General features: G+C 38.5%; 3 protein-coding genes across 17 annotated transcripts; 2 read left to right on the forward strand and 1 right to left on the reverse strand.

Annotated features, from left to right (window-relative positions):
* Positions 1–3,172: 3,172 nt before the first annotated feature.
* LOC116417002 lies at positions 3,173–3,616 on the reverse strand. Its single transcript, XM_031928007.1, has one exon. It carries the CDS (start codon positions 3,614–3,616, stop codon positions 3,173–3,175), a length of 444 nt encoding a protein of 147 aa, XP_031783867.1.
* Positions 3,617–16,926: 13,310 nt separating this feature from the next.
* Positions 16,927–118,537, forward strand: LOC103316922 (nuclear envelope phosphatase-regulatory subunit 1 homolog). 14 transcript variants are annotated; one of them, XR_004345262.1, is made up of 5 exons: positions 16,927–17,161; positions 33,806–34,284; positions 39,519–39,590; positions 73,345–73,479; positions 118,315–118,529. XR_004345262.1 is itself a non-coding variant. In XM_031928021.1 (5 exons), exons 2-5 carry the CDS (start codon positions 17,134–17,136, stop codon positions 118,470–118,472), a joined length of 405 nt encoding a protein of 134 aa, XP_031783881.1. In that variant the 5' UTR covers positions 16,928–17,047; positions 17,118–17,133; the 3' UTR covers positions 118,473–118,537. The 14 variants fall into 14 exon arrangements, 8 of the variants coding, with proteins under 8 accessions (XP_031783881.1, XP_031783884.1, XP_031783882.1 ...); XM_031928021.1 differs by lacking the exon at positions 33,806–34,284 and having other exon boundaries at positions 16,928–17,047; positions 17,118–17,161; positions 73,333–73,479; positions 118,315–118,537; XM_031928022.1 differs by lacking the exon at positions 33,806–34,284 and having other exon boundaries at positions 16,931–17,047; positions 17,118–17,161; positions 118,315–118,537.
* On the forward strand, positions 83,050–86,472 carry LOC103317258. Of its 2 annotated transcripts, none has more exons than XM_031928008.2 (2): positions 83,050–86,205; positions 86,272–86,472. In XM_031928008.2, the coding sequence occupies exons 1-2, from the start codon at positions 84,398–84,400 to the stop codon at positions 86,462–86,464; spliced, it is 2,001 nt and encodes a 666-aa protein (XP_031783868.1). In that variant the 5' UTR covers positions 83,050–84,397; the 3' UTR covers positions 86,465–86,472. The 2 variants fall into 2 exon arrangements, with proteins under 2 accessions (XP_031783868.1, XP_031783869.1); XM_031928009.2 differs by having other exon boundaries at positions 86,256–86,389.
* Positions 118,538–139,447: the final 20,910 nt, after the last annotated feature.

The following is a 139,447-nucleotide window of genomic DNA, read 5'->3' on the forward strand; positions in this document are numbered from 1 at the left end:
TATTGAACTGCAAGACAACGATAAAAAATCAATAAAATTTGGAGATGGTTTTTATCCTTTTAAACAGGATGACGGACCAAAAAAAAAATACGTGTCCCTTCTTTTTTTGAGTGCTACAACATATCAAAAACTTATTAAATTTGGTGAGGCTGGGTTGGGGGCTTTTCCTTGTAATTAGTTCGATACTGGGCGCATCTCCCTTACATCAAACACTTGTCAATCAATAGTTTTGAATCAAAACTTATATGCGGTTATCACATAACTATTTTTTTTTTTATTTTTTTATTCAGTTTTACCAACCCATATACCTTGTACGGGATTTTTATGGGAGGATCCTTACCACCTCTGTGTGAGGATGCTTTGATCCTATATCGACCTCCCTGAGAAGCATTCGGACTATATATGAGAGATAGTCAAATTTCGCTCCTACAGTCATTAAGACCCACTGCTCCGCATTCGCCCTGGGACTTGCCCAGTGACGTGGGGAAAACTTGCTAGGCAAGAAAACCCACGCCAGAGTCAGCCGATAGGAAAGTCAAACTTAGGTACTTCCTACTACCACGAGAAATACCTAGGTTATCATTCCCCATCTGTTGCAGCATTGGAAAAGCGAGAACATTCGGGCGGTTATCACATAACTATTAAAAAGTAATAATAGAGGAAATTTGTAGTAATAAAATCATTGATCTATTAATTCTATGGTGGACAGAGTTGGAATCATGTGTTTAAATCATCGGTGACCCCCCTTCAATTTTTTAAGGTGACTTAGGCGTTTGGTGTCGTATCAAATGAGGGGCCTCGCGGGTGCACGTATTTTACGAATGCTCATTGCTGCTAATGCTTTCAATAATTATACGTATTGAAGTTATATCCAAGTAGAAAGTGTCAAAAAAGTTAGAAAAAATGCCAGAAAATAGCAAAAGGTACACTGAGAGAAATAGTACATTACGATAATAGTAACCTAAGTAACATTTTTGCACGGTGTAATTAAGACCCTCATTACGCTCGGGCCCTAACCTCACACCGTACAAAAAAGTGCTGCTTAGTTCACATGTTTTTCTATTACATATAACTTTTTGAATTAATTTTGCAAATGAAAAACCGAATCTACAGCGCCGTAGTGTTAAGTTTAATGAATCGTTATACCGAAAGAAAAATTCGATCGGCCTTTCTGTTTTTCTAGAAGTTTAGAAGTACAAAATACCCCGTGGCAGATTTGCGAAACTTTTGCACCGACATCCCCTTAACAGTTAAGAATTATGTATTCGGAATATGTCATTGAGTTGTGAGGCAAATGAATTTTTTACAAAACTGCACACATCGGACGAAGGCGAGCAAAATCGAGCAATTAGTCGCTACGTGCGGAGCAGCTGGATTTAGACATTTTGATTTTTTATCTGTCACTCGCTTTCGTTCGCCTTTCTTCGATGTGCCAAAGTTTTTTACTATAAATATTATTCAATTATAAATTGCAGCGTGCGGGGTAGGGAAGATTAAGAAGTTTTGTTTTAAATTTGTTGTTCGCTTTCACTCGCCTTCATCCGATATGTGCCGAGGTATTTTATTATTAACTCACTACGGGTAGGGTACGTAGGTTTAGATATTTCTGTTTTTAATTTATTGCTCACTTTCGATCACCTTTCTCCGATGTGTCCAAGTATTTTATTGTTAACTTTCTACGCCTGGGCACCGTTGATAATTCTCGCGGGTGGGTTCGCTCGGGCAGTCCCGTATTGCATATAGAATTTCATTCACGACTTGACTGTTCACGTGAAAAATGGAACGGAAAATGGAATGGAAATTGAAGTTACGTCAATACAAATCAAATTTTCAAAATTATTTCAATTTTTCTAAAAATTTATTAGTTTTTAAAAAATTTTTTTAAATTTTTAAATCCAAAATTTGGATTTAAAAGCATACACACTGAAAATTGCAATAGTAATTCAAAAATACTATATTTACTTCGAATACTAATTATTGAAAAATGTGTGTCTGTATGCACACATGTGTGCAAATCCACAATCAACAGTACACAACTTGGGTGTTGGAAGTTGAAAATTTCAAATTGAGGGCACGCTTACCTGATCAACTTTTTTTGGTACTTTGGGTCACCTGGGGTGAGAAAATATGTCTATCAATTATGGCCGTTTTTTGGCTATTTTCATCGTCATAGATATAGCTGATCGTAAAATAAAAATGTTAATCTAAATTTTCAGACCGAAAGCAGAAAAGAGCTACAATTTGAGCCCTGGATGGTCGAAATTGACCGCTCTGATAAAAAGTTATAAGGATTTTAAAAATAAGAAAAACCGTTGTTTTTCGGAAAAAATCGAAAAATTGATGATTTTTTGCTATTTTTAAGTCTAGACAACTTTTGATCTAGGCAATCATTTTTAACTCACCAGCCCTCAACCTAAAGCTCTCTTTTAATACTTCGATCCTAGCAATACACATTTTTGTATTGCGCCTTCAGACACTGAATGGGTAAAGTCGAACCATGGCTAAATTTCGTTTATTTTTCCCATAAGAGAATTTCAAGTGCCCCGCAAAAAAGTTTAGCAAGCGATCGGCGATGCACGCGGGAATTTTCTCACTCCAGGTGACCCAAAGTACCAAAAAAAGTTGGTCTGGTAGGCGTGCCCTCAATTTGAAATTTTCAACTTCCAACACCCAAGTTGTGTACTGTTGATTGTGGATTTGCACATGTATATTTGGAGTTGCTATTATCCGCAGAGAGGAAAGGAGCCGAAAGGTGGAGAACCAGGTCTCTGAATGAGTAGACGGTTTCTATCTAAAGCGCTTTATTATTACATCTAAACTAAGTCTAAGTAGTAAAATCTAAAGTAAATGGTAATCTAAAATCGTGATGAACAATGCCGCCTTGAGAGGACCGCTCTGGGAAACCACTCAGAACAATCTGACTAAACGAACTCCTCGGCGCTACATCTGAGGCGGCTGTTGGCTCGAGAGAGGTGGATTTGGCCTCTGGTGGTCTGGGGGTTCCGGCTCGGTGATTCGCGGCTCAGAAGAACTCTCTCGGCACCAATAGTTGTTTGCGCCTCGATCGCGGCGCCGACGTAGCTGGTTGTGTCGCCACATCTACTCCCCCTCCAGTGATCAGCCCAGGAACCGCTGAGAACGTTACATGCCGTGTACTTGAAGGCTGAGCGGCTCATGTTGGAGGCTGCGTAGATTCTGCCGGTGGAGTGGCGTCTGCTTGTGACTGAGCTGGTGTCTGAGGTGGAGGTAAAGTTCGGTCGGCTGGCTCAGAGGCTTCCAGGTACGCTGGCTTCAGCTGGTCTGTAGTGACCGTTTTCTCTGTGCCCTCATCCTCGATAACGAATGTGCGGTGATCCGTGCGCTTGATTACGCGATGTGGGCCTGTGTACGGCTGCTCCAGAGGTTTGCGTATGCTGTCGACCCTTTTGAACAGGTGCGTACTGCTGTGCAAGTCCCTGAAACAAAAGGGATGCGGTGTCGTGTGCCTCGATGCTGGTACCGGCCTGATGCTATTGAAGAGCTGTTTAAGGCTGGACACGAAGTTCGTCTGGTTCGCTGTTGTTGTTGTCGAAATGAAGAACTCTCCTGGTAGGCGGAGCGTTGTGCCATATAGCATCTCAGCCGGGGAAGCTTTGAGGTCCTCTTTGTAGGCTGAGCGTAGACCCAGGAGTACTGTTGGTAAACAGTCTGTTCAAGCGTGCGCGCAGCAGCGCAGGGCTGTTTTGAGGGCCCTGTGGAACCGCTCTACCATCCCGTTTGACTGAGGGTGGTAGGATGTCGTATGTATCAGCTTGGCACCTAGTAATTGCGCGAGCTCCTTGAATAGTCCCGACTCAAACTGTGCTCCCTGGTCGGATGTAATGTAGAGTGGTGTGCCATAGAGGGTGATCCAATGATCCAACAGAGCTTTGGCGACTGTCGCTGTCTGCATGTTAGGCAGTGGGACTGCCACAGGCCAGCAAGAGAATCTGTCGATTATCGTCAGACAATATTGCATACCTTGTTCGAGGGGCAATTTGATGAGGTCTACATGGATGTGGTCGAATCGGTTGTCCGATTCCTGGCATCTTCCCAGGGCTTCGCGATTGTGGCGGCTGACCTTGGAAAGTTGACAAGGCAGACACTTGCGAGCCCAGCGCGCCGTGTCTTTACGCATTCCTGGCCAGACGAACTTTTGTGCTACCGATCTACTCGTTGCTCTGATGCTCGGATGTGCGACACCGTGAAGGACATTGAAGGCTGTCTTGCGAAGCTTGACTGGAAGATATGGGCGTACGAGATTGTTCTCGGTGCTGCAGCAGATTGGGTTGCCTTCAATGTCTAGAAGTGCGAGAGCGAGTGCTGAATTTCCTAGGAGGTTTGGCAGCTCTGGATCCGTGAGCTGAGCCTCCGAGATGGTCGCTGCGTCGAGGATGGTTGGCATGCTGATCGTTGCTGTGTGAGTTTCTTTGCTTGGGTCTTTGGTTGTCGCTGTTTCTTCTGCGGGTATTGCTCTAGAGAGCGCGTCCGCTACGAGGTTGTCTCGGCCTGGGGTGTGTACGATTTTTGCGTCGAATCGAAGTGTGTACTCCAGGTGCCTTGCCTGCCTGGGTGATGCCTTGTCTGCGCGTTGCTTTGCTGCATAAACGAGAGGGCGATGGTCCGTGTGGATTGTGTAAGGACGTCCTTCTAGCATCCTCTCGAAATGCTTAATTGCTTCGTAGACTGCGAGAAGCTTCCTGTCATATGTACTGTAGCGTTTCTGTGTGTCGCTCAGCTTCTGCGAAAGGAATCCCAGGTGGCGGCTCCTATGGCGATGTCAGACGCATCAGTTCTGAGTGCCAGTGCTGCATCCGGATTGAAGAAGGTAGTGCAGACTGCATCAGCTATGCTGGCCTTGCACAGCTGAAATGCCTGTTTCGCCTCTTCCGTCCACTTGAGCTTGGCTCTCTTGGTTAGCCCCTTTAGCAGGTCATGCAGTGGAGCTTGATTGGCTGCAGCGTTGGGGAGGCAGCGTCTATAGTAATTGCACACGCCGAGGAAACGTCGCAGTTCTGTGGCCGTAGTTGGCTCCGGGTATGCCTTGATTGCCTCTACCTTGGTAGGTGGTGGATTGAAACCATCTTTGGAGACCTCGTAGCCTAGAAAGAGAGCTTGCGGTTGCCCGAAGGTGCATTTTGATGCGTTTACCTTGAGATTGTCTTGGCGTAGGGCTTCGAACCGCTGGCGTAAATGTTGAAGGTGCTCCTCATGGTCGTTAGAGGCTACGAAGATGTCGTCTACGTAGGCATTGGCGAATGGTAGCTTCCGCAGGATGTTGTCCATGGCGCGTTGCATGGTCTGGGTCGCGTTCTTGAGTCCTAGGGATGTTCCCAAAAATTCGTACAGTCCGAATGGCGTTGTTACAGCTGTATTCTTGATGCTCTCCTTATCGATGGGAATCTGATAGAAGGCTTTACGAAGGTCGATTGTCGAAAACACGTTCCCGGGGCTGCTCTGCAGAAGGTCCTCTATGATGGGCAGGGGCTAGCGATCCGGGATAGTGATGTCGTTTAATCCGCGGTAGTCGCCTGCGGGTCTAAATGTCGCTCCCTTAGGTACCATATGCAGTGGGCTTGCCCACTTGCCGGATCCAGGCCTGATGATACCCTAGTCTAAAAGTTCCTGGAAGATGTTTTGAGCTGCTCGCAGTTTCTCGCCCATTAACCTGCGGTATCGCTGTACGACAGGTGGCCCCGTGGTGTTGATTACGTGCTTTACAGGGAAACCTGGTGAACAGGCTGGGCTGATGTTGGTGTCGAATATGTCTGCGAATTCTTGTAGCAGAGCTGCGTACTTCTTAGCTAGTGGCCCGTTGTGCTGTTGCAGTGCCTCGATGGACGATACAGTGCGTACTGTCGCTTCCTTCAGAGCCCCCCGCGATGAGAGAAACGTAGTGGCATCGACGATCCTTTTCTTCTTGACGTCTACGATGAGACTATGCTGTATAAGAAAGTCTGCTCCGAGTATAGCGTGTGGCACATCGGCGACCATCGCTTCAGAAGCAAAATTGCGACGTAGTCCTAGGCTTAGCTCTAGTCGGTGAATTCCGTACGTAGAGATTTCGGATTGATTGGCAGCGTGTAGCGTTAGTGGCTGCTTATTCAACGGTGTCTTAATTAGAGATTTCGGCACGAGTGTTGCCACAGATCCGGTGTCGACAAGAAATAAAATTGAGGTGCTTGGGTCCCTTATAAACAGGCGGTTTTCTTTTAGCTTTTCGCTGACCTCTGCCACCTGGTTCAGAGGCTGCTTGTTTAGTTTCCCAGCATAGCCGGTTGGAAGCTACATGGCTTCGTGCAGTTTATCGCGCTGGCGCCGTATTTATTGTGGTACTAGCCCTCTTTGACGGGAATTGCTGCGCTCTCGTCTTCTGCCACGTTGCGAGTTGTTGCGTTGCGATGCCTGTGATCCCCTTTCTAGGGCTTACCGCGTTAGAGCTATTAACTCTATCATGGTCGTTTGCAATGCTGTTAGCTGCTGCTGTATGGGGTCGACCTCACGGGTAGGTGTGCTGTACCCGGAAGAAGCGCATGAGGTGTTCCCTGCAGGGTTGACAGACGATATCTGGGTGTTTTGATGAATGAGTTTGTCGGCAGCTTCCAGGAGATCATCGACAGGGTCGACCTAGAAGAGGCTGAGATACATCTGGGCCGGTTTGGGAAGAAGGGCTAGCCACATCACCTTGAGAGCCGGCTCTAAAATTTTGTCGCCTGCCATGCTCTTCATTTTTCTCCATAATTGCGATGGTTTGCTGTCGCCAAGCTCTAGGTTGGTGAGGAGCTTAAGCAGTGTGGAGTCTGGCGATTCGGTTGTGCGCTTAATGATGGCGTCCTTCAAAACCTTGTAGGGCTCCGTTTCCGGCTTGTCTCGGATGATGTCCTGGAGGTCTTCGATGGTGTTTGCATCTAACGCACCTACAACAGAGTTAAACTTCGCCATTTCATCGGTGATTTTATGTTTGTCGAAGAGAGCCTCGGTCTGAATAAACCAGAGCGTTAGTTGAGAGCGCCAAAATGGGCTGAGTGAGCAGTTGTTCGCCATGTTGTCAGCGTCGGTTGGTGCCACGTCAAGAGCGTCTTCAAAATCTTGATCGTGAATGCCGTCTTCTTCGTGGTCAGCGGATGTATGCGACGTTTTTGTTGAGTTCTTTTTGCGTAGCGTTGCGTTCGAGGAAGGCAGCTGAATCTGCGAAAGTTTGTGCTGTTATACCTAGTTGGCGATCTGACTGGCGTAAGGTCAGGGATTCATCGCGTTTTCCACGTCCTCTTCCAGTCATGCCCTATGGGCTTGGTTGTTACGGAGATGGTTTGTTTGGATACCCTTCACTTATTGCAGTTTTTCGGCTGACTCTGGGCTCGGAGAAATAGCGTCGCGTCGTGGTGAAAATCGCTTGGTCATGCGAAGCGTCGTTAGAAGATCGGCGAGTTGAGCGTGTTATTGTTGTTGCGCTGCGTCATTGATGTTGTTGATTTGCTGAAGTTTTGGTGTGGCGACGAGTGGTCCCAAATGTTTTCCTGATGTCTCCATTCTGGTCTTCTCTGGATTGACTTCCTTGTTTGTTTTATAGTTGGGGTCACCACTTTGGAGTTGCTATTATCCGCAGAGAGGAAAGGAGCCGAAAGGTGGAGAACCAGGTCTCTGAATGAGTAGACGGTTTCTATCTAAAGCGCTTTATTATTACATCTAAACAAAGTCTAAGTAGTAAAATCTAAAGTAAATTGTAATCTAAAATCGTGATGAAGCATCGAAATGAGCACTGCATTTTTTTTTGCGAACATTGAGATTTGGCGGATTTAAGCAGCTGTGCTATAAGATTGTATATGATATGTATACGATACTCGTGATCTAAACAGTACACGCCGTGCAATAATCGACTTAGGTCACACGTGTCGTAATATACTATTATTGCGCCCCGGTTAATTTATTATCTAGCCGAGCGAACATTATTTTTCCGGCATAACGGAGCTGCGCTCGAGATCTTGAATTTATAAAAAATATCGTTGAAAATGACCGTCCCTGCCAGAAGTGGCAAGCAATTTAAAATAGGGTACAAATCGTCAGAAATACAAAAATCTGAGAAAAAAAGGCTTTTTAGACATTTTTTTCCATTTATACCCTATTTATAATTGCTCGCCACAAGTTTCCTTAATGATAAAAAAAAAAACGTCAGGTTTTTGTAAAAAATCGAAAAACACTCCGTTGCTATTTTATGAACATGGACATGACGAACAATGTTATTAGGTGTGTGTTAAGTTGTAAATATTTTTATGTCAGAATCTAAGAAACATTAAAACATTTTATTTAAGAAAAACAATTCTTTTATTCATAATGTCTCTTGGAGTATAATGCTAATGAAATTGGCAGCGCTTTTTTTAAAGATGTGTTTCATACAAATAATTCAACAATAATGTTTCAGAAAGAGCAATAAATTGCCTACATTTTTCGGTCAGATTTTCGAGATCGATCGCACCATTCAATTCTTATGATAAAAGAGGTGATTTTTTGAAAAAAATTAATACTCTTAAAACGAAATTGTCAAACGATTTGAAAAAATGTATGACAATAAAAAATAATAATACACACGCTCAGATGCAGGCACTCATGACAGACGGTACGTGGCGAGGGGAGAGGGGATAGCTTTCGCGAAAACTCACTGATTTGTTTATTTTTTTCTGCTTGCATTAGCTCGGAACTACAAACTCTAAAAACAAACCAAAATCAGCGTATACACTTATGTTGACCTCTCCAAATATATCTAACCAAGCGCCACCTGCCCAGCCTTTGGTACGCAAGCCCTTAGATCGGGTGCGAGCAACAAGGTAGGAGAGAGGTCGACGAGCTTTAAGAGGCCCTGGTCAACAAGAGGGACCTCAGAAGACATACGAGGCTCCAAAGACCAGGTGTTGGGCCAAATCGGGATCCCGTAATTCGCCGACACCAGCCAGAGCAGCCATGAAGGGCCAGCTTCTCGCCCGCATCAAGGCCAAGATAGGTCGACCAAACCACGCCTTACCACGTCAGTCAGGACGGGAAGGATTCACCATAAACCGACAGTCTACCACTGCCACGTCCATTCTGGACTCTCCTGGCTACCATGTCACAAGCTTGGCGTGATTTTCTCAACGAGGCGGGAGTTCAGCCGGTCTATTGTTCCATTCGTCATCCGCAGGCGAATCCATCGGAACGCGTGATGCGCGAGCTTGGAAAATTCTGTCGGTTATATTGTAGCGATAAGCACACGGCATGGGCTCGACATATTCCGCAAATAAATTATTGGCTTAATAATACTACTCACTTGACGACAAAATACACTCCGTATGAACTACATCACGGAATGCCTCCTAAAAACAAAATCCGCGAAATGATTAAATTTCCAAACGAATTACCTGAGCCATACGAGGTGAAGGTCGAGTTAGCTAACGCACGTACTAATAAGGTACATAAAAGGCAAAAAGAAAAACAAGCAACTTGGAGCAAAACTCCAATAAAAATCGGGGACCTCGTACTCTTGCGCGTTCCGAAACAGTCCAACCTCTTGGAAAAGAAAATCGCTAAATTTTTTCACTTATATTACGGTTCATATCGCGTTTTTCGCTCTTTCAATGAAAATGCATACGAGTTAGTCGATAAAGATGATCCCCAGAAACTGGTAGGCCGATATAATAGGGCTGATTTGCGCGTATACATACAGCCAGAGAACAACAATGACTGATGGAAGCGATGGTATTGTTTTGTGGTTATTATGGCGATCCCGTGCTCCAATGAGCGTTGTAAGATCCTGCGATATTTTTAATTTGTATAATTTTAATAAAGGACTTCTTGTATTATTGTATTTATATGTAAGACCATTATTATTATAAGTGAAATCTATATATATTTTTTTTTTACGAAGGATGCGAGCGTTTAGATATTAACATTACATGCGTGCGTTATGTAGAATATTTATAAATATAAAGTTTATTTTTTTTTAGCATTCTACGTTTGCGTTTCTCTTTGCTTATCGTTATTATTCATTTCAACAAATGTATCGGTACCGTGTGTTTTATCTTTATAGTGTATTTGAATGTCAATTTATATGTTTTATAGTAAATTGTTTATTCTTAAATGACTATAAGTAATAATCGACATAAATGTGTAATATCGACATATCAACGATTTGCGTGTGTATGAATGCTTTGTTTATATTTGTACTGTATGTGTGTATGAGACTCAAGAATGAAGAAGTTTCGTGAGGTAGTCACTGTGTGGTGTTAATCGGTCGACATTGGCGTAAATAAGAGAAGGATGTAAAGATGAAGCCTCCTTTTGACTGGTTTTCAATGCGGCGTTCTTCAGCCCTTACAGCCTCATTCCTCGCATTGAAAAGGGGAATGTTGTAATGTGCACTTATGTTGACCTCTCCAAATATATCTAACCAAGCGCCACCTGCCCAGCCTTTGGTACGCAAGCCCTTAGATCGGGTGCGAGCAACAAGGTAGGAGAGAGGTCGACGAGCTTTAAGAGGCCCTGCTCAACAAGAGGGACCTCAGAAGACATACGAGGCTCCAAGGACCAGGTGTTGGACCAAATCGGGATCCCGTAATTCGCCGACACCAGCCAGAGCAGCCACGAAGGGCCAGCTTCTCGCCCGCATCAAGGCCAAGACAGGTCGACCAAACCAAGCCTTACCACGTCAGTCAGGACGGGAAGGATTCACCATAAACCGACAGTCTACCACTGCCACGTCCATTCTGTACTCTCCTGGCTACCATCCTCGATCGAGAAGAAACTACCACCTAGGATCAACGGCCGGAGGACATCCTGAAGAATGAGCGTGTGTGTGTGTAGAATTATATGAAAATTAGTTTTTAAGTTTTATTAGTTTAGTCAATAGCGTTAGAACTTTTCGCATCCATCGTTAGGGAATCTACGACCTTTCACTTATCAAATTCAATAGAATAAATTTAATCTCATAAAATAGAAATCATTTTTTTTACTTTCTAAACCATACCTCTAGATCCCAGAAAATCGAGGCATAACATGTTTTTGGAATTTAAAAAAAAAAAATTAAAATTGTTTAAAATTTTGAAATCGTTTAAAATTACTTGTCAGGTACTACTGTTCGTGAAATAGGCTTTTTAAAAAAGCCATCATTTATGCTATATTTATTTCAAACATAATTTAATGCAGTTATTGATGAAGTATCACTTAATGCATGGCAACTGATCAAAGAGTTAGTATACTATTGTTATCTTTTAATTGTATCATTACAAAATAGTAATTTCTTATCAAACAAAAACGATTACTTATAAAGGCATTCAAACTTCTGAGTTACTGAAATTATCTTTTAGAAAATAAACTAGTCATTTATTTAACACGAAGAAAAAACAGATGACTTAATTCGCTTTCAAAATCGATTTTTTAATTACTTTTTTAGAAGGTCATGCATTATTCATTATTTAAAATTTATTCACCTCTTAGTAGGTGTAATATAGTTCAATAATGTAGTTGAACTCGTTTGAAATACGATTTTTTAAGTTATGCACTGATCACTCGACAATAATTAATTCATTGGTTGATTTAAGAAAATATTAACGTAATTGTTGCTAATTGAATTCAAAATAAAAATTATTTATTTGGATCGAGATTCGTTGTATTTTATTTCAAATAAAATGCCCTCCAACTTAGCAATGGAAACATTTTATTGCTTTATATTACTTTCTTCTTTTACATAAAATGAGTAACTTCATGGTTTCTTAGAACAATAAATTCGTATAAAATTAACTTAAATTTAACTTAAAACAACTTAAATTCATATAATATAAACACTTCTTCAGAATGTAGTATAATTAAGGGGTCACGACTGGGTTAAATCCTGCAAAAAAAAACAAAAAGATATTCTTCTTACCAAAAAATGTTTGATTTGATGTAATTTGAAAAAAAAATTCTATTGAAAATATATAAAATATACACCATTTTTATCTAAAAAATATCAATTAAACATTGCTAGCAACAAAATTTGTTGCTAACTATATTTAATTCATATTTTTTAGAAATATCTCTCGATCGGTCCGAGGGGGCATGTTTAAGGTACATTTTAAGGCCGGATAGAGTAAAGAAGACGGTCCGGATTTTTCAAAAAGCCGAACAACAAAAACAAAAAAGACGACATTTATATAGTGAAATGTCATGAATTTTGGTCAATGATTTTACAAGGTATATACATGTTTTTTTTTCGATAAAAATGGTGTATATTTTATATATTTTCAATAGAATTTTTTTTTTCAAATTACATCAAATCAAAAATTTTTTGGTAAGAAGAATATCTTTTTGTTTTTTTGCAGGATTTAACCCAGGCTTGACCCCTTAACACTTTTGAATATAATACAATTTCAGTATGTCTTCCTCGTTGATGAATGTTTTTGAAATTTTTCTTAAGACATCAGGCGCTATTTTTAGCACTCGGTTAGAGTATTCACCCAAGAGCCACAGGATAGATGCTCTGGCTTGTGGCACAGTTCTAAAGTACATCAATTTGGCCATACGAACTATTATATCCTTATGTTCGTTTAGTTTAGTTTGCAGAAGTTGCTTTATCACTACTACGCCTTCTGCTACAATTTTTTTTTTTTTACATGGCATTTGGAACTCGAAAGTTCATTGCCTCATCTACGCAAGCCTTCCACGCTGCCCTATCTTGTGTCAACACCACCCAAGATGCACCTCTCCGATCGACACCCACCCGTCCTATTTCTACTAGATCCGCTTTTACGTTGTCCTCCCATCTACGTCTAGGTGTACCTAGAGATCGCGTTACCATCGGCCTGCCCTTCATGACACGCGCTGCCGTACGGTCGTCTCGCTACGTGCCCTGCCCATCCCAATCTGCGCGATTTTATTATTCTGTTAATATTTGGTGACGCGTACAGATTGTGTAACTCATCATTGTGTAGTCTCCTCCATTCCCCGGTTTCCTCATCTTTCTTCGGCCCGCATATTTTTCGCAAGACTTTATTTTCAAATACCCTAAAACGGTTGTCTGCCTGCTTAGTGAGAGCCCACGTTTCGCACCCGTATAGAACCACCGGCAGTATTATTGTCCTGTATATTCTTATTTTAACGTTTTTAGACAACAGCCTCGACTTAAGTAAATTACTCACGGCGTAGAAGCAAGCATTACCCGAATGGAGTCTCTTATTTATTTCGATATTAATCTCGTTTCTATCATTTATGGTCGTACCCAGATACCTGAATTCGCTAACCTTTTCAAAAGTAAAATTCCCAACTCTGAGATCTTCCTCCCCTCTGCAGATGCCTAGCTTATCCACAATCATGTACTTTGTTTTTGATTCACTCACTTCTAACCCTGTATACTCCACCGCTTTTATGAGGATTTCCGCGTTTCTTGCTACCGTTTCCTTACAATCCCCCAGTATATCCAAATCATCTGCGTAGCCTAGTATCTGCGTTGTTCCATTAAGCGTTGCGCCCAGCTGGCTAACCTGCATTTTTCTAACGGCATACTCTAACGTTAAGTTGAACAGCACCGTAGAGAGCCCATCCCCTTGTTTTAAACCATCGCGTATCATGAAGGGTTCTGATACATTACCGCCTACTCGGACCTTTCCCGTGCTTCCGTTCAGACATATTTGAATTAATCTCACGAGTTTTTTCGGTACACCGAGAAGTACTAGAATTTGATACATTTTGCTTCGCTTAATAGAGTCGTACGCTTTTTTCAAATCTATAAATAGTTGGTGTATGGTTTCGCAAAATTCCCACTTTTTCTCTAACAACTGTCTTATGGTAAACATTTGATCGCTCGTCGATCTGTTGCGCCGAAATCCGCACTGATAATCTCCTACTATATCTTCCGCGAATGGAGTGAGTCTAGCTTGTATTACGTTTGACAGAACTTTGTAGCACGTTGCTAAAAGTGAAATACCCCTATAGTTATTGCAGTCTGTCTTATCCCCCTTTTTAAAAATCGGTATAATGATAGATTCCTTCCAATTTTCGGGTATTGTTTCATTTTTCCAGATGGCACATACTAGTTTATAGATTTTGAAAGTGAGCTCGATGCCTCCATATTTGAGTAACTCAGCTGGTATAGAGTCATTTCCCGCGGCTTTGTTGTTTTTTAGTTTTTTAATCGCGGCCTCTACTTCTTGGTAGCTCGGTTCCTCCACGTGGGGTTCAGCAGTGTGAATTTCGTCCCCTAATTCTTCGCTATTTTCGTGCACGTTTAATAATTTATCGAAATAATTTTTCCACAGGGACAGTAATTCGTTGTCATTTGTTACGAGGTCCCCGTTTTCGTCCTTCATCAATTGCGCTCTACTCCTAAAACCCTTTCTGATGGCGTTAATCCCTCTGTACATTTCGCGGGGGTTATTTTCCTTACTGTTAGTTTCTATTCTCCTAATAAGATTCTTTTGATACTCCCGCTTCTTATTTCTGTAGATCGCGCTCGTCTGTTTCCTTACGTTAGAATACTCTTCTACGGTCCTATCGCTTTTATTTTGTAAGCTATCTAATTTAGCCTTTTTGCGCCTTTCAAACCAGAGTTCGCACTCTTCGTCAAACCATGGTTTGCTCTTTGGCTTTTTCTTTTTACCCAGTACTTTGTTCGCGGCCTCTTTTACCGTTTTTTCGATGTCCCCCCATAAGCTATTCGGTTCGTCATTCCCCTCCGGCGATGTGTTTGCTTCTTCAAGTGCCTGAAACCTGTTATTAATTTCTATCTGGTACCTAATTCGCTCTGTTCTATCTCGTAGTTTCTCAATATCGACGCTTTCTACCTTGTTTGCTCGCTTATTATTTTGATTCGCTACTAGTCTAGCTCTTAATTTGGCTACTACTAGGAAGTGGTCCGAGTCGCTATCTGCCCCTCTGTAAGCCCTTACGTCAAGAACATTAGTATGACGTCTTTTTTCAATGAGGAAATGATCAATTTGGTTCTGTGTGGCCCCGTCCGGCGATGTCCACGTTGCCTTGTGTATGTTCTTGTGCTTAAAACACGTAGTTTTGATTATAAGATCTTTTGCCGCCGCGAAATTTATGACCCTAATACCGCAATCATTGCTGGCTTCGTGCAGGCTTTCCTTACCTATAGTAGGCCTAAACATTTCCTCCCTACCTATTTTAGCATTGAAATCGCCTAATACTATTCTTGTGTCGTAAGACGCGAACTGGTCGATTACCTGCTCTAAAGTTTCGTAATAGAGATCCTTAGCTTCTTCTTCTTTGTCCTCCGTAGGACAGTGTACATTAATAAATACATATCTATACCATTCTCCTTCGATAATGATGTACGAGAGATTATCATTGACGGATTAGACATTGAACTTCTCCGTGATCTCTGAGTAATCTAATCAAGGCCTTTGAAGTAATTATGCCTTTCCTCAAGGTGCAGCATGGTAGTACAGTTAGGCCACTGCCATTACAACTGCAGCATTTCTACATTGTAGAAGTGGTTTTGTGTTACCCAGTAGTAACCTGTCATCTACTTGAAGAGTGAATTTAGGTATCTTTACCTCTGATGATTCTGAAACAGAATCATCAGAGGTATATTAGAATTAATAAACTGCGCACTTGCATATCTTGTCAACATATGAACAATAACTACTTGGCCCCATTCATCAACATCAACTAGTCAATTGCACTTTTTAGTTTCCTTCTTATGTATATTGATTGAGAACTTTTAGAGCTCGTTGAAATGTAGAAATGGACAATAGATCAAGATTTGCAGATGAACTTTGTAAATCTCATACCCTATTGCTGGTATTTTATATCCTGAAACAATTATAAACATTACTAATTAGAATGAATGCAAACGAAAGGAAAGAAATGCATAATATAGGTAATGTCAGTAGATTATCAGAAAATCTTTGGATAACCTAATATTTACTCACCGATAAGATCTAGTTCGTGTACCCTGCAGGTGCAACCGTTGTATAACAGTTTCAAAAGGATAAAAAATTATACTAGCTGTGCACATGGAAATTAATGGAGCTTGTATTTCTATATCTTGTGCAGCAATTTCAGACATGTTATGGCAATATGCACCCTGAAAAAAAGAGAAAATAAAGGCCTTAATTTGTGTGCCTTATAACATTTTGAAAATATAGACATTTTTAACTTACTCGTGACTCCTGAGTGTATTTGTGCCTAGTTGTTGCTTGGTATTCTTATGCACTCGGGTTCGAGTCCAAGTCTCAGCAAATTTTTTTTTCTACTTGCTGATAAAATATATAGTATACAATAATAACGCAATATGCCATTCTACTTCTGCAATTATATTTATATTTATATTATTTCTCCTCTATGCTCTGCCGCGCCGCGATGTGATTGTGTACTGGGTACTACCCCCCCCCCCGTCCCACCAGCCTGCAAATATAAGAATTAGTTAATAAAAAAAATACCAGGCTATAGATATTGGTTTGCCATTTTATTCTACGTAAGAATTTCAATTTGTCCCTTTTTAGTTTTCTCAGGAAAAATAAATTAATAATTCAAATTTCATCTCAAATTTAAATAATCGTATCTCTTTAACCAAAACGTTTTTGAAAATCTAATAAACGTTAACAAATTGTCCTTACGTCGATTCTATTTGCCCGCTAGTCAAACATGAAAAATATTTATGCATAATAATTTAAAATAATAAAATAGTGTTGTGGAATATGAGCCTTTGATTTTTTGCTATACTCACGTATATGCGGTGTTGCCAAATCGCCGCGCAAACAGGACAACACAGCTTTCCATACTTCCCTCTTTGCCGCTGCTGCTGGTGGGGAAGCTAGTTGCGTACGGCCGCCCCTACTTCTCCTCCGCTGCTTCTAGATGCGTATAGTTCGGAGCAAAAACCGCAGGGCGGCGCTAGCTTACGACTGCATATCGCACGGCACGCTTTCGCCCATGCTCAACGGCAATCTCTCCTCTAATCTCTGGTGTTGCCGACTGCCGTGTTCGCATCATCTTACATTTAAAAACGAGATTAAAAGAAAAACAGAAATAAGAATATTTCTATATTTCTATTGCATTTAAAGTAATTATCTCTTTATTACAACTATTTTATTAAAATTTACGTAGATAATTTCAGCTTTTTTATGTTTAAGACAGAGAAAGAGAATTATGTCACTTGATCAGACTGTTTGCGAAGGTATTGTGTGTTATTCAAGATTAAGAAACATCTTACAATTAAGAATGCAAGCTGCTTAAAAATTGTCAAAAATTTACAGAAAATGCTGTTCAAAATTGAAACATGTTTTTTTTGCTTGGCAAGGTAGTTGGCCAGGTTTTCAAACAGTTTTCTTCAACCGTTTCCTTAAAACCCTTTTTTGCTTGTTTATTAATATGTGCATCAAAACCATCTGCAAAATATAAAAAAATTGTTTGATATTGATGTAAATACGTATAAAATTGTTTTTAAATAATTGCCATTGTCCAATATTTCAACCAATGTTTTATGGCCAAGAGCAATTTTTGGTTAATCAAGACCTAACTTTTAATAAAAAAAGTAAAGTTATGAATAAGGTTATAACAAATAATTAATTTCTGTAACTTTTTTATAAAAGTGGAATAATATTTAATAATTTAGAATATTAAGTTTATAATCTCTAAAATTATAATAGCTAATAATTTATTTCATAGACTTATATTTATAAATTTCAATTATAAATATTATAACTTATTAAACACTACTTATTCATATGCATTTAATTTTGGATTTCATCACATAAAAAGTAATTAACTACTTTTGTACATTTTTATCATTGGTATTTATATATTTTACTTTGATGTTTTTTATAGATTAAATACTTTTTTCTTCGTCAATTAAATTTCTTTTCGTTTTGGATACATTTTCTCTGATTTTTTTATCTTTTTGCATACTTTTGTACAACGTTTATAATTGTTCCAATACCAGGTTTCCCTACTACAAAGAGAAATGGTAGAGATTAGATGATAATCGGCTGATTATCATCAAATATTCAGCTAATTGTCATCTACCTATTTTCAGTAGGATTGCAAACATGCTAATTGCCATTTGCTCTGCCCAAAGAATATTCTTTTTAATGCTCTTTTATCGTTTTTAGCATCAAACAATGAATATTGTTGATATCACTGGTATGTTATCCACTAAGCAGTAGTAGTTCGTTACCCTCAGAATGCAAAAACTAGACTAACGTGCTGCCGTGGTTAGGGTGCGTGCTTGCGCTTGAGGTGTTTCACTTTGGTATGGGGCTTTGCGCTTCTATTAAGGTTGATCTTCGTTGCTAGTAGTATCACATTTTGGCGTGATCTCTTGACTCATTAAAATTTTAACTTCAGACTTTTCATGGTTAAGCTCTTTACCAGTGTTTTATACTTTTTATCAATAGATCACTGCTCTCACTAATTGCACTTGGTACTTTTACAGATGTAATAACTAATGCTTTATCTTCTTTTGATTTTTCCTCACTTTAAAAGCAATCTTTTTCATTGTTGGGCATAGTTCGCAAATCTATAAAATCTGTTGTATCTATATATTACATGTTATCTGTTATAGCTATATCTACAATAGTATTTAAACTATGTGCAGCTGTTTTGATTTGATTGATTTTGCAGTTGATTGATTTGTTAACGTCATCTTTGCTGCTTATTAACTTACTGTAGTATATTGCATTTTCAAAAAATGGATACAAGTAGAGGTGTGCGAGTTAAAAGTCGATTTTATATTTTGTTACGACATTATGGCAGAAATAATTAAATCAAAGACAATAATATATTATAAGTGTTTAGATTTTAAGTTAACATACGGATTGAACAGATTTAATAGATTACAAAAGCAAAAAAAATGATAATAGGCTGAAAAATCAGTCCAAATAATAAATTGAGTTATTTTTTAGGCAAAAACTCAAAAATGTACTCAAAGCTTTAAGTAAAATATCATTGTTAAGAAACAAGGAAAAACCATAGTATTTGTTAGATATGTGTAAAAACTCGACAATCGTGATATTTAAGTAGATTTTTAACATCCCAGATTTATTTTGCAATCAAAACAAAAAAAGGCCGAGTTTGACTTGCACATCCCTAGATACAAGCTGCACCTTTTAAAACCATTTTATAAAATTGTCTTGTTCATAAAAACTTTCTATAGCAGTTTTCAAAACTTTTGCAATGTGTACTTTGACATTTGAAAAGAGAGCGATAAGTTCCATTTGAGGTTCACTACGAAAATTACGAAACTGCAAACAATGGTAAAATGTGAACTGTGACCATCCATATGAACAGGCACAAAAAACTAGATATTGTTCCCAGATAGCAATAAACATTGTAGTTTTCAGTTGAATTTCTATATGCTGTACCTTTCAGTGCATTTCTGTACAATTACATATGTTAGTGTTAAAATTTGGACTCAATGTACATACATAAACCTAACTCATTGTGCGAAAACTCAATAGTGTACTGTAATGTACAATCCTTTAGTAACATATACGAATGTACATGAAAAAAATTCATTAAATGACGATTTTGGGCGTGTAACAAATTGGAAGCAAAAATAACGTCTTTTACTAAGAAATGACGTTATTTTGTTTAAAAAAAGCATTGTTTCTTAAATCTTAAATAACGTAATTTTTCGTTATTTCACGTGTCAGGAATTTGAACAAAAAATAACATATTTTCATTTTTTTCTGAGCAAGCTACTCCATTAAAAAATATAGACGTTATACAATTAAATAAAAATTATGATATGTAAATTATTATAATATAAAAAATTATATATTCCAATATGGAGTCATCGAGCGCAGGCTTGGTGACTTCACAGACAGCAATTTTCTATAAATGTCATCCAAAAGTGGAAGTAAAAACGGTTATTTGTATAATATGTAAGGAGGCTTTTCATACTAGTGATTTTGCTAAAATAGACGGGGCAGTGGAGTTCTAGGATTATGTCCGGAACATAAACAAATAGACCTAACCTCAAAAGTGAATACGTATGTGTTGAGTAATGAAGCTAAATTAATCATTGCTCAGATTAAACTAGCATACAATCTGAGAAAAAGTGATCAATTAAGTGTGTCTGAAGCTGATATTGATGATGATGATGATGAGAATAGCGTAAAAATAGACAGTAATTTGAAGTGTGAAAATGCCCTATTAAAAGAATTAAATAAAGAACTGATAGAAAAAAATAAATTATTGAGAGAATTACTTGATAAGCAGAAAAGTGAAATAAATAGCTCAAAAAACAAAACCTATGCTCAAGTAATTTCGAGTGTTATGCCTAATAACAAGCCAAAACGAATCCCAAAAATCATAGTTAAAAATATAGATACTAAACAATTTTCTATTGACAAGATAAACGATGTGGTTGCACACTATCTCATTGAAGATAAGAGTATACAAGCAAAAAAACTAATCAAGAAAAAGAGTGAAATAATAGTAGATTGTTTAACAGAAGAAAGTGTAAGCAAAGTATATAATGTATTAAAGAAAAAGCTTGATGAAAGTTGTGATGTTATAAAAGAAATAATAGAGAATCCAAAGGTAAAAGTAGTTGGAATAAATAATTTTGAAACCCTAGACAATAAAAAAATTGAAGATGACATAAATGAAAGAAATGTTAGTAAATTTAACAAGAAGTGTTGCACTCATATCATAAATCTAAAACTCATCTACAATCAGTTATATTAGAAATCCCTGCTGAATTGTATCAACATGTAAGAGAGAATAAAAACAGGATCTTCGTGGGTTATCAAAACTGTAAGGTGCATGACTATTGCAAAGTTAAACCATTTAATAGATAGATAGCCACGCATGCAGTATTCTACAGAATAAGATAAGGAAGTTCATTGACCTTACTGATTATACGATACAACTTGTACTACCGAGATATGTGGGTATGGCAGAAAATACTTCAAGCAAGGCTATAGCTATGCGAGCATCTGAGATGTCTTCTGCATCACTCAACTCAGTTAACACATGTATAGTAAATAGAATAAGAAATAAGGATTAACTAATGGCCCAAGAATTTAACTTTAAAGATATATACAACATAGAACGTGACGTAGAGAACATCAGATCACTCAACAAGAGTATCTCGAAGAAAAAGAACTTAATTTTGTGTGTAAATATAAGAAGTCTAAATGCGAATTACGAGAAATTAGAATCATTTATTGAAAGCTTGGTAGTAAAATGAGTTATAATAATATGTACGGAGACATGGATCTTGCAATATCCTCAATACTATAAATTACAAGGCTATAAAAGCTATTACAATGATAGTAAAATTAATGGGCTGATGGAGTCATGTTATATATAAAAAAGAATATACAGGAAATAACTAAAATAGAAGTAATTGATAGATTAAGTGTTGTAAGCTCTGATACTTTTCTAGAGTCAGGTGAGGCAATCAGAATCTCTGCTATGTACAGGTAAGAAAATTTACCGTAAGAAAATTTCTGTCTAAACAGGTTAATATAAAACATCAATGTATTTTTGGGCATTTCAATATTGATATAAGGGATATAAATTATGACAAAATTGGTTTAGCTGAAAAGAATTGCTCAAGAATTTCTGAATAATTTTTTTGAAAATGAATATACTCCATTTTTTAGAGGAATAAGACCATCTCAGAACAGTGAGAACGGTACTTGTATAGACAATTGTTCCGCCAAAGTGAGAAATATTGAGTTGCAGTCTTTTAAGTTAAATATTCCGTTTAATGATCATTACCTAATACTTCATAAGTATTAACAAATTCAAAATACAAAAAGATTTCAATCAATCAGCCTGCATTAACTATGGCAAGTTAATAAATATTGCAAAAAGAGTTGAGTGGGACTCATTGTTCCAAATAAACGATCCTAATCAAGCTATAAACCAATTAATAAGTATGATCCAAAGCTGCGTTGAAAAAGCAACTGATAAAAAACATTCAAATAAAAACAAAAAAGATTCAGTTCCAAAGGAAAAATGGATTACCAAAGCAATATTAATATCCTGTAAAACTAAAGAGATGTTATATAACATGGAAAAAGAATCCAACAAATATGAAACTGAAAATGGACTATAAAAATTATGAAAAAATTTTGAGTAAGGTAATTAAAGATGCTAAGTATAAACGAAACGATATATAACGAAAATAATGCTATTAGAAAATGTAGTGGTAATTCAAGATAGCTTTGGAGCATAATTAATGATAAGTTAGGAAATAAAAGAAGCAAGGAGGATCACTTGATAGTATAATAATTAGTGATCAGAAAATTGAGGATAGGACTACTATTGCGAACACTATGAATGAATATTACTGTAATGTAGGAATAAATTTAAGCAATTAAATTTAAAAAATGGACTCAGAGCAATTGAAGCTGCCAGTTAGAAACAATTACTCAATTCTTATTAATCCAACTAATATGTATGAAATTCAAAATATAATTATTGCAATGAAAAAGAAGGCTGGTGGGGTAGATAATATTAGTGCAATGACTATCAAAACTTTATCTAAACATACAGGGTGGGCCATTTTAATCAAACCAGTCTAATAACTCCTAAATTAAGCCATGAACAGAAAAATTGTTCAGATGAAAGTTGTCCAGGATCAAGGGGGACATCTTTTTGTGCAATTAGTTTTGACCTTGAACTCAAATTTCAAGATCATTTGAAGGTCAAATTTTTTTTTTTAAATAGGAACCCCTATTTTTGATAGCAGATTTGGAAAGAACAGGAAATTTTACGTCCGAAACGTCCGAAAGTAAACATCCTCTAAAAGCTCTGGCAGTCGATCTCTGAGCAATGCCAAATAGCCATTCCGGTTAACATTTTGACCGAAAAAATATGGCCCAATCAGGTAACCATTAATGATCCCACACCACACCATTAAACTCCATCGGTTTTGATGGTCAATAGCCCTGTACCAGTGGGGATTTACAGGTGACCAGTAGTGACTATTGTGCCTATTTAATTGACCATCACTGCGTATAGCCTCGTCAGAAAACATAACAAATCTGAAAAAATCTGGATCATTTTGTAAAACTCCTAAAGCCCACTGGCAAAAGTTAATACGCATTAGAAAATGGCGTGGCCTCAGCTCATGAACTAATCTTATGTGGTAATCGTGATAGTGGAGATTATTGAGAATTCTCAATGCTGTTCTTCGTGGTATACCGATTTCTCTTTCAATTTGTCGACTACTAATTTGTGGATTAAGATGAACAGCTGCTAAGGCGGCTATAACATTAGGATCATTTTCGTTGTATTCGTGGTGTCTGCGTTGACGACGAAGATGTCTTTGGAACGACGAGGGTTTCGCGCTCCTTAATTCGGGATCTGAGGCAACGCAGCAGGTTGTAGAAATGAGTAGACTCGTGTCTAAGTTAAAATGCGATTTATTGACGAAGTATAAAACGGGTTCTCTCTCTTCTCGAGCGTGTTGCCTGAACGAACGCTAGATGCTCTCTCGTAACGATGGCGGGCAAGCTCGAGCGCGTCGCCGGATCGCCACGCATCGTGGTGGCTCGGAGGTGGCGCCGCGGGAAGCCGGTGGCCGGATGGTCAACTGAAGTCTGGTCGAGGGACGAGACGCTGCTTGCGTCTGTGACTCCGGGGGTGACCAGGATGGGTCCCCACAGCTACTCCCCCGCCAGTGACGAGCGGCTTGAGGAGGAACGAGACTCGGGTAGGTTGCCTGTTGAGGGAGTTGTCTCGGCTCGCTCGTGCTGACGAAGGTGGCAGGCCCGGTGGTGTTGGAGAGGCCTGCGCCTGGAGCGGCTGCGAGGCGTGCTGGTGTGGAGACTGGGCCTCCGGAGCGGGCGCTGCCAGCTGTGCTGGCTCCGTCGAGGCCTGCGTCGAGGCAGGCTGGGGCGCTGGCTGTGAGTTGGGAGCTGCCGGGGCTGGCGCCTGTACAGGCCGCGCGCTCGGCGAAGCTGGCTGCGGAGAGGCTGGCGGAGAGGGCCCTCGATCCGCCGACGCAGGTGTAGCCTGACTAGGAGAGGCCAACGGAGAGTCCTCTCGGTCCGTTGGCTTCGGAGAAGCGGCGCTCGGTGAGGCCGGCGGAGAGCGGACTCGATCCGCCGACTCGATGAAGGCCGGCTTCAGCGAAGCCGTGGAGATGGCCTTGGACTGGCCGTTGATCTCGATCCGGTAGACCCTGTCGTTGAGGCGCTCCAGTACCTTGTAAGGGCCAGAGTACGGGGGCTCGAGAGTCCTCCTTACGGTCTCGACTCGCCTGAAAACATACTTGCAGGTACGTAGGTCTGGGTGGAAGAAGGACGCTTGCGGTGCGGCGTGCCTGGAGCCGGGAACCGCGCGCAGCTTCTGCATTAGAGTCCTGAGCTCGACGACGAAGGCAGGAGCGTTGACTCCTGGATGCGATGACGGGACGAAGAAGTCGCCTGGCAGTCGCAGCGTCGTCCCGAACAACATCTCTGCTGGCGAGGCCTGTAGATCCTCCTTGAATGTAGAGCGCAAACCGAGCAGCACTGCTGGGAGCGCGGTGGGCCAAGGCGTCGGGGCGCAGCACATCAGGGCGCCTTTAAGCGTGCGGTGGAGCCTCTCGATCATGCCGTTTGATTGCGGGTGATAGGGGGTGGTGCGCACCCTGTCGGCTCCGATGATGCGCGCCAGCTCTGCGAAGAGCGCAGCCTCGAACTGCGTGCCCTGGTCTGTCGTGATGGTTAGCGGTGTGCCGTAGACGCTGATCCATCGGTCGAAAAAAGCTCGTGCGGTGGTAGAGGCCTGCTGATCTGGCATCGGGATGGCTTCTGGCCACCTGGAGAAACGATCGATGATCGTCAGGCAGTACTGCATCCCCGAGTGGAGAGGCAGTTTGACGATGTCCAGGTGGAGATGGTTGAAGCGCGCATCCGGGGCGTCGAAATCTCCCAGGGCTGCGCGGTTGTGGCGGCTCACCTTCGATTGCTGGCAAGGCACGCATGTGCGAGCCCAGCGCGCGATGTCCTTGCGCATGCTGGGCCAGACGTATTTGGCGCTGATCTGTCTGATGGTTGCCCGGATGCTCGGATGCGAAAGACCGTGCGTGACGTCGAACACGGTCTTCCGGAGCTTCCGGGGGATGTAAGGACGTATCAGATTGTTGTCGGTGGCGCAGTGCAGCACGTCGTTGCCGAAGGTGAGAGGCCGGAGCGTGAGCGATGGTGCTGGTGAGCCGAGGATGTGCGGGAGGTCCGCGTCTGTTGCCTGATGTTTCGCCAGGGTCGCCAGGTCCAGGCTGGCCGGCATGTCGATTGCTTCGACCCTGGAGAGCGCATCTGCTGCGACGTTGTCAGGGCCCTTGGTGTACGCCAATGAGACCTGGAATTGTAAAATGTAGTCGAGCTGTCGTGCTTGTCGTGGCGAGGCTCTTTCTGTCGGCTGCTGAGCTGCGTACGTGAGCGGCTTATGGTCAGTCAGAAGGGTGAAGGGTCCTCCCTCCAGGATGCCCTTGAAATGCTTTACTGCTGCGAAGGCTGCGAGGAGCTCCCGGTCGTAGGTGCTGTAGTTCCGTTCTGCGCTGGAGAGCTTCCTCGAGAAGAAGCCAAGGGGCCTCCAGGAGCCGTCGATTTCCTGCTGCTCGAGCGCTGCGCCTATGGCGTGATCCGAAGCGTCGGTGAGCAACCTCCTGGGTGCGTTGTCTCGCAGGAAAGTGGTTCTGGCTGCCTGGGCGAGCGCGCTCTTGCACGCGACGAAGGCATCCTTTGCAGCTGGCGTCCAGGTAATCGGGTAGGCCTTTTTCTTCTTCGGTGGTAGGTGTTGCAGAAGGTCGTTGAGCGGTGCAAGGAGGCGCGCTGCGCCCGGAATGCACCGTCGGTAATAATTGATGAGCCCAAGAAACCGTCGGAGTTGCGAGGTGTTGCTGGGCTTCGGGAAAGCCTGGATGGCGTCGATTCGGTTTTGTGGCGGCCTGGAGCCCTCGGCGGAGACCTCGTATCCTAGGTACGTCACCTGCTTCTTTCCTAATATGCATTTGTCGGGGTTGACCTTCATACTGGCCGCTCGTAGTACGTCAAAGAGTTTCTTGAGGTGCTCGGCGTGCTCTTCAGCGCTCGTTGAAGCGACGATGATATCGTCTAGATATGCTCGGGCGAATGGTAGGTCGCGCAACAGCTGGTCCATGGCCCGCTGCAGCGACTGGGCGGCGTTGCGCAAGCCCAGCGAGGACCTCGTGAATTCGAAGAGGCCGAAAGGCGTAATGATGGCCGTCTTGTGCGCGTCTTCTGGTGCGAGTGGCAACTGGTAGAAGGCCTTCTTTAGATCTATCACTGAGAAAATATTTCCTCCAATGCTGAGCAACAGATCTTCGATGATTGGAAGAGGGTATCGATCTGGCACGGTGCGGCTGTTCAGCTGTCGGTAGTCGCCTGTTATGCGGTACGTGCCGTCGGGTTTTAATACAAGACGAAGTGGACTGGCCCAGGAGCTGTCTGACAGTCTCACAATCCCCATCTCCATCAGCATCCGGAATTCGGCCTTAGCAGCTTCGAGGCGAGGACCAAGGAGACGGCGAGCCTTGGCTGCTGCTGGTGGTCCGGTGGTGACGATGTGGTGCTGAGTGTCGAGGCCCGGAAGGGCGATGATCGTGCTTCCTGGGGTCGCTAAGTCGCTGTATTTGCGGAGAAGTTCGGCGAAGATTCCTTCAGCTACGTCCGCTGAGATGACGACTTCGACCGAGTGCGTGTCTGTCGGACGAATTGAGCCAATTGCGTGGCGGGATGAGTCGGGGTCGATGAGGCGCCGTCGCTGCATGTCGACGACTAGCCCAAAGTGCGCCAGGAAATCTGCGCCTATTATGGGGTTTGCGACTTCTGCGATGATGAATTGCCACTTGAAAGGCCGGCGCAGGCGCAGGTCCAGATCCATGCGATGAGCGCCGTATGTATCGATGGAAGTGGAGTTCGCTGCGCTGAGCTTCAGTGGGGCGCGTTGGAGCGGTCGTGAGAAGAAAGATCGGGGCAGCAATGAGACTGCCGAGCCGGTATCGACCAGGAACCTAAGTCGTGAGGTTTGGTCGACGACGTGCAGGCGTTGCTCGTTGATGGCGCCAACCGCAGCTGCCTGAGGGTGCGGCGGCGCTTCTAGTTTCCCGGCATTGGATAGGAGCAGGGAGGCCTGCATTGCGTGGCCTCGCTCGCGAAGCGCTGGTGATACCAGCACCATGCTGGGCTTGCTGCTGGCGAGGTGGAGCGAGTCTGCCGCTGGCGAGATGACGAGCGCGTGGCTGAGCGACCACGCTGCTGCTGTTGCTGTTGTTGAATGGGCTGCTGTCGTTGTTGTTGCTGCTGGCCTGCTGCTAGCGTGGTCGCGATGGACTGCAGTGTAATTGACTGCTGCTGGAGCATCGTCGAGATGTGGGCCATGGCGAGGCGAAGCGAGGTCAGCTCCTGGTTTGGCTGAGGTGTGGCGTTGCCTGAGGAGACGCCGCTGGATACTGGCGAGACTGGACGTGAGGTTGCGCAGACCTGGCTGCTCGGGAGGACGAGCTCGTCTGCGAGTGCAGCTAGTTCGTCTAGCGCTGGTGCCTTGAGCACTCTGCAGAGACGGCTCGTGTGTGATGGCAGAAGGTCGAGCCATTTGACGCGCAGGGCCTCGTCGGAGACTGCAGATCCTCCGAGGCGGCGCATGTAGCGCAAGAGCTGCGAGGGCGTCCTGTCGCCGAGCTGGACCTCGTTGAGGAGCTGGTGGAGCTTGTGGTCGGCGGAGACGGTGAGATGCTTCAGGACGGCTGCTTTCAGAGTCTCGTAGCGCTGCTCTGCTGGAGGGTTGAGGATAACGTCCGAAACCTCCTGAGCGACGTCTTGCGGCAGGCCTGCCACGATGAGGTCGTACTTCGCGACGTCTCTGGTGACTCTGTTGGAGCGAAAAGACGATTCGGCTTGCGAGAACCAAAGGCTCGGATTAAATGTCCAATACGGCGGTAGCGTGCACTTCGAAGCAGCGTCGACTTCGCGCTTGTCGTTTTGATCGTTGCGAAGGTCGAAATTAGGATAACGGTTATCCGGCGGTTCGAGAGACGCGCCGAACTGTTGTTGTTGTTGTTGATTCGCGCGCGGGCCGTTCTGTAGCGACTGCTCCGAAAACATGTTGCCTTGTTGTTGGTCGGGTCGCGCTTGTTGACACGAGGACCGCTGGTCTTCGGTCTGCGTGGCTTCTGCTGACGAGCGAGGCGGCGTGTGAATCATGTATTAGTCCTCGGAGTTTCCCGAAAAATTCAGCGCGCGGCGAGCTGCTCGCAGCTCCGCGCGTGCCCGCGAGCGCGTGGTTATTTGCTGCGCTCGCTGTGTCACGGCGAGGTGCGTCTGGCGAGACACCTGGCGGGGCGCGAGGCGTTTAAGCGGAGCCAGCGAAGCGCGCGCGGTTGCTGCTCGACGCAGAAATGAAAAAGATGGCCGCTCGCTTACAGCGAAGCGGTTCTATACGAATGTGTGGCTCGCGCGTGCCTGCGAAATGCGCACAAAGATGCACGACGGCGAGCGCGTAGTGATGCCGTTGAATCGTTATACGAGTATTTTTAGAAAGAAATGCCAGCGAATTTTGTTTTGCCTTCTGGGTTACGAGAGGCGTGTGTCGCTGTAGCGACGAAACGCGAAGCGTGCGGCTTAAGCGGCCTCGATCGCGGCGCGAGACGCTCGGCGGCGAGCGCGCACGAAGGAGAGAGAAGAGAAAAAAAACAAAATGGCCGCGCGTTGCGGTTTTGTATGCGAGAAGCGCGTGCTCGAGCGACCTTGACCTTGGCGGCGAGGTGCGAGCGTGCTTAGTGCGAGCGTAAGAGTGATGGTCGTTGGTGTAAAAATGCCGGCTCAAGGCGTGCGCGAGGCTACGATGGCGATGCGCCTGCGACAGCTTTTTCTTTTTTCTTTTCGACCGGGAGAAAACACTCCGCAAAGAAGAGAGCGACTCGACGGAGTGCCTCTGCGCGACGCACGAAGAAAGGAGCGACTCGCGGGTCGCGCGTGGTCTCCAGAAAAAGAAAAGAGGTGTTGTACCTTGGCTGCCGAGAGACCTACGTCTTTGTCGGTGTTGCTGCAGGACGAAGGTTGCGGCTGGCTGCTGTCGCTGCTGTACGCCGGTGAGCGGGAGGTGCGACCCCGGCACGTTCGCTGTATAGGGGCTGGTGCGGGGCGACCTCGGGGTTGGCCGTATAAGCCGGGCTGGACTGCTGTCCTCGGTGAAGATGGCCGTAGAAGCCGGGCGCGCCGACGGTGGCTGTAGATGGGCCTTTCCTCCGGTGCAAAAAAACGTTTTCTAAGGTCCCGGGTCCGGGCTGTAGATGAGCTCCGTGGCTCGAGAAGATGCTGCTGCGATGCGATGTTTCGAAGAAAGCGACGCCACGCTCCAAAAATGGCTGCCGCTCGTGCGCGTCGGTTGATGTTGCTCCGCTGTTGCTCGATGTCGGGGTCACCACTTTGGAACGACGAGGGTTTCGCGCTCCTTAATTCGGGATCTGAGGCAACGCAGCAGGTTGTAGAAATGAGTAGACTCGTGTCTAAGTTAAAATGCGATTTATTGACGAAGTATAAAACGGGTTCTCTCTCTTCTCGAGCGTGTTGCCTGAACGAACGCTAGATGCTCTCTCGTAACGATGGCGGGCAAGCTCGAGCGCGTCGCCGGATCGCCACGCATCGTGGTGGCTCGGAGGTGGCGCCGCGGGAAGCCGGTGGCCGGATGGTCAACTGAAGTCTGGTCGAGGGACGAGACGCTGCTTGCGTCTGTGACTCCGGGGATGACCAGGATGGGTCCCCACATGTCTATCACGAGCTCTTCGAAGTAATCTGAGTAATGTGTCGTGAGTAGGACGCCTTCTTAGAGGAAAGCGTTCAGCGTAGAGTCGCACCGCGGCTCTGGCATTGTTTTGGGTTTCGCCTAAGAGCATTATCATATCAACAATTTCATTGGATTGATAATCGCCCATGTTGAAAATTTTGTTTATAATAAGAAAAACTATTTTATTTACATTCACTCTTTATTGAAATTGAAACTAAACCAAAATAAGAAAGTGATAACAAAAAAAAGGAGGAATTTTCAAACTGTATAATTTTTAAATCAAATTTGTAACTTCTTATTTTCTTACGTTAAGACATTGTGATTTAAATTGAAGACAGCGTGAGAACAATCGTTACAATTCATATTAGATTAAAAAAATTCAACTTAAAAAAACATCTAAACTGGAAGTGATGCACTTTGGCAAATACAATTATTAAAATTTTTTTTTAATATTACAAAAGCAAAATGCTGTTTAATATTTTATCTTAAATAATGTATTTTTTAACATCCTACCTTTATTGTTTAACCATTTTTTACGCTTTTGAAACGTTAAACTTTTACTTGACTCTGCTTCGACCGTGAATGAATTGAAAACATTGATTTTTAACGTTCCATTTCCCACTCCCATTTAGAACTCAGATATTTAAAATTATCATGTTTACTTCAAAATTGACTTTTGACCACTAAAAATTTGTTAACGAATGTTAAACAACCATCCTAGTGAGAGGCAAGGGGACTCACAGTAAACAAGCACCCCAGAGAGAGGCAAGGGGACTCACGTTAAAAAAGCACCCCAAAGGGAACATAATCTTAATATGTCCACGTCGTTGTTCCTGGGTAGCGCTGAAATTAGGGAATTATTTTGTTTTCAAGGTAAATATTTTCATGGTCATTGTCACATTGGGTTTTAATATTCATCATAAAAGTACATTAACTACGATTATTCTATCAGAAAATGCGATTAAATAGCAATTACAGTATTTCTTAACATTTGACCTTGAAATGACCTTGTGAAGGTCATGAAAAAAATTTTGAAATACCGTTTCGGACGTAAAATTTCCTGTTCTTTCCGAATCTGCTATCAAAAATAGGGGTTCCTATTATAAAAAAAAAATTTGACCTTCAAACGAAAGATGCTCTTAACTGTTTAACAAATATTATATATAGAAGCTTAGATAAAAGTAAACCGATTATAACAGCGTTCTTAGACCTGGCTAAAGCCTTCGATACTGTAGATCACAGTATACTGCTGGACAAATTAGAAAGATACGGTGTAAGAGGAGAAGCATTAAAATTACTCATCAGCTATCTATCTAATAGGAAACAATGTGTAAAAATAAGTAACTGCAAGAATGAGTACAAAGAAATTACGATAGGGGTTCTACAAGGAACCATATTTGGCCCTTTATTTTTTATATTATACGTTAATGACCTATTGATGGATATGTAAAATGAAACTATATTATCTTACGCAGATGACACAGTTATCATTTCATGTGATAACTCATGGATAGCTGCACAAGAAAGGTTAAATGAATATCTTCGTAAGGGGCAATATGGCTAAACCTAAATAAATTATCGCTCAATGTAAACAAAACCGTATATATTGCACATGGCAATTACTGTGATAGTGTGCCTAGCACCTTAAACATCAAAATTGGTGATAATGTAGTAAATAGAGTAGACAGTTATAGATATTTAGGATTAATAATAGACTATAACATAAAGTGGAATAAGCACATAAATTATATTATAAAATCAACAAGATATTTAATCTTTATTTTTGCGAAGCTAAAGAAAGTTATGGATAGTAAAACGCTAATGTTACTATATTATGCCTTCTTTCAAAGTATTACAAACTATGGTATAATTGCATGGGATGGGGCTTATAACAATTATTTGAATTTAATTCAAGGTATACAAAAGAATTATAAATAAAAACTGTTATATAACACAGAACCAACCTCTACCTATAAGGCAAATGTTCGAACTAGAGTGTATAGTATATCATTATAACGAGTTAAGAGACAGATATGTAAGAAGTACAAATAAGACAAGAAACAAGAATCTACCATTGCCTAAAATTGATAAAACAGTAAGCAAAAAAAGTAGCTATTATGTGGCTGTGAGTGTATTTAACACTCTACCGAATGATCTCAAAGACCTATCAATAAGTAAAGTCTCTATTAAAAGAAAACTAAAGATGTTTATAGGAAATAATTATTTTGGATGTTATATATTTTAATATTGTTAACTTTTTTTATTGAAATGTATAAGGGCATGATATCGTTGATTGCGTTATCTTGACTCTATATTGTAGTTTTAAGTTTATTAGTATTAATGTTTATGTATGTCATCCCTATGTACAGGCAATTGTGTTTGCCTCTATAGGATGCCTTTCAAAGGCATATGTATATGGTATTTAATAAAATTTAATTTAAATAAAAAAAAAAAAAAAAAAAATATGTATACCTTCGCAGTTAGAGGTTCTGAACATGAATTTTATGCAAAACATTAAATATTTTAATTAAAGCTAAAAGTTATCTATTTGCGTTTATATGAGATAATCAGGCGATAATCATCAAAAAATCTGTTACCTTGAATATTTTTTTAAAAGTTGTATAAAATTATCAAAATTCATAAATCCAGATGATAACACCAAAGCTCTGGCTGTGAGCTTCAAAATTTTTATTTCACACGATTAAGGTAGTTCACAGACTACGGTGGTACTCAATTAGGGTTTTTATTAGAATATTCCTTTTTTAAATTATTATGCAGTGTTATCTAATGTCAAAACCTTACAATTCATAGTATCCAACATTAGAATAGTGATATAAATTGTTTAGAGTATAAAATACTTTCAAAACTTGTAAGAGTGAGAAACCCTGTGCACCTATATAGATATACTGATAGCATGGAATAAAAACTTTGAATTGTTGTATCTTAAAAAAAAGCCTCGTTTGCCCTATCCAACTTTTTTTCCATGTTTTGTATTGCTAGTTTACACCATAAACTAGTTTTTTAAAAATATTCTAAGAAAACTCGCTTCCCAATTCAACATCCTCAAAATTCGGACTCGGTATATGCTTCCCATGTTAAAATACAAAATTTCGAGATTCAATATCTCTAAAAATAATGTCGCTTGAGGGGTAAAAAAAATACCACGTTGTACAGGCAGGCCCAGATTACTGTTTTTATTTATATTAATTTTTATTTTCACTTCAATAATACCATTTTAAATAATAAACCATCAATCCCAAATTCTCATAATACATGGTAAATATTTATATAAATAAAACCTACCCATCCGGCAAGTTTTGCAAAAATATGCGTAAAATAATTATGTAGAAATGAAATCATAAAGACTATTCAGATTTTAAAATAAATTAGTTTTTTTTTAAATTTATTACCGTAATACATAAAAAATATTTAAAAACTTATTTGAATGAAAACACGGTTTGCAAAATGTGCTATCGCGCATGCGCGACCGACTGCTCTCGCGAACGCTACCCTACTGCCAACTCAAGCTAAGAACATCGTACGAAAACATCAACTTTTTATCCGTGAATTAGAGGTTATGTCCAGTGGTATGACTGTTTATCAGAGCTTTCAGAAATCCTCTCATTTGAGATTTTATTCAATTAATTCATGTGCGAGTAAGTACAGATTAAAACACTATATCTAAAAATATTCTAACAGGTATTATTTGTATAAAAATTGAATCATATAGATAACTGTAATAAACAGTAACAACAATGTCTGTAAATCAACCAAAAAAATTCGCTGGAGCTCAAAATAAGAAACTCGCAAAGGAAAAAAAGCAATACATCACTACGTTGCCAAAGCTTGATAATTTTTTAGTAAGAAAAGGTACACATTTATTGTTAAATCTGTTTTATATCATGAAGGTTATATTTAATTATTTATCAATGGTCATTTAATTTTCCTTGGCATTATGGCATACGTCAATAAATATAAGCAACTGAATATATAAAATCTATATAATGACCCTTTTGTGAAGAGGGTTAAATATTATATTCTTATTCTATATATTGTTTTTATATAGGTATTGCAAATAATATTGAAAACTTCGAAGAACAATCTGCATCTGAAGAATCTAGTTTATCAATAGCGACCGCGGAACCTTCAACAACGTCCGACGAATTCAATAATATTAACCAAATAAGATTTTGCAATAATGTGTTTGTGACACATGTTTGAAATGGACTATCAATGAAAAAACGACCAATGTTTTGTTGGATCGAGGATTTCAACAGAATATAAATGCTGATTTTTCATTGTCGAAGCGTGAGATACACAGTTGAAATCGGTCTATGAACAAAAACGTTTTCTTTCGAACTCTTCTTAATGGTAGTACATAACTTCGATCATGGCTGATTTATTCAAAAAGTGCTATGGCGATATTTTGCGGGCCCTGCAAGCTATTCGGCGAATTAAAAGTTCTTACAGCTGGCTTATATATATTGTTAAAGATCACGAAGAAAGTAAGACACATAAATTAAACGTCATTGCTTTTTTAAACAGGTAAGTCCGAAAAAAATATTCATGCACAGTTAGGAAAACAGATAAATGATGAGATACAGTATTAGCGAAATGTATTAAATCGGGTCATTGCAGTTATTAAGGCATTATCATCACGCGGGTTACCATTTAGAGGAGATGATGAACGTTTTGGTTCTTTACACAACGGTAATTATATGATGGTTTTAGAGCTTATTTCTAAATTCGATCCCTTTTCAGCAGAGCACATTCAATTATATGGTACCGTGGGTAGTAACGAATTTATTGAAATTATGGCTAAACAACTCACTCAAAAAATTGTATCGAGCATCATAGCTGCTAAGTATTTTTCAATTAGCACTGACTCCACGCCTGATTTATCTCACGTAGACCAATTAAGTTTTGTAATTCGATACGTAGATGAAACCGGCTTTCCAAGAGAACGTTTCATTAAATTCATAGCAAACTGTGGTCATAAAGCAGAGGAACTAGCAGAAGTAGTATTATCAACTTTAGAAGAACTTAAATTAGATATTAATCCTCTTGCAGACTACGTTCCCTGCTCAGCGCACTCACTCAATCTTGTCGGTACTTATGCTGCTGAATGTTGTCCACTAGCAGTATAATTTTTTTTTCATTTTACAACAATTACATAATTTTTTTAAATATCTTATGTTCTTACAAACAATCTTAATGTTAGCATTAAAATCAAAAAGCAAGTCCCTCAAAAGCCTTTCACAGACGCGATGGTCAGCACGGCACGTTGCATGTGAAGGCTTACGTACGTCGTATCTTAAAATCGTATCCACTTTACACGAAATAGCAGAGGATTTAAATGAAAAATCATTAACGCGCTCGGAAGATCTTGGTTTATACAATTCGCTTGCTACTTTAGAGCTTTGTTTTATTGCTTTATTTTGGAGCGATATTTTAAACAGATTTAATGCGGTGAGTAAGACGCTTCAGTCTGCTTCAGTGGAATTAAATACTGTTGTCGAATCATATGATTCTTTGATCAATTTTGTATCTCAGAAACGTGATCCTGATGTATTTGATGATTATGAAAAGAAAGCAATAGAAACATGCAAAATTGAAGTTTATAAGTCTGATATTTGTAGAAAACGTAAGCGAAAGACTCAGTTTAATTGAGAAGATACAGAGGATACTATTATTTCAGCTAGAGATAATTTGCGTATAAATGTTTTTTATGTTATTATAGATTCTTTAATAGCGCAACTTAAAAAACGAAATGACTCTTATATAAAACTAAATGAAAAATTTGGGTTCCTAGTACGATTGCACAACTTGAATTCTATAGACATAGAAGAAAAAGCAAATATGCTTATTAGTTATTATTCTCAAGATTTAGATCATAACTTGATTGTAGAATGCCAACATTTCGGATCTTATCTAAAGTCTATCGACATTGTAAAACGATCTGCAATTGACTTGTGCAAGATGATTTGTAGCAATGACTTCTATAAGCATTTATCCAAATTTGCACACTGCGCTTTCAATGTTTTTATGCATGATGGTGTCCAATTGTTCAGGTGAGAGATCATTTTCTGCGTTGCGACGCATTAAAAATTATTTACGAACAACTCAAGGAAATGATCGAATGAATGCTCTTGCTCTATTATACATAGAAGCCGACTTAAATAGGGAAATAGATTACGAACCAATATCGAGTTTTCTCACGCCAAAGCTAGGAAAGTATTGCTATAAAAACTAATTAAAAAACAAAATGTAAAAATATAAAAATCATTGTATTGACATTAGGCTTTATATTTATTAATAAAGAATATGTTTGAATAACGGTTATCCAAATTTTGTATTGCATATTTCTTGTGTACTATTATAATTTAGAAAAAAGTCATTTATAAGTCTTGGCAAAGAAAAAATTTCAAATTTAAAAAAAAAATAGTTTTCAAAAATTTTTTTCCAAGCTCATGCCCCCCCCCCCCCCCCAAAGACCTGGCGCCCTACGCCATGGCGTAGTTGGCGTATTGAGTAATCCGGGCCTATGTAGATGACACTTAATTGAACATGTAAACAAAGTTTGAACGATATCGTCCCTACTGAAAAAAAGCAGATGACAATCAACTGATTATTAGCTTATAATCAGCTGATAATCTGCCGATAATCGTGCCAAAACGTCAGCTGATTATCAGGTGATATCAGCTTACTATTTTTATTTAAATTGATAGTTACACATATGCGTTTATATGCGATGAAATGCTAGTGATAATCAGCTGATCATCAGGTGATAATGATCAAACATTTTTAACCTTTAGTATATTTTTTCGAAGTTGTTTTAAATTAATAAAATTTATAAAATTCACATAATGAGGGCCAATAGGAGTTTATATCTCTTACATACACACTCTGGTTTATAAACATGGACTTTTGTTTACGATCTCGACTGGACAGGATCGCTTGCAGTACATTTTGTGACTTAAAAGCCAGCAGTCCATCGTCTACAAATAGAGCTAGATACACATCATGCGACTCATACTGCCCTACAAAAATATAGCGGTCTGCATTGCATGCTTTGATCATAAATTTATTTAGAAACTTTTTAAAACACACATTCCAGCACCTGGGTGCTTGTTTCAACCCATACAACGTTTTATCAAGCATACACACTACGCTTTTCTTTTTCACTACTGCTATCTTCTATATAGATGCCCTCTGGAACCTTCATGTATATCTTCTTCTCGAGTTTCCCATGTAGAAAAGCTGAGCTGACGTCGAAGGACAGCATCTCTAGGTCTTCTTGAGCTATGATCGGCATCAGTATTCGCGTGAGTCGTACCTCACGACTAGAGCGAAGGTGTAGTCGATACCTTTTTCTTGCATGTATCCCAAAGCACACAACCGTGCTTTTAGGATAACGTTGTCATTGCTGCCATCAGTGATTACTTTGAAGACCCATTTGACCCGATGGTCTTCATCCCAGGAGTTCGACTCACCAATTAACGTGTATTATTCTTTTGATGAGCTTCAAGCTCCTTTCTTATGGCCTTTTTCCACCCTGTTGCATCAGGTCCCTGCACTGCTTCCTGGAATGTTTTTGGAGTTACTAATGTGCATATATCCGCAGCATATCTGGTTGGCTTTTTGCACAGTCTCCGGTCCCTGAGAACTCTGGCACGTGGAGGTGATACTGCTCTCGCTGGTGCTGCATGGTTGGCGTCCACTAACGCATCCTCATCAGCGGCAGCCATCTCCTCTTCGTCGTTGTCTCCAGCTGGGTCTGCGTCCCCCTCCGGTTATGGACCGTCGACAAGGTCGAATATCTCCTCCTCCGCTTCCGTCTCTATGACTGCTTCCTTCTCGGGCCCTTCATTGAAAGTTACGTGCTTAGACACCGAGAGCTTCTTGGTCTCTGGGTAGTAGGGTCTGTAGTTCGACGAGTTTTCTTGGTATCCTACCAAGATCTTCTTTTTGCATCTGTTGTGAAATTTGGCGGTGAGCTGTTTGGGTTCATACTGATAGGCAGCTGCGCCAAAAACTCTCACGTAACTTAAATTGGGCTTCTTTTTCTCCCAGATTTCATATGAGATCTTGCTTCAGTCCTTCGTGCATGTAGATACTCTGTTCAGTATGTACACTGCTGCATTGACTGCTTCGGCCCAGAGATATCCAGGTAATTTCTTGGCACATAGAAGAGTACGAGCACACTCCACTATATTGCGGTTGTCTCTCTCAGCCTTGCCATTCTGCTCCGGGGTGTAGGGAGCTGTGATCTCCTGTCTGATGTCCAGAGCTTGCAGATACTTCTTCATTCGTTCGTTGACGTACTCTGTGCCATTGTCGCTGCGTAGCACCTTCATAGGCCTGCCAAACTTATTATTGACCAACGTTCAAAAAGCACAAAGTTCTCGTACACATCTGCTTTGTGTTGTAGAAAGAACACTCGCCTATATCCAGATGCGTCGTCTTTGAACGTCAGAAAGTATCTGGCTCCTCCTAATGATGTATCTTTCATCGGACCGCACACATCCGAGTGTATGATTTCATCAGGCTGTGAGTTTCTCTGCGTTTCTTTCTTGAAAGGAATTTCGTGAGCTTTACCAAACTTGCAGCTTTCACAACCACTCCTTCCACTATCTTCTTTGAGGTAATTTCTCTGAGGGCTCGTTCATGCAGATGTCCCAGTTTCTCGTGCCACAGCTTTAAATTGACTTCTGCTATGTTGACTTCACCTGCACCTGGGTTTTGTGCGGAAGAGCATGCGATAGACACTGTTGCTCTGCTTTACTCCAACCGCAATCAGTTCCTTTTTCTGTACGAACTTCACTTTCTCTTCCTCAAAGTAGATGCCTTTTGCCGTAGCTTGGCCGATGGAGTATAAATTTTTGCCTATTTCGGGTACGTGAAGAACATTTTCTATGCGTGCGCTTTCCCATGATCCATTGATCAGTCGTTCGATTTGAACCGTGCCCTCACCGATCTAACTTTGCATTCTTGAGTATCTTCGAGAACGACTGTGCTGCCATCCCATCTCGACCAATACTCTACGAACCACTCTCTTCTGTGGGTAACATGTGCTGATGCGTAGCTGTCGGTAAGCCAGACTTCGGTCTGATCTACCTCTAGCATTGCTTTCTTCTGTTGCGGTGTCGGTTTCTTAATATTATCGACTGGCTCAAAGTCACCTTGCTCGCAACTTGTTGCCGCATTTAAAAGCCATCAGTACGCAGCTATCGTTCGAATTCGCGTTCGGTGGGTTTGTTTGAGGGCATTCGCGCGCGTAGTGTCCTCTCTCCTGACAAACATAGCACTGTACGTGTGTCCTCTTCGACTTACGTGTTTTGTTGTCATTTTGTTTATATGAAGCTGAGCCGCTCCCCTTCGTCACCTTCCTGGAGGTCACTGCTAGAACAGGTGTTTCCTCATCCTCTGCATCCCTATACCCCTCTTCTTCGAGAAGTCTTTCTTGTAGATGCTCCAAAGTCTGCCTCTGTGGTTCCACACTACACCAAGCCGATCTAAAATGCTGGTACTTATTTGGCAAGCTCGCGAGAAGTTTTCACACGACGAAGATGTCAGGGATATTTTCCCCGCGTACTTTCGGCCCAGGGATGAAGAAAAATAAAATTTCATTAAAATATTTACAGCCCTTAGAGGCCGTATCATTATTTTTAAAATAAATTTCCACCTAGTTGCATTTTTTCAATTTATATAATTAAATTATTTTTTGTTGGTTTATAAATTATTTTATTTTTTAATTACTAATTATATTGTATTTACAGACCTAAAATCTTTTGAAAGAAGACTGACAGAAGTTATTTCAAGTTTACAGCCTGCAACTTTGCGTTGGAGGTGTAAGTATATACACAAAATATGATATTCTTAATGCAAATAATTTATTGCAATTAAATAATATTAGTTGGGTGGCTTTGCCTGTAAAACTGTAAAATTCATAGCTTAACAATCTATCATGTTGTGTTTCTAGATTAATTTTAGGGTTTATAGTTTCTAGAGTAGGCTAAATTATAGCAATTTCAATAGCAATAATTAACCCATTAAGGCCCAAATGAACTGATCTTTGACGTTAATTATGATTGTTTACTGCTTTTTAAATAATAAACATTTGCATTTTCTAGGCATCATTTCTTATGTTTTAAGGTCGCTCTATCGGATTACGCCAAGAAATTAAAAAAAAATGATATTTGACCTTACTTTATAAAGAAAATTAAAGAAAAAAGACAATTTTTAATAATTTTTTTTATTTATGCATATTTTTGGCCAAGAAAATATTTTTCTATTATCTTGAAACCTATTAAAAAAGTGATTTTAATAGCAAAGGCATAAGATTGTAACGTTGTGGCCTTGCTAGCGCGAAATCGGATAAGTATGTCCCACCGAGCTTAGGGACCGACGCGCAAGGCTACCACGTTAACAAAAGGATCGTCGGGTAACGACCAGGAACTCGCCTCGGCTGCTCAGCATCTCCGTCTTGGCGGACCGCAGAGAGTGGCGAAGTCCTTCTGTGCTCGGCTTATTTATAAATGGAAGCAAGGGTTTCAGCATACACAATAATGACACTCTAATAATTTATGATAAGAGAACCTTTGGGCTTCATCTGCCCTCAGAACATTTATTCACTCGAAATAACAATATGCACTACGTACGATCGTGTGTGCGTTTGTTGTGCGTCGAGACGATCATCGTGATCGGCCGGTGCACTATGCGCGACAGTCGGGCTTTGCCCTTGGCCCTACACTAAGCTATATACTCGCTCGTGCTTTTCTGCACGTGGTGCGACATGCGCCAAGTTAATCGAGAGAGAGAGAGAGAGAGAGAGAGAGAGAGAGAGAGAGAAAGAGAGAGAGAGAGAGAGAGAGAGAGAGAGAGAGAGAGAGAGAGAGAGATGGGCTATTCGCCGACACAGGATAGACTCACGGGTTTGCCGATGAACGTCGCGTTGCCGCTGTTGGACGGGCTGGTTGACCTGGGTTCCACCTCGTCAGCGCCGTTTAGTCGGCGGCCCATCAAACTCTTCCTTGTGGCGTTGGCGAGAGCTGCAGGCACTGGGTTACCTTAGCCTGGGCACGATGTCGTTGCCCTCGGCCTGACAGGCTGGTCTAGAGCCGCGCCCTTGGAGATGAGCGGCTGTGACGGCTGGCCGACTTCCGTTGCTCCTGGCCACGTGTGGTTGCTACCAGAGTCGGGAGTCGAGAGAGCTTTTCTTTTGCCCCCCTCTCTCTCCTATTCTACTTCTATGCTTCACGCGCGGCTCCTGCCGCCTTGATAGTCGTCGCAATGCGTGTTTGTATGTGTGTGTGCGCGCTTCGCGCGCGTGTATGTGCTGGGCTTATGCCGAGCTGTTGTGAGGGCATATGCACTGTCACAAGATCATGCCTAGAAAAAATTTTTTATTCCAAGATGGCTATATCAAAATGGCGCCTGAAGGGATTTTTTTTTTCGATATATGAATTTCAGTCTTAACAAATTCTCGTTTATATTTTTAAAGACAGAATAACATTTATGGGGATTTTTGAGGTCGCTCATCACGATCTTGCCATCAGAATTGCAAATTTCAAGATGGCGGATCCAATATGGTGGTTATTTGTAGGTAAATTCATTATTTCTTATCCAATTGACCACGGACTAATTGTATGGGAGTTTTTGGGGTCGATGATCACCATCCTGACATCAGAATTGAAAAATACAAGATGTCAGATCCAATATGGTAGCCATTTCTAGCTTAATTTGTTTTTTCTTATCGAATTTGGCATGGAAGTTTTATTCGTGGGACTTTGTGAGGACGCTGATCACGATCCTGACTTCAGATTTACAGAATTAAAGATGGCGGATCCAATCCCATAAAAATTCAATAGAATAACATAAAGTTGTTAAATGCAAATGGAATTAATTATTGCAACATACGCAAAGTAATCCGTTTTTTATCAATAAAATTGATCGTTTACACATCATGTTTTTGTACGTGGACCCGATTTTGATCATTGAGGTATGAAAACATAATATATCACATGCGCAAGCATAACTTCGAGAGGTATATAGGTAGTTCATATTTGCTACGTCAGAAATGAGATTAACGTCCTCGGAAACTCTCACAAATAAAATTCCATGTCAATTCGATAAGAAAAAACGAATTTGGCTAGAATTGACAGCCATATTGGATCCGCTATCTTGTATTTTTTAATTTTGACATCAGGATCGTGATCAGCGACCCCAAAAACCCCTATACAAGTAGCCCGTGGCCGATTGGATAAGAAATAACGAATTTGGTTATAAATGACCGCTATATTGGATCTGCTATCTTGAAATTTGCAATTCTGGTGGCAGGATCGTGATCAGCGACCTCAAAAACCCTCATAAATGTTATTCTGTCTTTAAAAATATTAAAGAGAATTTGTTAAGACTGAAATTCATATATCGAAAAAAAATAATCCCTTCAGGCGCCTTTTTGATATGGCCATCTTGGAAAAAAAAAAGTTCTAGGCATGATATTATGCCTTTGCTATTAAGAACACTTTTTCAATAGGTTTCGAGGTAATAGAAAAATGTTTTCTTGTCCAAAAATATGCATAAATAAAAAAAAAAATTCTTAAAAATCGTCTTTTTTCTTTAATTTTCTTTAAAAAGTAAGGTTAAATATCTTTTTTTTTTAATTTCTTGGCGGAATTCGATAGAGCGACCTTAAAAACATAAAAAATAATGCCTTGAAAATGCTGATATTTATTATTTAAAAAGCAGTAAACAATTATCATCAACGTCAAAGATCAGTTCATTTGGGCCTTAATGGGTTAATTATTATACGACGATTGTCAGATGATAATCAGAAAAAAAGTTGTATCCATGATTATGTTTGTTCTAAGTTGTTTAAAATTATAAGAATTTTTTAAAATTGACATAATAATAAAGTGGTGTAAGGCGCTGTCACGTGATCACTATAAACCCAGATGAAAAAATTATTAGTACTTTAACGCAGTTTAATTATGGATAGTGAAGTAAGTTTATTCACGACTAGGTACGTGGTTGTACGTTTCCGTACCATTATAAAAGTTTCTGTTGAAATAGTATTATAATTATGATTTCTCCTCTCAAATGTTATGAAATCCTTAAAGAGTATATCAAATATCTAGCTTACAAAAGTTTTTCTGTACTTTTATCTATATACGCTAATGAATGTAGTAAAATCAGTTATAAAAAGTCCAAGTGTTGAAAATCAGCACACTGGCAACAATCATTTCTTATTACTCCAAGGAGAATTAATCTCACCGTAGCTTCAAGATGAAAATCCGCTTAGTGTTTAACGATTCTCTTTCATCTAATCCGAGTCATCTTGTGCAAAGAAATAAGCAAAATCATTAATATAAAAAAAATCAAGCAAATTCCTCCTTATTATAAAATAATTATTTAAACACAAAGCGTGTTTTCATCTTGAAGCAATAGTGAGATTAATTCTTCTTGGAGTTGTAACACCCCGTACAAGCTCCGCAGTAAATTGCAAAAAATTATGAAAAATAAAAACTAAAATTTACTAAATAAAATTTTAGATATTACGCGAGTATATCGCGCTCTCCCACTCTTCATTTAAACGTTCCGGGTCAGCTGAGCTCACAGCAGCACAACAACAGCAGCGTCACGAGTCAGCCAGCAGCAGCAGCAGGCAGTAGCAGGAAAACGGGGAGAGCGTGCAACACACTGCGTATATCTATACATATCGAGCGGCGAGAGCAGCGGCGCAATTGTAATAAGAGTAGGAGTAGTGAGTGAGCGGCGGCGCGGCGCGCGTATTGAATTATAAATGTATGAATGATTTTTGTATATAGGTGTGTATGCGTCTGTGCAAGTACACATACATTCACAGCTATACTCCCTGAACGACGGGACATTGTCTACTAGGAGGAACATCGCATATAAATCAAATATACCGAAAAAACTCATATCTTCTAGTAGATGATGTCCAGGTGCCAGGATGACTCCTTGATCGACGAGATATCGTCTACAAAAAAGAGCATCAGATATAACACCAAATATACCAAAAAACTTGTACATATATCATATCGTTTGAATAGTTCTTATCATGATTATCCTCAGCATTATTTGATCTGGACCACATCCGGAAATTTTCATTTAGCATTTTTATACTTCTTAACTTGTGCTATTAGTCTATCAAAAAAATTACGATTTTCTTTTTTAAATAAAAGATACGTATGTTTGTACGTACGTACGCTACTTTGCTAATGTTTATTGTTAATGTTTACAAAAACAAATTCTTTAATAATTACATTTTCTGAGATGAATTTAGGCGTTTATATGCAAAGGTTACATTCAATGTTGAAAAATAAATTTTTGCAGAATATTTTTACGAAATATAGGGATGTTTACAGAAAACATCGTGTTCCAGAATAAAGAATTTTAATATTATGTAGATTGATATACATTTTCCCCAGATAAGACTCAGTAATTAAATTTTCATCAAAATCAACCTCCAATATTCCAGCATTAATATCATTTGAATAATTGATTATTTGTTTGAATTTATTTGATTTAAGCGTTTTTTATTAAATTTAATTTTTTTGTCAAGTTTAATTTTGCAATAATTTTTTATTTTCAGCAGAACTTCTGTTTACTTTTTTTTATTCTTCTTTCATTTCGTGTCTTATTAATGTTATTTTTATTTTTTCAAACTATAATTTCTTATAAGAATAAGAGTATAATATAAAAATCTATTTTTTGTTCTTGATACATTGTCTTTATTACATGCTAATATAGTTCTGCATGTTTGTTTAATCAGAGATTTTGGTAGTTTCTCAATGTTTACTATTAAACATAGTCTCAATTTTTTGCAACTTTCAGTTACATTTCATTGTTTAAAATATTGTTTTTTAAATTTGAAAATAATTGAAGCAATATTTTTTTGTTCTGAATTTCGTTTATTGTTCGAAAATTAGTTTGATATACGGAGAGAGAGCGAGAAGGTTCGAGAAGCTTGTCAGCTTAATTTCAAATTGGACAGATTTCGCTAGCCCGCACGGCACCAATGAGGTTGCCATGACAACGCGCGCTCGCTCGCTCCTACTCTGTCTCTCACCGCCTGTTTCGCGAGCGGTCTTCTGCCGCTTTCGCTGATTTGTGTTGTTCAGTTTTCGTATTGCGTAGTTTTCGTATTAGGACTCGCCTCACAGTGTCGACCGTTAAACAATATCGTTTGTTAACGCGTCGGTGCTCTGACACTCTTCTAATACTCTCCAATTTTCCATAGTCAATACATTTGTAATCACACTCTTTTCTTTTCAATAAACATCAATAGTTTGACGGTATACATAGTATACCTTTTCATCTCAAATTTAAAGAGCGTGTTATTATTTTCACATCAATTGTTTTGATCCACAAGTCTCTATCAAATTCGAGAAACTATAAATATATACAATTTTATGTATCACACATGCTTACTTAAAGTATAATATTACATACATTTTTTACATACAATGTAGCCACTATAATTATCTATATATAAGTATATTATTATAATATCGAATACATATAATAAATCGATATTATTATTCACTCATGGATAAATTAAAATCTGATTTATTTTCACTCATCATTTTCTGTATAAAGCCGTAGGGATAAAAACATAACTATGCAGAAATGATTGTAAATAATATTCTTTGTACTTTTGTATCAAACTTATAATAGTGGATTTCGATACTAGTGCGAGAACGTGATTTTAGCCTTATATAAATGTTTGCGCATGAGCGAAGCACGAGTTAAAATCACCTTTTCGTAAATGTATCGAACCGTATTTTTTACACGACAGCGCGTGTAAAACTGACTTTCACGCAGAAAGTGTCAAAAAAGAATTTAATTCACATTTATTGGTATTTCAATTTTTTTTCAAGTATATATTCAAAATAAAATATTCAAGCTCATTCTCGTTCGTTCTTACCTCAAGCATTTTAGAAACTTTCTCAGTTAAATACTTATGACTTTTCATGTGTCGAGTTAAAGTTTTAACATCGGTTACTCTTTTCTTGTATTGATACAGCTTCATACGTCTTGACTTTATTTTTCTTTTCAAAGCAATAATTTCATGTCGTCCATTCCAAAGTAACTTGGAATGGATGAAACTTAAGCGTTGGTAGATTGTCTGCTGTGAATTTCAATGAATCGATATCAATATTTGCCAGGGATTTTTTGAAAATATTGCTCGACCTTAGCGAATTATCTGAACTGATACTGAAAGAATATACATTCAAATTTTGATAAATTGACCAGAAAAAATGGACATTTTATAACATATACAGTATATAAATAAATACCTGTTAATATTTCTCTTCTGAACACTGTGATCAGTGAAAGAGCTTAACCCTTTTTGGTCTGTCGCATCTGTTTCTGTGCTAAGCAATAGTGAACTAACTTTATTGCAACCAAAAGAATATATATATATATATATATATATATATATATATATATATTATATAATTATTTTGGCAACACTCCCCCCACCGCCGCCCCCCCCACTTGGCCCCCCACCAAATAACGTAAAATTCTTTCATTTTTACGTGATTATTGAAAATGCATATATAATAAACTATATTAATACGTAACGTTAATCGATTATCATAAAAAGATAATTGGGTTTATTTATATTAAAATCAGCTTATAAACTTTTATAAATATAAAATTGGGGGGTTGGCGAGCGAAGCGAGCAGGGGTGCGAAGCCTCACTAGTATATATATATATATATAAGGTGCGTTCACAGCGCACCGCGTGCGCCGCCTGGCGCGTCGCCACTGAGTCGCTTGCCGGCTGTCGCGCTCCGTGCTCGTGCGAACTCGCCCTGCGGATGTTGCGCGCGCGCGCGCGCACGCTGCGCATGCCGCGTTTATTGCGGCCGCCTTCACACGTATTTACATGTGCGAGACTCGAGTCTCGTCACAAGCTTTTGCGCGCCTTTTTTGAATTTCTTTCTGTTTCTTGTCCTATGTTTATCCTTCCTCCTGCCCATTTTCTTTGTTTTTCCTTTTATAAATTAGTTTGCTTAGGTTTCCTATCTGTGTCTTTCTTCCGCCGCATACTTTTTGCCATTTCATCCCTGATATTTTCGTTTCCTCGCATTCTTCTACCATGTGTTTCAGCGTTTCCACTTATTTTCCACACAACCTGCATTTCCTCTCTTCTTTTGTCCTCCAATATTTATTGCTCCTTATATCACTTCATAGCCTGAACCTTGCAGTAATTCCTAGTGATCCTCTTCTGTAGTCTTCTCTATTAGTCAGGTACTCCGGGATTTCTCCTTGTTCTTGTAGAATTTCTTTAATCTTCCTTGCATGTTTTTAATCTCTCATTTCCTCTCTCCACTTTTGCCACTGCGTGTCTTTGTTTATTCTTTCAACCTCTTCTTCTATCCCTGCTCCTATTTCTACTCTTTTAATATATTTCACCATTGAGATTCCGTATTTATCGAGTTTGTTTTTCCTCGTGTTTTTTCCTCTTCTCCTCCATCACCTCTCTCACCCACTGCCTTTAGTAGTCTCCAGCATTCTCCTCCAATTGTATTTTCTTTTGCCTTACCATGTTTCCCTCTATACTTACTCGCTCTTTTCCTAGCCCTCGTTTTCAGCTTAAACCGGTTTGTTTCCCAATGGATAACATGCGCCGGTATTGTCCTCTCCAGCTTCAGTACCCATTCCACGTATCTCTTTTGTACCTTTTCCAGTTCTTCTTGGCTTTTTCAGCCCTATATCTTCGCTCCATACTCCATTACGCTTTGGACCAGTGCTTCGAATAGTCTCATTCTCAACTTTCAATTTTCTCTGAATGTGATTCACCTATTTCCTATACCGTGCTTATCAGCAAGTTTGCCTTCTTCTTCGTTTTTTTTATCTGCTCCTCTTCCTTCTCATTTTCCTTCATTGTGTATCCCAGATACTCAAATTTCTTCACCACTTCTAATTCCTCTCCTTCCTATATAAAGTTCTCGTCCTTCCTCTTCCTTTCTCCGTTTTTAAAGATCATTACCTTTGTCTTTTCCGTGTTCAGCTTTGGCCCTTTTCTTGTCATAACCTTTTTAAACTTTTTCAGCATTTGCTTTAGTCTTCCTGCGCTTGTTGCCAGTAACATCACATCGTCTGCATATGATACTGTCCAAATTTTTATTCTCCCAGTACTATCCCTCCCTCTTGAATCTTGCTCATCTCTCCTTCCAAGTCCGTCATTGTCACATTTAACAGCAGCGGGCTTAGCGGGCATCCTTGTCTCACTCTTTTCTGTGTTTCGAAGCTGCCTGCGTTCCTTCCTCCTATCTTTACTTCGCATTCCGTGCCTTCGTACATTTCCTTCAGCCTTTCTCTTATTTTTTTTTTGCTAAGTCCGAGGCTCCTCATCATTCTTCATACCTCTTCTCTTCTTATTTTTTCTAAAGCTGCCCTCATAATATCCGCGAAACATGCTTATACCTTTCCTTCTTTATTCCTGAGCTCCAGCTCTACCGCTTTGCTTACCACGTATATTGCGTCCGTTGTACCTCTTCCCTTTCTGAATCACATCTGTGTGTCGCTAAGTCTTTCCTTTTCTTTCAGTTTCTTCTCCATTCCACCTCTTATCAGCTCCGCGTATATTTTTATATTCGGAGTCCATTAGGGTTATTCCTGTGTAATTTATACATTCTCCTTTATCTTTTTTTTTGTATATCGGTGTTATCGTCCCTTTTTCCCATTCTCCTGATAATCCCTCACCGTCCCACATTTTCCTTAATATCTCTGTAAGTTCGTCAATCAGCCACTCTTCCCCGTATTTCCACACCTCGTTCTGGATTCCTTCCTTTCTTTCAGTTTTCTTATTATACTTCTCACCTTTTCTCTTTCAATCGCATTTTCTTCTCTCTTCATATTCGTGTGTGCCTCGTCTGTCTCCTCTGTCCTCTTTTCTCCATGTTCTTCTCTCTCCCCTAGTTGTCCTTTAAAGTACTTTATCCATTTTTCTTCCTCTATTCCTCCATCTACTTTCACCCTTTTCTGTTTCCCCCTTCTTTTAACTAGGTTTTAGAACTTTTTCCCTGCCCGATCCTCTTTCGCTTCTTTTACCTCCTTCTCTAATCCTGCCTCTTTCTTCCTCCTGTATAATTGCCTCAGTTCTCTTTTGACCTGTCGATATATGTCGCTACTCAAGTTTCCTCTCTTTAACTTTCCTTTTCCTTCCTCATTTCCGCCTTCTTTTTTCTACATTCCTCATTCCACTAGCCCCCCTCCTCTCCCCCCTTTAATTTTTAGAATGTTCTACATTTTTCTCTCCTCTCTCTCTCTCTCTCTCTCTCTCTCTCTCTCTCTCTCTCTCTCTCTCATGATGAACGCAGTGTGCAAAAAGTGTCGGAAAGCAGAGACGCCAGTGATACCACCGCCAGAGACGCTCCCGCCAGAGGCATCCACTCCTGCCGTGGCGACGCCTGCAACCAAGTCGGCCAAGCAGAGTGTCAAAACAACACAGAGGAAGCCCTCCCCGCCTCTTGGAAAACATCAGGTGAGCGTTCGCGCCGGGCCAGTGCTTCGAGCTAAGTCGGCGACACTTCGCGTCTCCCCCCACCAGCAGACGCAGCGCGCGGCGTCGACGGCGTGTGCAAAAACACGGTTAGGCGATCGCGGCAACAGTACCGCGGCGATTGTCTCCCCTCTCCGCTCCAACACGAAGCAGCAACAGCGCGAGAGCAGCCTGCCGAGCCGCAATACCTCTGCTGGGCGGGTCGCTGACTCCCAGGGGCCTGCCTCACCGGAACAGCAGAAGGATAGTCAGCAGAGCCCGAACGCATCTGTCGGGCGGGTCACCGACTCACAGACGCCCGCTTCGCTCAAATCATCGTCGATTAATGACTCATCTGCACTGGACCCTGCAATTTTGCAGACGAATAGAGCAAAGGATGCGCCATTGGGTGACACAAGCCTACTGAGTGTCTTAAATATTTAAATTCCTGTGAGTACGATGGAGCTTTTCTTTCAGCGATTTGACATGCTCCAGGATCAGCTTGATGGCCTGAGGGCTCTCGTGAGCAGGGGTTCGATACCACATGGTGTCTCCTCTGCACTAGCAGAAGGGGGCGCCATAGTCGGTACGGAGGAATTAAATATCCGTATCTCTGCTCTTGAGACCCAACTAGCCGATAACATCAGCGCGTCTAATAGACTGCTTGACGCCAACAAGCTGCTCCTGGACGAAAATATTATTCTTAGGGATGAGTTGCAACAGACGAAACAAATACTTAAAATGTTCTATCGTGCTAGCCAGGACCTCGACACGGGCTCGTTGCCGGTTTTGGACTGCGGTCCGTTGCTTGCTTCGAGTCCTAGTATTATTGAGCGTGAAGCCACTGCGGTAGCAGGAAAACGTAAATGCTGCTATCCTCGAATGGCACCTACTGGCGAGGACGCGAGGTCGGGGGGAGACGTTGCTGAGGGGTGCAAGGTCATAATACACGGACTAATTCAGAATATTGATAGTAGCAACGAGAACATCTCGGGCACAGCTGCCTTCGCACTGCTCAGCACCGTTCTTCCCGCCCTACAGAAGAGCGACGTCGCCAGTACTCGTGTACTGCGCTAGCGTAGACTAGACAGGGCTCAGAGCAATAACACGATCGGGGCAAATTCAGCGACGCGTCGAGGTGTGCTGCCATCAATCGTCGTCAAGCTTGCGAGCCCGGGCCTGGTCAGGGAAATCATGCGAGCAAAAAGCACGCTAGCTAACAACTACCTGACCACAAACGACATCAAGCCCGGGGCTCTAGACCCGGAGACTGCTGCCTGCTTGACCGGACATAAAGTCTATTTAAATGAAATGTTGTCCCAAGAAAAATTCTCGTTGTTTAAAAGTTTGATGCACAGGGACTGGGCTTCAAATATGTCTGGCATATGGGTAGCAGGTTCCTGGCTAGGCGTAGGGGGGGGGGGGTGAGCGCGCACGTGTTTGCATCTCCTGCCGATTTGCAGGCTATTCTCACGGCGTATCAGGCCGGCTTGAAACAACCTCGACAACCAAACACACTCATGACTGTCACTGAAAAGGACGAAAACTCTGACGCTACTTCAAGAAACAGAGCTGAGTCGGACCTAGCACGCAAATCGGCTGCAACTTTGCCAGCATCGATGCCATCATTGACGACTGTATCATCTGCATCATCGTCATCATCGTCATCATCATCATCCGCGTCCTCTATATGACTCGCCAGGCCTCCTGACAATGCGCCGGGTGCTGGGAGTAGCTCGAGGGCGGGCTTTCTCAATGTGAACTCGCTCAGGGCTAGCATTGAGATCGTCCGTAATTTTTTGACAGAGCGCCCCTCGTTTGACATCTTTGGCTTTGCGGAGACATATCTGGGTCCGATTGTGTATGATAGCCTAGTTAGTATCGGGGGATTTTCCATCATTAGGCAGGATCGAAATGTAAACGGAGGTGGCGTCGCCTTGTTTATGCGCAATGGATTGAAAATTAAAAAGCTTGTTTCATCTGATACTATGGGTCTAGGAAAACCTGGAATCCCAGAGTACCTTTTTTGCAGCGTACAAAGGGGCGACTCACCTCCGGTACTACTCGGAGTTATTTACAGACCCCCGAAAATTCCGATGCAAAAGGACCTTTCTGATGTATTGCGGGACTTATGCGGCGAATTTAGTCATAAGATCATAATGGGTGATCTGAACTCGGATTTACTATCTGACTCAGACAACGCTGCTACTATCAAGCGTCTGTCCGAAGAGTTATCTCTTCAGATCATCCGGCATGGTCCCACACATCATACCTCATTGTCTCACACGTGGATTGACCTTATCATGACCGACGAAAACGACACTATCCTGAACTCTAAGAATGAGTGGCTGTCTAGTTTCGGCAAGCATTGTGTCATAGATGTCTCGCTAGACATCTACGCTCCCACTCCTGCGAGTGACACTTTCTCTTACCGGGATTACAAGTGCATAGACACAACTAGTCTTGTCGACCACTTGTTTTGTTGTGACTGGACTGCCATGAATTCCATCGAAACCGATCTGGAGGGCGCTTTATGCGTTCTTAATAATAATATAAAATTAGCAATTGATGAATTGGCGCCTTTGAAAACGGTTTGCCCACGTAGGAACACAATGCTACACTCAGGCGCTATGAACGCACGGGGAGAGCGGAGCTTTTCGATGAGGTCCTTGGACTCACCAACGAGGTCGACATGCGTTCTGCTCAAGAGCGTGAGTCCTTTCTTCGCCAACAACTACCAGACGCCCTTGATGAAAATAGAAATATCTGGAAGGTAATGCGTCATCTCGGCCTCCTGCCTGGGCGTAAGGAGGAGGAGTTTTTTGGTTTTACGCCGGGGGAGCTGAACGAGCACTTCGCGGGAGTATCGGTGTCACCCCTCGAAAATATTGACAATGCAACAGACACTATTTTACTTACAAGCGAGGAGGGCTTTACTTTTAGCCCTGTATTAGTATGACCGATGTCGTCCTTGCTATATCACATTTTTTCTGGCAAGCGAGGGGTGTCGATGGTTTCCATGCGGGGTGGTCGTCAAGGCCCTCCCAATTATTGGCGAATTTATTCTTAATATATTTAACTGCTCCTTCGCTCAGGGGATCTTTCCGAGTATCTGGGAGCAGGCACAGTTAATCGCGCTAAGAAAGACCAGCACTCCTTCCAATGTTAAGGACTTTCTTCCAATTGCATTGCTCTGCTTCCTCTCAAAGGTACTCGAGAAGATCACGCACACCTAGATCACGGAGTGTCTCAATAAAAATCATATAATCGACCCCTTCCAGGCCGGTTTCCGAACACACCACAGTACACAAATAGCGTTATTAAAATTGACCGACGACGTACGCATGGCAATTGATAAAATGAAGGTGACGCTTTTGCTGCTGTTTGATCTGGCCTCATTTTTCAATAAACACCAGCAAAGACCCTCCAGTAGGGGAGTTCCCCCCGAACTGAGTATCTCTACCGTGAGTACTGAAACCGGGGCTAGGGCCTTCCCCTTCCAGGTCTAGGGTGCTCGGTTCTGGAACTCTCTCCCTTCTACTCTGCGAAACCTGCCATCTCTCGCCTCCTTCAAAGGGGCACTACGGCGGCACCTGCTGGCCACTGAATTGTGACGACTCTGTGCCCTCTAAATTCTTAATCTTAATCTAGTCAGACTCGGTCCTTAGGCCGTAAAAATTCTTTCATGATATGTCTATGACCAAACCTTAAATGTACAGCGTAATATTAGAAAAGTTTAATGTGTTAATTAAATATGAAGAAAGGTGATTTTATGTGATTTTATGTGACGGTATTTTTATATATTTTATTTTCTCTTTTTGTATGGGACACAGTCTTTGTGACCTAAATTGTATTATTTTTTGCTCTTAGCAAATACAGACCTCTCTCACTCACGCTCCTTTTTGCAACGATACATAAATCGCCGAAGGCTGCAATTTTTCTCTGTCATATTTTCTACTGCAAACTTTCTACACGGCTCCTAACATACAAATCTGCTTAGCTTGGCTTGGCTCGTTTCCTCCCTTCACGGCGTCTCTTTGTCTCCGCAATCAACATCGTGACGACATCTGCTGCATCGTGGGAGAACTTTCAAGACGACTTCACATTGATCGAGGTCGGTACTTTTACGCTCTTTCCACTAACGCTCCATCTAGCCGTAAAAGTCACAACACTTACTCTTTCACTCCGTCGATAACCTATCATCCTCCTACAAATATCTGCTTTACCGACTGCTAGTAAGTTATCGACGAAAAATGCGTGCAAACGGCGAGAAGAGTGTGGAAGTGCCTTTTCAGCCATGCAGCAGCTGTAAACAACCCATACAGCACAAAGACCCCAAGAAGTGTGAATTTTGTGGTCTGTACTACCACGTCAAGTGCCAAAACACCATCTACATCAAGACTATCATGGTGAACGACAGGCAGATTATAGCCTGTCCCTCATGTGCAGACAACAGCAACGCCAGGGGTGCCAAACTGAGGACTAAATCCACCTCTGCTACAACATAGCAACGGGAGTAACTGCAACAACAGCAGCAGGCAAGAATACTCACAAAAGCAGCCGGTGAATAAGAAGACGAGGTCAGCACCATCATCAGCCAACACATCGAGAAATCCCTCACCAACCCGCTCGGCCGGAGTAACAACACCTACGCCGTCCGTTGAGGTCGCTTTGAAGGGCATTCGCGGAGCACTGGACGACATACGTAATGCTCAAACGGAGGCCCTCAAGACCCAGAACATCGTGTCGGAGAGGATTTCTAAAATTGAGCAGCGTCTGGGCCGCTGGAGAAGCGACTTAAGGCCCTCGAGGAGCTGCCTGCACTCAAAACTCGCATACACAATTCTGAGTCCACCATCGTCATCGCCAAAGCCCGGAAACGCAAGCTACACACTAGCCAATTGGACGCTGCCTTGCTGGAGGAGGCTAAAGCTCTGAGTCCTGACCATCAAGGGCTCATAAACATCAACGAGCTGCTCCCCTCAGACGTCCATAAGCTGTGTACAAGGGCTAGGCTAGAGGCCAAGAAGAGGCAGGGCTGCCAAACGTTCGTCAGAGAAGGGAGACTTTACATGTGCTGCAACGATGACAGCAAGCGTGCTACCATCATCAACACCGACGCCGAGCTGAAGACTTTTTTAGCCCGGTTTCCGCCCGCTGCCAACATCGTCCAACACTGAGGCTACAACACACACATCATTCCACCACACCCACCATCAAGCTCATCTGCCACGTCTTCATCTGGTTCTAAGGTTTCACTGTCCGAAGGTCTACGAGTCATTTTAATGCGAACTCGCTTACGGGTCACATTGAGATGATCGGGCTTTTCTTATCCACTCGCTCTCCATTCCACGTAATAGCTGTTACTGAGACTTGGTTGAGCGACAAGGTAACGTCCATCCCTTCACTGGACGACTACCTACTGTACAGACGAGACAGAAACAGAAACGGAGGAGGTGTGTCCCTCTACATACACAAATCACTGACAGTTAGCGTTATTTCATCATCTAACGGTAAATGGTCTGGCAAGCCAGGCAAGCCTGAATATCTCTTCTCTGAGGTATCGGCAAAGGGAGTCTCTCCTATCTTCGTGGAGGTTGTGTATCGTCCACCTCATGCTCCATTCTTACAAGGCTCTAACTTCATAGACCAACTAATAACCCACATCCCTCACCTCTTCATCACTCGACGAATGCATATCCACACTTAATGCTAACCTCACTAACGCCATCAATCATCTCGCCTCATTACGGACTGTGACACCAAGAAGACAGCGTCACCCGTGTTTCATCACGGCTCTTCGTGACCTTGTATCTGAGAGAGATAGACTTTACAGGCGTTTCAGGAACTCCAGGCTCGATTCGGATCTCCGCATATATAGGCTAGCTAGAGACAACGCTGATAAACAAGTCGAGGAAGCCAGGCTGAATTATTACTATTCACGCCTGTCAACCTTGACTGATGTTGCCGAGATCTGGAGAGAGCTGGATAAACTTGGAATTTCTGCCACCAAGGCCCCTTCACTATCTCGTTTTAGCACAGATGAACTCAACAAGCATTTCAGCTCGATCTCCAATGATCTGTTAGCTCCTGCTGTTGAGGATTATCTTCTCACCCTGGAAAGTCTTGACCTCCCTGAGCATTTCGAGTTCAGCACCATAACGGAATCGGATGTGGTGGCTGCAGTATCGCACTTCAACACTCAGGCAAGGAAGCGACGGAATCCCTCAGATTGTCATTTCAAAAGCATTGCCAGTTCTTGCTCCCCTACTAAGTCATATTTTCAGCCTGTCTCTGAGCGAACCCTGTTTCCCATCCAGGCTTCCGCACTGGCCACAGCGCTCAGTCTGGCCTAATTAAGCTAGCGGATGATGTCAGGGTCAGGATAAACAAAAAGAAAGTGACACTTCTCCTCCTCTTTGACTTTAGCAAGGCGTTTGACACTGTATGTCACGTCCGGCTCCTGAGAAAGCTATCCACCTTCGGCTTCTTTAAGCAGGTCATCCGCTGGTTTGCCTCCTATCTCACTAGGAGAGAGCAGGCCGTCGTTGGTGAGAATAGCGAGCGTTCCTCTCCGCGGCGTCTTAACATCGGCGTCCCGCAGGGCTCCTTCTTAGGTCCCTTACTGTTCGCATTGTACATCAACGACATCGGTTTCTGCCTTGATTCCGATGTTGCCCATCTTATCTATGCGGATGACTTGCAAATTTACAGTCAATGCCACCTCGAGGAGTTGGATTCTTAATCAAACAAGATGAGTGCTAATGCTGAGAGGATAATGGGCTGGGCTGTTCAAAACAGGCTTAAACTCAATGTTAATAAAACCAAAGCAATTGTCCTGGGCTCCCCTTACTACATAAATTTACTTCCCTTAACAGCTAACACTTTCATTAATATCGGGGGTGTCCAGGTCAGCTTTGAATCTTTGGGTAATCTGGGATTGGTGCTTGACTCTAAACTCACGTGGAAGGAGCACGTTACACAAGTGTGTAAGCGTGCTCACTCGCTAATGTACAGGCTCTATTTTTTCAGAAAGAGTTTCAATCTCAGGTTGCGCAAGCATCTTGTGCAAGCGTTCCTATTTCCGATCATCAACTACTGTTCTCTTGTATACTGTGACCTGACGCAGGAACTCGACTTAAAACTACAGAGGCTTGTGAATACAGGAATTCGGTACATCTATGGTGTAAAGAGAGATAAGCACATCCCAGCATTCCCCGCACAGGCAGGAGCTGCAGTGGCTAACCACTGCCGGACGCAGGAAGTAATTCACAGCTTGTTTCCTACGTAAAATGTTTAACTCGGTCGTACCATCATACGTACTGGCCTTTTTTGACTTTCGCGTCACACTCCGGCCTGTGAGGGGCGAGGTGACACCTCTGGAAATTCCTGCTTTGGCGACGGAGACGCTGAGGAACTCGTTCTATATCAACGCTTCATACTTATGGAATAACCTGCCATCACACATCAAAAACACCTCATCCACTGTCAGTTTCAGAAAACTTGCTAAGGATCACTTTTTTCAACTCGAAAACACATAACTCGTCTACACAGTCCACGCACACGCACACACCTACTTTCGCGCTCATTCTACTTTCACTATCGCCACACTCTCACACTATACTTATTACGTACTCTAAACATGCCTCAATATATTATCTATTGTTTTTTTCTTTTCTCACTTGTAATGCTGTAAACTTACAATCGTACAATATAATGTACGCAAAATAAAACTAATCTAATCTCTCTCTCTCTCTTTCTCTCTCTCTCTCTCTCTCTCTCTCTCTCTCTCTCTCTCTCTCTCTCTCTCGCTTGACCCTTTATTCTTCTCTATTTTGATCCTTTCCCTTCTCTCCTCTCTCATCATCCCCCACATGTTCTCTAGTGTTTCTTGTACCTTGTCCATACTTTTTTTTTCTCCTCTGTATCTTCTTTCGTTGCCTCGCTTTCTGTTTTACACCTCTCAGCTGCTTCTTTCTCTTCCTCTTCTAACTTCTCCTTTTTTCCCTTTTCTTCTCCTCCTCCTTTTGTGGGACGTTAACTGCCAACATTAAAACTAGATACTTACTTGTAAAATAATAAAATAAATCAACTAAATGTTAACTATATTAATAATTACTAAAATTATTATAATAGAATAAATAATAGAATAAATAAACCGGTAATTGAATAAATTTAAATTAATATATTGTTAAACTGAATAAGCAAAAGAACTTAGACTAAAGAGTGGTGGCATAAAAATTCCAGTCTTAAGTAGGGATAAGCCAGCTACTTTACAACTATAGCAAATATTTTATATTAAAATATAATATAGCAAAACTTGACTTAATATACGAATGGCCATTCGCTAACGCATGAGAGATCTCTCTTACGTAATCGTGACGATTTTCGCCGATGCGCAATAATCCGCACGCCAGGAATGCACAAAAGTGCTCACAGTTGACCAAGGGAAAGCCAAGATCGCCGAACCGTGCAGCAAAGGACAGCACCCTCCCTGGTAGAAAATTGACGAGTTGAACTAGTCAGTACAGTAGCACATTGCTAGTTCCAAAGACGAATTGTTTTTCACAAATTTAAAAAAAACTCGGCAACAACTCGCGAAGCCGAAGTCGAATGCGCGTGCATATAGCATAACCTTTTGAGGTTATTATATGATGCAGAATAATAACACTTATTTAATATAAGATGAAAATGATTTATTAATGAAGGCCTATATTTTTATTGATTATTTTTCAATTAAGTGATATTAAACATTATTTTACATCTTGGTTATGTTGGTGACTTAAGTTAAATGGGAGCCATAGTCTTAGTAGTCGACGTCCAAGTTCATTATTACTATTCCATCTGTGTTATATAAAAGCTAGTAACAGTTTTTCTGTAACTGTCTTCGTTGGAAATTTCAGCTCGAGGGCTGTGAGAGGATCCAGAGGATCTAATAACTCTAGCCAGTTGTATTTCTGGTTTTTAGTGTATTTTTATATGTAGAAAGTTATAATAACTTTGCCTTTATTCCCAATGCATTAAGGGGGCACACCACCTTTGAAATTAAAATCAAAATTTTTCATTAAAAATTTATAAATACTTTTATATAACTTTTTTTCTATGAAATTTAAACCAAATCCCCTCATTCATACCATAACTAATGTACTTTTAAACAATATCCTAGAGTTTGAGCTCATTTGGGCCATTCGTTCCTTTGGAATCTTACGGTAAGTGAATTATGGACTCCCTACTATACGTAGGTATTATAGAGGTATATAGAAGGTCTAAAACCATCAAAATATAGGTAATTATGTCTAAGAATAGTAATAAAAATTTGGTTCATTTATATAAGTATTTATACATTTTTAATGAAAATTTTTGATTTTAATTTCAAAGGTGGTGTGCCCCCTTAATAAGAATTTTGACTTTTAAAAGTTGCAAGTAGTTTTGAACACGATGACTGATTTTCAAATTTTGTGCTGCTCTCATTCAAAAACTAATATATGTAAAGAGCTGATCTCTTGCATGCACATTTCTTTTACAATAATGAAACAATATTTAAAGTTAAATTTTTCTCAAGTGATATACTTTTCATTTCCATCCGGACACCCATGTGAACATCTCAGCGATGAACCCTAATATTTACATGGGTGTCCGGGTGGAAATTAAAATTATATCACTTGAGAAAAATTTAACTTTAAATATTGTTTCATTATTGTAAAAGAAATGTGCATGCAAGAGATCAGCTCTTTACGTATATTAGTTTTTGAATGAGAGCAACAACTAAATTTGAAAAATAGGCATTGTAATCAAAACCGCTTGCAACTTTTAAAAGTCAAAATTCTTATTAATGCATTGGGAAAAGAGACTGTAACTTTCTGCATATAGAATACACTAGAAACCAGACATACAAGTGGCTAGAGTTATTAGATCCTCTGGAACAAGCCTAACAAGAAATGTCACCTGCCAAATCCAAAATTCCTCATAGCCCTCGAGCTGACAATTCCAACTAGGACATTTAAGTAAAAACTGATACGGTGACTAATTTCTAAATAGTTTAACACATATCTGTACAAAATTTCAGATATCTAGCTTTAATACAACTTAAATGGAATAGTAATACTGGACTTGGACATCAGCTACCAGGGGTAAGATATAAAATTTTGATGTTACTTAATTAAAAATGACTGATTAAAAATGTAAGCCTTCATTAATAAATATTTTCAAATTAATGTTTAGTTAAATGTTTAATGCCTTTATTAATAAATAATTTCTATTTTATATTAAATTTTGTATTAAATGATATATTTTCTTGCACTAAATCATAACCTAAAATTTTAAATTCGTATTGCTTGGCGGGTTGTTACTGAGTTTTCCACGGGTTAACGTCACCAGGTCACGAAGTAACTGGCGAAAACGGTTTAAATAAATTCGGGTATTAATCAGCAACAACTCCTCAAGATTTCTACTCACACAGCTTTACAATATTGTACTGATAATAAAATGTACGCACGCACTATTCGCACGCTCTCGCTCTCGATCGATTCTTAATAGTCGGCGGTTCATTCAAGAGTGTTGGAGTAGCCCGCGTCGGCGGCGCTTCGCCCGTTGCGTCACTCACGCATGCGCTAAATCAATTAGTCATTAATTTGCACCATGCTGATGGCGCGAAAGACGCTGTATTTAAAATTTTTCATGCGAGCGGTATGAACGCGAACATAGACTTCTTTCCTTTCTTTTTTCCCATGATTTTTCTTCTTTTCTGAAGCTTTCTCTAGGTTAAGCTGTTTAAGTATCTTTCCCCCTCCTCTTCCTCCTTTTCCGCCTCTCATTGTACTGTGTTTTCCTCTCCCTGATTCTACTCCTCTTGGCACCGATTCAAATCCTCGCAGGGTTCCGTATTCCTCTTCGTTCCTCTCGTGCCCCTTTGTCCCTATTAGTTCCTGGCTCTACTTACTGCTGCAGTTCATGTTCTGCGGCCGTGCCGCTCTCTTCTCTTCTCCTTTTCCCCTATCTCCATACTTCTCTACTTCTCCTAACCTCACTTTGTTGCTTTCTCTTTCTCTTCCCTGTACACCTTTTTATTTTCATGCCTTTGCTTTGATTTATTATGTGTTATGTTCCCCGCTTTTTCCTTTCTCTCCTTCGTCTTACTCCTTCTCACCTTTTCACTCGGTTCTAACCAAAAACTCTGCAAATTGTAATCGCCTGCTCTACTGCGCCTGACGCTTCCAAGTGCGCTAAAACCTTCATTCCATATATATATATATATATATATATATATATATATATATATATATATATATATATATATATATATATATATATATATATATATATATATATATATATATATATATATATATATATATATAATATATATATATATATATATATATATATATATATATATATATATATATATATATATATATATATATATATATATATATATATATATATATATATATATATATATATATATATATATATATATATATATATATATATATATATAGCAGCCGAGCGCGGCGTTGCCATGTCGTGCGGGATGGCGCGTGCGAGAGACAGCGCGCGAAGCCAGACTAATTTTGGCTGGTGACCGGTAACCACACGTGCGCGCAACCGACTTATCTTACCCGGCAGTAATCATCGTCACGACGAGAAGCTACTGCAACTCAGGCTCCTTCGACCTACACTTTCGCGTATCGCGTCAACACGGTACCGAGCAGCACCTGCCCAGAACGTTCACGGAGCAGCGCAGCCTGGCTAGGAGGGACGCTTCCTTGCTACCGATTATTCAGAGCCCGTTGTCCGACCTTGCACGCCGGAAGTTGTGCTCAACGCGTACAGCGAAACCCGTAAGTCTCAACGACATTCTTGGAATTATACCGACGCGAACTTACAGACGCCAAGGCCGAGGTTCGTGCCACCGAACACTCGGCTCGTCCTTCTCGTCCCTCGCTCACGAACTCGACAGGGTTAGACCGGGAAATAGCCGCGGCACCGTCGTGGCCATTTGCAGTCAGGAAACCCTGGACGCGGAGAAAGCGCGGTGAGCTTCACTCGCCGTGCATTTTGTATTTGTGGCCAACCCGGCCGCATTGTACGGAGTCGTCATTGCACCGACCGCTAACGTCCATCGGCGACTCCAGCATCATCGAGGGTGAGCCGTGGCGTATTAGATTATCGTAGTCAGAAGCCGCTCGGTGACACGGTGGCATCTTCGCGGCCACCGTGCACAAGTCTAGTTGCCCCGTTACAATATACATATATGTATATATTGGTTAAAAAACTAGTTTAAAAAACACCAAAAATGCTATAACTCAGGATAAAAAGCTTGGCCCAATCTCCACCACGTCTAGATTTAAAGGTTTTATCACAAAAAACAAAATTAAAATTTTTTTAGAATTTTAAAGCTTTGCGCAGTGCCACAATATGATTTTTGGTGAACAGCTAATTCAAAACATAATATAAGTCATAAAAATATTTTTTCCGAATTCTACAAGAAATTTACAACAAAAAGATGTCTCTATGTGTTTTTACCTAAAACGCTTCTATCTTGCTTTGAAAAATCATTTTGGTTGGCTAAATAAGCAAAAATTTAGAAAATCTCAGTTTTTGATATGGCTACAACATTGCAAGAACTTATAAGTCTAAAATTTTTTTGTAACACTAATCAATGATATATGTGCCGTTCTGATCGATGACCTTTTGCCACTTTTCTGGCAAAACCATAATTCCGTCACTGTAGAACTCAGGTTTATGGGCGAAAGACTTAATTTTTGGGCTTCAGTTTTCCCTTTTTGGAAGTAGAAAAGCAAAATGTGACGAAAGTGGCCTTCTGAAATCTCTATTGTCAAAGCGCAATAATTTTTGAAAATAAGTAAACGAATAACGCTACTTTGTACTCTAGAATATTCTATAGACTTTAAATTTCTAAACATGCTATATGGTGGCTTCATTAAATTAACATTGCTATAGATGTACAACTTTAACGCCATCTATTAGAAAGAACCGAAATTATTTTCCCCCAACGCAGTATATATATAAACAAAGTAATCAGGACTTATGCTGACAAAATTGGAAACGAAAGAGGAATTATGTTGGCTCTTGCGAAATTATGTAGACGTCAGCATAATTTTGTGATGATTGCTTTAGCGAAAAGAGATTATGCAGACGCGGCTTCGTTTTTATGAAGTTTTTTTTGCTATTTTGATTTGATAAATATACAATCTCATTGTTATGTACATCCATCGGTATGATTCTTTCAAAATGATGAATACAATTATTAGTTGTTGTAAATTTTTTTTTTCTAATCTTTACCTAGAAAAATCTTGACAAGCTTCCCAGGCTTGATTGAAAAAAATAAATATTTATGTTTGCATTAATCTAGCACACACCATATGTAATTAAAATTTTGCATAATAATCGACAAAGCAAAGCAAACAAATTTCTTCTCATACGGGGGAGATCAGTAACTTTATACTGATTATCGCGGTAGAACTGTTTGTATTTATCGAAATATTAGATAGTGAGATGATTAGTAAAATAAACTTACTTGAGTTTGGCGGTTGTAGCAAAGTCCAAAAAAGGAATTGTTATTTCCTGTTCTGCTATCCTAGCAATGCTGACATGAGAATGGGATAATAAAGAAGACGTAGACTTTTCTTTTCTTTCGTAATAAAATGAATTGATTCTTGGAGATTTGTTTTTTCAGAATTTTTGCTTTATTTTTCTTGAAAAATCTTAATTGATGCAAGTAGATTCAGAACACAATTTTCTTCAAAAGAAATCATACTCAAGACAATACTCTAAACTAAAACTTTACGTTAAAACTCTTTGTATTCACATACTCAAAAGAAACTCAAAGAAAAATTAGCGTCATTACTATGACAACACAATCAACAGAATGACTGACACTAATTTCCTAAAAAAAACACGTATAAAAATTCAATAGACACAATTAAAAAATATCGCGTTCGCAAAAAATAATCTTCCCACTGTTTAAATTCAGCAAACTGCGGAGTCGCGGAAAGCTGGTAGGTATCAGGAGAGCATGAGAACCTGAGAGGTGGCGCCTAGCCGCACGAAGGACTACAGGCGCCGTTGCTACGCACAGGTAGGACTATACCACTCGTTGCTATGATTAGGTGGTACTATATCCCCGTAGCGGCACATACGGCCTGAGGACTCATATATGCTGCTTGCGTATATATGGGTCTAGACTCCGACTAGCGATTGACTCTTATTGTTAGTCCGCGTGGATCACGAGCCACGCATCGGCGCCCGTTGATTGGCTCGCGACATGCGGAGGACCAATTAACGCGCGCGCCGACGAGGCTTGCTCTCGCGCCAACGATGCTCACCCTCGCGCCGACGTCGACGGTTAGCTAACCCGTTCCTCGAATAGAGGACAGGCCGGCGCCGACAACAACAAGCCGACTCGCTTGTTTCTTCCGCGAACTCAGGGCTTGGCCGACGTTTGCAACGTCGCATAATATACTATCATAAAATTATCAAAATTTACAATTTCACCATTACGATATCTAGAAAAACCGTTATTTTCAAATTCAGTCGCGTCACAGAAATGTTTTGGAAATATTTTAGAGCGAGTTTCATCAATATGAGTTTTATGTGCGCCGAGTATTGTAAGATGTATTTGAATTAAGTTTCCTCCTTTATTATGCTGTGCAGCGCAATAATCTGTCATATTGCCATAAATGCAAACATAATTACGTCTAGACTACGACTGGGTTTTCCCGACCCTAAGGATTAGGATTAGTGCCTGTGACGCAATGACAGGTCATTAGAAGCTCTCTACCTGGGACGACTCTACCCCCCTATCTACCTAAGTCGCCCCTCCCTTTATACTACCTGAATTTTCCAGTCCTGTCTCATCTTGTCTATGACGCAGCTGTCCCTTTACGTCATTATCCCCTTTTCCACCCTCTTAAAGACAAAACACTGTTTACCTATTTAAGTACGGGGATCGACGAAATTCACCAGTTATGTAGCAGCTCTCAAATTGTCACCAGTGAGAGTCTCCCGCAATATTTGTAATTCTAAATCTAAATTTTCTTTCTATCAAGTAAAGACATTTTTTACATACACTGTCTGACATCTCGCGCTTTTGTCGAGAATTTACATGGTCCTTTGAGCCGGATCACCAGTGCCGTGTAAAAAATCTTGAAGAGATAGAGACGCTCAAGAATAAAGTACAGAGTGAATAAGCTACTAATCAACAAGAAACTGAAAGCTACCGACACCAAGGTCGGTCTCAACAAATCTTCAAGGCATTGCCCCTCCACGTCTTCTGCAACACGATCAATCGAAATGAACTGGCGGGCCATCCTTATCATACGTTGGAGATACCGCGCGAAAAGAACCAGCCATCAAAGCGGCGGACTACAGAAGCAGCGGGCCGTGCAACGAGAAGAACCAATCTACGTGGATTATGATTATCAGGTGCAGACATCGAGCGTCGTAGCAAAGAGAAGCTACAAAAGGTAGGCTCGTTCAAAATACGGTTCGCCGATATTAAAAGCTTTCATTAATTCTTCTACTCTCTACAAAATGACGAACGCGGCTAGAGCAAAAGAATTAAGGACAAACCGGGGCACGATTAAAGCTCACATTACGAACTTCGGTAAGTTCTTAGAAAATTTAAAAGTGACGAATTGCGTAATATATTCAAGCTTACGGGCCGGGTCGATACTCTCAAAAACGCGTTTGAAGGCTTGAAGCCATTCAATCAGAGCTTGAACAACCCGCGTCGACTGATGAAGACTTAGATAAGGCAAGAGATGAAAGATTCACGGTGCTGCAAAATTACTATACCGTGATCGCCGACACCGAACAACTCATGGCCGAATTATCACCGCCTCCGACACCAGTGCCCATAGCTGAAGGTGTGCTGTCCCAAAGAGACACACACCGAAGACTAAAGTTGCCAGAAACGACGCTACCGGTTTTCTCGGGTCGATATGAAGATCAGTTTTTCACGACTCGTTCAATTCCATGGTCCATGATCAAAGCGACTTATCTTATATCCAGAAACTGCACTATCTCAAAAGCGCAGTAATATGTGAGGCCGCGAATACAATCAAGCATCACGGACGAGAATTACAAGCGAGCGTGGGATTTGTTGTAAAAGGGGTACGCCGACAAATAATTGATCATCGCAAAGCATCTCAGCCTTCTGCTCAAGTTGCCCGTGCAAACACACGAGTCTGCCGAGGGTCTCCGTAGGCTCGCTGACGACAAACAGCAATACGTAGAGTCTTTAGCTGGGTTAAAAATAACCGTTTCGCCGGAAATTCTAGTGCACGAATATAGAAGAAAAACTGCACAGAAATACTTTGGAGAAATGGAGGGAAAATTGATACCAAACGTTTACCTTAAGCTAGACGACAGATTTTGCGTTAGATGCGCGTCTCTCGAAACAACATTAGGATTACGACAAATCTAGCGAAAACGCCGCGAGTACAAGTAAAAAATGTGATGAAAGACACATGTTAGCTATTGATTAAATATAAGTGTACATATATTTTATTTTTGATATATTTCCGATTCTAAAATGTCATTTATTGTTTTTTATTATTAAATATATTAAGTCTTAAAAAAATGGTATATTTTATACCTAAGACGAAAATCACTAGTAAAATGTTTACTTGTTCAGTTTTTTATGTTGTTAAACAATAACCAATTCTCTTCGTATATTTTACATGATGATAGCTGAGTAAAATTGGCCCCTAATTTAGGTTACACATTTTTTACTGATACATAACCATTCGACACTTATTACTATAGCGAATAACGAAACAGAGTTTATGATACAATGCACTATGAGTATACAACAAATGTACCAGAAAAATTTTTAATCCCAGCAGACAATGTCCAGGTGTAATGTCCCACGTTCATACATACTTTAGCATTTACGTATATGTATAACGCCTGTACGACTGCATTCGTGTACTCATACAGACGACGTATACTAAACCGATTGCGACAGTACGAAATCGATCGCATCGTATTACTGACTTAATTTTGTACATCATCCTTGCACGTCAGATGTTGATTGTTCAATCGTTGCCGCGTTTCATTTAATTTCACAACTCCTTGAATCGTCACCGAGGTTTTAAAAAGCCAGGAAACGATCCACGGAGCGCCTTTTGTACAAGTAACCTGTTGTCGTGTGGCTGTACCCGGTCAGCGAGTACGAGTGCTATTTCTCCGTACGCATCGCTTATTGAGTGTGTGCAAACCATCTTAGATAAGATCGTAAAACTTGCTACGAGTAATCGTGTAGAGTAAGGACAATCAGTATCTGACGTGCCACGAAGAACAATCCAGTTCCAGGTCACAAAAGAGAAAGAATATATAAATATATTGTACAAAGCTAGGATAGTATCTGATACTAATGTGCATCAAACCAATTACTCCACGCTTCCCTAGTGTAATAATTTATTTTAAGATAACGAAGGTAAATCGAAGGTAGGAGAGATAAGCGAAAAGTAAATCTAAATGCAATGTGCATAAATCCCAGTACCCTACACCCCATAATTGTGATAATTTATTATAAAAACATTTCGGCACATTGAAAGAAGGCAATTAAAGCAAGGAACAAATCTCAACCCACAATACCCAAACCAACGTACCCCATGCTCCCCAAGTCGGCACATCAAAGGAAGGCGAGCAAAGCGAGAAATAAATGTAAACCCAAAATATTTGAACCAGAGTATCCTACGCTTCCCGGATATGATAATTTATTTCAAAAACACATAAGCGCATTAGAGGAAGGCGAGCAAAGCTAGGATAGTATCTGAAACCAATGGGCTTAAAACCAATTATTCCACGCTTCCCTAGTGTAATAATTTATTTTAAGATAACGTAGGTAAATCGACGGTAGGCGAGCTAAGCGAGAAGTAAATCTAAATGCAATGTGCATAAATCCCAGTACTCTACACCCCATAATTGTGATAATTTATTATAAAAACACGTCGGCCCATTGAAAGAAGGCAATTAAAGCAAGGAAAAAATCTCAACTTAAAATACCCTAACCAACGTATCCCATGCTCCCCAAGTCGGCACATCGAAGGAAGCCGAGCAAAGCGAGAAATAAATGTATACCCAAAATATTTGAACCAGAGTATCCTACGCTTCCCGGATATGATAATTTATTTCAAAAACACATAAGCGCATTAGAGGAAGGCGAGCAAAGCTAGGATAGTATCTGAAACCAGTGGGCATAAAACCAATTATTCCACGCTTCCCTAGTGTAATAATTTATTTTAAGATAACGTAGGTAAATCGAAGGTAGGCGAGCTAAGCGAGAAGTAAATCTAAATGCAATGTGCATAAATCCCAGTACCCTACACCCCATAATTGTGATAATTTATTATAAAAACATGTCGGCATATTGAAAGGAGGCAATTAAAGCAAGGAACAAATCTCAACCCAAAATACCCAAACCATCGTCCCCCATGCTCCCCAAGTCGGCACCTCGAAGGAAGCAGAGTTCCGGGTTGTCTCGAATAAAACAAAAATCATAACAATTAATCATCAGTGTATAATTATTATTAATAATCTATAAAACCCGTAAAACAATCTAAAACCATCGAGACGAGGACAGAAGGAGTAAACACGCTTGCTGACAACACCATAAGCCACACCAGGTAAGGACAAGCGACATAATCGTGTACAGATCCTAGTCTGCGATACTACAGCGTAACTATACCGCTGGGACACTAACAACGTCCGCTTAAAACGGACCGGTCCGCTTAGCAGGCACCGGGACAGAATATCGTCCGTGCATAAACACGCGTCCGCGTAGCAAAAAGACGCGGGACATACTTAGCTCTTTGTGTCCGCATGTGATTCTAGTAACATAAGGCTCTCGAGCCGAAGGCTAGTTCCTTTTAATTTAAATAATTATTTGTAGACTCGCGCAGCCCGTCCTGATATCAAGTACGGTCTTTAGACAGGTATCAAAATCAGATCCCGAATGGCAAGATATGGTTTATAATACAAAGCACTGAGTATATAATAAATTTACTAGAAAGAAATTTTCATCTTCAGTAAACAAAGTCCAGGTCTCAAAATAATTCTGAGATTAACCCATTATAGTTATTCCTGGCGAGAAAAATCACACGATTAATCACGCGATAGATCACTTGAATTCTCTAGTGATTTATCACGTGATTATTTGGCGTGATTTCTCACGTGATAATTCTCAAGTGGTCTCACATTAAAAATTACGTCAGCAACCACTCATAAAAATGAAGTATTTGTTTTAATTAAAATAAATTATTTTGTTTTTACTAAACAATTACGAAAAATATATTTGTTGATGCTAATCCAAACAAATTGACCGCAAAAAAGTGAAAATAAACTCTGATCTAACCGAAACTTCAACCCTAGTTCTCAACTTTACAATCCATTATCTTACTCCCTTAGCCATTTTTACTCGACCTAATAATGATGACTTGCAGATCATATATCAATCTTAGTAATATGTCATTGACGTGTATAGACTATCTGCTGTGATTTGATAAAATAAGGATAATAATTCTATTACATAATAAAAGAAATTAATTTATTAAGTACACATACATTTGTTTTATGTTTTAATCCTTATGAATTAGAATAATTTTTCTATGTTAAATAATATAATGTTAATATCAAATTTAGATTATAAATGTCAATCTTAACTACAAAAATATTTCAGATCTTTTCAATATAAATCTAATATATTCTTAGGTAAAAGTAGCATAGAATTTCAATGCTTACAACAGCACAAATAGCTCAGGCAGTAAGATAATGGATTATGAAGTTAAGGACCAGGGTTCAACCCTCAGTTAAGACAGTTTTTTTCATTTTTTTGCTGTCGATTTATTTGAATTAGCAACAAATCTATTTTTCATAATTGTTTAGTAATAATAAAATAATTTTTATTAATCAACACAAATTCTTCAATTTTATGAGTGATTTCTGACGTTTATGAGTGATTTATCACGTAATAATTCGAGTGATCTATCACGTGATTGATCGTGTGATAAATAACGTGATTTTCTCGCCAGGGATGGTTGACGATATAAAGTGCTACCTTCAAAATTACGATAAGTAATAAATAAAGTTAACTTTGTTTATAGTCATTAGTATATGATCTGCGTTAAAATTCCAGGAAGACCTAAATTATAAGCCCAGAAAAATTCCCTGAAAAATCCGGAAAGTACAAAATTTAAGTTTAAGTAATTTAATTACTGAAAGGTATCAAAATCTTCTCCCGGATGGCGAGACATGGTCTGTGATACACCGCACTAAATATACAACATATATACCAAAGTAAAAATTTTACTTCCAGTAGACGATGTCCAGGTGTCAAAATCACCTCCCGAATGGCCAGACATGTTCTGTGATATAACGCACTGAGTAAACACAAATATACTAAAAAAAATGTTTACTTTCGGTAGACGATGTCCAGGTGACAAAATTACCTCCCGAATGGCGAGACATGGTCTATGATACAATGCACTATAAGTATAAAAACAAATGTACCAAAGAAAATTTTTAACTACAGCAGGCAATGTCTAGGTGTCAAAATCACCTCCTGGATGGCGAAACATTGTCTGTAATACAGCGCACTAAATATACAACAAATGTACCAAAGATAGATGTAGATGTACATGTAAAAGAAGAAGATCTGAGAACAACAAAACTTTGACTCAAAAGCTCTAATTCTAAATTTAGCACTTCCGCCGGTTTCTTCGCCAGACCATAAAGTGGCAATGAAGCGTTGTTTAGGGACGTTCGGAAGTATTTTTGGCTTCCACGCCGCACTTGTTCTGGGTCTTGCGGTATCCGGCAAGGTCAGAGTACTCAAACTGCAACACAGCAGCGCGCGTGCTTTTCCGGCAGTCGGCTTTTTGTATGTAGAACTTTCTTGAAACTATGTTCGGAATGATTATTTCGAATATATCCACAAGAAAGTTGTCATATAACACTGTTATACTCAAATTTCTCATTATTGTAACAATTGCTCCAATATTTAAATTAAGTTTGAGAGGTAATAATCTTTTACTAATGCTATTTAATATTTTGATTTAAAAATTTATGTTAATATGTTTTTAATTCTATGTTGTATGTGATCATACTTGAATGTATATATGAATGTGTAAGGTTAGGTTATCACTATCAACACCTACCTTCTATTCTAAAAGTTTATTGTAAATCGCTTTTTTCAATCGTAAAAAATTAAAAAATTAATTTTTTTAAAATGAATTTGATTATTAGGTTTTTAGATTTTAGGTTATAAACCTATTGGTGCAGTCAAGTACTCAACGTTATATGGGTATATAATGTAAAAATTTTATGACATATTATGCTAAGAAAATATGGGCACTAGTTAGTCGACCGGCCATACATTATGGCGTATTTTCTTCCGGTACTCCATGAAAAGATCACCTATTCCATCTTCTTCGTCTAATAGCTCTTCCGAGCTTTTTTTCTTCAGTTCCTGAAAAACATCGTGCATGGGCCAATATCCGAGTAATTAGCAAAGAATATCCTTGATCCTTTCCAGGCCAGTTTTCGGCACAACCATTCGACGCAGACAGCATTACAAAATGGTACAAACAGTTACTCGCCATTATGCTACTGTTTGACTTTAGTAAGGCATTTGATCTTTCCCCTCGGGATTACTACGTAAGCTAAGCAAGATGGGATTCTTTAGGTCCGTGGTTATCTGGGTTATGTCTTATCTATCAGGCCGTAACCAAAGTGTGTTCTCCTAACCAAACGTAGAATCATCTTGGCTATAATCAACAACCAATTTTGCCGCCCTACAGGGCTCAATCTTAGGACCCTTATTTTTAGTATTTACATTATTGATCTCTAGAAGATGTTGGAAGGTGATGTGTTGGCTGGTTTTCGAGGCCCAAGGGATTACTGACCAACGGTGTTGCGCATTAGCTTGCGGTTTTTTTCGCTCTTAAAGTTTAAGATAGCGTTGTGAAACTATCTATTGTCTATATATTGTGACGGCCGAGTGCACGTCAAATGTCTAACGGCTAATCATGTACTAATTGTAATAAGATTATTGTTTCAGCAAGCTGCCAACGAGCGCCGAAACGAGCGAGAACGAGAGACGAGGCAAGATAGAGACAGAGAGAGTGAGAGCATAGGTAGCGCGGTTGCCGCCTGGCCGCACAGCGTTGGCGAGATATGACAACGATGTGCCGACGGCCGGGAGAGCCGCGACTAGAGTTAGTCTCGCTGCGCTATACACACGAGTAGCTCGCGCTACTACTATACGCGGGTTTGTTGTGAGTCCTGCGAGCATCTCGAGAGCGAACGATATTCGTCCGTGCGTTACCGACGAGTCGCTGCGACGTCCGTCCGAACTGTTGCATCTCCACGTCCGAGACTGGACTGCGTCCGTTGCGTCAAGTACTACTGCCACTACTGAGTTGTAAGTACCTGCACTCTCACTCTCTCACGTCGATGGGGTAATATCTCTCATCTCTCTTTATCGTTCGTCGAAGTGTGCGGCGTTTGCACCTCCGTGTATAGTTACAATTGAATATACATTTCCTTATCTAAACTTCTCGTGTATTATTTCCTACGACCCGATCTACGCCACCTCCGCGGGCTCATGTAAAAACACGTGCATGATCTGAGTCGGCCGAGCCGTGCCTTCTGCACGCCCGACGTTAATTTACAATAAACAGAGCCCTTCTGGCCCTGGTTATAACACGGCAGAAAACTATTAACCGAGTGTTATAATATATATATATATATATATATATATATATATATATATATATATATTGTCAACTATCTATAATTTAAGTTTGTTGTACTTTTGTATATACGCCTGCGCTTCGTGTATTTATCGATATATTTTTAAAACTAATCTTCGTTGTTGTCTAAAATGACGCGAATGATATCTCACACACACACGTATATACAAATGTTATGTGGAGTCCATATTTATATCCTAACTTCAAAGCCATTTTGTAAGGTCAAAAGTGCAAAAATGCAATATCAAATGTTATGTGGAGTCCATATTTATATCCTAACTTTAGTGTTGCCCAGGAACAACGACGTGGACGTAATAGGATTGTGTTCGCTTTGGGGTGCTTGATTATTAGAGTGAGTATTAGAGTGAGTCTCCTTGCCTCTCACTCGGCAGCAAAGCATAATCGGCAGCAAAGTCAGCAAAGCATAATCACATTTTAAGTCAATTATTCTCTTAATGTTTATTACAATAACAAAATGATAATTCTACGAAAAAATTGAAAGGAAAACAATCTTAGGCTGATACTTCTTATTTGACCTTGAATTGACCTTCTCAAGGTCACTAAGGCAAACTTGAAATGTCATTACCGACGTAATTTTTTCCGCTGCTCCTTATTCCGAGGTCAAAAATAGGAGTTCCCGTAAAAAAAATACAATGACCTTCAAATGACCTTGAAAATCGAGTTCAAGGTCAAAGGCGTTGGTGTCATTAGATGGCCCCTTTTGCTCCCTTCAACTTTTGTCAAGGTCATCTTTCGACATCAGTAAAATAAAACTAGACAAACAGCTGTTTAGCAGATTTTTTTGTTATTTGACCTTGAATTGACCTTCTCAAGGTCACCATTGCAAACTTAAAATATCCTTTGCGACGTAATTTTTTCCGCTCTATCCGATTCCAAGGTCTAAAATAGAGGTTCCTATTTAAAAAAATCACAATTACCCTCAAATGACCTTGAAAATCGAGTTCAAGGTCATAGGTGTTTGTGTCATTTGATGGCCCCTTTACCCCCTTCAACTTTTGTTAAGGTCATTTTTCGTTAAAATTAGTTTTTCGATGGTTTTTTGTCGTGGTCGGATTAAAATGAAACACCCTGTATATGTAAGCGAGCATTCATTGTTTAAGCTAAACTGTTTCCTGATCAAGCTCTGGTCCTAGTGGGTTGTAAATATTCTTAAAATATTAATAATTTACACCAAACAATCAAAGTTACTTATCAATTACGTAAACAACTATATAATATAAAAATATATTTATAAATACATACGTATTTATGTGTATAACAAATTAGACTTTTTTTCAGTGCTATTATGCTTTGTATCAATGTGTACAGCAATTGGAGCTTGGTACTGGCTAACAGATCCGAATACGTCAGCAGTGCCTTTTACACAAAGCTTATGGAATCATCCATTTTTTACATTAGCAAGTTTTTTGTTAGGTAAGTAATTGTTTTTTAAACTATCAGCCATAATATCATTTCTGAAACAAAAATACAGGTTGAGAAGGAATTAATTTATCTCCACGAATTAGAAATTTAGAAAAAACCTTTATTGTCCGACGTTTGAGAGGCTCAAGACCTTGAACAGATGCGTACATTCGTTTAAAAGCTAGCAGCTAGTCAGTATATGGTAAGAGCAATGGAGAGTGACACGGAGCTTGCAGCGAGTGCGAGAGTTGGAAAGATATTATGTTGCGACCTTATCCTCAAGCTGGATGTCAAGAGACAATCTCTTGACGTCATATAATGAAAATTATTTAAGCGTTTTAGTCGTGCAGGGGATGAATCAATTCCCTCGCAATTTTTATTGTTCGAGAGTACAAGTGATAGGGTCACCGTGTTTGTTTCTAAATATAGCTACTAAACCGTTGGCACTCGACACCGTCTAAAATAATTGCATTTTTAATTTATAATTTATTAAAAGTACTCATTTTTCAATCTCCGTAGTCTCCCAAATTTCGGTGATCGCACCAAATCCTACGAACTAAACAAATCCGAGTACATATAAGGCGCTAGGTGTTGCTTCCCTGTGTTGGGAGGCGCAGTGTTGCACAAGATATAAGGAGACACAGCTGTATTGAACAGTTTTCGTAAAAAAGCAAGCTACGAAGTACTTTCTACGTCCGGCGGTGGTCAGCAATTGCTACTCATCCCACGTGGAAAAGATATATCCAGTCTGTATAAAGATTGTATACAGGAGCCTGTATACAGACTCTGTACGAAAATGATTGTATACGGCCTATGTATAGACTGTATACAATTTCTACAAAAGGCAAGAAATTCTTTACTTTTGGATAACCTGAAAAATTTCTTTAAAAATCTATCATGCATTATATACGATTTAATAAATATTGTTAGGATAAACTTAATTTTATTGAACTTTAATGAAAGTTGATCAAAGTACAAATAAGAACCATATTATAACATGTCTCTTTTACAATTTTTTGGAAAACACTTTCTCTCGTTTTGAGCAGTCTGGCATAAATACTCCTGGTTACAATTCGCTCGTCAACAATTTTTCAATTTTGTCGTTTTCCATGTAACTGCACATATGCTATAAATAATTAAATTAATGCTCCTAGCTTATTTTTCATAATCAGATAATACCCATTAATGTTCTACCAAGGAAGTGCTAAATATTCGCATAAGATAGTGTCGAGTCCTTCTCGATGTAACCCACGCCGCTGTTCTTTTGTGCTTCCTAAACCATTAATAGGTATGCCTCTCAACAAACACGTGGACAATGCTGATTTCGTAAAAAGCAATTCTGGTAGAATGTATTGTAAAATAAAAATACGTACGTTATTTTTTTGATCGACATTTGTCTATTTCCAAACGCCATCTTTATCCATATGTTTGTCTTTTTTAACTGCCTTGACTAGTGGATTTGTTTTTTACCTTTTTTCACCGCATTTGCAGCATTCAAATTGTTTTCAGAATTATATCTAGTTTGACTTTATTGTTTGGACATTCTTGTAAGCAAATTTTTGTAACTTGTTTTCCACATCACTTTCTCTCTCAGAATATTTGTAATTAACGAGTGCTAATGATTTGATATTTTTGCTGTGAGATTTCTGTAAATACAATTAAACTCGTGTATGGGACAAGACCATATTAAGGTTCAAAAAAAAAAAACTGTGAAATCAATGTTGATAAGATATTATGACTTTATTGAAATCTCCTAACGATCAGGTCCTGGTGTGAGCTTCTCTCACAAGTTGTCGCCGAGAATTGACACTCTACTCATTAAACGCCGCACGAAAACTCGGGCCTGCTAAAACAAAAGCGCTTTTCCGAGGACTACTGAAGGAACTCGAAGCAGTGGCCTGAAGCCACGAATCGCATTGTCGATTCGCGCATGTGAGAATCAAGTGACGGAGAAACGTTTGCTAAAACTAATACTAGGCAAAATAAATATTAATAAAAATAAATACGTCGCACTTGCTCTTATCCCTAGTAGCCCTCGGTTACTTCCGGAACAACTCGTTTACGTGCGATGTACTATATATGTATATTTGAGTGAATGTGCAAATCGTAGCATCGCATATCGTTTATAACTGTTTATAACAAAATTGTAGCAAATAAATTGCGTCAGGGCTAGAAATCACAATAAAAATATCAACACGTAGGAATAGATCTTTTTTGAACCGGCTGCCGAGAATTTATCCACTCCGGCGACGATGTAGTATGATAGTACATTACCTTTTCTTATGTTTCTTCAGAAAACTCATCATTCTCCGAAAGAATTTCGATAATGCTTTGATTTTTATTATTAATTCCAAAACTACGTTACTGAAAAAAAAAAACAACTGTAATTATAAGTAATGAAAATTTGTATACCGCAGTAAATTACATTTAGTTTCAAATCCTGTGATTCTTCGCTATCACTTAAAGGGGGATCTGAATTAAAACTTGCATTCGCAGTCAATATACAGCTTGACTTATCTTCAAGCATGTTTATTGATCGTCTCGTTTGTTTATTTTGAACTTCCATTTTACGGGACGATATTTGTTTATTTAACAAAGTTGATGCAGTTGGTAGATTATCTCGCACTGCTGAACGTTAATTTTATCAAACGATTCTTTTTGAAATTTCACAGGTGGAGCAGTACTATTTAAAAAGTCGAGTTTCTTAAAAATAGTCATTTAAAAATTGAATCTCCTAATTCTACAAAAGTTATATTTATTATCTTTATATATGTTGATAACTAACTGAATTTAGCGACTGTAAACCCTGCTAAGTAGACATAACTTTGCATTGCAACTGCGAACTTCGGTCTGTATAATATTGATCTGATCACTTATCCAACACTGCGTTGCATTTCTTTTGATGTTGATAGATGTTCGTGCGTATTGCACTCGATATACCGGCATCTCTCATTAGGACTGCATGCGGTACTTTTCCGGGTAAAAAACAGCCGCCGTCACGCCGGCTATTGCCCGCTATTATCGGGGGATTCCCAAAGTACTGGCAGAGAGGTATACATTTATTGCTATTGAGGGCGATTAGGCCCATAAATAACCCGGCACGGGGAAACCCAGCCTAATAAGGGTCTGAGCGTGCAGGTAGTCAGTCCCTTCTACCGTCTCGAACGCAATTTTCAGCTGGCGGAGCTTGGGAGTGGCAACGCTCGACTAGGCAGCCGCGCCGCCCTTTTCTCCTGCAGCGGACGCATGCGTGGCGTGTTGGGAGTAGCGTTGCCTACCGCCAGAAGACACTGCTGCTCCATAAGGCCCCGCCCTGACGAAGCAGCTCGTCGTCCAAGTCCGTCTGCTTCGAGCAACGCTAGAGCAAAGTATACCTTCTGACCTTTATCCGGAGCGCAATCTTAGTATATTTAAGTGATATCCTTAGTATATTTAAGTGCTACTATTATTGCCTGTGCTACTATCATCGCCGTTCAGCATCCCTATAAGGATCCGTCTTTGGAGAGACGCCGTTTGAAGTCCAACTTCGCAACCGAAGGCTCTCCGAGCGCGACTGCTTCTACGATGGACGTCACGCCAGCGTAAGCGCATTTAACATTGTCCACGCAAATCCGAGCGTTAGGCTAGCGGCGTAATTGTAAGGTTTCTGCGTGTAAGATTGTAAGTTTGTACTTCATTTGAATTAATGCAATAAATTTCATATAAAGCTTGATTTGGCTTTTCCCCTTACTTCAAAGGGATTTTTACGCCAGTTTAAGTTGCCTGTTCGTTTGTACCGCGAAATATAGTTTTTAGGCACGACCGTGACCGGAAGTGCCATATAGTTTCGTGCGCGAAAAATGTGTGAGACGCGAAGAGGAGTTATTATTGTTTCCGATGTGTTTTTCGCAACAATTTGGGGTTGCGTTTGAACTCTTAATTCGTTGAATATTAAAGTTTCAAATATATTTTTATGGGCTTTTTAATACTTCTTTCTTTGTTCGATTACTGTCGGTTAGAAAAAACCGCTGCCAATTCTTTGGCACGTAGCTTCCTCCAACAGAATTTATAGTTCCAATACATGAAATGTTGTTCAAATATACAGTATTGTCTTGTCTTGAAACTGTGGGAATATGTTCCCGAAGTGTTCCAAGGATCTGATGCATTATTTCAGAATTTTTTCATAAATATTATTTGAGTTACAGAGGGTCAAGTCGTAGGTGATCTAAGCATTTTTTGCATTTTTAAAAGGTAAAAGGTAAATGTCAACTAAAACAGGACGGCTTTTGTCAAAATAGCTGAACATTTTTACAGGAAGTAGATATTATCTATTTTCTATTATCATACTTTTTCCAAACTCTTGACTATTTAGTTTAAGAAAAAGCAAACATATTTTTTAAGAAATCGAAAAATAGACATAAAATGACCATAAAATAACCATTACATGGTCATACAATGGTTAGAATCTTGAAATAAAATGTACCCAAAATCAGTAAACATATCCAATTTTATTACAATCGGTCGCGTGGTTCCAGAATTATGACGGTATACAAACACACACACACACACACACACACACCCAAAGCCATTTGTACGTACATTTTCTACCCAATAAAACCATAAATGTTCTCAAAACATTCTCAATATACAGGGTGAGAGACAAAGAATTTGAATCCTAATATCTTTTAAACTAAACGGTTTAATAGGCTGCAAAAATAATCTAGCTGAGGTAATAAAAAAATCGATATTTTTCCAAAATTTTAACTTAATAAAATTAAAAATTGGCTTTAGCCTTTTTACTCCCGTAATCGCACGACATAGAAAACCCATTTTTTTTAGTTTTCGATTTTTAGCTTATATTTTAACCATAGATTAGTAGACTTTACAGCATTTGAAAAATCGTTCCAAGAGTGAGATGGTTGAAAAACTACAAGTTGTGGCACTGCAGACGGTTCATTAGGATCCACATAAGCTAACTCTTTGAAAATGAATCCTCCGCTCTCACCTTTGAAACCTTGACAATCCACAATTAAATCCATATTTCTATTAAAATAATATTTCATATTATAGAAAAATACATACTTATATGTATATATAAATCATAAGGATATATAATATACTTACCAAATTAAATGTTAGTACAGCTGACAAAGAATGTAGAGGAAAATGTAACTCAGTTTGGAGTAGAGCACTGCTTGAATATCCAGAGGAAAATGTAACTTACTATGGAGAAGAGCACTGCTTAAATATCCACGAAACTTTTACCCCCTCTGCTACAAAGCTTTTCAGATGCGTTTCCCATGCCCTCATAGCAAAGCGTAATGTCGCCGCTGATCCTTCGTCTGCAGCTCTCGATAATGAAGCGCTGCGTGTCCTCCACCAAGATGGTGCACCGCTGTGGTCTAGCGCGTATTTACATGCGTTTCCCATAGTCGCACATGTATAGTAGCAAAGCATAATGCTCCTGCCACTACCTCAGCGTTTCCTCGCACGCAGGCTCTCACTCGGATAGTAGCAAAGCGTAATGTCGCCGGTCTGCAGCCTCTCGATAGTGAAGCGCTGCGTGCCCTCCGCCAAGATGGTGCACCGCTGCAGTCTAGCGCGTTTTGACATGCGTTTCCCATAGTCGCGCTCGTATAGCCACTGACCTTGCGTTTCCCCGCACGCAGGCTCTCACTCGGATAGTAGCAAAGCGTAATGTCGCCGGTCTGCAGCCTCTCGATAGTGAAGCGCTGCGTGCCCTCCGCCAAGATGGTGCATCGCTGCAGTCTAGCGCGTTTTGACATGCGTTTCCCATAGTCGCGCTCGTATAGCCACTGACCTTGCGTTTCCCCGCACGCAGGCTCTCGTTCGGCTAGTAGCAAAGCGTAATGTCACCGGTCAGCAGCCTCTCGATAGTGAAGCGCTGCGTGCCCTCCGCCAAGATGGTGCACCGCTGCAGTCTAGCGCGTTTTTTTTTTTTTTTTTTTTTTTTACACACGTTTCTTATACCCTACACGTATAGCAGCAAAGCATAATGTCGCCACTGACCTTGCGTTTCCTCGCACGCAGCCTCTCACTAACGAGTGTTTACCCCTCGATCTGCTCGATATTCTCTGCAGAGATAGCACGGGATTCTTTGCTGCGAAGATTTCCCATCCCCCTACATATTTCTATACATTTTCATTACCCCCACTATATGGACAACATGCTAAAATACTAACCCCTTTCGCATGTGAGCGAAAATCACCCCCCCCCCCACTCTCTATTTTTTAGAGTATTTAAGCTAGAGCACTGCGAGATCGGGTTTAGTCTGTTAAAAGATCATATGTGTTTATAACGAAATTTTAATAGTTGTTGTAAGAGCAAGAACTATTATTATTATTATTTTGGATAATATACAGGTATGAAATAAATTAATTTGTTCTTAAAATTCAATGAATAGTATTTTTGAAATGAAATGCTCCAATATTTTGCGTCACGCGTTTCTTTCTTAATCCCTGGATAGATAAGAATACCCAAAGATAATTGGTTCCAGCGTAAGAAATCTATTTAGGTAGTCCTGCAGACTGATGCCATTCAAACCGCGACTGTCAGGACAGCAACATTGGGAAATAACTGTTAGTTATACGCGCGCGTGTGTGTGTGTGTGTGTGTTTGTTATAACACCAAATATAGTGTGCCAACGAGTGGAACAGAGGAATTATCGACATGTCCAATAAAGTAAGTTGAATTTTTAATTTTTTTTTTTTTTTTTTTTTCATATTTTTAAATTCTTTGTCTCTCCTGCTCTCTCTCTCTCTCTCTCTCCTGCTCTCTCTCTCTCTCTTGCTCTCTCTCTCTCTCTCTCCTGCTCTCTCTCTCTCTCTCTCTCCTGCTCTCTCTCTCTCTCTTCTGCTCTCTCTCTCTTTTTCTCTCTAACATATTATTCATTTTTGTTTTATTTTTTTATAGAAAAACCTCGACTTGATGTGGAAGTTAAAAGAAGATGATCCGAATGCAGTGGACAAGGTAAAAATTATATTTAGATAATTTTTATATTTTAAAAACATTTTATACATAATAATTAATAAAAAAGGTTTTTGTTTCAGAATAATTTTAACTACACGTTAGGATTGGATTATATATTGGTGGATGCTGATACCATGAAGAGTCGGGAATCACCTAGCACTGCAGCAACCCCCACGTCAGCAGATTGCCTAGAATTCGATAGACTATTCGATATCCATCAAATGACGAATAACATGTTTGAAATGTCTGAAGAAGAGATGGACGATTATTGCGAAGAGCTGGATAAGGTCTTGTATAAAGAGCTGCAGCAACAACCCGAACAAGAGTTACTGCAGCAACAAGAACTTACGCCGCAGCAGCAACAGACTGATCAAGAGGTGTTGCGGCTACTACTACAGCCTTAGCAGCAGGAGGAAATGCTGCAGCAGCGACAACAGCCTCATCTCCAGCAGCAAAACGAACAGCTGCAGCCACAACAGCAGCCGGAGGAACCACAGCAGCAGCCGGAGGAACCACGGCAGCTGGATGAACTGCTGCAGCAACAGCAGCCTCATCAAGAGTTGTTGCAGCAGCTACTACTGCAGCCTCAGCTCCGACAGCAGGAGGAAGTGCTGCAGCAGCAACAACAGCCTCAGCTCCAGCAGCAAAACGAACAGCTGCAGCCACAACAGCAGCCGGAGGAACCACAGCAGCCTGCAGAACTGCTGCAGCAACAGCAGCCTCATCAAGAGTTGTTGCAGCAGCTACTACTGCAGCCTCAGCTCCGGCAGCAGGAGGAAGTGCTGCAGCAGCAACAACAGTCTCAGCTCCAGCAGCAGAATGAAGAGCTGCAGCCGCAGCAGCCGCAGCAGCCGCTGGAGGAACCACAGCAGACTGCAGAACTGCTGCAGCAACAGCAGCCTCATCAAGAGTTATTGCGACAGCTACTACTGCAGCCTCAGCTCCAGCAGCAGGAGGAAGTGTTGCAGCAGCAACAACAGTCTCAGCTCCAGCAGCAAAATGAACAGCTGCTGCTGCTGCCTGAACATCAGCTAGAGCAGCAACAGCAGCTCCAAAATGTACAACAACCAAAGCAGAAGCAGCCTCGGAAAAGGCAACAAAAAAATCAGCAGGAACCTATTGTCATTGATATGACGAAAAATTCTGGAACAGCTGACAATGACAAAAATGTCATAACATTCTTCCATGTGATGAAAAGTGCCGATGTCATCAAAATAACGGATGCCATATCAAAACCTTTATCTACGATACAGCAGCAAAATCAAGAGATACTAACAGAAATGAAAAAACAGAATCGACTATTGGAAATGTTTTTGCAGACAACAGTAGCAAAAATAACAGCAACACCGACAGCAACAGCAACGACGACAACAACAACAAAGAAGGCTGCAAAAAGAAAGGTGCCTACTCCATTGACCGCGAAAAATACTAATAAAAAATGTAAAAATGAGAAAATAGAACCGGAAAATATTTTACTAGAAATAAGTAAGATTACGTCGAATGCTCTGTCTCTCATAAATAAAGAAAATATAAATAATTAATATATGATTATTAATAATGTACTGGCTTTTTTTAAAAATTATTATATTAAAAGAAAAATTATAAATGTATATTTGTATATTTATTTTAGAAAATTATCACACACACACACACACACACCTTAATTGAAACTTTGAATCCCGAAAATTCCCGCCAGTGTCGACCGTTGGTTAACTGAGGCCGATGCACATGCGCTGAACGGGGGTGTACAGCGCATGCGCGTCAGCTCTAGATATCCTCAATTAACCGGCGATCGGCACTGGCGGGAGTTTTCCAAATTCATAGTTTTTAATTACTGGTGGGTCTACACATTTCCATACAAAGTTGCATTTCTCTCCCTCCCTCTTTCTCTCTCCACAACAATTTTGAGTATGCATTACGCATTTTATTGCAGCATTACATTTTTTAAAGACTAATTATATTATTTGAATAATTTATGTATAGACTAACTGTGTATGAACTAATTTATTTCATATATTATTTGTTAGAATCAAAATGGAAAATATCGTAGCTGAATGTGTACAACTAGCCAAGCTCTTAGAAGAAGCTGAAAAATTGTTACATTCTACTTTTACTAATTCAACAACATTAGCACGATGCAATAATCAATTTATTTCATCACTTAAGATGTTTCGTAAAGTATTGAAGAATAAGAGGCTTACGGTTCAAGAAAAACAAAGTATTTTATGTACTACAGAAAAAATAGAATGTTAAAAACTAAATTTGAGGTTATGGTTAGCAGAAAAAGTGGTGGTGGATTACAAGTACAACATAAAAAAAAAAATCGTTGATCGTGTGCGTTGGATAGATATGGATAACGCTTTTAATAATCGTATGAGGACTGCTGTTATTGCTAATTTAGCACATATAGATGTTACTAAATTTTTACAAGATGCCGCAATATTATTTTCTCGAAAAATGAAAAATATATTGCTTACAAATGATAAAGCTTTCAAAGTAATTACTGTTTTATCATGTAAATTTGTAAAAATATGTGTTAAACAAGGCGTAGAAGAAGAAGAAGAAGAATGTATCGAGACTAAACATTTTAATACACAAAATCATAAAATTTTATCTGCTACATCGTTAATCGAATGGTTTAAGTCTAATGTCGCACAATCTCTACTTACAGATCTTGAGGAATTTCAGGAACGCGACTCTGGTTGGACTCTACATTCGATTGAAAACATACAGATAAACATAAACAAATTTAATCCAATGCGTACTGGTAGCTCTTATATACCTTTACCAAAATTTATAGAAAAAAGAAGAGCATGCGTCAATGTTAAAAATTTTGACAACAAATGCTTTATATGGGCAATTTTATCAGCCTTGTATCCTGTAAATCGTAAAAATCATCCAAATAGATTGAGTCATTACATTAAATATGAACATACAATAAATTTAAAAGGTATTGAGTTACCGGTATCATTGAAAAAGATACCGATTTTTGAAAAGCAGAATACTACAATTTCAATAAATGTTTTCGGCTTAGAAAACAAAAACATTGTACCACTCTATTTAACATCATGCAAAAAGAAGCACCACATAAATCTTCTTTTACTAACGAGAGAACATGATGAGCCTGTACCAGAATCACATTATATATATGTAAAACATCTTTCACGTTTAGTTAGCAATGATTTAAACAAAAATGGAAAAAAACTTTTTGTATGTGATAGATGTTTGAATTCTTTTTTCAAAGAAGATAATTTAATGAGACATGAAGAACATTGTAAAAAAATAAATAATTGTAGAATTAGACTTCCTAGTGAAAATAATAATGCAATAATGTTTAAAAATCATCGTTATAGCGAAAAGTTACCTTTTATAATATATGCAGACTGTGAGTGTTTGCTTAAACCAATAAGACAAGATGTAAAAACTAATACTAGACCAGTACAAAACCATGAAATTTATAGTCTTGGATACTATCTTAAATGTAGCTACAATGACTCATTATCAAAATATAAATTTTATAGAGGTCCTGATGTCTCAAGATGGTTTGCTGAACAGTTAAAAGTCAATGAAGAACAAATAAGTACTTTATATAAAAATCCTGTACCCATCTCAGTTTTATCAGAAGTTGAAATAACAGATTATTATAGTTCAAAAACGTGTCATATTTGCAAAAAAAAAATTGAATGATGATGACAAAGTACGTGATCACTGTCATCTTACTGGAAAATACCGAGGACCAGCACATAATAGCTGTAATCTAAATTATCAAGATTCAAAAATAGTACCAGTGGTGTTTCATAATTTAAGTGGATATGATGCACACTTTATTATATCTGATGTATCAAATCATTTTCCAGGACAGATTGATCTTCTTCCTCTGACAAAGGAAAAATATGTATCATTCACTAAACATGTGGAAAATAGTAAAATCAAATTTAGATTTTTAGATTCGTTTCGATTTATGCCTTCATCACTAGAAAAATTAGCATCATATCTACAGGATTACAAAATTGTTAATAAAGAGTTTAATGATCTCAGCAGAGAACAAGTTGAGCTCTTAACGAGAAAAGGTGTTTTACCCTATGAATATATAAGTTCATGGGATAAGTTAGAGGAGTGTGAATTGCCAGAAAAAGAAAACTTTTTCAGTGTACTTAATGATTCACATATATCTGATCATGATTATAAACATGCACAAAATGTGTGGAATACATTTAATTTGCAAACACTTGGTGATTATTCTGATCTCTATATGAAAACTGATGTCTTGTTGTTAGCAGATGTTTTTGAAAATTTTCGAGACCAGAGTATAAAAGTTTACGGCCTCGATCCTGCACACTACTACACTACTCCAGGCTTTTCTTGGGATGCAATGCTAAAACTTACTGGTATACAATTGAAACTCTTAACAGATATTGACATGGTACTGTTTGTGGAGCGAGGGATCAGAGGTGGTTTAAGTCAATGCTCAAATCGTTATGCAACAGCCAACCATAAATACATGTGTGAAAATTATAATAAGGATGAGAAAAATCAGTATTTGATTTATTTAGATGCAAATAATTTATATGGACATAGCCTTTCACAATATCTCCCCTATGATGAATTTGAATGGCTTGAAAATTATGAAAATTTTGATTTGTTTTCCATTGCAACAGATGCTTCTCATGGTTATATTTTAGAGGTTGATTTGGATTATCCTAGCGAACTACATAACGCTCATAATGATTTACCATTCTGTCCTGAATATGCAAAACCTCCAGGTTCTAAGCAAGAAAAACTTTTAGCTGCCCTACATCCTAAAAGAAATTACGTTATTCACTATGTAGCTCTAAAACAGGCTCTCTCGAATGGGTTGCAACTTCGCAAAATTCATAGAGTTCTAAAATTCAAACAATCACCATGGCTCAAGTCATACATAGATTTAAATAGCAGTCTGCGAGCATTAGCAAAAAATGAATTTGAAAAGAATTTTTTCAAGTTAATGAACAATGCAGTGTTTGGTAAAACGATGGAAAATGTTAGAAAACGTGTTTTAGTCAAGCTCATGAGTAAATATGATGGAAGATATGGTGTTGAAGCTCAAATTTCAAAGCCAAATTTTCATAGCAGTGCAATATTTAATGAAAATTTAGTTGCTATACAAATGAATAAGACTGATATATGTATAGATAAACCAATTTATGTTGGTCTTACAGTTCTAGATCTCTCCAAGACGCACATGTATGATTTTCATTATAATTATATGCAAAAAGTATACAAAAATAACTTGAAATTACTTTATACAGATACTGATAGTCTAATATATGCTATTCAATGCAATGATTTTTATGAAGATATGAAAAGAAATATCCACATGTTCGATACATCAGATTATCCTGCAGATAATATATTTAACATGCCGCGCGTTAATAAGAAAATTGTCGGACTCATGAAGGATGAGTGTAATGGTGAGATTCTCACTGAATTTGTTGGATTAAGAAGCAAAATGTATAGTACGCGTGTCAATAATCAAGATAGTATGAAAAAAATTAAGGGTATTAAGGCTTCAGTTGTAAAGAAAACCATTGAATTTAACGACTACTTGGACTGTTTAAAAAATTCCTGCATTCAGAGTCGAGAGCAGTATGCTATAAGATCAAAACTTCATAACGTCGAGACCATTAAACAGAGAAAGATCGCTCTCAGTCCTTATGACGATAAAAGATTCCTTCAAGAGAACAGTACTGACACACTTGCCTGGGGTCATTACAACATACTGCAAAATGGGTAAGTTCAAATTATTACTACATGTATTTTACACATGAAATTCAATTTAGAAATGTTTGATTCTAGTAAAAAGAAGTGTGTACGATTTGAGGAAGAGCCAACCATTCACTTGATGTACACGTGGAAATTTGCGCATCATGAAGCTCGATGTGGGAAGTGGGAGGAGGCAGCACGTGATCGAGAACGATTTAGGAGAAGAATTGCACAAACAAATGAAATTATAATGCCAGTGCTTGTAAAAAAATTAAAGGAAATGTAAAAAATAAACGAACAATATATTTTTAAATAATTATAATTTATTTGTGTGTTTTTTCTACATATCATTCTTATTAATCCAACTGTTGTGAGTATTGTCAAAACCTAACCATTTTACATAAACTCTATTACCACTTTTTTTCAAAACTTTCTCAATCAAATAGACATCTGGATATTTCGTCTTGAGAAGTTCTTCCTTGTAGAATCCTCCGGCTATTGGCTTGTCTTGATAATCCTTGAGATGATAAGTGTAGGGCTTTGTAGGTGAAACTCGCGTTATTGTAAAGACTTCAGTTGACCAATTGGGCGTATAGCCTTTATCGAAAACCTCCTTGTTTCTGCTTACGCGTACTTTATCTCCAACTTTAAATTTAGCTCCTTTAAACAGATTAATGTTTGGCTTTCTAATTCGATCAAGTATATGATTAACTTTGTCTCGATTCACTTCTGCAGGTTTCATTCCTATTGTTCGATGTCGACTATTATTATACTGTAAAGTTAAATTTTGTAAAATGTCTAACCATTTGTAGGTACCACGTAGGCTAAATAACTTCCACATCTTGCCTTTCAGAGTGCGATTGAAACGCTCACAAATTGATGCTTTAAGATTACTATAAGTAGAATAAAGATGAATTTTATAACTTTTCATTAGTTTATCAAAATCTTTATTGTAAAATTCTTTTCCACGATCTGTTTGCAAATTCTTAGGTACTCTTTTTTGCACTAGTATTGATTTCATAGCTTGAGCTACACATTTTCCAGTTTTTTGTTTTACCGGAACAGTCCAAGCATACTTTGAAAATACGTCAATGACAGTGAGCAGGTACTTGAAACCTTTGTTTTGCTTAGCATATGGAATCATTTCAACAAGATCTGCTTGCCAAGTTTCGTCAATATCTTTAACGAGAAAAGAACGACGTGGATAATTACGCCTGGCAGGTTTATGAAGTTCCTCCACTACTCCTGCTTTCATGCTGATTTATAAGTTTATTTACTTTAGAATCCAAAAATCGTAATTTATCTTGCAAATCTGATAGCGTATTATTAATAATAGCCAATTCAGACTCAATTTTCGTAACTTTATTATTTAACACACTCTTAGTAGTCTGGGAATCTTCGACAATTTTGTCAGCTCTTTGTTTTATCAACTTTTTCACAGACTCTAGATTTACAGCATCATATTGCTCTATAGCATTAGCTACATTACACAGTTTTCGATTCTCTAAATCAAAATCTCCATTACTAGTCAGCTTGAATCCTAGTCCTGGCGGTCCACGAGCTGCTTCTGCGTGGACCAATCGACGTCCAAACACATCGATGCTCATTTTCATACTGAATTATTATTACACAATTATTCCAGCTTCACGAAGCTCCTCAATGATTGATAGTATTTCATTAATATGATTGTTATTGCCAGCGGATGTTTCAGCTAAAACTAATCTTAAACGATCGACAAGCTCGTTTGGATCATCCCAATAAATGTAATCAGTATGAGTGTTTGCACGAGCAATCTTATATGACGTAAGTCCCCGTCCGCTTTTACCAATCTTGAGAATTTTACTTACAAAATCAGTATATTTCTTACTCATATTTTCACGAACATCTTCCTCTGCATTATAGTATTTTCTGTGTGCATTTGTATCTTTTAAAATTTTAGCATAATTTTTCTTGTCATTATCAGTGATTAAAGTATTATCGGGATGTTTCTTAAACAATAACTCAACTAGACCTGAAGTTTTTTCATACTCTTTATCACCTATGACTATTTTATTTCCAAAACTTATAGAGCTATTTCCAATCATGAGAGAACCATTCCGCATTTTTCGCACCCCATATACTGTATCCAAGGTCTGTACTTGTCCATTACGCAACAATTGTACGTTTTTATCAACACTATCATCAGTTTTTTCATCATCCAAATCATCAGCTTTAGTGATGGTTTCTTCATGATCTGAAATATCTGAATAGTCTACAGCTGATTCAAAAGCTGATTCACCGATATTATCGTCACCATTATCACTGTCGCCAACATCGTCATCATCATCACCACCATTGTCATCGTCTTCGTCTTTTTTGTTAATCCACTCCAATTTTCTCTTCTTCCTTTTTTCTTTTTTAACTGATGCTGCTGCTGTTGGAGATGAATTTCTTTCACTTACATTGATGAGCTTTTCTAGAGGTTTCACGATTGGCTTGAACGAATCATTTAAATTCTTCTCTACTTTTAATTTGTGTAATTTTAATAAATCATACTTTCTTTTCACAGCGTTTCGAGCTTGCTCAACTTCACGTAGGACTGCAGTTTGTTGATTAAAATCAGACATCTTGATAGTTTAGAGTCTCACTACTGAATGATAAATTTCTCCCGTATTCTATATATTTATTACAAACTGATCAAAACCTTTTCTATAGCGACCATCATTAATATGACGATCTTTGTCTATGACAAGAAAACTATGATTGCCATCATTCCAGCACATTGAACAAATATCTTTGAAACGTTGATATGTCATATCTGTATTAACGTGATCGTTGTACACATGTTTCAAATTCATATCATCTTGACGAAAAATTACCAACAAATTGACATTATCTCGCACTAAATGTTTCGGTACTTGTGCATACGACTGACACAAATAAAAACAATCTACACTTTTGTGTCTACCCATGCAGTAAAAAGCTTTGACATTATCCTGCTTTTCACAAGCAATATCATCAAAGACAAACATTGAATTTGGTTGAGCTTCATCAGGTGATATGACAAGATCATGTTCACCGAAGGGTAAATACTTGATTCCCTCTAAAGGCTCGACAAGTTGCTCCAAAAATTTATATTTTGGTTGATTTAGAGATTTCGAGTATACGTAAATATTTTCAAATGTCAGACCATTAGGATGAATGATTAGAGATAAGAGAGCGTTCGTTTTGCCGCAATTGGATGGACCGCAAAATACTGCTCTTATATTGCTGGGTAATAATTTTCCATGACGATTTTGCTGTTTTTTCTGCTGCGTCAAAAGATCAAAATTAATCACTGGCAATTTTGCTGACTGCTTCTTAAGATCCATCATGCTTCTATTTCATATGACGACTGACTCGAGCTACTATAAATGTGAGCATTTATACTTTTTCTCAGTTAGTCTAGTATGAGCTCGCTAAGAGCTAGCATGATGCAGAAAAAAAGAGGTTCGGGCTTAGTGAATACATTGATCAACAAGTTACCCATTGAACTTCATGTGCCTGGTTATCAGTACTGTGGTCCAGGTACTAAACTTGCTAAACGCCTAGCTCGTGGAGATCCAGGAATCAATCCTCTGGACGCTGCTTGCAAGGAACACGACATTGCCTACTCGAAGAATCCTGACAACATTCAAGAGAGAAACGCAGCTGATAAGGTTTTAGCAGAAAAGGCGTGGAAAAGAGTAGTCTAGAGACGCCGGTTTGAAAGAAAGGGCGACAGCTTTTGCCATAGCAAATACTATGAAGCTAAAATCGAAGCTCGGTATGGGTGTTGGAGGAGGAAGAGGTAGATCTGTCAAACCTAAGAAAAAGATTACGCTAAAAAGATTGATCAAGTCAACAGAAAAATCTATCATTCCCGGCAATGACTCTCGCTCTATGATTAAGCCAGCGCTAAAGACTGCTCGTGAGCATGTGAAAAAAATCGGTGGAAAAAGTAAAGTTATTGTTCCACGCATATTGCCTGTTCCCAGCAAAGTAGGTGGCTTTCTTCCAGCACTTATTCCACTTTTTGCTGGTCTTAGTGCAGTCGGCTCACTTGCAGGAGGAGCTGCAGGAATCGCCAAAGCAATAAATAAGGCAAACACTGCTAAGAAGCAAATGGAAGAGCAAAAAAGACACAATGAAAAAATGGAAATGCTGACACTCGGTAAGGGACTGTTTTTAAAACCTCATCACAAAGGCTTCGGTATCTTTCTCAAACAAAACACAAAAAAGAAGCAAACGTGCACTCACCGACTATGATCTACTCAAGTATGCAAAATTAATGAAAATAACAAATTTTCGTGGAGTTTTTATGCGAAATGCCCTACCTACAAATGGTTGTCGAGCTAAAGAATCAGCAATCATAAATCTGGATGATGCGAGCGGATCTGGCACGCATTGGGTAGCTTATCGAAAAAATGGTAACGAAGTTATTTACTTTGATAGTTTCGGTGATTTACAACCACCTCGAGATCTTATGAACTACTGGAAAGTATCTCAAGTCAAGTACAATTATCAGAGGTATCAGGAATTCTCAACTTTCATCTGTGGCCATCTCTGCCTCAAATTTCTCTGCAATCAGCTCAATCGAAAGGAGCAGTTCTGTCTATATAAAAAGAAATCTACACGAGTCATTAGAATTAGTCTACTCAAGATGGTTGTTGAGTCGATGACTCTTAGCCTTTCTGGCACCTCGTCAAACCTCGAGACGCACTATTTTCCACCCATAGAGCTGGATCCAGATAAACAGTATAGTGTTGGACTTGTTGAGCTGCTAACTTTCAATTCCATACCAAACGTCGATGTAAAATTCAATAAGTTTTACGTTGGACAAGAAATAATTGAACTTCCTACAGGCAGTTATGAGATTGAGGATATTGAACGAACTCTGCAAGGCATCCTCGATACGCGAGGCATAAAAGTTAGTATCAAGCCAAATAATAATACATTGCGTAGTATTATTGAATGCAGTCATGAAATCGATTTTCGTCCAAGTGACTCGATTGCTCGTCTACTTGGATTTACTCCAAGAGTCTTGAAACCCTATATAAGTCATGACTCTGATTTACCAGTAGCTATTCTCAAAGTGAACGCTCTACGAGTCGAGTGTAATATTACGACGGGAGCATACATAAATCAACAAAAAGTTCATACAATACATGAATTTTTCCCAGCAGTCCCACCTGGTTACAAAATCATTGAAGTTCCTAGACAGATAATATACTTACCGATATCTGTGAAAGTGATCGATCATTTACAACTACGTCTAGTAGATCAAGATGGTGAATTGATTAATCTTCGAGGTGAAATTATTACAATTCGTTTGCATCTGAAAAGCACCTGAAATGGGTATTGTATTTAATGCTGACAGAAGCTATATTAACAACTCAGTATATCATCAGACAGTCAGTCCACAACGAGTGATCAAACGATTAACACGTCAGAACAGTCAATTTCTACAAAGTCTCGGTCTCACAGTAAAGCGTGGTGGTGGAGGAAAAATAGAACAAGTGAGAAAAATACTGAAAAAATAACTTGTACGTTTATCTGCTGCTGCTGTCAAGATGGAGGCAATTCTTAACGTACAATCTCCAGTCGTCTTTGACGAATCTGTCTCACATTATGAGATTCATGCACATCAACCCTACACCTCACATACATTCAACAATAGTGATGAAATTCGAATAGCTATTCAGCATCAAGATTTGTGTGTTTTACCATCTAAAAGTTCTCTACACATTTGTGGCAAGATTACTAAACAAGATGGTACTGCTGTACAACATACTCTTTTTGTGAACAATGCTATCAGTCATCTCTTTGAAGAAATTCGATATGAGATGAATGCCATAGAGATTGATCGATGTAAAAACGTTGCTGCAACAACCTTGATGAAAGGCTACACTTCTTTCTCACCTAGTCAACTAAAGTATCTTGAAAATTCTGGTTGGACACCTATTACTGACGTGGGAAATATAGCTGATAATAATGGAAACTTTGATGTGACAGTTCCCCTATCAATGATCTTTGGTTTCGCCGAGGATTATCGAAAAATCGTTGTAAACGTTAAGCATGAACTCATTCTCACAAGATCGAGAAATGATTTGAACACTGTTTTACAAGAGGCTACAATGGTTGATGCAAGACCTACATACGAAGACTTTAAAATCGAAATCACTCGTATAGAGTGGCTTATGCCCTACCTCGTACTGTCAGACCGACGAAAAATACAACTATTTAATTACATTCAAAAAGATATACCGATTGCTATGAGTTTTCGTTCATGGGAATTGTATGAGTATCCAGTACTTCCAACAACCACACAACATGTATGGACAGTCAAAACATCGAATCAACTGGAAAAGCCACGTTTTATCATTCTAGGCTTTCAAACAGCGAGGAAAGGAGTGCGAAGACAAAATGCTAGTTATTTTGATCACTGCGATATTAGTAATGTAAAACTTTTCCTCAACTCTCAGAGTTACCCATACTTACATCTCAATCTTGATATTACAAACAATCAGTTTGCAATACTCTATGATATGTATGCAAATTTCCAAAATGTATATTATTCTGATAGAATTGTAATAGATCCTCTTTTGAGTAAAGAAGAATTTATCCAACATGCACCACTCATAGTCATAGATTGTTCAAAACAAAACGAGTCTCTTAAACAAGCAGCTGTCGATGTACGCCTTGAATTTGATTGTAAGAATAATATGCCTGCAAATACAACTGCGTATTGTCTAATTTTACACGATCGCATTGTTAAGTATAATCCTATAAGTGGTGATGTTAAGAAACTCGTATAAAACTATATAAAGCTTGCATGAACAATTAATTAGTCAGTATTGTTATAAACCATCAGTGGAGATAGATCTAAAAAATGAATCGAAATAGCATTTCGTACACTCCTCTCAAGGAGGACAAAAGCGCTAAAAGAGTGCAAGATGATAAACAATGTAATACGTATCGCGGAGAACCTTGCTCTACTCCTACTAATAAAAGCGGGCAGTGGAAAAATACTTTTGAGAAATATTCCACTAACACAAAGTCCATGTCAGAACATCAAGGCTACAAGAGGTACTGAGATTTACAAATAATTATCTCTATTGTACTAAACAATTTTTTATAAATAAACTAAAAAATAAAACGTATATTACTCTTGTTTTTATTTATCAATCCTCACCTTTATTCCTCCACAATCACTATCATGCGTGAGGCCCATCGGCGGGCTGCGAGCGCCAGCGTCCACGTGGGCTGCGAGGATAAAACAGAGGGGGTCCACGCGGGCTGCGAGGGTAAATCAGAGGGTAAAACAGAGAGGCCCACGCGAGGGTAAAACAGAGGGTAAAACAGTTTTGCAGATTCCTGTTACCATCGGCCGGTATTCTGTGGCGCAGGAGTCGCATGGCGCAGTAACAGTGTTGCCCCTACTACTCGACACGAAACGAACACGAAACTCTCTCTAAACCGTAGCCCGTTCAAGTCGCTTCAACCAAGAGTTTCGGCGACACGCCTGACCGCGAAGAAGGTGTTAGGAGGAGAAAAACCACTGACCTTTGTCTAGAGAGCGTTGATGGACACGTCCGTCCCGGAGCTGGCAAGCAAGAGAGCGAGCGCTGCTCCTTGTTCAAACTCGCGACCCGCGCCGGCGAGAACGGAGACCGCTGATTGGCTTTCTCGCGCCGTCGCTATCTGCGAATCCGCGTACCTTCTACTAGGCCCCGTTTGCGTGCGCTCTTCGATTTCGCTCAAGCGCGTTACCACACACTCACATTCAATTATGTAAAGTTACAACGATAAGCCTATATCCTGATAAACCAAAAACACGCTTAATAATTTTTCGTTGATATTTCTTCGGCCTATCTTTGGCCTCGCAGTTTCCTCGTCGACGATGGTTCTCTGGGTTTTCTGCTCGTCAATACTCTCGTTCTCGGGTAGATTTGGCAACGCGGTAATCCCTACTCCTCGTACCCTCTCGTTCTCTCTCTCTCTCTCTCTCTCTCTCTCTCTCTCTCTCTCTCTCTCTTCGGGAATTCGATACATCTATGGCGTAAGGAGGGACGAGCACATCAGTCCCTACAGGCGTGAACTGCAATGGCTTACAACTGCCGGACGTAGAAAGTACTTTGCAGCATGTTTTCTACGAAAACTGTTTAACACAGCTGTGCCTTCCTACATCTTGGCCTTTTTTGACTTTCACGTCGCGCACAGGCCTGTGAGGGGGGAGGTGATGCCTCTGGACATCCCGACTTTCAAGACGGAGACGCTGAAAGGTTCATTCCATATAAGGGCCTCATACCTCTGGAACTCGCTACCATCACGCCTTCGCAACACTACATCCGTGTCACACTTCAAACAATTAGCTAAAGAATATTTTTATGCACTTGAAAACTCATAATCATCTCACAAACACTTACACTCCTCCACTCTATATATCTATATATCATTTCACATTCACTATATATATATATATATATATATATATATATATATATATATATATATATATATATATATTTATATATATATATATATATATATATATATATATATATATATATATATATATATATATATATATATTTATATATATATATATATATATATATATATATATATATATCATCTCTCACACACACACACACACAAATTATAACTGGTTTTACTTTATACTGTTATTTTTGAATTATACAACACAATGTACAGAAATAAATCTTATTTAATCTAATCTAATCTAATCTCTCTCTCTCTCTTTCTCTCTCTCTCTCTCTCTCGCGCACCAAATGTGGTTCTCGCTCGGGAGTTATGGAAAACAAAAAGCACACACACATATAAAATCTCGCTCTATACTTTCATACTTTCGGCCTCGGAACACTCCGCTGCCACCCCGGCCCAGGACTTAAAACGCTGCAATTTCTTGCAACGTTATATCATATATAGCTCACTTTCGTAATCTTTGGACGTCTATTTTTGAACCTGAGCTCGTTCTCATCATCGCTGTCACTTGATGAAAAATAAAAGTCTATTAAACGACTTGAATTTTTAGTGCCCTATTTTGTTGCTTTTCTTTTCGGTAACTTTTTTTAAACTTGGCAAACATTTTATTCATTGCATCAATAAGCTTTTTCTCATGAGCTATACAAGCAAAAAAGCGATTGTTACAAAAATAAGTTATTAAAAGCACAACATCACACCTGAGTTGAAAAAACGCGCTAATCTCAGACGAGACTTTGCTTTAAAATCCCCTATTATATTAGAGAGAAATCCATTTTGGCGTTCTCCGTTTCTCCAGTTCTCCAGTCCTTCGGTTTTCTAAATTCATAATTTTTTTATGAAATGGAGTGACCACTCTATTATATTAAATCTTATTTAAATTATCTAATAATTAACAACTGTGTGCGATAGCATCGACCTAGAGTTGACGATTTCAGACCCGTCTCACCGATCGCCAAAGCGAACAGTGTCCCTGCATTAAAACCCATAAAGTCAATGTATGCACAAGGTTATGGTTATTAAAATTATTAAACACAGTTCAAGAAGTAAAAATAATAACCTGCGCAGAATTCAAAACGTTTCTGTTTCTGATACTAAATTATTTATGACTATGATTTACCAAACTTAACGCATACATATTACGCATACATACCGCTTCTACAGGTCAGAGCAGAATAATTAGAGGAAAATATAATAAAAGTTCATTGATAAATAACAGAAAAGAATTTATGTAAACTCAACCTGCGCTGTTTTATGAACGCTTAGTCTGCTTCCGAAACGTCAATAAATTAGAGTGAATATCTATTAAAGTATATTCCAAATAATTTTAATAATCAAAATAATGGGATTTAACGATGTTACTGCTTCTAGTGATCAGAGCAAAATGAGCACTGGAACGAATTTTTCATGCTATCCATACATATTTTTGCGCATGCGTAGACGTCATTGATAAACAACCGGAAAGTATGTATATAAGTTCAACCTGCGCAACCTTCCGAACGTTCAGTCTGCTTCCATTACTGTAATAAATTAGAGTGAATGTCTATTAAAGTATATTCCAAATAATTTTAATAACCATAATAATGGGATTTAACGATGTTACTGCTTCTAGAGGTCAGAGAAAAATGAGAACTGGAATCAATTTTTCACGCTATTTATTACTATTTTTGCGCATTCGTAGACGTCATTGATAAACAACAGAAAAGTATGTATATAATTTTAACCCGCGCAGTCTTGCGAATGTTTAGGCTGCTCCCGATATTGTCATAATTCGAGTAAAATATCATAAATAAAATTCTAGAAAATTTTATCGATTATATTGCTATGATTGATCAATCTTACCGCTTCCAAGTGTGAACATCGCTAAAAGCGAAACGCTTTGTTTTTCACATAAGGCACTCGCCGATATTTAAAGGTTCGCCAATGAATACACACATACACATGCACATACATACACACACGCGCGCGCGCGCATACACACACACATAAAGTATGCAGATATTCAAATATTATTGATAAACTGTAATGGGGTAAGACTTGACGATGAAAGAAGACCGGTGCGTTTGATTTAGGAACGTACGTTCGTTTTTAACATGTGTAGTATATACGCACCCGACATCGTCTTTTTTTGCTGTTCCGATTACCGGTTGTGACGTGGCGAGAGACGTTCTTCCTTGCTGCAAAAAATATATATTTTATATAAACAATATACTCACTAAACCATACGTATACGTTGATATTATACAATACCTGACTATGTTATATAGAAGAAATTCGTATTCTTATGAAACAGATTAATTTTTTCAGATTCGTCAATTGTACAATCTAAATAAAACTACTCAGTTTCATTCGAATACTTTTATTGATTTACTGCAGTAAAAAAGAATGTTAAATTTTAATGACAATTGATTTGTGTATAAAAGATTTTAGGGATTGTAATAATAATAACATATGAAATGTAAACGTTAATGATACGATTAGACAATAATAATCAACGAGACTTTTCTCGCAATAGTATTATTCCAGCTAAAAAAACAGACTAAACTATTCCTGATAAGTGTTGCACTACAGGATGATACATATACTTGAATTTATTATTCAAGTACAGTATTTTATTGAATAGAAGTATATTAAATAAAATATATTTTGTTTGATTACTAAAATTTTATCTTAATTATTATTAATTGATTAATACATTTTATATTTTATTTTTAAAATAAGAATCTAATATATATTTTTTTTATGAAATCATATAAAATGTTGCAACGGTCAAGTAGATACGTGCTGGCAGAGTGGGGAGCCCGAGCAGCAGCCGACGTACCTGAGCTTCTACCGCAGGCGCCTACTCGCGGGTTACAGCACTGACCGCTCGCTCTCTATTGAGTAGTGCGTGTGTGTTCGTGCATCGACGCGCTTAGCTCGCGCGTTTATGTAAATTCGTTTCACGCGCATCATGCTGTCTTCTTCTACGCTCGCGTCTCTACGGCTTGCTCGCAGCCCGAGTTCTCCTGCGCGAGCAGAACGACTCAACTCTCCAAACTAGACGCATCATTCTCAGCAATAGCCAACTACCAAGCCACATGTTGTGAGTGATCTCGAAGCAGGCCCAGCACACGCACACTTGCAGCAACTCCGAGAAGCCTGGTTCTTTCTTTATTCCACGTATAATATTTTATATTAAATTTTATTACTAACACTGTGCACCCGGGGATATTCCTTGTGAACTGATCCGGGGAGTTTTCACCTAACACTGGTGAAAACTCAGCACATAATCCTAATACATTGACTCTGCCTCCGACGAGTTGTAAAAGTACGGCCGAGCGCTGTCCGACTGGGCCGGCTACGTCGACCCCCAGTCGGTTTTCTCATGGACGCATTCCTCAAGTATTTCTTATACTAAACCCGCATATAACTCAGTGTATAACATATCCGTAAAAAACCACGCGCTCATTCATTATATTACATTTTGTGTTATTGCGCATCTCCATCACGTCCTTCTTTTCAATCGAAACATTTTCCACGCCGGTTCTCATGCAAATATTCTCGTAACAAGTAAGCATTAATTGATGTTTTGTTTGACCTAGAGGACCTGTTCGAAAGCCAGGCGCACGCCTGTGTCATAGGCAAGGCCAAACAAACGAGCACTTAGTACACATAAATTCCTGCGATACTGTATATTATTCAAATATTTCTCGCGTATCTAGTTCACTCGTCATTCAACTTTGTAAGTCACTTGCTAATTCAACCCGAACTATATTCTGCACATCCAAAATTTATTTGCTTAGATTTATCCACACAACTATACCATTAAAATTAAACTTTACTCTTTTTTTTGTACCGTTTCTTATGTAACTCATAAACTTTGTCGTAATACTTTTCATTACTTAAAAAGATAAATAAAACTTCACTCCTACAATTATTCTGACAGCTATTTCATAGAATTTAATGTGTTTACTAATATCATGAATTGCGTTATCTCGCTCCGCCAATTTTCTACTTGTTGTGTAAGAATTAAATAAAATGATTAAATACGTCATGCCATAAACATATTATAGCATAAATATACGATTATATTATTTCAACCCATCCTGCTACGATCGCTCAGTACCTTATACACCCAAAATTCATTAATTAAAATTAAATTATCTCATATTGATTTTATCTATTCATTCTAAGTTTGTAATTAATTATCGATTCTGATTAACGAACAAGTTTTAAAATAAGGATTGCACGCCGTATCTTCAAACCAGTAGTCTCTTTACTTGTCATTAAATTTATATAAATACAAACTATAGAATAATCTCGCAATATTATCAACTGAATTTATAGTTGCTAATTTGTTCTGTATGTATTTAAATCCTGCAATGCAACATATATCAGGCAAGTTTAGCCTGTTTTTTTAGAAGGAATAATGCTTGGGCTATAAATTCAGTTGATTTTACTTTTTGAATTTTAAATGCTATATCTAGTATATAAATATGAATAATTCAATTATTGTAATTAATATGATTTCATAAAGTGTTTCATTATTCATCTCGTTGTATCGTATCATTAATAAAATGGTTACTTTCAAATCAAAGAATTGTTGTATTCGAATTTAATTATTCATTCATATATTATTTATTTGTAATTCAAACCCCGATGGCTTGTGATCACTGTAAATACTTTCAAAAATGTTAACATTTAAAGGAATATTACTAAAGCACAAATCAATTGTCGTATAGTAATCTGTTGTTACAGAGTCTTCTGATATTGTTAATTTTAAACCATGATTTGACATAATATTTATTATATTTTTTGTTTCACTGTCATGAATATTCCTAACATTAATATTAAAATCTCCTATAAAAATAATACCTGATGTATTTTGTTTTTTAATTACTTCGAAAATATTTATTAAATTTATTGTAAAATGAAAATATGGATATTTGGGTGATTTATAAACAGTAATTATGCTATACCTATCAATGTTAATTCCCGTAAATGATACATAATATTTATTTACAGAAATCGTTCTTTCGTAAAAACATTTTATGGATTCGCAGTTAATTTTTTTGTTAAAGTATGTTACATAACCATATGGTTTCCTTATGGATCCTATACAGTTTTGTCTAGAAATAATTTCAAAATCATCGATATCTATTACGTCTTTACTGCCCATGTTTCAACAAATGATATTATATCGCTATTAATGAAATTTCTATCATATCTTATATAATTAATATTTTTATTCAAACTTCTTACATTTTGATAAATATAAGTTATAGTATTTAAATTTCTATGATTTTTTATAAAGTTTAATGAAAATAATAAAGGACTTTCATGATTCAAACGATGCATTTCGTTTACAACTTTATCAGGGTGTTTTTGTGGTGGTATATATTCTCCTTCTAGTAATAGTCCAGAAGCGCTTGTTACTCGACTAAATGCTACGTATAGCATTCTTTTGTCTTTGATATTATCAATATTTACAAATACAGTTTTATACGTGGATGCTTGCAATTTATGTATTGTCATTGCTTCTGCTGGTTGTAAAGGAAACTGATTTCTGTTTATTTGTAACGATGATGGTTTTGTTATATTAACAGATCGTGAAATTCTATCAATCGGTGCCCAATTCATGGGAATATTTTTACTTTTCATTTTTTCGAAATATTGTGAGCTCATTTTCTTTCCTACATGCTCATCATCAAATTCAATATAAACTTGTAATGGTATGTTTATTTTATTTTTGGTTTTCATACAAACGTAATATCCATAATGGATGTTATATAATTTTCCAGTTGCTCCATTGGTAAAGCCATCTTCGGTGTCAACATTATTGGTCAAAATATATCTGGCTGTTATTTTCAATAGTAATTTGTTTGATACTCCTTGCATTTTCTGAACTGGTAACATTTTTGCATTTTCTAATAATTTTGCTTTTGCAGCTGCAGTTCCTTTTCCTATGGAGTTGTCAATACAATCACTGATACATCCTTCTATGTTTAACGAATTTAAAAATGTATTATTGTAATGGTTCACTGCATTATTAGTACTAAATAACCTTATACAGTTTTCTGGTATGTTAATATTTTGAATATTATTTATTTCTCGCGATTTAAATAAATCATCGTCTATAGTTATTGTTGAAGCTGTTGATAAATTATTTAGTGCTTCAGCAAATAATTTATCATCTCTTTGACGCATTATTTCTTTCAGAGTATAGATTTTGAACTTTGACCACAAGTAAGCTCCTTGTATGATTTCTAGAGTTGTGTTTTCTGGTTCGTAAATCCAGCCATCCATAACAGGTTTTAACTGATTGAAGTCTCCACAAACTATAAGTGATACACCGCTGAATAGTTCATTAGATTTAAATATTTAATGTAATCTTTGGTTCACTTGTGAAAACATTCGTCGACCTGTTATACTTATTTCATCAATGGTTAATAATTTTAAATTTTTTAATTTTGTAGCAAGCGTATTCGCTGTATCTGCATTTAGATGATTCATTGAAATTTGATTCACTGGTAAGCTGCGTGCTGAATGAAGAGTCATTCCTCCAATATTAAACGCTGCTTTTCCAGTAGGTGCACAAAGTAAGACAAATAAAGAATCTGCTTCTTCTTTATACATTTTTATATAAAAACGAAGTAATGTTTGCACGATAACTTTAATTAATCTACTTTTACCAACGCCTGCTCCTCCGCTTATAAAATCAAAGAATTTTTGATTCTTCGTTTTTAATTTTTGTAATAAATCTATATGATATTCGTATTGTTCTTTATTTAAGCTCTTGATTAATTCACCGTATTCCGTGTCTATCATGAGTTTCGGAACATTGTATTATCATTATACAACATTTTAGCATTAATTATATCGGGTTCAATTTCTCGCCATGGTTTATACAACATTAACTGTTCTTGATAGTAATTTGGTTCATCTTGATGTATATTATATTTTCTGTATCTAATGATTTTTGTTTTTGATCGTTTTTTGATAAATCCGGAATTGTCTAACAATGGTAATCTTTTTGTCAGATATGTTTCTTCATTATTTTCATGACCTGGATCATCTTCATTATTAAAGTCGTTGTTGTTGTCTTCAATTCGATTTTGTTTACTTTTAAAGTAATCATATTCAGCTGCGAAATCAGCCAAACAAATATTTTCTAAGACTAAAGGCCGTTGTTGATAGTGTTCTAATAATCCTGGTACAATTATATCTGTAGAATCTGGATCAAGTTGATACAGTTCGTATTTTTGTTTTATGACTTTTGTACGTTCTTCTACGGGAGATGTATTTACGTAAATTCTTGTACAATTTGATAATGTCATGGACAATAAATGATATATCACTTCTTGTGCTGAAATTTCACTTTTATTTATAAAACAATTAGTTATTGTACGTAATTGCTGCTCAGTTGTCATATCTCCTTTTGTAATTAAATCAGCGCATTGTTTTAGTGTGCTTGCCATACCTCGCTGGGATTTATTAGTGTAGTTGGCAACGTAAGATACACAACCATATGGAGTTAATATGCTTTGTAAATCCATATTTGCCTGATGTAATTTTAATATTGTAGGGTTATAAGCATTAGTACTTATGTCACAAACATTACGTTTAAGTAAAAGTATTGGTTGTTTTATGTGATATTGTATAGTTTTCAAGTATTCCTCTTCTGATATAGACAAATTGTTTAAAAATTCGTCAAATGTCATGTTATCGAATTGCGTAATATTTTTACTTAGACCTTCTAAGTATTTTCTGATATTTACATATTGTTCTTGTAATTGTTTTTTTATTATTATTATTTTGAGAATTTTCAAGTGGTTCTAGAATGGTAGTTTTTCTCATTGGACATCCAGGCATGTTATATCGGCATATTGGTATACCATTAACAATTTTTTTACAATTTTTTGCATGTTTAAGACCTTGATATTTTTTAAAATCTTTAACTAGTTCATTTTTAAAATCACATGTAATATATTGATCAATAAATTTTTCAACTAAAGATTTTGATAATGTATTATTTGGTTCGTATTTTGGTGCGTTTTTTAATCAAATCATGGCATGAACATGAGGACTTCCTCGATGTTGAAATTCATGTCTGCAATGGGATGATCTTTAAACGGTCCAGATTCTGCTTTTAAAACTTTTGATAGACATCTTATTTTATGATCAAAATATCTAACACATGTAACTGGATCTGATTGAATTAGTTTAGTTCTTTCTTGCCAAGTCAATTTTTCGGCATCTTCATTTGTTATATTTTTATTCTCTAAAATTTTTACAGTATTCGAATGAGATCTAACCATTGCATTTCTGCAGCTGATAGTGTTAAAAATAAATCTGGCCTTCCACGCTGCCTAATCATTGCCATCAAAACTTTTTTTTTATGTTCCCAAAAGGAAGGACTGGATCTATCGCATTTTAGGATTCTAAAACAATCATCATCTTGTATTAATTTGTCTAGTAAATTATTATTAATAATATTACGTGCTGTAACATTATTATTTTTTCTTTTCTTTCTTGAATTAATTTGAATGTGTGAAAATAATCTTTCTAATCGAACTCTACTATGGTGTATATTTATACAATCTACTATGAGTGGTATATTTTTTGCGCATCGTCGATCGTACATACGAATTTCAGATTTAGCAATATCTGCCAATGTTATTCTTGAAGGAGTTGTTTTTTTATATGATCTGGTTTTTCCTCCACAAATTCTTGGGAAGGCTAAAGACATAAAATCTTCATCATGGATGATTGAAATTGGCATTTTATTCTCACCAGGGGCTAATTTAATTCCAACATTACTTATATGTTCATCTTCAAGTGCTGTTTCTACATTGCCTGGATTTAGGGGTTCTTCTTCAATTTCTTCCCAATTATCAACTTCTTCAATATTATCATTTAAGTTAGTTATTTCATTCGTTACATTTTGTTCTTGGTTTATATATACGTTTATATTTCTTTGCCAATTTTCGTCTAGAGTGATTTTATGTTTGGTGTAAACATCGCTTTTCAAAAGGTAATTCATAGCTTCTAAATTTTGGATGGTCTTATGACTTGATAATCATAGTGATATTTATCTGTTATTCTTCTACATAGTTTTATGTGTATTAATTGAATATTATCTGGATTTCGTGGTAATTTAGATATAAACGAATTTACATCAACAGGAACATTGACGCAATTTCCTTTAAGGCCGTATTGTTTATCTACTCCTAAGGTTCGAATTTGTAGAAATGGAAGTCGAGGTGAGATAAATCGTTCTTCGATTGTAGTTAAATCTAATAAAGTATCGTCAATTTTGTCAAATTCAAAACCATTTACTAACGCTAGTTTTGGTATCATATTTTTTTTATGTGTCTTGAACATATGTGCGTTGGTCCTTCAGCTATGGATTTATAAAAATCATCAATTATTTTATTATTATTGATTGATATATATTCAGTATTAATAATTTCTTCTTGGGTTTCCAAGGAATTTATATTCTTTGTTTGATTTGTATAGTTTTTATTTTTTCTTATTTTATCATAATCTTTTTCTTTGGTTCTAAAATCAATATCTTTTCTTAATTCTTTTTTTCTTATTACATCCTTTGAACGTTCGATATTTCTAAATTTGTTGTCAAGACGTAATAACCTCATTCTATTTTTATTTTTTAATCTTTTCAGTTTCAATTTAATATCTATGGAATTTTATAGGTGTTAAGGAGATTGAGCAATTTTTAATTTTTATTAAATTTTCTGTCGTGTTGCCATTTTTATTAGTTTTAATATTATATACAATTTTTCCATCTTTAATTATTTTTTTTATATTGAAATTTGTTTGTATGTGTGTTATAATTTTAGGTTGTACTAAATATTGTTTTGAATTAAGAGATTCTGGCATGGTTTCAATTGTATTTTGATTTGATGACATTCTATCGGCATTATCTATTAAATTTGTTTGCTCATTCAAAATTGAATTTAGGCTCAAAATTTCATGATGTGATTTATTAGTTTTGTTATTTATATTTATTAGTTTTGTTCTTCTAAATCAGTAGATATTAAATGTTCTTTGTTAATACTTTTTGTGTGGTCATGTTTTTGTTCTGTTATTTATGTTACGTTTGGTTGAATTGTTTTGTTATTGGGAATTATAATGATTCTTGATAATACTACAGAACATGGTTTTAAAGTATGTCGTCTATTTATTTCATCATTTTGTTGTTGTTTATTTAGAATTTTTTTTTATATTAACGTTTTTTTTAATTTTAGTCAACAATATAAAACAAGGCTTTAAAGTTTCGGAGACATTCTTAATTTTTGAAGTGTTCTGAGTTTTGCTATTTAGTAAATTGTTATGTTTTGAATGAGTATTTTTATTTGAAAGTAATTTCTTATTTATCGTATTTGCAGAAACGTTGTCGTTATAAATTTTTTGTCATAACATTTATCATAACTAGATAGTTGTGGTTTTTTGAGCTGTTGATATTCACTTCTTTTTTTTTGATTTTGTATCTATACAACTCATGTCATCTGTTATACTTATTAAATCAATAGTTATGATATGCATAATAGCAGTTATTTTTATCATTTTTTGTAAGATTTATTTCTTTATTTTTGTTTGTTTTTTTTTTGTTATTTAATGATTTAACATGGATATTTTTTGATTTAATTTTTTTGCATTTTATATTCCATTCATTTGCAGATATTAATTGTGATTTTTCTATCATTTGTTCAAGTTTTGTATGCTGAATATTTGTAGTTGAAGATGTGTTAATAGGTGCATTATTTATTAAAAATCGAAGTGTCCTGCAGTTATATCTCCTGAAAATAGTAATTGTACAGTATCTATGTCACTGTTTTCGTTGTTATTGATTCTAAATATTAAATTTATTTGGTCATTTTCAAGTTCATATAAAAACACAGTTCTGTTGTAAATTCTCACAAACATTCCTATTTCAAAATCTGTTCCCATTGTACCAAATCTACTCATTCTCTGACGATAATCATATTTATTTTTGTATATCTATAAAAATATCGGTTGCTGCCGATAGAGTATATTGTACTTCTTCCCAATTATTAAATACATAATCGACAATTGTATTTCTAATTTATTCATATTGGTCCTGAGTATTAAATAATGCAAATGAAAAACTTCTAAATAAGCAGTTACCATCTGGAATTATTTTTTTTCTATTTTGGTATTTGGCTATTGTTAATATTAACAATAATTCGATTATAAGAGTTTATATTGATTATTTAATATTTTTCAACTCTATCAAATAATGTATGATTGAAAAATTAATTATATATATACAGGGTGGACCATTTTAATCTATTATAGGAAATATCTCAGATTTATGGTTGGATACAGAAAATAGTTTAGACAAAAGTTGTAGAGGTCAAAGGGGGTCAACTTTTGGTACCAACAACTTTGACCTTGAACTTGTTTTTGAAGGTCATTTCAAGGTCGAGATCAAATTTTACGTTCAAAATAATATTTTGAACAAGGTCACGGAAGGTCATATAAAGGTCAAATTTACGAAAATTGTTAAATAATGTGTGTTAGCTCGGAATAACGGTTGGAAACATCAAAATGTTTTTAAAAAAACGTTGTCAAGGGTGGAGAGTTTCACTTTCTGGTTGCAATAACCTTGACCTTGAATTTGGTTCTCAAGGTTATGTCAAGGTCAAAGTGATTTTTCAAGCGAGAACCCCTGCTTTTGATCTCCGATTTGGTAAAAATAAGAGAATGCCCATTGGAAATGCTAATCAAGGTATATATTTTGAATATTTAATCTGTTCGTTTATATTAAAAATAATATAAATATTTTGTAGCTCTACAGTTGTATAAGATAACAAAATTAAAATGTGATATAACTAGAAATAATAAGGTTACTTTAGAATTTTATGATGAGATTACTAATAAGAGTAACTATTTTATTATTTTTGTAATCAGATTAATGTATTTTATCAAAATTTGGTAATATTCCACATTAATTTGATATTATAAAAGAGAATAGTGATTTTTGATTTTTTAATTTAAATTATATTGTTCATACATATAACATCAAAGTTTGATAATATTATATAATAGATTTATAATATTTGATATAAGTAAATGAGAGCAACTACTTTCTAATAAACGTATATAAATTTAATTTATGTACTGAATAAATAATGTTCATACAATATAATACAAATTAATTTATTAAATATTATTTTCAAATAAATAAAGTAAAGGAATATCAGGTATAGCTCTATAAATAATGAATAATTAAAGGAGAAGTAATAATTAAGTATTATCAGGTAGCCTTAAACAATAAATATAAATAATTATTCCTATATTTATAGCTCGTAGAAAATATTTAAATTTATACTAAAAGATACTTAGTTTATTATATTGTTTTTCTGAATGATGTTATACTTTCAATAAACTTTCTTTGAAGTAAATATTTTAAAGTTGTTCAAAAAAACTTAGAATTTTTCATAATAATAACGCATAAAAATATTAACTATAGTTATAACTTATAAGTAAATATAAAAAAATGATCACTTTATTGAAAGTATAAAACACTATATTTAAATATTATTATGTATTATTGTGCAAATTTTTTATACACTTATAAGTAATTGTTCATGAATAATGACGTGTATAAATATGTCATACGTAAATAATTATTATTCACATATTAGATACGTAAGAATAATGTTGTATGTATATGCAAGGGTTCACCAGCTTAACATATACAACGAATACTTAGTTATTATATATGTTGTCGTTGGCGATTCAACGGTATTATATTGGTATCGACTACTGTTATTAACTTGGTCGATAATCGGAATTTGTCTTTATACATATATACATACATTATATGGTTGAGGATTTTTAGTCTCTTTATTCAGAGTTGTGCTGAATCAACTTCGACTCTGAATAAATAGACTCTAGAAAACCCTCAAAAGACAGGAAGTGTACTTTCGTCTTTTGATGATCGATTCTAAGACGATATAATCCTTAAAATACTGAACGGGTGCCGAAATAAATCCTCAAAAGGATAGTTACATATAAATATGTATCTATATATATATATATATATATATACACAGGGTGTTTCATTTTAATCCGACCACGATAAAAAACCATGGAAAAACTAATTTTAACGAAAAATGACCTTAACAAAAGTTGAAGGGGGTAAAGGGGGCCATCGAATGACACAAACACCTATGACCTTGAACTCGATTTTCAAGGTCATTTGAGGGTAATTGTGATTTTTTTAAATAGGAACCTCTATTTTAGACCTTGGAATCGGATAGAGCGGAAAAAATTACGTCGCAAAGGATATTTTAAGTTTGCTTTGGTGACCTTTAGAAGGTCAATTCAAGGTCAAATAACAAAAAATCTGCTAAACAGCTGTTTGTCTGGTTTTATTTTACTGATGTCGAAAGATGACCTTGACAAAAGTTGAAGGGAGCAAAAGGGGCCATCTAACGACACCAACATCTTTGACCTTGAATTCGATTTTCAAGGTCATTTGAAGGTCATTGTATTTTTTTAACGGGAACCCCTATTTTTGACCTCGGAATACGGAGCAGCGGGAAAAATTACGTCGGAAATGACATTTCAAGTTTGCCTTAGTGACCTTCAGAAGGTCAATTCAAGGTCAAATAAGTATCAGCCTAAGATTGTTTTCCTTTCAATTTTTTCTTAGAATTATCATTTTGTTATTGTAATAAACATTAAGAGAATAATTGACTTAAAATGTGATTATGCTTTGCTGACTTTAAAGCTATTTTGTAAGGTCAAAAGTGCAAAAATACAATATCAAATGTTATGTGAAGTCCATATTTATATCCTTACTTTAGCGTTACCCAGGAACAACGACGTGGACGTAATAGGATTGTGTTCCCTTTGGGGTGCTTGATTAGAGTGAGTCCCCTTGCCTCTCACTTTTCGGGGTGCTTGATTAGAGTGAGTCCCCTTGCCTCTCACTTTTCGGGGTGCTTGATTAGAGTGAGTCCCCTTGCCTCTCACTTTTCGGGGTGCTTTATTAGAGTGAGTCCCCTTGCCTCTCACTTTTGCTCAAAATTCAACGTAGGTGCTCAAAGACACCACCATTTTGTTGGATACACAATTCAATTCGCTGCTGAAAATGTTCTACTGTTCTGAGTAATACAGCTCATGGGATGTTTTCACAAGCGTTTTGAATTCTGTGGATCATATCTTCCCTTGTTGTAGTTTCATGTTCATAAACAACATCTTTCAAATACCCCCACAAATAGAAATCGGGTGATGTCATATCTGGAGATCTCGGTGGCCATCGAACACCCAAATCTCCATGTCCAGTGCGTCCGATCCACCTGTCACGGTAATTTTGATTAAGATATTGTCTAACTATTCGAGCATAGTGCGCAGGAGCTCCATCTAATTGAATCCAGATTCTTGCTCTTGTGTATAAATCTACTTCTTCAAGAAGTACTGGAAGACGTTCTCTCAGGAACTGTAAAAAATTATGGCCATTTACATTTTCATCGAAAAAGTATGGGCCTACAAGGTATCCGTTAACAATTCCACACCAAACATCAAGACTCCAACGATTTTGGTTATCTATCTGCCTGTACCAATGCGGATTAACATTCGACCAATAATGACAGTTGTGTCGGTTAAGCTCTCCATTGCTTTTGAATTTTGCTTAATCAGAAAACATTACGTATTGAAAAAAGTGACGATCATTAGCCATCATTTGTCGTGCCCATTGGCAAAACTGTAGCCTTAACCTCATATAAGCAGGTGTGAGATCCTGAGTCAAAGTAATATGATATGGATGATAACGTTGACTTCTCAGTATTCTCCAAGCAGTAGCCATAGGTATACCACTTTGCCTTTGAATTTCACGGGTACTAACGTGGGGATTCAAATGAACCATTGCTAAAACGACCATTACACGAAGATCATCTTCGTTGTAATTACGACGTTCTCTAACCCGTGCTAGTTGCCCTTGTTGAGCTCTACGGTAAATCTCACGAATGGTTGTATGACTTGGATGTCTTCTATCGGGATATCGAATTCGATACAAGGCTGCAGCTTGTATGTGCTTGTAATTACGTCTAGATTCACCAAGAATCAATAAAATATCAACCCTTTCAGCTGCTGGATAATCAGCCATTGTTAAAAATTTATAACAAGTTCAATAAAAAATTTTGTTTTTACCAAACTGAACAAATTAGATAGCTTTTGATGAGTAATAAATTTTAATAGAAAAAATAAAGGTCAATGAATGAAAAAGAGAAAATGTTAAACAAATGATATTTGATTAGTTTGGCTAATCAATAACTATTCAATAACTAGTAAACTATTGAATACTAAGTGTAAGTAACAATGAGTAGAGGATAAATTCATATGTAAAGAGATCTCTTATTAGAAAAATTGTCTATTTCAACAATGAGTCGCGGGAAAATTCAACATGAAAAATCATCTTTACAAAATAAATTATTTATTTCAACAATAAATTCAGGCCAAATTCGATGAGGAAAATTAGTAGCCAATTGTGTCCACGTCGTTCCTGAGTAACGCTAAAGATAGGATAAAAATTCGCTTACGAAAACATCCCAAGAACTGAATAGAATCCAAAAAAATGGTGGTGTCTTTGGGCACCTACATTCAAATCTGTACATAATAAAAGTGAGAGGCAAGGAGACTCACTCTAATCAAGCACCCCAAAGGGAACACAATCCTATTACGTCCACGTCGTTATTCCTGGGCAACACTAAAGTTAGGATATAAATATGGACTCCACATAACATTTGATATTGCATTTTTGACCTTACAAAATGGCTTTGAAGTCAGCAAAGCATAATTACATTGTAAGTCAATTATTCTCTTAATGTTTATTACAATAACAAAATGATAATTCTACGAAAACATTGAAAGGAAAACAATCTTAGGCTGATACTTCTTATTTGACCTTCTCAAGGTCACTAAGGCAAAAATGAAATGTCATTTCCGACGTAATTTTTCCCGCTGCTCCGTATTCCAAGGTCAAAAATAGTGGTTCCAGTTATAAAAATACAATGACCTTCAAATGACCTTGAAAATCGAATTCAAGGTCAAAGATGTTGGTGTCATTAGATGGCCCCTTTTGTCAAGGTCATCTTTCGATATCTGTAAAATAAAACCAGACAAACAGCTGTTTAGCAGATTTTTTGTTATTTGACCTTGAATTGACCTTCTCAAGGTCACCAAAGCAAACTTAAAATATCCTTTGCGCCGTAATTTTTTCCGCTCTATCCGATTCCAAGGTCTAAAATAGAGGTTCCTATTTAAAAAAATCACAATTACCCTCAAATAACCTTGAAAATCGAGTTCAAGGTCATAGGTGTTTGTGTCATTCGATGGCCCCCTTTACCCCCTTCAACTTTTGTTAAGGTCATTTTTCGTTAAAATTAGTTTTTCCATGGTGTTTTGTCGTGGTCGGATTAAAATGAAACACCCTGTATATTGTGAGTTTGAGGGCTGTATATTGTGAGTTTGTTCCCCTGTATATTGTGAGTTTGTTCGAAAAAGTATGAAGTGATATATAAAGTTATTTTAAAAATTTAGTCTCGGCGTTGTATAGAATATAGTATATTCAGTATATGTAGTGAATTAGAGCGCAAAAAGTTCGTTTAAAAAAGTATGAAGTGTAATATAAAGTCACTTCGTATAAAAATTAGTAAAAGTATGTGTGTATATATATATATATATATATATATATATACATGGTGATGAGTATGATAATATACAGTTACAGTGCAAATGTTTATTATAATTAGAGTGAAAACAATTCATATTTCCTTAAGATTTAAGGTTATACAGAGGGATAAAGTATCAAATATACGTATTTATAGATATACATATGCTCAATGATGGCTTAGAATATAGTATATTGAACATATATAGTCATTGTACAAGTATTTCATAGAAGCAAGTGTGAAAAGTTTAGTTTTTCCAGAATTTAGTATGGGTATAGTGAAGAAATGTCAGTTTCTACCTTTATTGTTCTACAAAATATGTCTAAAAAGATGCATATACATGGTGATCATGTAGAATATAGTATATTTAATATACATAGTGAATTTGACTATAAAAATTTGTTTTGAACTAGTATGTTGTGTAATATAAGGTCACTTCTTATGAACATCAGGTCCTGCGCACGGACGGAAAGTCACTCTTTAGAGATTGAGGCTTCGCTACTGGAAAGACTTTTTTCAAATGGGTATTTAGGCATTTTGAATTCACACCCCGTTACAAATCATAATAATGGGATTTAACGATGTTACTGCTTCCAGTGGTCAGAGCAAAATGAGCACTGGAACGAATTTTTCATGCTATCCATAAATATTTTTGCACATGCGTAGACGTCCTGATACTGCAATAAATTAGAATGAATATCTATTGAAGTATATTCCAAATAATTTTAATAATCAAAATAATGGGATTTAACGATGTTACTGCTTCTAGAGGTCAGAGAAAAATGAGAACTGGAACCCATTTTTCACGCTTTTTATACATATTTTCGCGGATGCGTGGACGTCATTGATAAACAACAGGAAAGTATGTATATAAGTTTAACCCTTTCAACGTTCCGAACGTTCAGTCTTCTCCCGATACTGTCATAATTCAAGTAAATTATAATAAATATAATTCTAGAAAATTTTACTGATTGTATTGCTATGATTGATCGATCTTACCGCTTCCAAGTGTGAAAACAGAAAGAGCCGTGAAACAAATTTTTCATGCTTTTTGCAAATATGCTCGCGCACGCGCAAACAGCATTGATAGACAAGAGAAAAGTTAATATATAAACTCAACCTGCGCTGTTTTATGAACGCTTAGTCTGCTCCTAATACTGCAATAAATTAGAGTGAATATCTATTACAGTATATTCCAAAAAATTTTAATAATCAAAATAATGGGATTTAACGATGTTACTGCTTCTAGAGGTCAGAGAAAAATGAGAACTGGAACCAGTTTTTCACGCTATTTATTTCTATTTTTGCGCATGCGTAGACGTCAATGATAAACAACAGAAATGTATGTATATAATTTTAACCCGCGCAGCCTTGCGAATGTTTAGTCTGCCTCCGATACTGCAATAATGTATCCATCGTCTTTGCCACTCAGCTAGGGTTTGTGCCTTCGCGAATTTCCAAACTTCATTTTAAGTATTTGTCACCACGCTGCCTTACTTCGTATATATTCTTTTGTTTTGTTACTAGCAGGTCAATAAGCGGCATACCTGAGATAACGCACACTGCATCTTTTGATACTGTAAGGTAGGCAGAAGCGACCAGCAATGCACTTCTCCTATAAACTGTTGACAACTTTCGTACGTAGGACTTTACCATAATGGCGTACGCCCATATTGGGGCACCGTATAACAAAATTGATGTAATTACACTAGCTAGGTGTAACCTTTGACCCTCCGTTGGTCCACCTACATTAGTCGCGGTAGTACAGCACCGACTTTTGCTGCCTTATTGCTCACTCTCTCGAGATGCTGCTTAAACGTTAGTCTGGCGTCCATGGTGATTCCCAGGTACTTAATGGTCGGCTGAGAGTCTATTTCGTATCCGTTCACTGTCAGTGTTATTGACTCAATTTTCTTCCTTCTAGATATAAGGATAGCCTTCGTTTATTAAATAATAACTCCTTGATTGTATTTTTATTATAGTTTATTGTATACTATTATATCGATTTTGCGGCTTAAATACTGGTAGCTCTGTTGACAGCCCAGAGCATCATAGCAAAGTTCAGTTTGAGTACCAAATTTCGACTGACTCGTACCTTGCTTTCGAGTGTATTTGTAACCTTGCTGATCTTCTTAACGTACGCACTCAGCAATTTCATGTTTGCTGACTTATGGCAATATTGCAGTACATCTCAAGACGTAACAATACCTACTGCCTCATTAGCGATTTCCATTACCTTTTCCTTTGGCTCCGATACTACCACTTTTGCAATGTCATCTGCAAATCCTACAACCGTTGCCTCTTCGGGTAGCTCTAGCCTAAGTACTACATCGTACATGATGTTCCACAGTAATGGGCCGAGCACTGTCCCTTGTAGGACGCCTCTGGTTACCTCATAGGTTTTTGTGCCGTTCTCTGTGTCATACAATAGGGTTCTGTCTTCAGGTATTCAAACATAATCCTTCTTATATATGCGGGTACCTCTTTTTTTCCGTAGTGCCTTGTGTATCTTGACCCAACTGGCTGAGTATTTCCTATTACATGCTTGGCTTTACAATTCGAGATCTCGGTTTTGATATTCCGATCTCCATTATTATCGCTTGGTGGGCACTATTTGTGTAATGATCGCTCATCGTCCACGATCTAACTAAACCAATCAAGTAGATGCTAACATACGTGAGATCTATCATGGATCCTGCGTCTTCTCTTGGAATGTTTAAGAGCATCCCTGGTTAACTGAGACCAAGTCTAGGAGGGCGAATGCTTCCAATAGCGCTCGTCTTCTTACGTCCGTCCTTTGGCTGCTCCACTCTACTGCCTAGGCGTTAAAATCACCTGCTATCAGTACTGGTTTTCTTCCTACAGCATCCTGTACTAGCCGGCCCAACAGTTGTTTTATTAGCGCGTTAGGAGAAGCATAGCAGCTCTAAATGTGTACGCCTGCGACCTTAGCGCGCACGAATCCTTCATTACGTCTTGTCATTTTTTCCTGGAAAGCAGCGTCTTTGCATGTCTATCTCGCGGCTTTACTAGCACTGTCCACATCCCACGATGGTTCTTCTAGGTCTCTGTATTGTTCACAGACGATTGCTTTGTCGATCTCTGTCTTACAGACATGCTGGCTTAGTAGGTCCTGTGCAGTCACGCAGTGGTTTATATTTAACTGCACTATTTTCATTTTCATCTTCTGTCAATGGCTTCTACTGCAGCTTGGTAAACTGGGCATGCGTAGCTACCAGCTTCGTGGTCACTCTTCCCACCTGTGCCTCCTTTGCAGGGTACACAGTTGGGTTAGTTCTTACACTCCTCCGCTTTATGCCTATCTTTTCGACATTTAACGCAAAGCTTACTTCTGTCTTCAGTTACTGTGCAGTTTCTGCCGATATTGCCAAAATTTAGACATTTATAACACCTAAGCGGCACGTTTTTGTGGTTAGCCACCCGGATCCTACAATTGACCCATCCTATTCTGATCTTCGGCTGCTTAGTAATCTTAGCCGCTATCTGAGCTGGTACCCGTATCACTTTAATCTGCGTGTCACCGTACGTCTTTCGCAGAGATCTTATCGTAGTCTTCTATGATGTTCTCTTCGTCAATTTCCTTTTGTAGTGCTTCTATTACCTTCTCTTTTATGGTAAGCAGTCCAGATCTCTTACTTCAATGGTTTCTTCTTGCTGGAGTGCTTTTATTGTCGCGCCTTTCCATAGTACTGCTTTAACTGCTTCTTGGAAGTCCGAGATTTTCACTTCTCTTGTGCGTTGTAACACGGCAAAATTCGGTACGAACGCCAGGAACAAAAACTACAGCGTCTCGCTTTTGTAGTGACAGATGCCGCCCGAGTCAAGGGCCCTGACGACGGGGCATTGGGAGTCACTACTGGTTCCGCAGTCAAGAGTTATCTTGGTTGTCTGCGGGTGAAAGGCTGTCTGTGTGCTACGAGAATTCTAATTTCGCGGCTATTTACTTCGACATCGTGTCCGCGGGACTATCTGCGCGCGTACGGTACGGCGGCTAGGGAGAGCAGAGTGGCGGCCGCGAGCCGTGAGCGCTCGAGCCGGTACTCGCCTGCCCCGACTGCTCCTGGATGGACGTGCCTCAACTTCAACCTCACCCGGTATTCCAGCTAGAAGGATTTAAGGTCAGTGAATCGTTTTCCGTTTTCTTCGGTCGTATCCGTCTCGCGGGTGAACGGCAGTTCTACGTTCGGTTTCGCGAACGAAAGATAACGCGCACGCGTTAATTACCTTCGGATCGCTGTATCTCTTTATCTTCATGTATTGTATTCCGTCGAATAAAGGATTATCTTATCTATAAGGGTTATCTTCTCGAGTAATATGCGAAGTGTAGAATTAAGGATTTTTACGATTATGATAGAAGTGTAAAGTTATTGTGTGAAAACGTAGGTTAATACTTGGTGCCGACACCTGGACGCACTAGGCGTGAGGTGGTCGGACAATTGTAGGATAAGTCCTTCGGCGTTTGCGGAATTCGCGTGCGACGTAATTGTGTGAGTGAGTGAGAGTCGAGAAGTGCGAGCTAGTGTGTGTGATCTGGTTGCTTCTCGAGCCTTGTGTACGGGTATTTGCTTGTCAAAGTTGCCTTTGTTCACGGGTTATCTCAGTAATTTGTACAAGCCGATTATAAGTTGTAAGAATTTATTAAGTATATACAGTTCTGTCTGATAAACTACGTGTCTCTATTATCCCGAACCGTTCTCTCTCCTTACCGTTTTCAGGGCGGGTGGCATTTCTGCCAGGGCTGTTGGATGAACCCTGAGATTTCGGTAGCCGCGGTATACCCCGCACGAGAGGAAGGGGGAAGGATCAGTAATGTTCCGAGCTGGAACTAGTCGAGTGATCGACGGACCATCTTGAGGGTGGTGAAGATCAAAACTAGTATACCCACTTGATCATACTTGTAAGCTAGTCGGGCTCTAACTAGCTGCTTGGGACTCTAGCCCTGGGAACGCTCCGGCGTAATGTATGGTTGACCAATGCCAAAAACGAGTGGGACGTTTAAAACGTGGTAGCTTGCTTAGTACACTCCGGTGGAAACGTTTGTGAACTCTACTGGGGAGGATAAAATCAGTACCACGGGGCTGGGGAGCCGCAAGATAGCTAATCCTATCCCGACAGGATAAAGGACTCGTGGTGGCGGTGGTTAGCCCGCATGCTGGGCAGAGAGTTTATCTTTCGATGTGTTAGTTGCAGTGTACAACTCGGGTATTGACCTGCAGAGTCATGAGGGATTGGATGGGATCCCGCCGCCCATCCGAGCGGCCAGTTGACTTCCCACTTAATGTCACCAGGCATCAGTAGGTCATCGAATGTTAACGTGCATTCATTGATCGCGATGGCCGAGAGTATCGCGGCCCGGCGCCCCATGGGGGCCGTGTGGGGAAGCTCAAGGCATAGCCCACACATTAAACAATTGGATTAAATGCAGCCTTGATAATTAAAGCTTCCAGTCTGGGAGGTCTTGCCCTCTTCGGTCCATCCTTGTTGGTCCTATTCTGGTTCGTAACGCCAGGGACACTTCTATCCTCTTTGCTTGCCTTTTCCTCCTTTTTCTTTGACTTCCTTGTGATGACTTCATGCCATACGCTGCCTTTTTGGGTTGATTATCCTCTCCTTTATTTCCTCCATTTTTATCCTGCGGAGTAGTTGAGGCTTCCTTTGTTGTACCCGCCTTCCGAGATCTAAGTTGATGGAGTTGTCTGGGTTTCCTGGTTTCCCTCCCCTGAGTTCCCAGGCGTTAGCATTGCTGTAAGTTATCATCTACCATGCAGAGATTATTATAGCTTGCTTTTATCATTTGGGCAAGATCTTCAACTTGTTTGTGCACATTGTGCCTGTACCTGACATAGTCCATCAGTTTATCGATTCTGCTGCCAAGGTGATCCAAGTGCTCATTCCTTTGCGTTATGCAAGCAGCTCTCTTATCCCTGTCTGCATCAACCTCCATTTCCATATCACTTGCGTCTCTACATGCAGCAGGGGTCAGGTGACAAACCTCTGCGGCTTCTAAGTGAGTTTAGCCCCCCCCCCCCCCTAAAACTCCATGGGGCCAGCGCCGACCACCAGGGCTTACACGCGAGCGGGACTGGGCTCCGTGACTTGACCCGCTTGGGGTAGTAATGTTATCAACTCACTATCCATGTTTGATTTATCTTTGGGGTTTATTTTCCTAGCCTGTTTGGTCCGCGGAGCATATTTCATTTCTGCTCTCCCCTTCGGCCGGTTGAGGAGACCTCGACGCGCGGATGAGCATTTCCCTATCCACTACCTATGAAACGCGCCACATACGGGGTATCGGCATCCGTCGTGTGTGTGTGTGTGTACATGCGTATTATTTACTAAACAGACTAATGACCCTGTTTAAGAATAGAAAAACCGTAGGGAATGAAGGGGTGTCAATCGGTTAATTTTGTTAAACAACCAGATTGGTTGTGGGCCCTGAATTATTCTCTTCAAAGACTATTCCCTCTATCGAAAATTAAATTTATTAAGTGATAAAAGGGATGAAAACTATATCCTCTAATCATTTGACTTGGTCCGTTCCTTAGAGACAATGTTTCTTAGATACATTTTTGTGCTCTGTCAGTGTAGGTATCAGAAGTAATGATTTGTGGGCACAAATTAATGTAATGTGGGCATCCTTCTTTGACACCTATAATGTATCACGTTTCAAGACTATCATTATCAGTAAAGTAATACGTAAAAAATATATCATAATATAATAATAATTGAAATGTGCTACAAATGAACATTTAATTTTTATACGTATTTCTATAATATTTGAGTTCTTTAATGCAATCACCATCGAAGTAGTCGTAAATATGACTGTTAGTACTAGAAAAATATCTGCATAATTTTTGAAATGCTAAGACATTTTTATAAATAATTACGTTTTTATTTTTTTTTTCAGTAATACTATTTATGGTGGGAATTCACCGTCGAGTTATAGCACCGAGTATTATAACGCAAAGAGTTCGAAACGTCCTTGGAGATTTTAACATGAGTTGTGATGATACAGGAAAACTTATTTTAAAGCCAACTCGACCACCTCATTTACATGAAAGCTAATCAGAATCAATAAATTTTGTCATATAACATTTAAGTTTTATAAAATAAACACATACATAAACGCACACACACACATATATATATATATATATATATATATATATATATATATATATATATATATATGTATATATATATATATTTCTGTATTACATAATTATTTTAGTCAAACCCTTCCTCTTACTATCTTAAACTTTACCAGAGGTCTATCTTCTACATCGTTCCACACAGCTGTCGTACAGGCCCCTGCATCTCTTTGCATCACTCACAGACTTCCATAATAATAGTCAATGATAGTGACAAATTTCCATGTCACCGAAGCAGTAATGTCAGGTATTTATAGTCTCTCGAACTGATGTTAGAGACTTGTGGATCTCGAAGGACTAGTTGGCAATAAACAAAACACTCTCAACCGTTAACTTGAATTAATATGCCGTAAGAAAAGGCTTTGATATATATTGAAAGATAGAGTGTATTTACAAGTGTTTAAACTACGGAAAAGAAAGGAAGGCTACAGTGTTAAAAGTACTGACGCGTTAACAAACGATATTGTTTAACGGTCGACACTGTAGGCGAGTCCTCACAGCGCTTCAGCAATACGAAAACTGAACAACACAAATCAGCGAAAGCGGCAGAAGACCGCACGCGAAACAAGCGGAGAGAGACAGAATAGGAGCGAGCGAGAAAATTACAATATTTGCGCGTTCCTTCCTAAATAACCCACGAACTGGGCGCCAATGTAACGGGGTGGGACGTGAGAGGAGAAAATCACAAAAGGAGACGCCGGGACGAAAATTGGTAAAAATATAGCTCTTGATAGAATTGAGAAAATATTGCAAATAAATGGATATTCGTTAAGTGATTTTAATTTACCCGTTATAACCGCATGCATAGAAGAATATAAAGATGAAGTAACATTATATAACAAACATGATAAACTAAATAAGTTACAAATAAATGTAGAATCTTTAAAAGTTAATCAGAAAAGTATATTTATCAAAGTTTTGAAAAGTTTAAATACTAAACATAATAACTGCATTTTTATTGATGGACCAGGAGGAAGTGGGAAAAGTTATTTACTCAATGTTTTGGTAAACCATTTAAAATATTTTAATATACCATTTTTATGTAAAGCTTGGACAGGCATTGCTGCAAATTTCTTAAATAATGGCAAAACGGTCCACACGACATTTAAACTGCCACTTAATATAACTGAATGCACAACATGTAATGTAATACCTAACTCAAATAATGAAAAAAAAAGTAAAAGATATGCAAATTATAATATGGGATGAGATATCAATGACATCGAAATTTGCTTTTGAAGCAGTCGATCGTCTTCTTCAAGATATAAGTAATGAGAAAAAAATATTTACTGGTAAAACTATATTAGTGTCTGGAGATTTTAGACAGACATTACCTTAGATTGTTACATTAGATGTAGGCAACGGAAAATGTAAAAATTCTTATGAAGAAGAGCATCAATTGTTTGAAATTCCTGTCGATATAATAACGGAAGAAAAGGATATTATAACTGAAATTTTTGGACAAGAGATGAAAACAGACGATAAAACATTATATGATAAAGTTATTTTGGCTCCTAAGTATAGTAATGTAATCTTTATAAATAATCAAATTCTAAACATTGTAGAAGGTCAAGCTGTCGAATACTTAAGCATCGAAATAGCAGAAGATGATAATGGAGAAAATTTAGATGTTATGTTACCGTCAGAATTTCTTAATTCATTAACACCTAATGAACTTTCACCACATAAATTGGTATTAAAAGTTGGAACCATTGTTATACTTTCAAGAAATTTAAATATTAATGAAGGTATTTGTAATTGGACGAGGTTAGCTGTTAAAAATTGTTAAAATTTTGGAAAATAGGTGTTAATACCAAGAATTAATTTATCACCTTCTAAAGAAGAAATACCATTTAATATGCGACGAAAAAAAATTCCTTTAAGATTAGGTTTCGCAATGACAATAAACAAATCACAAGGACAATCATATAATAAAGTTGGTATTTACTTGCTATCACCAGTTTTTAGTCATGGTCAATTATACGTTGCTCTTTCAAGGGTTAGGCACAGACAAAATTTAAATGTGTCATTACTTAACAATGCTATAATAAAAGTACTAAATATGAAAAAATTAAAATAAAATTTTCACTAAAAATATAGTATAGAAAAAATTTCCGTAATTTGTACAGGCTGTTAAAGGAGTAAAGCAAATCGGTGGAAGTGCTCTCTATCGAAGGTATGCAGAACAGCAGGCAGACTTGATTGATTTTTATTTGGACACCCATGTGAATTGTGAATACTGTGCTCCATCGCTGAATTATTAACATGGGTGTCCAAATGGAAATTCAAAGTACATTACTTGAGATAAATGTATCTGAAGTAATGTACTTTTCAAATATTATTTCAAATACTATTCAAATATTATTTCAGTCAGCAGCCAGCCGGTTCCGCAGCAGCTACCACCAGTCAGCTACAGGAGCACCATGCGAACCATCTACGCAGCGCTATTCATCGCAATGTAAGTCCCTTTCTTGCTACTATCGCAGCTTGGCTTGGGTATCTTACATTTACGACAGTGCCTTTTTATGTCAAAAATTTCACTGCGTTCAATTTATGTCTAGGAAAAGCAAATCGCAAATAATTTTATTAATTAAAACCAAAAAAGGAAGAAAATGGCCCAGAACGGTAAACTAATAGAGTGCGCGAATTATGCTGAAAATTTTCCGGACGCCGTCGCAGAAAGTGAACTGATGTACACAATCGAACTAACTCATGACGAGATTGAGTACATACTAGATTTATGCGCAAATTGGGCGATACAGGAGATATACAAGTGCGACGAGCAACAATGTGGCTGAAAGTACGAGGCAAGGCAGCATTACGACGCGCACGAGGCACTCGAAAGCACGGAAATAATAAGGTCCATGGCAATTGACAGGTGCGAAACGCAGTCTTATGAACTAGCTGAACACAACCACGCGGTGAATACATTAAACGGGAAATCGGTAAATGCTTTGAGAGAAAAATTAAATGATCGTTCACGTACGTACAAACTTACGCCGAATATATATCTAAATCGAACATGCCGACGCGATAAGAATATCAAAGCATACGTACAATTCCAAAGAGAAATAAGTAATACGATTAAATTTTTGGGTAAATCAGACCGCGCAATAGCCCAGTCCATCATGAAGGCCTGATTTAACGAAAAAATAGACAGTAAAACAATATACGCCGCGTTTATAAAAAATATAGCTAAAAGCGACCGCACATACAACCTCACACACAAACTCGAAACTTGCAACGACGATGTTAAATCAGCTAACAACGCGGAGCTTGGATCCACGCACAATTTCGAAAGTACTGCGACCGCTGCGCTTGAATCAGATATATTGCTGGGCGATCACGCTGATCGGAACAAATCAATCAAACATACATATGCAAGCCCAAAAGTCTCTGTAGATTTTGGAAATTTTTCTAGAAATAAAGATAGCGCTAGTATTATAAAAATCGTGTATGCCACTAAATACTCTAAAAAAGTTGAGAAACTCAGCGTCGCCAGCAAAAATAAAAGACAGTCGCAGCCGTTCGCGGGCGAATCTCCGCCGAAAAGCGATATAGGCGGCGCAAAGCTTTTAGCCGTCCAAGTCATTTTGATTAGCAGACTTAGAAAAGATTTTTACGTTCGCAGAATAATCAGCGGCATTGAAAACTTCGTCCCGAAAGCCAAAGCTCTCAATCATCGAGAGACCAACACCAAAAGTAGAATGCCAATCGCCCTATTCGATGGCTGAATAGCATACGCTGCACGCGCCAAGGCCACGCGGCTAAAGAATGCGGCACAGATGACGGCGGCTCATAGTCCATTCTTGCGAATACTGAGATTCCGGCAATCTAATTTATTAAGACGCCGCATAATTTAGATCTTAGAAATTAAAAATAAAATCGGGGAATAGAATAAAAAGTAATTACATCAAAATATTATTATAACTAAATACAAATGAAAAATCAATTAAAAATATTTTCAAACTATGTGATTTAAAAACTTAAAATAAAAACAACCAAGGTAAATTCACGTTGCAAGATTTCATATTTTTAAAGATACGTGAAACGGGACATTTTTTTGATAACTCTTCAATTCTAAAAAAAATGTATGGCTTGCTCCAATGTATTGCAAATATTATTTACTAAATAAGAAACGAACAAAAAATAATTTAGACGTAACAGGGACTGTAACAAGGGAATGATATTCCCCTGTTACAGATAATAATTACTGCAAATTGCCACTATATCTAGCGGAGTGGTTCTCGCTGTCGTGAAGCGGCATATCACACCTGACATTCGATTGACACGAAGAAAAGCCGAAAAATAGTTTCGGGTATGACTGGCACTCTTAGGGAAGCAGCTGTAACGTCGCCGTTTTTTTTCAAAAATAATTTTCTGATAAGAAAAAAAAATATAAATCCCAAACAGACGAAGCGATACGCTGTGTACACATTAGATTGTATATGAACGCGCGTCTGCCTACAATAAAAAAGTAATCTTCACACACCAAAGTAATCTTTCCGCGGTATACCTACAAGTTTTTGGGTTTTCGTCTTTTCCGTTCCCAGAGACCTTTTTCTTAGTAAATATGATAAGAAACCAAGTGGGAGCTCGAGTGTTGCCGTTTTCCTTCGAAGACGCGCCACTCGAATTGTCACTGAGTCTATTTTTTCTTAAAACTATAAGTTAATAAGGCCAGCTGCAAGCTATAAAAATCCAGATAGGGCCCGACCGCTCGAACTTTTACGACCCAAACCGCTGAGAAAATTTCGGGCGGGGCGGAAATTGGGAGATGTTATTTGCCTACAGCCGCGCACGTGTACAGAAAATCGGTTTGCTTTCCCTCTTGTCCCTCATATAAATATTCAAACCACTCTACCTCCGCTGTTATATAGCCAAAAATAGAAATTTTCCTCTGCATATTCCTCCTTTTTCTCACAAATAGTTGCTTATTAATTATTAAGAATTATTATTAAAAATTAACATTTTAAGTTAAACAATATTCTACTTTAAAACATCAAGTCACCTTTAATCTAATTAAGACCAATTTATGAATTCTAATTATTTAGTTAACCTAGACATAATGTTAAAAATGAGTTAATTACAAGTATTGCATAAAGCATACTGAAAATTAGCTAAGCCCTATCATACAAAACCCATATAACAACAATAAGGAAATAATTGCCAAATTCATTGTTAGTTTATAAACCGACGATATGAAAATTTTAAAGATCTCAACACATCAGAAGTTATATCAGAACATCTAAAGGTTTAGCAGTTTATTATTATTAATATTATATTAAATCAATTTTTATTTTATCAATAGCAACTATTTGTTATAATTCATTATTGTAAATTATTTCTAAGTAAAAAAATAAGTTGCGCATAACGGACTGAGCGTTTTAACAGATTTTTACCCGTGTTTTCTTTAACGATTATTTAAAGATTAATCTTTTACAAAGAAGGGGAAGGGCGGGTAAAACGACGCATAAGTGAATGCGATTTTTCTTCGAAAACTATCTACGACACATAAACATTCGTAATTAGGAATATTATAACCAAATTTTATACAAGATTGTTTTAGCAGCATTTCCTTAAAAAGCAAATATTAAATAAATATTCTATTTTCAATATTTATAATTTCTTTTATTAGAGTCTGCACTTGAATTTAATTATTTCGGTTAATCAAGATAATAGTCGAAACTGTTTAACTAATAATAACAAACTAATCTATGAAGATATATTGTTTAAACAATCTTTTATAAAAATTCATTTTCTCATTTGTAAATGGCACAAGCGTCGCCATCTGTCTCGGGGACAGAGAACCTATCTTGGCCTCTCCCCCGGAAAATTTAGTTAGAGTAGGGGGTCTCCAGACCCAAGCGTAGGAGGAGCCCTCGAGGAAACTCTTTTTCCATTGGAAAATCCTCCGAAAATCTCTCGAAGAGGGAAATCAAGGGATAGGCCAAAGGTTATGAGTATCCTCGAGTCGCAACTCAAAATCACTCCGGTCCCGGCTCCCGCCCGGTAAACAAAATACTCGCGCTTAGTCCGCATTTTTATTCAATTACGACTTTGGTCCCACTTACGACACAGCGACACAGATGCATAGTTGCATAGGCCTCGTAAGGCCCAGAACGGTCGGGACCTAATCGACTATCACCTAAAAGGGGGTCGATTTTTGCAAACCGAAATCTAAGAGTATGCGTGCGCTTCGGGTCGCAGAACCACAGAAAGTTAAGCGCATATAAAATAGCGCAAAAATAGGATGGGCCGTATCGACGGACCTTCACCCGGATCCGATTATTAACTGTTCAACACAAAAAGACAGCAGTCAACTGTATCAATTGCTATAGCACAAAGGCAATAAATAATGTATCATTCACAGTCATATATATTCTCAACCAATAAATTTCAAAAGTAAAAGAGCGTTTTAATTTGCAATATGATACTAGTTAAGAGTAATAAAAATAATATTAGATCATAACCAATATTAACGTAGTAGATGGGCTTGCGAACGGCGCAGTTAAAGTTAGTTTACATTGAAACTAACGATCAAAATGAAATTACACGTGTATGGTTGCACTTTCAAGATTCACTAAAAACTGGACAAAAATTAAGAGTAAAAGCTGCTGCTCACATAAATAAATATAATATACATCCTTAAACGGTGCCAATAGACTGAAGAACAGCTACTGATTACTTAAATAATAATAAAACCATTATTGCAAAAAGAAATCATTTCCCGTTAGTATCATCATGCTACTTTGAAAAAAATACTTCTTCATTTTCATAATTCTTTTCCAAAAATTATATTCATTGGAATAATTAATAAGTTCAATTTTAAATACTTTCTATTGAATTTATCAAGCAAAATAAAGTCAATCGATTTTAGAATAAAAATATCAGTATTTATTATATCAAAAAGAATACAAGTTGTAGGAAAAATGTTGGCACAGAGCAGACTCGAGAGACAGAGGTCTTTCCTCGTCGAGTGCTAGGGCTAAACTGAGGGCTACAGTCCGCAGAGGACTGCAGCTTAGATGCAGATTTCGTCTGCATATAAAAAAAAGGTACGGAAGCATTTTATTGCACATCTGGACACATCCTAATCCGCGGACCGGCGCGTCTCGAAACAGTCAGCGGGCGAAAGGTAAATCTCGCTATCCTACGCTCTGCGGTTCCCTACAAGTAACTTTTTTTAAAAGAGAGTACCTCGGCAAATTAGAGGAAGGCGAGCTAGAGGGAGCATTCATAACGCAAATTCTTAGATCTAGCTACCCCATACTCCGAGAATCGTTATACGAGTATTTTTAGAAAGAAAGTACGTCGGCAAATCGGAGCAAGGAGAACGAGAGCATATATTAAAGCTCTAAAACAAAAACTCTTAAATCTAGAGAACCTACGCTCTGTGATTCCCTATAAGTAACTTTTTTTAAAAGAGAGTACGTCGGCAAATCAGCGGAAGGCGAGCTAGAGCGAATATTAAAGCTCTAAAACAAAACCTCTTAAATCTAGCGAACCTACGCTCTGTGATTCCCTACAAGTAACTTTTTTTAAAAGAGAGTACGTCGGCAAATTAGAGGAAGGCGAGCTAGAGGGAGCATCCAAAACGCAAATTCTTAGATCTAGCTACCCCATACTCCGAGAATCGTTATACGAGTATTTTTAGAAAGAAAGTACGTCGGCAAATCGGAGCAAGGAGAACGAGAGCATATATTAAAGCTCTAAAACAAAAACTCTTAAATCTAGAGAACCTACGCTCTGTGATTCCCTATAAGTAACTTTTTTTAAAAGAGAGTACGTCGGCAAATCAGCGGAAGGCGAGCTAGAGCGAATATTAAAGCTCTAAAACAAAACCTCTTAAATCTAGCGAACCTACGCTCTGTGATTCCCTACAAGTAACTTTTTTTAAAAGAGAGTACGTCGGCAAATTAGAGGAAGGCGAGCTAGAGGGAGCATCCATAACGCAAATTCTTAGATCTAGCTACCCCATTCTCCGAGAATCGTTATACGAGTATTTTTAGAAAGAAAGTACGTCGGCAAATCGGAGCAAGGAGAACGAGAGCATATATTAAAGCTCTAAAACAAAACCTCTTAAATCTAGCCAACCTAAGCTCTGTGATTCCCTATGAGTAACTTTTTTTAAAAGAGAGTACGTCGGCATATCAGAGGAAGGCGAACGAGAGCGAATATTAAAGCTCTAAAACAAAAACTCTTAAATCTAGCCAACCTACTCTCTGTGATTCCCTATAAGTAACTTTTTTTAAAAGAGAGTACGTCGGCAAATCAGCGGAAGGCGAGCTAGAGGGAGCATCCATAACGCAAATTCTTAGATCTAGCTACCCCATACTCCGAGAATCGTTATACGAGTATTTTTAGAAAGAAAGTACGTCGGCAAATCGGAGCAAGGAGAACGAGAGCATATATTAAAGCTCTAAAACAAAAACTCTTAAATCTAGCCAACCTACGCTCTGTGATTCCCTATAAGTAACTTTTCTTAAAAGAGAGTACGTCGGCAAATCAGCGGAAGGCGAGCTAGAGCGAATATTAAAGCTCTAAAACAAAACCTCTTAAATCTAGCCAACCTACGCTCTGTGATTCCCTATAAGTAACTTTTTTTAAAAGAGAGTACGTCGCGCAAATCAGAGGAAGGCGAACGAGAGCGAATATTAAAGCTCTAAAACAAAAACTCTTAAATCTAGCCAACCTACTCTCTGTGATTCCCTATAAGTAACTTTTTTTAAAAGAGAGTACATCGGCAAATCAGAGGAAGGCGAACGAGAGCGAATATTAAAGCTCTAAAACAAAACCTCTTAAATCTCGCTACCCTTCGCTCTGCGATTCCCCACAAGTAACTTTTTTTAAAAGAGAGTACGTCGGCAAATTAGAGGAAGGCGAGCTAGAGGGAGCATCCAAAACGCAAATTCTTAGATCTAGCTACCCCATACTCCGAGAATCGTTATACGAGTATTTTTAGAAAGAAAGTACGTCGGCAAATCGGAGCAAGAAGAACGAGAGCAAATATTAAAGCTCTAAAACAAAAACTCTTAAATCTAGCCAACCTACTCTCTGTGATTCCCTATAAGTAACTTTTTTTAAAAGAGAGTACGTCGGCAAATCAGCGGAAGGCGAGCTAGAGGGAGCATTCATAACGCAAATTTTTAGATCTAGCTACCCCATACTCCAAGAATCGTTATACGAGTATTTTTAGAAAGACAGTACGTCGGCAAATCGGAGCAAGGAGAACGAGAGCAAATATTAAAGCTCTAAAACAAAAACTCCTAAATCTCGCTATCCTACGCTCTGCGGTTCCCTACAAGTAACTTTTTTTAAAAGAGAGTACGTCGGCAAATTAGAGGAAGGCGAGCTAGAGGGAGCATTCATAACGCAAATTCTTAGATCTAGCTACCCCATACTCCGAGAATCGTTATACGAGTATTTTTAGAAAGAAAGTACGTCGGCAAATCGGAGCAAGGAGAACGAGAGCATATATTAAAGCTCTAAAACAAAAACTCTTAAATCTAGCCAACCTACGCTCTGTGATTCCCTATAAGTAACTTTTTTTAAAAGAGAGTACGTCGGCAAATCAGCGGAAGGCGAGCTAGAGCGAATATTAAAGCTCTAAAACAAAACCTCTTAAATCTAGCGAACCTACGCTCTGTGATTCCCTACAAGTAACTTTTTTTAAAAGAGAGTACGTCGGCAAATTAGAGGAAGGTGAGCTAGAGGGAGCATCCAAAACGCAAATTCTTAGATCTAGCTACCCCATACTCCGAGAATCGTTATACGAGTATTTTTAGAAAGAAAGTACGTCGGCAAATCGGAGCAAGGAGAACGAGAGCATATATTAAAGCTCTAAAACAAAACCTCTTAAATCTAGCCAACCTAAGCTCTGTGATTCCCTATGAGTAACTTTTTTTAAAAGAGAGTACGTCGGCAAATCAGAGGAAGGCGAAAGAGAGCGAATATTAAAGCTCTAAAACAAAACCTCTTAAATCTCGCTACCCTTCGCTCTGCGATTCCCTACAAGTAACTTTTTTTAAAAGAGAGTACGTCGGCAAATTAGAGGAAGGCGAGCTAGAGGGAGCATCCAAAACGCAAATTCTTAGATCTAGCTACCCCATACTCCGAGAATCGTTATACGAGTATTTTTAGAAAGAAAGTACGTCGGCAAATCGGAGCAAGGAGAACGAGAGCAAATATTAAAGCTTTAAAACAAAAACTCTTAAATCTAGCCAACCTACGCTCTGTGATTCCCTATAAGTAACTTTTTTTAAAAGACAGTACGTCGGCAAATCAGCGGAAGGCGAGCTAGAGGGAGCATCCAAAACGCAAATTCTTAGATCTAGCTACCCCATACTCCGAGAATCGTTATCCGAGTATTTTTAGAAAGAAAGTACGTCGGTAAATCAGAGGAAGGCGAACGAGAGCATATATTAAAGCTCTAAAACTAAAACTCTTAAATCTAGCGAACCTACGCTCTGTGATTCCCTATAAGTAACTTTTTTTAAAAGAGAGTACGTCGGCAAATCAGAGGAATGCGAACGAGAGCGAATATTAAAGCTCTAAAACAAAAACTCTTCAATCTAGCCAACCTACGCTCTGCGACTCCCTACAAGTAACTTTTTTTAAAAGAGAGTACGTCGACAAATCAGAGGAAGGCGAACGAGAGCGAATATTAAAGCTCTAAAACAAAAACTCTTAAATCTCGCTACCCTACGCTCTGCGATTCCCTACAAGTAACTTTTTTTAAAAGAGAGTACGTCGGCAAATTAGAGGAAGGCGAGCTAGAGGGAGCATCCAAAACGCAAATTCTTAGATCTAGCTACCCCATACTCCGAGAATCGTTATACGAGTATTTTTAGAAACAAAGTACGTCGGCAAATCGGAGCAAGGAGAACGAGAGCATATATTAAAGCTCTAAAACAAAACCTCTTAAATCTAGCCAACCTAAGCTCTGTGATTCCCTATGAGTAACTTTTTTTAAAAGAGAGTACGTCGGCAAATCAGAGGAAGGCGAACGAGAGCGAATATTAAAGCTCTAAAACAAAAACTCTTAAATCTAGCCAACCTACTCTCTGTGATTCCCTATAAGTAACTTTTTTTAAAAGAGAGTACGTCGGCAAATCAGCGGAAGGCGAGCTAGAGGGTGCATCCATAACGCAAATTCTTAGATCTAGCTACCCCATACTCCGAGAATCGTTATACGAGTATTTTTAGAAAGAAAGTACGTCGGCAAATCGGAGCAAGGAGAAGGAGAGCATATATTAAAGCTCTAAAACAAAAACTCTTAAATCTAGCCAACCTACGCTCTGTGATTCCCTATAAGTAACTTTTTTTAAAAGAGAGTACGTCGGCAAATCAGCGGAAGGCGAGCTAGAGCGAATATTAAAGCTCTAAAACAAAACCTCTTAAATCTAGCGAACCTACGCTCTGTGATTCCCTACAAGTAACTTTTTTTAAAAGAGAGTACGTCGGCAAATTAGAGGAAGGCGAGCTAGAGGGAGCATCCAAAACGCAAATTCTTAGATCTAGCTACCCCATACTCCGAGAATCGTTATACGAGTATTTTTAGAAAGAAAGTACGTCGGCAAATCGGAGCAAGGAGAACGAGAGCATATATTAAAGCTCTAAAACAAAACCTCTTAAATCTAGCCAACCTAAGCTCTGTGATTCCCTATGAGTAACTATTTTTAAAAGAGAGTACGTCGGCAAATCAGAGGAAGGCGAACGAGAGCGAATATTAAAGCTCTAAAACAAAAACTCTTAAATCTAGCGAACCTACGCTCTGTGATTCCCTATAAGTAACTTTTTTTAAAAGAGAGTACGTCGGAAAATCAGCGGAAGGCGAGCTAGAGCGAATATTAAAGCTCTAAAACAAAAACTCTTAAATCTAGCCAACCTACTCTCTGTGATTCCCTATAAGTAACTTTTTTTAAAAGAGAGTACATCGGCAAATCAGAGGAAGGCGAACGAGAGGGAGCATTCATAACGCAAATTCTTAGATCTAGCTACCCCATACTCCGAGAATCGTTATACGAGTATTTTTAGAAAGAAAGTACGTCGGCAAATCGGAGCAAGGAGAACGAGAGCATATATTAAAGCTCTAAAACAAAAACTCTTAAATCTAACCAACCTACGCTCTGTGATTCCCTATAAGTAACTTTTCTTAAAAGAGAGTACGTCGGCAAATCAGCGGAAGGCGAGCTAGAGCGAATATTAAAGCTCTAAAACAAAACCTCTTAAATCTAGCCAACCTACGCTCTGTGATTCCCTATAAGTAACTTTTTTTAAAAGAGAGTACGTCGCGCAAATCAGAGGAAGGCGAACGAGAGCGAATATTAAAGCTCTAAAACAAAACCTCTTAAATCTAGCCAACCTACTCTCTGTGATTCCCTATAAGTAACTTTTTTTAAAAGAGAGTACGTCGGCAAATCAGCGGAAGGCGAGCTAGAGGGAGCATTCATAACGCAAATTCTTAGATCTAGCTACCCCATACTCCAAGAATCGTTATACGAGTATTTTTAGAAAGAAAGTACGTCGGCAAATCGGAGCAAGGAGAACGAGAGCAAATATTAAAGCTCTAAAACAAAAACTCCTAAATCTCGCTATCCTACGCTCTGCGGTTCCCTACAAGTAACTTTTTTTAAAAGAGAGTACGTCGGCAAATTAGAGGAAGGCGAGCTAGAGGGAGCATTCATAACGCAAATTCTTAGATCTAGCTACCCCATACTCCGAGAATCGTTATACGAGTATTTTTAGAAAGAAAGTACGTCGGCAAATCGGAGCAAGGAGAACGAGAGCATATATTAAAGCTCTAAAACAAAAACTCTTAAATCTAGCCGACCTACGCTCTGTGATTCCCTATAAGTAACTTTTTTTAAAAGAGAGTACGTCGGCAAATCAGCGGAAGGCGAGCTAGAGCGAATATTAAAGCTCTAAAACAAAACCTCTTAAATCTAGCGAACCTACGCTCTGTGATTCCCTACAAGTAACTTTTTTTAAAAGAGAGTACGTCGGCAAATTAGAGGAAGGCGAGCTAGAGGGAGCATCCAAAACGCAAATTCTTAGATCTAGCTACCCCATACTCCGAGAATCGTTATACGAGTATTTTTAGAAAGAAAGTACGTCGGCAAATCGGAGCAAGGAGAACGAGAGCATATATTAAAGCTCTAAAACAAAACCTCTTAAATCTAGCCAACCTAAGCTCTGTGATTCCATATGAGTAACTTTTTTTAAAAGAGAGTACGTCGGCAAATCAGAGGAAGGCGAACGAGAGCGAATATTAAAGCTCTAAAACAAAACCTCTTAAATCTCGCCAACCTACGCTCTGTGATTCCCTATAAGTAACTTTTTTTAAAAGACAGTACGTCGGCAAATCAGCGGAAGGCGAGCTAGAGGGAGCATCCAAAACGCAAATTCTTAGATCTAGCTACCCCATACTCCGAGAATCGTTATCCGAGTATTTTTAGAAAGAAAGTACGTCGGTAAATCAGAGGAAGGCGAACGAGAGCAAATATTAAAGCTCTAAAACAAAAACTCTTAAATCTAGCCAACCTACTCTCTGTGATTCCCTATAAGTAACTTTTTTTAAAAGAGAGTACGTCGGCAAATCAGCGGAAGGCGAGCTAGAGGGAGCATTCATAACGCAAATTCTTAGATCTAGCTACCCCATACTCCGAGAATCGTTATACGAGTATTTTTAGAAAGAAAGTACGTCGGCAAATCGGAGCAAGGAGAACGAGAGCATATATTAAAGCTCTAAAACTAAAACTCTTAAATCTAGCGAACCTACGCTCTGTGATTCCCTATAAGTAACTTTTTTTAAAAGAGAGTACGTCGGCAAATCAGAGGAATGCGAACGAGAGCGAATATTAAAGCTCTAAAACAAAAACTCTTCAATCTAGCCAACCTACGCTCTGCGACTCCCTACAAGTAACTTTTTTTAAAAGAGAGTACGTCGACAAATCAGAGGAAGGCGAACGAGAGCGAATATTAAAGCTCTAAAACAAAAACTCTTAAATCTCGCTACCCTACGCTCTGCGATTCCCTACAAGTAACTTTTTTTAAAAGAGAGTACGTCGGCAAATTAGAGGAAGGCGAGCTAGAGGGAGCATCCAAAACGCAAATTCTTAGATCTAGCTACCCCATACTCCGAGAATCGTTATACGAGTATTTTTAGAAACAAAGTACGTCGGCAAATCGGAGCAAGGAGAACGAGAGCATATATTAAAGCTCTAAAACAAAACCTCTTAAATCTAGCCAACCTAAGCTCTGTGATTCCCTATGAGTAACTTTTTTTAAAAGAGAGTACGTCGGCAAATCAGAGGAAGGCGAGCTAGAGCGAATATTAAAGCTCTAAAACAAAACCTCTTAAATCTAGCGAACCTACGCTCTGTGATTCCCTACAAGTAACTTTTTTTAAAAGAGAGTACGTCGGCAAATTAGAGGAAGGCGAGCTAGAGGGAGCATCCAAAACGCAAATTCTTAGATCTAGCTACCCCATACTCCGAGAATCGTTATACGAGTATTTTTAGAAAGAAAGTACGTCGGCAAATCGGAGCAAGGAGAACGAGAGCAAATATTAAAGCTCTAAAACAAAAACTCCTAAATCTCGCTATCCTACGCTCTGCGGTTCCCTACAAGTAACTTTTTTCAAAAGAGAGTACGTCGGCAAATCAGCGGAAGGCGAGCTAGAGGGTGCATCCATAACGCAAATTCTTAGATCTAGCTACCCCATACTCCGAGAATCGTTATACGAGTATTTTTAGAAAGAAAGTACGTCGGCAAATCGGAGCAAGGAGAAGGAGAGCATATATTAAAGCTCTAAAACAAAAACTCTTAAATCTAGCCAACCTACGCTCTGTGATTCCCTATAAGTAACTTTTTTTAAAAGAGAGTACGTCGGCAAATCAGCGGAAGGCGAGCTAGAGCGAATATTAAAGCTCTAAAACAAAACCTCTTAAATCTAGCGAACCTACGCTCTGTGATTCCCTACAAGTAACTTTTTTTAAAAGAGAGTACGTCGGCAAATTAGAGGAAGCCGAGCTAGAGGGAGCATCCAAAACGCAAATTCTTAGATCTAGCTACCCCATACTCCGAGAATCGTTATACGAGTATTTTTAGAAAGAAAGTACGTCGGCAAATCGGAGCATGGAGAACGAGAGCATATATTAAAGCTCTAAAACAAAACCTCTTAAATCTAGCCAACCTAAGCTCTGTGATTCCCTATGAGTAACTATTTTTAAAAGAGAGTACGTCGGCAAATCAGAGGAAGGCGAACGAGAGCGAATATTAAAGCTCTAAAACAAAAACTCTTAAATCTAGCCAACCTACGCTCTGTGATTCCCTATAAGTAACTTTTTTTAAAAGAGAGTACGTCGGAAAATCAGCGGAAGGCGAGCTAGAGGGAATATTAAAGCTCTAAAACAAAAACTCTTAAATCTAGCCAACCTACTCTCTGTGATTCCCTATAAGTAACTTTTTTTAAAAGAGAGTACATCGGCAAATCAGAGGAAGGCGAACGAGAGCGAATATTAAAGCTCTAAAACAAAACCTCTTAAATCTCGCTACCCTTCGCTCTGCGATTCCCTACAAGTAACTTTTTTTAAAAGAGAGTACGTCGGCAAATTAGAGGAAGGCGAGCTAGAGGGAGCATCCAAAACGCAAATTCTTAGATCTAGCTACCCCATACTCCGAGAATCGTTATACGAGTATTTTTAGAAAGAAAGTACGTCGGCAAATCGGAGCAAGGAGAACGAGAGCAAATATTAAAGCTCTAAAACAAAAACTCCTAAATCTCGCTATCCTACGCTCTGCGGTTCCCTACAAGTAACTTTTTTCAAAAGAGAGTACGTCGGCAAATTAGAGGAAGGCGAGCTAGAGGGAGCATCCAAAACGCAAATTCTTAGATCTAGCTACCCCATACTCCGAGAATCGTTATACGAGTATTTTTAGAAAGAAAGTACGTCGGCAAATCGGAGCAAGGAGAACGAGAGCAAATATTAAAGCTCTAAAACAAAAACTCTTAAATCTAGCCAACCTACGCTCTGTGATTCCCTATAAGTAACTTTTTTTAAAAGACAGTACGTCGGCAAATCAGCGGAAGGCGAGCTAGAGGGAGCATCCAAAACGCAAATTCTTAGATCTAGCTACCCCATACTCCGAGAATCGTTATACGAGTATTTTTAGAAAGAAAGTACGTCGGTAAATCAGAGGAAGGCCAACGAGAGCGAATATTAAAGCTCTAAAACAAAAACTCTTAAATCTAGCCAATCTACGCTCTGCGACTCCCTACAAGTAACTTTTTTTAGAAGAGAGTACGTCGACAAATCAGAGGAAGGCGAACGAGAGCGAATATTAAAGCTCTAAAACAAAAACTCTTAGATCTCGCTACCCTACGCTCTGCGATTCCCTACAAGTAACGTTTTTTAAAAGAGAGTACGTCGGCAAATTAGAGGAAGGCGAGCTAGAGGGAGCATCCAAAACGCAAATTCTTAGATCTAGCTACCCCATACTCCGAGAATCGTTATACGAGTATTTTTAGAAAGAAAGTACGTCGGCAAATCGGAGCAAGGAGAACGAGAGCATATATTAAAGCTCTAAAACAAAACCTCTTAAATCTAGCCAACCTAAGCTCTGTGATTCCCTATGAGTAACTTTTTTTAAAAGAGAGTACGTCGGCATATCAGAGGAAGGCGAACGAGAGCGAATATTAAAGCTCTAAAACAAAAACTCTTAAATCAAGCCAACTTACTATCTGTGATTCCCTACAAGTAACTTTTTTTAAAAGAGAGTACGTCGGCAAATTAGAGGAAGGCGAGCTAGAGGGAGCATCCATAACGCAAATTCTTAGATCTAGCTACCCCATTCTCCGAGAATCGTTATACGAGTATTTTTAGAAAGAAAGTACGTCGGCAAATCGGAGCAAGGAGAACGAGAGCATATATTAAAGCTCTAAAACAAAACCTCTTAAATCTAGCCAACCTAAGCTCTGTGATTCCCTATGAGTAACATTTTTTAAAAGAGAGTACGTCGGCATATCAGAGGAAGGCGAACGAGAGCGAATATTAAAGCTCTAAAACAAAAACTCGTAAATCTAGCCAACCTACTCTCTGTGATTCCCTATAAGTAACTTTTTTTAAAAGAGAGTACGTCGGCAAATCAGCGGAAGGCGAGCTAGAGGGAGCATCCATAACGCAAATTCTTAGATCTAGCTACCCCATACTCCGAGAATCGTTATACGAGTATTTTTAGAAAGAAAGTACGTCGGCAAATCGGAGCAAGGAGAACGAGAGCATATATTAAAGCTCTAAAACAAAAACTCTTAAATCTAGCCAACCTACGCTCTGTGATTCCCTATAAGTAACTTTTCTTAAAAGAGAGTACGTCGGCAAATCAGCGGAAGGCGAGCTAGAGCGAATATTAAAGCTCTAAAACAAAACCTCTTAAATCTAGCCAACCTACGCTCTGTGATTCCCTATAAGTAACTTTTTTTAAAAGAGAGTACGTCGCGCAAATCAGAGGAAGGCGAACGAGAGCGAATATTAAAGCTCTAAAACAAAAACTCTTAAATCTAGCCAACCTACTCTCTGTGATTCCCTATAAGTAACTTTTTTTAAAAGAGAGTACATCGGCAAATCAGAGGAAGGCGAACGAGAGCGAATATTAAAGCTCTAAAACAAAACCTCTTAAATCTCGCTACCCTTCGCTCTGCGATTCCCTACAAGTAACTTTTTTTAAAAGAGAGTACGTCGGCAAATTAGAGGAAGGCGAGCTAGAGGGAGCATCCAAAACGCAAATTCTTAGATCTAGCTACCCCATACTCCGAGAATCGTTATACGAGTATTTTTAGAAAGAAAGTACGTCGGCAAATCGGAGCAAGAAGAACGAGAGCAAATATTAAAGCTCTAAAACAAAAACTCTTAAATCTAGCCAACCTACTCTCTGTGATTCCCTATAAGTAACTTTTTTTAAAAGAGAGTACGTCGGCAAATCAGCGGAAGGCGAGCTAGAGGGAGCATTCATAACGCAAATTCTTAGATCTAGCTACCCCATACTCCAAGAATCGTTATACGAGTATTTTTAGAAAGAAAGTACGTCGGCAAATCGGAGCAAGGAGAACGAGAGCAAATATTAAAGCTCTAAAACAAAAACTCCTAAATCTCGCTATCCTACGCTCTGCGGTTCCCTACAAGTAACTTTTTTTAAAAGAGAGTACGTCGGCAAATTAGAGGAAGGCGAGCTAGAGGGAGCATTCATAACGCAAATTCTTAGATCTAGCTACCCCATACTCCGAGAATCGTTATACGAGTATTTTTAGAAAGAAAGTACGTCGGCAAATCGGAGCATGGAGAACGAGAGCATATATTAAAGCTCTAAAACAAAACCTCTTAAATCTAGCCAACCTAAGCTCTGTGATTCCCTATGAGTAACTATTTTTAAAAGAGAGTACGTCGGCAAATCAGAGGAAGGCGAACGAGAGCGAATATTAAAGCTCTAAAACAAAAACTCTTAAATCTAGCCAACCTACGCTCTGTGATTCCCTATAAGTAACTTTTTTTAAAAGAGAGTACGTCGGAAAATCAGCGGAAGGCGAGCTAGAGGGAATATTAAAGCTCTAAAACAAAAACTCTTAAATCTAGCCAACCTACTCTCTGTGATTCCCTATAAGTAACTTTTTTTAAAAGAGAGTACATCGGCAAATCAGAGGAAGGCGAACGAGAGCGAATATTAAAGCTCTAAAACAAAACCTCTTAAATCTCGCTACCCTTCGCTCTGCGATTCCCTACAAGTAACTTTTTTTAAAAGAGAGTACGTCGGCAAATTAGAGGAAGGCGAGCTAGAGGGAGCATCCAAAACGCAAATTCTTAGATCTAGCTACCCCATACTCCGAGAATCGTTATACGAGTATTTTTAGAAAGAAAGTACGTCGGCAAATCGGAGCAAGGAGAACGAGAGCAAATATTAAAGCTCTAAAACAAAAACTCCTAAATCTCGCTATCCTACGCTCTGCGGTTCCCTACAAGTAACTTTTTTCAAAAGAGAGTACGTCGGCAAATTAGAGGAAGGCGAGCTAGAGGGAGCATCCAAAACGCAAATTCTTAGATCTAGCTACCCCATACTCCGAGAATCGTTATACGAGTATTTTTAGAAAGAAAGTACGTCGGCAAATCGGAGCAAGGAGAACGAGAGCAAATATTAAAGCTCTAAAACAAAAACTCTTAAATCTAGCCAACCTACGCTCTGTGATTCCCTATAAGTAACTTTTTTTAAAAGACAGTACGTCGGCAAATCAGCGGAAGGCGAGCTAGAGGGAGCATCCAAAACGCAAATTCTTAGATCTAGCTACCCCATACTCCGAGAATCGTTATACGAGTATTTTTAGAAAGAAAGTACGTCGGTAAATCAGAGGAAGGCCAACGAGAGCGAATATTAAAGCTCTAAAACAAAAACTCTTAAATCTAGCCAATCTACGCTCTGCGACTCCCTACAAGTAACTTTTTTTAGAAGAGAGTACGTCGACAAATCAGAGGAAGGCGAACGAGAGCGAATATTAAAGCTCTAAAACAAAAACTCTTAGATCTCGCTACCCTACGCTCTGCGATTCCCTACAAGTAACGTTTTTAAAAGAGAGTACGTCGGCAAATTAGAGGAAGGCGAGCTAGAGGGAGCATCCAAAACGCAAATTCTTAGATCTAGCTACCCCATACTCCGAGAATCGTTATACGAGTATTTTTAGAAAGAAAGTACGTCGGCAAATCGGAGCAAGGAGAACGAGAGCATATATTAAAGCTCTAAAACAAAACCTCTTAAATCTAGCCAACCTAAGCTCTGTGATTCCCTATGAGTAACTTTTTTTAAAAGAGAGTACGTCGGCATATCAGAGGAAGGCGAACGAGAGCGAATATTAAAGCTCTAAAACAAAAACTCTTAAATCAAGCCAACTTACTATCTGTGATTCCCTACAAGTAACTTTTTTTAAAGAGAGTACGTCGGCAAATTAGAGGAAGGCGAGCTAGAGGGAGCATCCATAACGCAAATTCTTAGATCTAGCTACCCCATTCTCCGAGAATCGTTATACGAGTATTTTTAGAAAGAAAGTACGTCGGCAAATCGGAGCAAGGAGAACGAGAGCATATATTAAAGCTCTAAAACAAAACCTCTTAAATCTAGCCAACCTAAGCTCTGTGATTCCCTATGAGTAACATTTTTTAAAAGAGAGTACGTCGGCATATCAGAGGAAGGCGAACGAGAGCGAATATTAAAGCTCTAAAACAAAAACTCGTAAATCTAGCCAACCTACTCTCTGTGATTCCCTATAAGTAACTTTTTTTAAAAGAGAGTACGTCGGCAAATCAGCGGAAGGCGAGCTAGAGGGAGCATCCATAACGCAAATTCTTAGATCTAGCTACCCCATACTCCGAGAATCGTTATAAACGAGTATTTTTAGAAAGAAAGTACGTCGGCAAATCGGAGCAAGGAGAACGAGAGCATATATTAAAGCTCTAAAACAAAACTCTTAAATCTAGCCAACCTACGCTCTGTGATTCCCTATAAGTAACTTTTCTTAAAAGAGAGTACGTCGGCAAATCAGCGGAAGGCGAGCTAGAGCGAATATTAAAGCTCTAAAACAAACCTCTTAAATCTAGCCAACCTACGCTCTGTGATTCCCTATAAGTAACTTTTTTTAAAAGAGAGTAGTCGCGCAAATCAGAGGAAGGCGAACGAGAGCGAATATTAAAGCTCTAAAAAAAAACTCTTAAATCTAGCCAACCTACTCTCTGTGATTCCCTATAAGTAACTTTTTTTTAAAAGAGAGTACATCGGCAAATCAGAGGAAGGCGAACGAGAGCGAATATTTAAAGCTCTAAAACAAAACCTCTTAAATCTCGCTACCCT

This window comes from Nasonia vitripennis (assembly GCF_009193385.2).
Source record: "Nasonia vitripennis strain AsymCx chromosome 3 unlocalized genomic scaffold, Nvit_psr_1.1 chr3_random0014, whole genome shotgun sequence".
Classification (NCBI taxonomy): Eukaryota; Metazoa; Arthropoda; class Insecta; order Hymenoptera; family Pteromalidae; genus Nasonia; species Nasonia vitripennis.

Coding starts and splice junctions, on each gene's coding strand:
- LOC116417002 (XM_031928007.1), bottom strand. CDS start 3,616: ATGCTATATGGCACAACGCTCCGCCTACCAGGAGAGTTCTTCATTTCG.
- LOC103316922 (XM_031928017.1), top strand. CDS start 27,878: ATGTCCAATACGGCGGTAGCGTGCACTTCGAAGCAGCGTCGACTTCGC. Junction 27,951..39,518: donor TCGTTTTGATCGTTGCGAAG/GTCGAAATTAGG, acceptor TTGTATTTACAG/ACCTAAAATCTTTTGAAAGA. Junction 39,591..73,344: donor TGCAACTTTGCGTTGGAGGT/GTAAGTATATAC, acceptor ACTTTTTTTCAG/TGCTATTATGCTTTGTATCA.
- LOC103317258 (XM_031928008.2), top strand. CDS start 84,398: ATGCCTTCATCACTAGAAAAATTAGCATCATATCTACAGGATTACAAA. Junction 86,206..86,271: donor TACAACATACTGCAAAATGG/GTAAGTTCAAAT, acceptor GTTTGATTCTAG/TAAAAAGAAGTGTGTACGAT.